This window comes from Pelobates fuscus, chromosome 5 (genome assembly GCF_036172605.1).
Source record: "Pelobates fuscus isolate aPelFus1 chromosome 5, aPelFus1.pri, whole genome shotgun sequence".
Taxonomy (NCBI): Eukaryota; Metazoa; Chordata; class Amphibia; order Anura; family Pelobatidae; genus Pelobates; species Pelobates fuscus.
The window spans coordinates 317,833,543-317,948,542 of NC_086321.1; the positions used below are offsets into that span (position 1 = coordinate 317,833,543).

Sequence of the window (115,000 nt, forward strand, 5' to 3'; positions counted from 1 at the left end):
TGCAAACACACAGGGAAGCAGAGCCACGTCCTCTGAAGGACCCTCTATTTGGGAGCAGCTGTCGGTGATAAGGGCAGGTAAAGCTCATGTTCCAGTTGTTGTTTGGTCGAGGCCAAACCTGTAAAGCCTATAAAGGCAGTTCTGCTGGTGGCATGGCCTTGAAAACGACCAGCTCTCCCAGAAAAACGATTATGTGAGCGGAATACCCTGCGTAGGGATGATTGCGCTCTATTCAGGGTGGTGAACACTGACATGTGCTTGTTCAGGTCTCTTATGAAACTATCCCCAAAGAGCAGACCATTTGCGTCTGGACCTAATTCTTTAATGCTAAGGTCGACCAAGTTGGCGTTTATTTTGAACAACGCAACTTTGTGTCTCTCTGTAGAGAGAGCCACATTAGCGTTACCTAGGAGGCATAGCGCCCTTTGAGCCCACTCGCGCAACATGTGCAGATCTAATTCATTGCTCTTAAGAGTTTAAGCCAATATAAAAATTTGGATCAATGGTCCGGCAATATCTATGAATTTATCTTTACCCGGTGTGGTGGGCCAGGGACATTCCGCTCGTAATTTGGTTCTAATCTCTTTTTCTAATGGCTTGTGGAGCCACATCTTGCAGAAATTGCTGATGTATTCTGGTGGGTGGCGCCCACTTGGCAGAGCGCTGGTGCCAAATAATACATGGGTCAAAAAAGGGGTTGCCAGATGCATCCAGAAGTGTGTCGGTAGACTGGTCTGGAGTCTTTATTTTGACAGAGTCATTTATTGACTGAGTAGGCTGTGTAACAATAAAAGACAGGTGGTGTTAAAGATAACTTGACAGATTTAACTGGTGTTTTACCTTTGCCCGCTGACGCGCTGTCCCCTTTCCAAGGGCGCTTGCGCGGGGCTTCCTCATGATCTGACATATGAGAATTGTCTGAATCAGAATCTGCATGAGCAGGAGGTTGTGAGACATTTAAAGGTTGCTCATGGTAGGCTGCTATAGCCTTAGGAATAGAATCCGCTATAGCGGAGTATCGCAAAGCACGAAGCTCAGCGGAGATTGTAGGGTCTGATTTTTCATTCTATAATAAGTGTATGAAAATAACTATGTATAAGCTATGAAACAAAGTAGTATTTATTTGAAAATAAGATCAGATATATAAAATGATTGGGTTCACCAGTAGCAAATGAGGTTCACCTAGTAATATGTATGTAGGAATATTGGGGTTCACCCATATATTGGTGGGGTTACCACATGATGAATAATAAGTGGGGGTCACCCAACATAAATAAAGTGGGGTTAACCACTTAGAAATATTAAGGAAAGTGGATTCAGCTCAACACTTATATAGCATAGGTGGGGATCACCCACAAATATTGGTGTGTAAAGTAGATTGAACAGTCACATTGATGCAGTGGGGGTCACCCACAAAATATATCCCTGGTTAGGGAGTTTAGATATATATATATATATATATATATATATATATATATATATATATATACAGGGGGTCATGCGATTGTAAGGCTCAATCAAATTAAAAATACAGGGGTCACCTGTGTGAATTGAATAATAAATCCATTTAATATGTGGTGGTCAGCTACAGAATTGTACAGTGTTTGTTTGGCAGAAATATGCAATAAAGAAAATATATAGCACGAAGAATACATGGTAATGGATTAGAGTAGAGAAAATACACTATTAAATCTGAAATAAAAACTTACCTGATCGCTAGACAAGGAGCAGGCAGAGCTTGCAACCGTCCTGTAGTATTCAGCACTTTACGAATGGCAAAAAGGTGTGAAAGTGTCGCATGAGCGTAAGTACTTGTGTACCTTTAAAGCAGTGATGAGAGGTCACCTAATTAAAATAAATCATGAAGAAAAAGGTAAAGAAAAATATCTAGGAGAGTTACATATTCTCCTATACAAATTAACAACAGAAAACAAGGTAGACCCTACGCCTGAGAAAGCGAGTAGAATTAGAGACACCCAAAATGCGATAGCTCAATGTTTGAATATTAAAGTAGCAAAACATATTCACAAATTAAAACTCAAATTTTACTGTAGAAGCAACAAAACAGACAAGATGCTAACAAATAAGCTGAGGAAACAACAAGCCAACTCTCGTATAACTAAAATTGTGTACAATCGAAAGACCTGTATAATCCCAAAAGAAATAGGAAATTGCTTTAACGAGTATTATGGAGAGCTATACAACCTGCCAGTAGAGATGGCTATATATAAAATAAGGCAGTACTTGGAAGGATTAAACCTACCAAAAATTGATCAAACCCAGGCAATAGGTCTTAATAGTCCGATTCAGGAGGCAGAAGTAGATTTAGCCATCTTCAAACTTCAGAAAGGCAAAACACCAGGACCCGATGGATTCACTAATTTATTCTTTCATATGTATAAAGCCTTACTGAGCAAGCATCTGGCCCTTACTTTTAACAATGCAGTCCAGAGAGGTAGTTTCCCGGAAGAAATACTAAGAGCAAATGTACTTCCAATTCTGAAGCAGGGAAAAGATCCTACATTAGTCTCAACTTACCGGCCTATTTCTTTAATAAATACTGATGTCAAAATATTTTCTATTTTAGCGTCACGGCTTAAATTAATAATCAAGAAACTAATCCATAGAGACCAAATCGGCTTTATACCGGGAAGATGGGTCGGATCTAACACAAGACGAATTATAGATATTCTAGTGTGAAAAGGAAACATACCACTACTGACGATCGCTGTAGATGCGGAAAAAGCCTTTGATAGGCTTAATTGGAAGTTTCTAGAATTAACTTTAGAATCATATAATATCAAAGGATGGATGCTTAATGGAATTATGGCTTTGTACAAAAATCCTTGCGCTGTAATAGTTGGACCAAACGTTTGCTCAGATTGGGTATCAATAAATAATGGGGTTAGACAAGGCTGCCCACTATTACCATTATTATACATATTGACAATAGAACCATTAGCAGAAAATATTAGGAATAATACAGAGATCAAGGGATACAAGATAACAGATAGTGAATTCAAAATTAGCATTTATGCAGACGATATTCTTCTAACAATAGCGGACCCTATGAACTCGTAAGACCCTTTGATTAGAGTATAAACGGAATATAGTCAGTTAGCAAACTATGCATTAAATACAGATAAGACAATAGTGATGGGTATCGAGCTAGGAAAAGAAACTAGAGAGGAGATTAAACGGAAATATGAATTTCCCTGGACTCGAGATAAATTTGCATAACTAGGAGTATGGATCACTAAAGACATTGATAAACTGTTAGAAGAAACCTTTTTGAAACTTCTGAAAACTACTAGCCTGCTACTTAAAGGACCACTCTAGGCACCCAGACCACTTCAGCTTAATGAAGTGGTCTGGGTGCCAGGTCCAGCTAGGGTTAACTAATTGTTTTATAAACATAGCAGTTTCAGAGAAACTGCTATGTTTATCAATTAGTTAAGCCTTCCCCTATTTCCTCTAGTGGCTGTCTCACTGACAGCCGCTAGAGGCGCTTGCGTGATTCTCACTGTGAAAATCACAGTGAGAGCACGCAAGCGTCCATAGGAAAGCATTATGAATGCTTTTCTATGTGACCGGCTGAATGCGCGCGCAGCTCTTGCCGCGCGTGCGCATTCAGCCGACGGGGAGGAACGGAGGCGGAGAGGAGGAGGAGAGCTCCCCGCCCAGCGCTGGAAAAAGGTAAGTTTTTACCCCTTTCCCCTTTCCAGAGCCGGGCGGGAGGGGGTCCCTGAGGGTGGGGGCACCCTCAAGGCACTCTAGTGCCAGGAAAACGAGTATGCTTTCCTGGCACTATAGTGGTCCTTTAAGGAGTTAATCCAACCAAAAACAGTGTATTAATAAACACTGTTTTAGATGGAGTAACCCTTGCTGGCCTGCCTTCCCAGCAATTAAAGGATCACTATAGTGTCAGGAAAACAAATCGGTTTTCCTGACACTATAGTGCCCTGAGGGTGCCCCCACCCTCAGGGTCCCCCTCCCGTGGCGGTGAAGGGGTAAAACCCCCCTACAGCCACTTACCTTAATCCAGCGCTGGGCTCCCTCGGCGCTGGAGACCTCTCCTCCCCCGTCTGACGCCAGCGGAGCCGAATGCACATGCGTGGCAGTGCCGCGCGCGCATTCAAACTATCCATAGGAAAGCATTTCTCAATGCTTTCCTATAGACGCTCTGCATGATGGAGGCGGAATGCGCCCCAGCGTCGCAGATGCGCCTCTAGTGGCTGTCCGGAAGACAGCCACTAGGGGCTGGATTATCCCCAAATGTTTCTCTGAAACTGCTATGTTTGCATCTGAAGGGTTAAAACCTGAGGGACCTGGCCCCCAGACCACTTCATTGAGCTGAAGGGGTCTGGGTGACTATAGTGTCCCTTGAAAATAAAGAAATAAAGCAAAATGAATAACACACTTCCACTGATTTTGCTGAGGCCATCACAAGCAGCAACCCCACATGTACAACCATAGAAGTAGCCACATGTGTTTGGCGTCTACTTGTGGGGTTGCGTGTGTGGGGATGTTGCTAGTGATGTTGTGTTCCTGTATGTCAAAGTGTTGTGTTAGATTTCTCTTTCTCTTGTTTTACCTATTGTACAGCGCTGCAGAATATGTTGGTTCTATATAAGTGATGTGTGTGTGGAGGCTGTGTGCAGTATTGCAATGGTGGGTATGCTGTTTGTGATGTGTATGTGTAGGGAGGCAGCATGCGTGTGTGAATGGGGCGATTTGCAGTGCATTATGTGAGTGGAGATGGCTGGCTGTGTTGCAGTGTCTGTGGGATAGAATCTGTAGTAGGCATCTGGTGGTTACTGGGACTGTAGTGTGTGCGTGTTTGGATAATAGAGGCTCTACTGGATAGTTAGATAGTGGCTGTAGTGTGTGCGTGGGGGGATAGATGCTGAAATAGGTGCAGGGAGGCACAGGGGCTGTGGTGGGCACTGTGAGGCACAGGGACTGAGGTGGGTGTGGGGAGGCTCGGGGACTTAGGTGGGGGTGGGACTGGACAGAGTATGAGGTGGGACATAGAGGTTGTGGTGAGCGCAGGAGGGGACATAGAAGCTGTGGTGGGTACTGAAAGGGATAGGGACTATGGTAGTTGGAGGTGGCAGAAGGGATGTTGTGGGAACATGGATGGGTAGATCCTGGGGTGAATGTTGGGAGGAATAGTGGGTGCAGGGGGACTGAGGTGGGTTCAGGGGGGAATGAGGTGGGTGCAGGAGCAGATGTGGTGGATGCAGACAGGGCTGAGGTGGGTGCAGGGGGAGCTGTGGTGGGTTCAGGGGGGCTCAGGTTGGTGCAGGGAGACAGGAGGCTAAAGTGGGTAAAGGGAGAGCTGAGGTGGGTGCAGCGGGAGATGTGATGTGTGCAGAAGGAGCTGTGGTGGGTGCGGGTAGACAAGGGGCTGTTGTGGGCACAGGATGGACATAGAGGCTGTAATGGGCACAGGGAGGGACATAGTGACTGTGGTGGGTACTGGAAGGCATAGGAGCTGTGGCGAAACCGACCTCGCCACGTGTCCTTGGAGGGGGCTGCTTGCCCGCCTCTTGCCTTTGGACTATGGCCCTGCAGGTTAAACTGTTTATTTTCCCTGCAGAAAGGCTTATTCGTGTGATCTGAGTGCCATTCATCTAATAATGTGCAGTCAGATCAAAGCTATCTGGGGATATGTAGAAATGTGTGTTTTATGTACTAAATGTATCAGTATGTAATTTTATGTCTTTTACTGTCTTTTTGTCTGCCATGTGGGTAATGGAGTTTGGCTCTGTCTTTGGAGATAATTAGATTCCTTCTCCAATTATCTCCAGGGCAGAAGGGAGGAAGCCAGGATGCATTGTGGGGATGTTTTACTTTTACTGTTTGAGCCAGGGGGAACAAAAGATACTTTTACTAACTTTTGAACCCCTGGTCTGATTCATGCCATTTTTTTATATGTTATTCCCCTGAATGGATTGATTGTGAATATGTATTTTTATGCGAATGTGATGTATATTTTGGGAGTTATGAATGTTGTGTAAAAACTGTATTTTCCCTACCTATGATAATTGTATTTTCCTGTGTGTACAGATAATTAGTTTACAGGTAGAGGGGAGGGCTATGTGTGGGATGTAACTATTGTGTGATTGGTTATTGTACGTTACTGTGTGTGTCCCTCCCCTTCATGGGAGCACCTAATAAAAAGGGCTGCAAGCTAGCAGCCAGAGAGTTCTATTTTTACCCTCAACTTGAGTCCTGTCTCTTATTGGGGGAATCTGCTACAAGGGATTGCTATGCTAGGCATATTCCCTTGCTATAATCACTGAGCTCTTGTAAGAGCTTGTTCCTGCTTCGTTCTGAAGGGAGATAGCTGCAGCCTGCGGTGCTTATGGTGTCTGGTGGATTGCTTGGAGTCCTCTGGAAGCGCTAGGAGCATCTTTCAACGGAGGTACCCAGTCGGGGTGCCAGTGGATCCGTTACAGGAGCTATGGTAGGTGGAGGTGGCATAGGGGCTGTGGTGGGTGCATAGGGAATTAGGTGGGTACAGGGACAGGTAGATCCTGGGCTGAGTGTAAGGAGGAATGGTGGCTGAGGTAAATGCATGGGAACTGATGTAGGTGCAGGGGTAGCTGTGGTTAGTACCGGGGGGCTGAGGTGGGTGCAGGGGGAGCTGTGTTTAGTACAGGGGGGCTGAGGTGGGTGCAGGGAGACAGGGAGCTGAGGTGGGTGCAAGGGGAGATGTGGTGTGTGGAGGAGCTGAGGTGGGTACGGGGGGCTGAGGTGGGTACTTGGAGCAGAGGTGGGTACTAGGAGCAGAGGTGGGTACTAGGAGCAGAGGTGGGTACTAGGAGCAGAGGTGGGTACTTGGAGCAGAGGTGGGTACTTGGAGCAGAGGTGGGTACTTGGAGCAGAGGTGGGTACTTGGAGCAGAGGTGGGTACAAGGGGCTGAGGTGGGTACAGTGGAGCAGAGGTGGGTACAGTGGGGCTGAGTTGGGAGCAGAGGTGGGTACAGGGGGCTGATGTGGCTACAGTGGGGCTGAGGTGGCAGCAGAGGTGGGTTCAGGGGGGCTGAGGTGGGTACTGGGGGGCTGAGGTGGGTACTGGGGGGCTGAGGCAGGTACTGGGGGGCTGAGGCAGGTACTGGGGGGCTGAGGCAGGTACTGGGGGTCTGAGGCGGGTACTGGGGGGCTGAGGTGGGTACTGGGGGGGCTGAGGTGGGAGCAGAGGTGGGTACTGGGGGGCTGAGGTAGGAGCTGGTGGGCTATGGTGGGTACAGGGGGGCTGAGGTGGGTTCAGGGGGGGTTAAGGTGGGTTCAGGGGGGCTAAGGTGGGTTCAGGGGGGCTAAGGTGGGTACAGGGGGGGCTGAAGTGGGAGCAGAGGTGGGTACTGGGGGCTGATGTGGCTACAGTGGGGCTGATGTGGGTTCAGGGGGGCTGAGGTGGGTACTGGGGGGCTGAGGTGGGTACTGGGGGGCTAAGGTGGGTAATGGGGGGCTGAGGTGGGAGCAGAGGTGGGTACTGAGTTGGGTACTGGGGGGCTGAGGTGGGTACTGGGGGGCTGAGGTGGGTACTGGGGGGCTGAGGTGGGTTCAGCGGGGCTGAGGTGGGTTCAGCGGGGCTAAGGTGGGTCCTGGGGCTGAGATGGGAGCAGAGGTGGGTACTATGGGGCTGAGGTGGGTTCAGGGGGGCTAAGGTGGGTACTGGGGGGCTAAGGTGGGTACTGGGGGCTAAGGTGGGAGCAGAGGTGGGTACTGGGGGGCTGAGGTGGGTACTGGGGGGCTGAGGTGGGTACTGGGGGGCTGAGGTGGGTTCAGCGGGGGTTAAGGTGGGTTCAGGGGGGCTAAGGTGGGTACAGGGGGGCTGAAGTGGGAGCAGAGGTGGGTGCTGGGGGCTGATGTGGCTACAGTGGGGCTGTGGTGGGTTCAGGGGGGCTGAGGTGGGTACTGGGGGCTGAGGTGGGTACTGGGGGCTGAGGTGGGTACTGGGGGGCTAAGGTGGGTACTGGGGGGCTAAGGTGGGTACTGAGGTGGGTACTGAGTTGGGTACTGGGGGGCTGAGGTGGGTACTGGGGGGCTGAGGTGGGTACTGGGGGGCTGAGGTGGGTTCAGCGGGGCTGAGGTGGGTTCAGCGGGGCTAAGGTGGGTCCTGGGGCTGAGATGGGAGCAGGGGGGCTAAGGTGGGTACTGGGGGGCTAAGGTGGGTACTGGGGGCTAAGGTGGGTACTGGGGGGCTAAGGTGGGAGCAGAGGTGGGTACTGGGGGCTGAGTTGGGTACTGGGGGGCTGAGGTGGGTTCAGCGGGGCTGAGGTGGGTTCAGCGGGGCTAAGGTGGGTAGAGGGGGGCTGAGATGGGAGTAGAGGGGGGCTGAGATGGGAGCAGAGGTGGGTACTGTGGGGCTGAGGTGGGTTCAGGGGGGCTAAGGTGGGTACTGGGGGCTAAGGTGGGTACAGGGGGGCTGAGGTGGGAGCAGAGGTGGGTACTGGGGGCTGAGGTGGGTTAAGGGGGGCTGAAGTGGGTACAGGGGGGCTGAGGTAGGTACAGGGGGGCTGAGGTAGGTATAGGGGGCTGAGGTAGGTATAGGGGGCTGGGGTAGGTATAGGGGGCTGAGGTGGGTACAGGGGGGCTGAGGTGGGTACAGGGGGGCTGAGGTGGGTACAGGGGGGCTGAGGTGGGTACTGGGGCTGAAGTGAGTACAGTGGGGCTGAGGTGGGAGCAGAGGTGGGTACAGGGGGGCTGAGGTGGTAGCAGAGGTGGGTACTGGGGGCTGAGGTGGCTACGGGGGGCTGAGGTAAGTTCAGGGTAGCTGAGGTGGGTACTGGGGGGCTAAGGTGGGTACTGGGGGGCTAAGGCGGGTACAGGGGGGCTGAGGTAGGAGCTGGGGGTCTGAGGTGGGTACTGGGGGGCTGAGGTGGGAGCAGAGGTGGGTACTGGGGGGCTGAGGTAGGAACTGGGGGTCTGAGGTAGGAGCTGGTTGGCTATGGTGGGTACAGGGGGGCTGAGGTGGGAGCAGAGGTGGGTACTGGGGGGCTGAGGTAGGAACTGGGGGTCTGAGGTAGGAGCTGGTTGGCTATGGTGGGTACAGGGGGGCTGAGGTGGGTTCAGGGGGGTTAAGGTAGGAGCAGGGGTTCTGAGGTGGGTGCTGGGGGGCTAAGGTGGGTACAGGGGGGCTGAGGTGGGAGCAGAGGTGGATACTGGGGGCTGTGGTGGGTGCATGGAGACTGCATGTGGTGCTGAGCTGAATGAGGATTTGCAGAAAATAATTATAAGAAGCTTACCTGAGCTGTCTGCCAGGCTGCTGCAGCTCCTCTTCAGGCAAGGCAGGAAGTGATGTCACTTCATAGCCCCACCTTTTCCTCCTCACACAGCACCACACGGCTGGAGACCTGGCAGCAAGAATTGAATACTCACTGCCAGGTCTCCCTGAGAAAGGAGAAACGGGTGAGTGAGGAAGGGGGTTAACTACAGAGTGATATGCTGCAGGGGTCCTGCAGCATATCACTGGAATAACGAAAAAATCATGTTCTGGCTGAGGAAATCTCTGATCTCCTCAGCCAGAGCATGACTGTGCTGCCGGGCCCCTGACTGCCTCGGGCCCTCGGTCCATGACCGATCTGCCCGACCTGTCAGTCCGCCCCTGCATCCTTCCTATTATGAAGGCCCTAGTATGGAATACATACTTTAACTCCTAGCTTTTGTATTGCACAACAATTCTTTCAGGTTTGAGAATCATTGGTACATGCAGGCATTTGGGACATCCATGGCCAAGGACTACATGTATGAATTTGAACACCAGTAAGTTCTGTCCAAATATCAACAAAAATGTAAGGTATACTTTCATTATAACAATGATATACTGATATTATGACAATGAACAGTACAAGAGGTGAAAGCAATAGTGAAGTACATCAGCAAATTAATGTCACGTGGATTGTACCCCAACTTACAGGAATGGCAAATCCCACAAACAAAGGTACTGGGCCGGACTAGAGTGGCCGGACTTAACATTAATACAGATAAAGACAGAGTGAGGAATAGCCAAGGTCAGGTATATAGAAGTATGGATAAACAGAATAACAAGCTGTGTCATGATACCAGAAATACACAAAGCCAAGGTCAATACCTTGTATCGGGACCAAAACCATGATAGGGCAATGAGGAAGGGCTAGAACAGGCCGTAAAGAGGCTCATATGAGTTCCCATTGGTCCATGTTCTCTCTGCGACCCCAAACAGCATTGGGTCACCTAGATGATGCAGTCTCTTTAAGGGAGCAACGTCATGACAATAAAATTTAATTATAGGGGCTGTAGTTCAGCCCATGAACAAGCAGAGGTTCATAGGACCAAAGGTAAGCATAATCCTGTTCAGGCCACCAGTCACAGGTAAGTTTGTGACGATTACAAACACCAGTTAAAATGATTATCAGTATGGACATAGTACAATACTTTGACTTGTAAATATCAGTACAACATAAAAAAGTGCGATATAGCCTCTATTGCAAACCAATGAACCGCAACACAATACTGCATGCCACAAGTGCACACCCCAAGGCACCCTTAAAGTCTTTACCAAAGACACAGCACCTACGAGTCACCCGAAATATATCCAATGAAGAAAAAAATGGAACAACTCCAAATGATGACTAAGAGATTTCTGGAGAGGGGATACAGTTAGTGGGATCTTGATAAATCATTACAAGTGGCAAAGAATCAACCAAGGCAAGACCAAAGCATCAACCAAGGCAACTATTGATTTCACCTCTTGTACTGTTCATTGTCAGAATACCAATATATCATTAATATAATAGTGTTCCCCTATCCCATACAATCCTGCACCCAGAAAGCTGACATATGCAGATGATAAACTGATTGGGTACAGCTCCCTCTGGTATACTAAAGAAAAAAGGGGGTAACCCTTGGTAGAAATAAAAAAAAATGAAGAGGATGGGTAGTATACCAGTATGGGGTATTGGGAACGTATAAGAGGTATTAGAATTCTAATACCAATAAAGGCTAAAGATATCAATCAGAAAAAATAAATACAAATAAAAAAGAATTTATTAAAAAATATATATATATGTATATATTAAAAATTGCCTATAAACTTGGCAATCACCCAGAGTGTCACACACTAGCTAAATAAAGTGAGAGAACCTAAAATAAATAAAATAAAATAATGAAAATAATGGCAAAATAAAAGAAAATGGCTTGATAACTGAAGATTCAGGAGTTCCAAAGTTGCACTCCAATTGATATCTGTAAAACACACGTCTGTGTTACAGAAAAGTAATGATAAACGAGAAGTATGCACAAAAGCGTGTATAAAACCCCAAGGGTGATATACACAGGTAGAGGGTGGTACAAGACAATACAACCTGTTTATGGCTGATCGTGAACGTGGAATCTATTGAATGGCAAAAAATACAAAATATAGTGAAGTAAATAAGGCAAAGATAAATTTTGCACGTGGTAGAGAACTTACAAAAGAGAGATGGTAATCACGCCTGTCACCCTGTCAGGGGTATTGTCCAAATGAAGGATCAGATGTATATGATAGAGACTGGATAGCAGTGGAAGCAGGTGTCTGTCTCGTAGTATATGGAGAGGAGAAGTTCCAGATTCAATCGCTTATACGGCAATATCACTTTTGCTCAGGAATAAAAGAAAATAGAAAATTTATTACAAAGATTGCACTTACAGAAAATCAGTGGTAAAACAGCATGTCTCCATAATGAAGTTTTGGGCTGGTCTCCAGATGGTGATAGAAAGAGATCCAAAATTGGAGATGCACAAAAATAATAAAATAGAATGGACTATAATAACAGTGCTGGTTATTAGCATAAAATGTCCAGAGTGTAGTATCCAACGCGTTTCGTCACTATAGTGACTTCCTCAGGGATGTAGATATGCTGTAATCTTCATGGTTTATATACCATATCAGTTTTCAAATTTCGCGGGCAAAATTCTCCGGTCACATGTTACTTCCGGTTTTCGGCCATTTGACTTCCTGTGTTCCACCTTGGAACGCATGACATCACTTCCGGTTTTGGGTTCATTCTGATCGAGGAGAGCCCTTATCTGATAGTACTAATAGTAGTGCAGCAGAGACTTCCTGCGTTCCACCTTGGAACGCATGACATCATTTCTGGTTTCAGGTACAAACTGGTCAGGGGGGAGTCCCTATCTGCTGGCACAAAAGGTGGTGCAGCAGAAAAGGTTTCCCCCCTAAACAACCCTTAGACAATAGGTTCCCATTACACATAAATAGGGCAAAACAGAGAACTGTATGTCCTTAGAATATTTAAAAAAAAAAAAAACGGCATGCAGAACATCATGAAGAACCAATGAAAAATAATTTTTTCAATGCATTATATACTCTGTAATATCAGAATACATGGCTTCAAAGGATTTTTTATATATGAAGCCCAAAATGTAAAACAAGGAATAAATAATACTAATAAAAATAAAAAATAAATAAAAAAGCTAAGCATACAGTTCAAAATCCAACCTATAATGTATAATGGAACAGCATAAACGGGTATTTAGCAATGGCTAGATATATTTCAAGGATTATATGCATATGAATTATAAAACATACATAGAAAACTTTGCAAATTATATAACATATATACAATAAAATACATAGATATGGTTATACAAATATGGAGTGAAAATGGTTCAACATCCATCTATAAAGTAGAAATAAAAATTAGTATCCATATAACACATATAATATACTATATCCAAACATCAAGATAATATAGGTGGATATAGATAAGTTTCAAACAACCATAAATAAGATAAGGGTATGTAGAAAAGGGGAAAGCAGTCAAAGAATATTAGGATGGAAGAAAGATGGTTTTTAAGGTTACTCTGTATATTATTAAATTAAACCAGTTAGATCAATATCTTGGTTTAAACCGTTTTTTAGTGTTCTTAAATTATATATCCATTCTGCTTCTTTTTTAATTAGCTCCTGCATTCTATTACCTCCCCTCCAATGTACATCTATCTTGTCGATTCCAAAGGCACGGAAAGTCGACCATTCAAACAAACTGCATGTATTGCAGTGTCTGGGAACACTGTGGTCGCTTTTTTTGTTTCTTATATTGAGAAAATGTTCTCTGAACCTAATATGCAGTTTACGGGTGGTCCTGCCTACATATTGTGCCCCACACCCACATTGGAGCAAATATATGGCATAGGTGGCAGTACAATGTAAAAAATTTTTAATTTGGTATGTTTTTTGAGTATATGTGCCCTTGAAATCGACAATCTTTCTTTCTAAATGTGTACATGTGGAACACTTTCCACATTTATGGAAACCGGGAGTTTTTGAGGACTCCAAAAAATGTTTCTTTGGTTTGTTGGTATTTAGAAGACTAGGGGCCAATTGAGATTTTAGATTGTCCGCTTTGCTATATATGACCTGGGGTTTGTTTGGTAGAATCTGGCCTAATACTTCGTCCTGTTTAAGGATTGCCCAGTGTTTTTTTAAAATATTTTCAATCTTTTTGGCATGCATATTATATTTTGTTATAAATGCAAATTCAAACTTTCCCCGGTTATGGTTCCCCTTTTGTTTATCTATTAAAAATTCAGATCGGTTCTTTGTTTTTATACTTTGTATATCTATGTCGATTTTTTTCCTATTGTATCCCTTCTCTACATATCTGTTTTTTATGATTCGAGATTGTTCTTCAAAAGAATGTATATCGGAGCAATTTCTTCTCATACGGATTATTTGTCCCTTAGGGATATTATCCAACCATAATGGATGGTGTAGACTGTTGTTTTTAATAGCAGTATTACAGTCGTTTTTTTTAAAGAATGTCTTAGTTCTTAATGTATTTTCCTCGATATATATAGTCAAATCCAAGAAATCCATTGATTCATGGTGTATTGAAGAAGTGAATTTTAAATTATAATCATTTTGATTGATGCCCTCAATAAAATCTGTAAGGCTGGTGTGATCGCCCTCCCAGATAATAAGCACATCGTCTATGTAGCGTCGCCATAGGACAAGGTTCCCCCCAAGGTTAGATCCCACCACTATATGATGCGACTCCCAATGGGCCACATATAAGTTAGCGAAACTTGGGGCGAACCTCGTCCCCATGGCGACACCACATAGCTGTAAAAAGAAAACCGAATCGAACCAGAAAAAGTTTTTGGTCAATACAAACTGGATGCACATAACTAAAAAATCTATTTGTTGAATACATAGACTATTCTGCTGGGTCAAAATATCTTTGATAACTTCCAATCCCTTGGAATGGGGTATGTTTGAATATAGGGAAGTGACATCAATTGTGGCCAATAGATAAGAGGACTTCTACTCAAAAGTCTGTAGATCTTGCAGAAGATGCTTTGTATCCCTTATATAGGAGGGACAAAGGGGTACAAATGGTTTTAAGAAGGAGTCCACATACTCCGAAAGATTGCAAGTGAGGGAATTAATCCCACTAATGATAGGTCGGCCAGGAGGGGAAGTGAGGCACTTGTGGATTTTAGGGAGAAAATAAAAAATTGCTGTTTTACAAAAAGGATTAAATATAAACTTGAATTCATCTACTGAGATTATATTATTGTCCAAGCCTTGTTGTAATAGTGTTCTAAGATCTTGTAAGTAAGTCTTACTGGGGTCTTGTTCTAGTGTTTTGTAAGTAGCTTTGTCTCCTAAAATATGGTACGACTCTTGCATATAATATTCTTTACTCATTATTACAGTACCGCCTCCTTTGTCTGCCTCCTTAATCACCAAATTGTGATTTTTCTTTAGGTTTTTTAAGGCTTCCCTTTCTTTAATGGTCAAATTATATTTTTGGTTTGTGTTTTTAATCTTATCCAGGTCAGTTTGTACGAGGTCATTAAAAACCTCCAGGAACTTTCCTCTTGCAAAAGAGGGGTAAAAATTAGATTTATTTTTTAGTTTAGAATGTATAATGCTTTCCGAATCATTATTTTCATTTTCATTTATCCTCTCTAGATTTTTTGCTGGATCAGGTTCTTGGATCATAGTAAGACTATCCTGAGTTCGTTTGACTGTAAGTTTCTTTAAAAATTTCTGGTTATCAAGAAACAGGTCAAATGGTTTTATTCCCATCGTTGGGGCGAATTTTAAACCTTTATGGAGTAAAGATAGTTCTTGTTTTGAAAGAGTTATTCCTGAAATATTAAAAATGCCCTCCAAGTGGGAATCTAGTGGGATTTGTATATCGCTTTTTGGGGTGGTATATTGTCCTCTTCCTCTACTTCTGTGTATAGTCTCTTTTTTCTGGGAGATAAAGATACAGACAAAAGAAATTAGCTTACTATATAATACACTAGAAAGACACACCCCCAAAAAGTGTACCTCACACACACTATATAAAATATGCACAATTTTGAAAATTTTGTAAATTTTATACAATCTGCACTATTTCTATTTTCTTTTATTCCTGAGCAAAAGTGATATTGCCGTATAAGCGATTGAATCTGGAACTTCTCCTCTCCATATACTACGAGACAGACACCTGCTTCCACTGCTATCCAGTCTCTATCATATACATCTGATCCTTCATTTGGACAATACCCCTGACAGGGTGACAGGCGTGATTACCATCTCTCTTTTGTAAGTTCTCTACCACGTGCAAAATTTATCTTTGCCTTATTTACTTCACTATATTTTGTATTTTTTGCCATTCAATAGATTCCACGTTCACGATCAGCCATAAACAGGTTGTATTGTTTTGTACCACCCTCTACCTGTGTATATCACCCTTGGGGTTTTATACACGCTTTTGTGCATATTTTATATAGTGTGTGTGAGGTACACTTTTTGGGGGGGTGTCTTTCTAGTGTATTATATAGTAAGCTAATTTCTTTTGTCTGTATCTTTATAACTTGTCCCTCACTTGCTTTACTATATTCCACTAATATGACTACACATAATTTATACCATGAATTCCGCCAAGAACGGCGTAAAAAAAAAAAAATTTATACACTATTCCACCAGCAATCTAATGATGTTGATGGTACTCTTACAAAAACCTTTCTTTTATTGGAAAATTTACTTGAGAAGGAAACCAGAAAATGGTGGGAAATCACATCATTAGAACAATATCTTGCCTCAGAGCTTATCCCCAGAGGGCTACGAATTATAAAAATGCCCGCTTATGGAGTGGAAGATAAGATTCTAATGGAAGAATGGTCACAAGCCAGTGATGACTGTTCCAAAAAATATATGCAGAGTTTGATAGATTTTCAAAAAAGGTCGCTAAAAAATATAGAGGATGAAATAAATGTATTAGAAGGTGAAATTACCAAACATAAAGACACCAAAACAATTGAAACTAAATACAAAAATCTTAAAGATAAAATCACTTTTATAGATGATAAAGTTTCTACCACAAAATCATCAAAATTTAAAAGAGATCAGGAAGATTACAAATTAGGAAAAATCAGAAATTGGTCTAGAAACACTACAGGGCACTCAGACTGGAATAAGAAACAGGGGGTTTCCTCTAGAAGACCTGTAGAATATTCTCACCACAGAGATTCCATACAGGAATCAAAAAAACATCCGGCCAGACAGCTCTATTCTAGAGATCAACATTCCTCCCATTCATCCCCTAGATCAGACAGAGAACCATTTTCTTCTTCTTCGGCTTTTTTAGACAAGGGGCTAGACCAAAGGAAAAGATATCCAAACCATTATCCCAACACCCGCAACAGGTTCCAAGTTCTAGAATCTCCCAGAAAAAAGAGACTATACACAGAAGTAGAGGAAGAGGACAATATACCACCCCAAAAAGCGATATACAAATCCCACTAGATTCCCACTTGGAGGGCATTTTTAATATTTCAGGAATAACTCTTTCAAAACAAGAACTATCTTTACTCCATAAAGGTTTAAAATTCGCCCCAACGATGGGAATAAAACCATTTGACCTGTTTCTTGATAACCAGAAATTTTTAAAGAAACTTACAGTCAAACGTTTCTTTGAGAAACGAACTCAGGATAGTCTTACTATGATCCAAGAACCTGATCCAGCAAAAAATCTAGAGAGGATAAATGAAAATGAAAATAATGATTCGGAAAGCATTATACATTCTAAACTAAAAAATAAATCTAATTTTTACCCCTCTTTTGCAAGAGGAAAGTTCCTGGAGGTTTTTAATGACCTCGTACAAACTGACCTGGATAAGATTAAAAACACAAACCAAAAATATAATTTGACCATTAAAGAAAGGGAAGCCTTAAAAAACCTAAAGAAAAATCACAATTTGGTGATTAAGGAGGCAGACAAAGGAGGCGGTACTGTAATAATGAGTAAAGAATATTATATGCAAGAGTCGTACCATATTTTAGGAGACAAAGCTACTTACAAAACACTAGAACAAGACCCCAGTAAGACTTACTTACAAGATCTTAGAACACTATTACAACAAGGCTTGGACAATAATATAATCTCAGTAGATGAATTCAAGTTTATATTTAATCCTTTTTGTAAAACAGCAATTTTTTATTTTCTCCCTAAAATCCACAAGTGCCTCACTTCCCCTCCTGGCCGACCTATCATTAGTGGGATTAATTCCCTCACTTGCAATCTTTCGGAGTATGTGGACTCCTTCTTAAAACCATTTGTACCCCTTTGTCCCTCCTATATAAGGGATACAAAGCATCTTCTGCAAGATCTACAGACTTTTGAGTGGAAGTCCTCTTATCTATTGGCCACAATTGATGTCACTTCCCTATATTCAAACATACCCCATTCCAAGGGATTGGAAGTTATCAAAGATATTTTGACCCAGCAGAATAGTCTATGTATTCAACAAATAGATTTTTTAGTTATGTGCATCCAGTTTGTATTGACCAAAAACTTTTTCTGGTTCGATTCGGTTTTCTTTTTACAGCTATGTGGTGTCGCCATGGGGACGAGGTTCGCCCCAAGTTTCGCTAACTTATATGTGGCCCATTGGGAGTCGCATCATATAGTGGTGGGATCTAACCTTGGGGGGAACCTTGTCCTATGGCGACGCTACATAGACGATGTGCTTATTATCTGGGAGGGCGATCACACCAGCCTTACAGATTTTATTGAGGGCATCAATCAAAATGATTATAATTTAAAATTCACTTCTTCAATACACCATGAATCAATGGATTTCTTGGATTTGACTATATATATCGAGGAAAATACATTAAGAACTAAGACATTCTTTAAAAAAAACGACTGTAATACTGCTATTAAAAACAACAGTCTACACCATCCATTATGGTTGGATAATATCCCTAAGGGACAAATAATCCGTATGAGAAGAAATTGCTCCGATATACATTCTTTTGAAGAACAATCTCGAATCATAAAAAACAGATATGTAGAGAAGGGATACAATAGGAAAAAAATCGACATAGATATACAAAGTATAAAAACAAAGAACCGATCTGAATTTTTAATAGATAAACAAAAGGGGAACCATAACCGGGGAAAGTTTGAATTTGCATTTATAACAAAATATAATATGCATGCCAAAAAGATTGAAAATATTTAAAAAAAAAACACTGGGCAATCCTTAAACAGGACAAAGTATTAGGCCAGATTCTACCAAACAAACCCCAGGTCATATATAGCAAAGCGGACAATCTAAAATCTCAATTGGCCCCTAGTCTTCTAAATACCAACAAACCAAAGAAACATTTTTTGGAGTCCTCAAAAACTCCCGGTTTCCATAAATGTGGAAAGTGTTCCACATGTACACATTTAGAAAGAAAGATTATCGATTTCAAGGGCACATATACTCAAAAAACATACCAAATTAAAAACATTTTACATTGTACTGCCACCTATGCCATATATTTGCTCCAATGTGGGTGTGGGGCACAATATGTAGGCAGGACCACCCGTAAACTGCATATTAGGTTCAGAGAACATTTTCTCAATATAAGAAACAAAAAAAGCGACCACAGTGTTCCCAGACACTGCAATACATGCAGTTTGTTTGAATGGTCGACTTTCCGTGCCTTTGGAATCGACAAGATAGATGTACATTGGAGGGGAGGTAATAGAATGCAGGAGCTAATTAAAAAAGAAGCAGAATGGATATATAATTTAAGAACACTAAAAAACGGTTTAAACCAAGATATTGATCTAACTGGTTTAATTTAATAATATACAGAGTAACCTTAAAAACCATCTTTCTTCCATCCTAATATTCTTTGACTGCTTTCCCCTTTTCTACATACCCTTATCTTATTTATGGTTGTTTGAAACTTATCTATATCCACCTATATTATCTTGATGTTTGGATATAGTATATTATATGTGTTATATGGATACTAATTTTTATTTCTACTTTATAGATGGATGTTGAACCATTTTCACTCCATATTTGTATAACCATATCTATGTATTTTATTGTATATATGTTATATAATTTGCAAAGTTTTCTATGTATGTTTTATAATTCATATGCATATAATCCTTGAAATATATCTAGCCATTGCTAAATACCCGTTTATGCTGTTCCATTATACATTATAGGTTGGATTTTGAACTGTATGCTTAGCTTTTTTATTTATTTTTTATTTTTATTAGTATTATTTATTCCTTGTTTTACATTTTGGGCTTCATATATAAAAAATCCTTTGAAGCCATGTATTCTGATATTACAGAGTATATAATGCATTGAAAAAATTATTTTTCATTGGTTCTTCATGATGTTCTGCATGCCGTTTTTTTTTTTTTTTAAATATTCTAAGGACATACAGTTCTCTGTTTTGCCCTATTTATGTGTAATGGGAACCTATTGTCTAAGGGTTGTTTAGGGGGGAAACCTTTTCTGCTGCACCACCTTTTGTGCCAGCAGATAGGGACTCCCCCCTGACCAGTTTGTACCTGAAACCAGAAATGATGTCATGCGTTCCAAGGTGGAACGCAGGAAGTCTCTGCTGCACTACTATTAGTACTATCAGATAAGGGCTCTCCTCGATCAGAATGAACCCGAAACCGGAAGTGATGTCATGCGTTCCAAGGTGGAACACAGGAAGTCAAATGGCCGAAAACCGGAAGTAACATGTGACCGGAGAATTTTGCCCGCGAAATTTGAAAACTGATATGGTATATAAACCATGAAGATTACAGCATATCTACATCCCTGAGGAAGTCACTATAGTGACGAAACGCGTTGGATACTACACTCTGGACATTTTATGCTAATAACCAGCACTGTTATTATAGTCCATTCTATTTTATTTTATATTATTTTTGTGCATCTCCAATTTTGGATCTCTTTCTATCACCATCTGGAGACCAGCCCAAAACTTCATTATGGAGACATGCTGTTTTACCACTGATTTTCTGTAAGTGCAATCTTTGTAATAAATTTTGTAAATTTTATACAATCTGCACTATTTCTATTTTCTTTTATTCCTGAGCAAAAGTGATATTGCCGTATAAGCGATTGAATCTGGAACTTCTCCTCACCATATACTACGAGACAGACACCTGCTTCCACTGCTATCCAGTCTCTATCATATACATCTGATCCTTCATTTGGACAATACCCCTGACAGGGTGACAGGCGTGATTACCATCTCTCTTTTGTAAGTTCTCTACCACGTGCAAAATTTATCTTTGCCTTATTTACTTCACTATATTTTGTATTTTTTGCCATTCAATAGATTCCACGTTCACGATCAGCCATAAACAGGTTGTATTGTTTTGTACCACCCTCTACCTGTGTATATCACCCTTGGGGTTTTATACACGCTTTTGTGCATATTTTATATAGTGTGTGTGAGGTACACTTTTTGGGGGTGTGTCTTTCTAGTGTATTATATAGTAAGCTAATTTCTTTTGTCTGGATAAACGAGAAGTGTTAGGAGGGGAAAGGATAAGATGTTTGAAAAAAGTGTGGAAGATTGACAGAACCTAAGTAGATATAGTTTAGGAGATTGCCTCAGTAGACAGAAGAGCCTTGATACAGAGTTTGCAAACAGCAGGCTCAATAAATTGGCATTTGTGTTAAGATGTAACAATTCATCAGAAGGTGTAGCCAATGTTGAGCACTGTCTGTTCGCTGTATGTATAAACTGGCAATACATCTCAGTGAAAATGCCAAGTACTGCAAGCAGCAGGCTCAGTAAATTGGTATGTGTATTTCTGATGTAACAGTTCATCAAACAATGTTGCCAATATTGCGCCCTGTCTGTTTGCGGTATGTGTAAGCTGGCAGTGAATCTCAGTGAACCACTAAGTACTATGAAGCTCTCTCAATTCCCAATAATTATACGCAGAGACAGTGCATCAATTTGTGCTGTCAGTTGTACTGTCCGTACGTTACATATACAGACCAGTAATGGATAACTAAACAGCAAGGCACGGAAGCATGTCATATTATCCTATATGATTAAAGATGATGCAGGGCAGTGTGACAAGGTATGGTAGTCTCTTTGTAAATGTGGAGAATTAGATCGATAACCAGAGTACTAGATATAACTAGATGTGGGACTGAGAAGGTTGCCGCCACAACACAGAATTCAAGAAAATCCACACATATGTAAAATATTCACAGAAAGGCAGGGGGAGGAATAAAAAGGAGATAAAGAGAAAAAAATATGATGAGAAGCCAAAGTAGCTAGACAAATTGTCTGTAGATAGTCCCTCCGTGCCTTCAAGGGCACCTAGATCCACCCCCCCCCCCCCCCCCAATAAGATATACGAAAAGAATAGAGTGCAAGCATTGGAACTAATGGTTAGCGGAGTTTGATATGTCACATGGTAGATCCCTTGACGCACGCGTTTCACCCGACCAGGCTCGTCAGAAGGAAATCTTCAGTTATCAAGCCATTTTCTTTTATTTTGCCATTATTTTATTTATTTTAGGTTCTCTCACTTTATTTAGCTAGTGTGTGACACTCTGGGTGATTGCCAAGTTTATGGGCAATTTTTAATTTACACATATATATATTTTTTCAATAAATTCTTTGATTTTTATTTTTTATTTTTTCTGATTGATATCTTTAGCCTTTATTGGTATTAGAATTCTAATACCTCTTATACGTTCCCAATACCCCATACTGGTATACTACCCATCCTCTTTGTTTTTCTATATGCAAATGATACATTAACACCTGAATTCAGAATACCACCTCTCATGTGCTATAAAAAAGCAAGAAGAGTGAGAGATCTTTTAGTATGAACTTTTAGTATGAGTTACATGAGTAATGAAATATATTAAAACAATGGCTGTATTTGGTGCCTGGGGTGTGTAACTTGTGGGCATATGACTCCTGGACGGTCCTATAGTCACCCACATTCTGGCAAGAAATACTTGTTACATAATAACATGCAAAATAAATTTTGTGATTTATAAATTGACTTGCCCATGAGGATTTGCATATGGTGGAAAAAACAAATACTCAATTATGCAAACGCATTAGAGGCCCTATGTCTAATAGCTCTGCACGATGGAGCTACAGATAAACCAGAGGGTAAGCAGTTTTTAGAACAAAAACACCCACTGGCATCCCTTAAAGTTATAGAAATTGAACATGTACCAGAAATTAGGAGAGGAGGCGATCATGGAACAAGCCTTCTTAATAGAGAAACATACTGGATTTACAAACTAAATAAAGTCGCCCCAGCAGGACTTAACAAGAAACTGACCTACAGCTCATTTATATAGTTATATTTGTATAGTGATTATACAGAATAACATGGAAGGGTATTGGCTTTGAAATAATAGATTAATGGCAATTTTCATTGTTTAATGTACTATGGTATGTATTCATCCTAATTATGTATAGTTAGTTATTTTTTTATTAGTTGTAGAATATATTTTAAGTGCCCAATATCTGAGAACTTAGGAATGTAGGTGAATTTGGTAACATAATACAGTTACACTTTTAACAGGGATCACACTTTTTTTATGAATGAATTGTTTTGTACTTCAAATCACCAAGGCTAGAGAACTTTTTTTTTTTTTTTTTTAAGTATCACAAAGCACTAAGTAGTTTGAAAAAGCCCTACAAATATAACATACTTTACAAGAATAATTCACTAATGTGTACTTTCAGTAGGCACTTTATTAATTAATGCACAATTTATCAAACAGATGCACTTAGCACTTTCAATATGTAAGAGTCATGAAAAGCACTTTTTCTATTACTTTACAAGGTTCAGTCGTTGGTTGGTGCGATGCGGATAGGCAGAGTCCTGTGTACCATGGGTTGCCATGGATGTGGTGGCCAATTACCAGACGCAGGTGCATCATCACACTGGAAGAGTGGCTTCCCAGCTTGAGTGAGATGCAGCAGAGAAGACCGATAGGCAGGTCATCATTGTGCCAATTAATTGAAGACTAGTGATGTCACGAACACGAAATTTTTGGTTCGCGAACGGCAACTTCCGCAAACGTTCGCGAACCGGCGAACCGCCATAGACTTCAATAGGCAGGCTAATTTTAAAACCCACAGGGACTCTTTCTGGCCACAATAGTGATGGAAAAGTTGTTTCAAGGGGACTAACACCTGGACTGTGGCATGCCGGAGGCGGATCCATGGCAAAACTCCCATGGAAAATTACACAGTTGATGCAGAGTCTGGTTTTAATCCATAAAGGGCAGAAATCACCTAACATTCCTAAATCACAATGGATATGAATTGACACCTGACATATGACATATTGACACCTTGACATATGGATTGACACCTGTCCTCAGAGACCCTGATACACACTGACACAGAGCAGAATAGGGACTATTCCCCCTACATCGGGTCACTTGGCAGATATGGATTGACACCTATCCTAAGGATCCCTGATACACACTGACACAGAGCAGAATAGAGACTGTTCCCCCTACATAGGGTCACTTGGCAGATATGGATTGACACCTGTCCTCAGGGACCCTGATACACACTGACACAGAGCAGAATAGGGACTGTTCCTCCTACATAGGGTCACTTGGCAGATATGGCGTGGTCGTGGGAGGAGGAGGATGGCTTTCACCTATCACCCCGTTAGATTCCCGTTGTGCTGTGACATCACCCTTATACGCTGTGTAAAGCATACTTTTTAATTTATTTTGCAAATGCTGCATCCTTTCCGACTTGTAATTCGGTAACATTTCCGCCACTGTCTGCTTATACCGGGGGTCTAGTAGCGTGGACACCCAGTACAGGTCGTTCTCCTTCAGCCTTTTTATAGGAGGGTCCCTCAACAGGCACGACAGCATGAAAGACCCCATTTGCACAAGGTTGGATGCCGAGCTACTCATTTCCCGTTCCTCCTCCTCACACAGAGCAGAATAGGGATTGTTGCCCCTACATAGGGTCACTCGGCAGGTATGGATTGACACCTGTCCTCAGAGACCATGATGCACACTGACACAGAGCAGAATAGGGACTGTTCCCCCTACAGGGGGTCACTTGGCAGATATGGATTGACACCTGTCCTCAGGGACCCTGATACACACTGGCACAGAGCAGAATAGGGACTGTTCCTCCTACATAGGGTCACTTAGCAGATATGGATTGACACCTATCCTAAGGATCCCTGATACACACTGACACTGAGCAGAATAGGGACTGTTCCCTCTATATAGTGTCACTATGTGCCTTTTTTTTTTGTTTGGTTTTTGAAGCCACAGTGCAGCACCAGAGGGCCGAAAAATTAGGCATGTACACATGCCTGAAAAATTAGGTATTGTTGCAGCCGCTGCTGTAGCAGCAGCCAGAAAAATTTATGTTTGTTTCCCAGGCAGAAAGTGCCCTAAAACATTGCGGCTTGAACCCTAGTTGGTGGCAGATAAGTCACGCAAGTCAACCGGCATTCAGAGCTAAAATACAGCAGCGTGTGGACCATTTTTAGCCCAAGGCAGCTCATCTCATAAGGCCTTTAGTCGAATGTATCGCCCAGTGTCAGTCCCTTCGGGATCCATCCCTCATTCATCTTAATAAAGGTGAGGTAATCTAGACTTTTTTGACCTAGGCGACTTCTCTTCTCAGTGACTCTGCTGAGCTCTGCAATGACGGCATTCTGGTGGTGGACACAGCATGCGTTGATTGGCGTGCTGTCGGGCTGACCCCGGGTGCCGATGCATGCTGTCTGACTGTGCCACTAGCTCCTTGCGACGACCTCCCCCTGCTTCCAACTCGTCTCCTCCTCCTCTCTGTCTCCCCATCTGAACTTTCGTCCTGTTCTTCTTGCCGAGCGGGCACCCACGTGACATCCATGGACGCATCGTCATCATCAACCGCTTCACTTGTATCTGACAACTCAGCAAAGGAAGCAGCAGCGGGATATATATATATATATATATATATATATATATATATATATATATAATATTATAAATATGAGATCTAGACCAATCCAGACCTTACCGTTTTTTTTTTTGTTTGTTTTTTACCATCCTACATTTTGATTGGCCTGCTAACCTGTAAGCTTTGCTGTTTATTTTTATTAGATTTTTATTTTATTATTATGCAAACCATTGTTGGTAGAGAAACGTGACACATTTAACTATGCATTTTTACTTTGTCCTTTAATCAGCACATCCACCAAATCTTTCTAAAAATAAAGAAAAATGAAAAATGACTGTGCAACAGCTAGATAAATAAATGTACAAATACTACTAGAGTTAGCAAGAGCCACTAAATCCATTATCTGGAGAATAGCTGGAAGAAGGCAAAATAATGGTACAGTGCACGAAAACAAATGATATAATTCACATGATAAGAAATGATAAATACACTATATAAGCTTTCTTATAAAAGCTCTCAAATACTACTAGAGTAAGCAAGAGCCACTAAATCCATTATCTGGAGAATAGCTGGAAGAAGGCAAAATAATGGTACAGTGCACGAAAACAAATGATATAATTCACATGATAAGAAATGATAAATACACTATATAAGCTTTCTTATAAAAGCTCTCAGTATCTAGAAATTGAAAGGTTTTACTTTGTTCCGTGAATATACATTTTTCACTGTAGCAAATATTTATATCAGCTGTATCCTCTTGCATCTACTGGATTTAATAACTTAACATATCTTCTAATCTAGATACTTTAAGATAGTGAATTGGATTTGATTTGCATTGAGACAGGATGTGTCAGCTACTGTATCTAAGACGCTTGCACTGAGAATTTGTGATCAAAATCAAACATTTTTTATTTCGAGCACGTTAAAAAAAAACACCCTAGAGTCATAAAGAAAGGAAGGGAGAATACTTTTCATAATATAAACAGTTATCCATAATTTAAACTATGCAATTATATGCACACTATGAAAATTAAATATTTTTATGACAGGCACATTTTAAAAATATAAATACACAAAAACGAGTCCTGCGCTCAATCTCCCACTACTTTTGGGCAACTGCAATGATCATACAGGGAGTGCAGAATTATTAGGCAAATGAGTATTTTGACCACATCATCCTCTTTATGCATGTTGTCTTACTCCAAGCTGTATAGGCTTGAAAGCCTACTACCAATTAAGCATATTAGGTGATGTGCATCTCTGTAATGAGAAGGGGTGTGGTCTAATGACATCAACACCCTATATCAGGTGTGCATAATTATTAGGCAACTTCCTTTCCTTTGGCAAAATGGGTCAAAAGAAGGACTTGACAGGCTCAGAAAAGTCAAAAATAGTGAGATATCTTGCAGAGGGATGCAGCACTCTTAAAATTGCAAAGCTTCTGAAGCGTGATCATCGAACAATCAAGCGTTTCATTCAAAATAGTCAACAGGGTCGCAAGAAGCGTGTGGAAAAACCAAGGCGCAAAATAACTGCCCATGAACTGAGAAAAGTCAAGCGTGCAGCTGCCAAGATGCCACTTGCCACCAGTTTGGCCATATTTCAGAGCTGCAACATCACTGGAGTGCCCAAAAGCACAAGGTGTGCAATACTCAGAGACATGGCCAGGGTAAAAAGGCAGAAAGACGACCACCACTGAACAAGACACACAAGCTGAAACGTCAAGACTGGGCCAAGAAATATCTCAAGACTGATTTTTCTAAGGTTTTATGGACTGATGAAATGAGAGTGAGTCTTGATGGGCCAGATGGATGGGCCAGTGGCTGGATTGGTAAAGGGCAGAGAGCTCCAGTCCGACTCAGACACCAGCAAGGTGGAGGTGGAGTACTGGTTTGGGCTGGTATCATCAAAGATGAGCTGGTGGGGCCTTTTCGGGTTCAGGATGGAGTCAAGCTCAACTCCCAGTCCTACTGCCAGTTTCTGGAAGACACCTTCTTCAAGCAGTGGTACAGGAAGAAGTCTGCATCCTTCAAGAAAAACATGATTTTCATGCAGGACAATGCTCCATCACACGCGTCCAAGTACTCCACAGCGTGGCTGGCAAGAAAGGGTATAAAAGAAGAAAATCTAATGACATGGCCTCCTTGTTCACCTGATCTGAACCCCATTGAGAACCTGTGGTCCATCAAATGTGAGATTTACAAGGAGGGAAAACAGTACACCTCTCTGAACAGTGTCTCGGAGGATGTGGTTGCTTCTGCACGCAATGTTGATGGTGAACAGAGCAAAACACTGACAGAATCCATGGATGGCAGGCTTTTGAGTGTCCTTGCAAAGAAAGGTGGCTATATTGGTCACGGATTTGTTTTTGTTTTGTTTTTGAATGTCAGAAATGTATATTTGTGAATGTTGAGATGTTATATTGGTTTCACTGGTAAAAATAAATAATTGAAATGGGTATATATTTGTTTTTTGTTAAGTGTCCTAATAATTATGCACAGTAATAGTCACCTGCACACACAGATATCCCCCTAAAATAGATCAAACTAAAAACAAACTAAAAACTATTTCCAAAAATATTCAGCTTTGATATTAATGAGTTTTTTGGGTTCATTGAGAACATGGTTGTTGTTCAATAATAAAATTAATCCTCAAAAATAAAATTTGCCTAATAATTCTGCACTCCCTGTAGTACACATCAGCTTCAATACATACAGCAAAAAACTAACAAAAAAAGTTACCTGCTCTCTTCCCAAATACCTATGCATATTTACCCAAATGGAGGTTATGTAGTTAGTACAATGGCCATTAGAAGGATGCCCACCTGCCATTTATATGGCATCGATTTTAGGAACCGGGAGATGGAAAAAGATGCTTGGTCGGTCCTCCTACTTCAAATTTGGGGCACTGCGCGTGCAATCTAATGTGCCACCAGATAGGAGTGGTGTGTTAAGTAGTACTATTCCTATCAGTTTAATCCCTGTTATGTGCCTTTCTTTTTGGTTTGGTTTTTGAAGCCACAGTGCAGCACCAGAGGCCCGAAAAATAAGGCATGTACACATGCCTGAAAAATTAGGTATTGTTGCAGCCGCTGCTGTAGCAGCGGCCATACAAATTGATGTTTGTTTCCCAGGCAGAAAGTGCCCTAAAACATTGCGGCTTGAACCCTAGTTGGTGGCGGATAAGTCACGCAAGTCAACCGGCATTCAGAGCTAAAATACAGCAGCGTGTGGACCATTTTTAGCCCAAGGAAGCTCATCTCATCAGGCCTTTTTTAGTCGAATGTATCGCCCACTGTCAGTCCCTTCGGGATCCATCATTCATCTTAATAAAGGTGAGGTAATCTAGACTTTTTTGACCTAGGCACTTCTCTTCTCAGTGACAATACCTCCTGCTGCACTGAAGGTCCTTTCTGACAGGACACTTGAAGCGGGGCAGGCCAGAAGTTCTATCGCAAATTGGGATAGCTCAGGCCACAGGTCAAGCCTGCACACCCAGTAGTGAAGGGGTTCATCGCTCCTCAGAGTGTCGATATCTGCAGTTAAGGCGAGGTAGTCTGCTACCTGTCGGTCGAGTTGTTCTCTGAGGGTGGATCCAGAAGGGCTGTGGCGATGCGTAGGACCTAAAAAAGGTCCGCATGTCCTCCATCAACAACATGTCTTTAAAGCGTCCTGTCCTTGCCGGCGTGGTCGTGGGTGGAGGAGGATGACTTTCACCTCTTCCCCTGTATGATTCCCGTTGTGCTGTGACATCACCCTTATACGCTGTGTAAAGCATACTTTTTAATTATTTAGCAAATCCTGCATCCTTTCCGACTTGTAATTTGGTAACATTTCAGCGACTTTCTGCTTATACCGGGGGTCTAGCAGCGTGGACACCCTGTACAGGTCGTTCTCCTTCAGCCTTTTTATACGAGGGTCCCTCAACAGGCACAACAGCATGAAAGACCCCATTTGCACAAGGTTGGATGCCGAGCTACTCATTTCCCATTCCTCCACCTCAGTGATCTCAATGAAGGTATGTTCTTCCCCCCAGCCACGTGCAACACCACGGGTACCAGATAGGTGACAACGAGCACCCTGGGATGCCTGTTGTGGTTGGTCTTCCTTCTCCTCCTCAAAGCCACATTCCTCCTCTGACTCCTCTTCCTCACAATCCTCTTCCAGCGTTGCCGCAGGTCCAGCAAGCGATGCTGATAAGGCTGTTTGTGGTGGTGATGGTGACCACAACTCTTCCTCTTCCTCTTCACGCTCATCTACGGCCTGATTCAGCACTCTTCGCAGGGCACGCTCCAGGAAGAAAACAAATGGTATGAGGTCGCTGATTGTGCCTTCGGTGCGACTGACTAGGATTGTCACCTCCTCAAAAGGACGCATGAGCCTACAGCTCCCCAGAGGCTGTCCTAGCACCCCGGTCATACAAATATTCATTAACGGCTTTTTCTTGTTGGAGCAGGCGGTCGAACATTAGGAGTGTTGAATTCCAACGTGTCGGGCTGTCGCAAATCAAGCACCTCACTAGCATGTTGTTTCGCCACTGGATATCTGCAAAGTGCGCCATGGCCGTGCCGTGTAGGAACACCTGAAATGGCCACACACCTTCCTGGCCTGCTTCAGGACGTCCTGTAAGCCTGTGTACTTATGCACAAAGCGTTGTACGATCAGATTACACACATGTGCCATGCACGGCACATGTGTCAACTTGCCCAACTTCAATGCCGCCAACAAATTTGTTCCGTTGTCACAAACCAATTTGCCAATCTCCAGTTGCTGCGGAGTCAGACACTTTTCCACCTGTGCGTTCAGGAGTGCTTGTCCGGTGTGACTCTCTGCTTTCAAGCAAGTCAAACCCAAGACGGCATGACACTGCCCTATCGAGGATGTGGAATAGTACCTGGGGAGCTGCCGTTGATGTGGAGCAAGACGCAGCAGCAGAAGAGGACTCAGCCGAGGAAGTTATGGAAGACGATGGAGTAGGAGGAGTAGAGGAGGTGGCAGCAGGCCTGCCTGCAAGTCGTGGCGGTGTCACAAACTCCTCTGCAGAGCCACGCATTCCATGCTTGGCAGCCATCAGCAGGTTTACCCAATGCGCAGTGTAGGTGATATACCTGCCCTGACCATGCTTTGCAGACCAGGTATCAGTGGTCAGATGGACCCTTGCCCCAACACTGTGTGCCAGACATGCCATTACTTCCTTTTGCACAATAGAGTACAGGTTCGGGATTGCCTTTTGTGCAAATAAATTTCGTCCGGGTACCTTCCACTGCGTTATCCCAATAGCTACAATTTTTTTTGAACGCCTCAGACTCCACCAGCTTGTATGGTAAAAGCTGGCGGGCTAATAGTTCAGACAAGCCAGCTGTCAGACGCTGGGCAAGGGGGTGACTTTCTGACCTTGGCTTCTTATGCTCAAACATGTCTTTGACAGACACCTGACTGTGGGCAGATGAGCGGGATCTGCTCAAGGCGAGAGACGGAGTGGCGGATGGTTGAGAGGGGGCAAGGAGGACAGCAGTGGTTGACGTGGCTGAAGATGCTGGACCAGGAGGAGGATGGCGGCTTTGAGTTTGTGTGCTGCTTGTACTCATGTGTTGATCCCATAGGCGTTTGTGATGCGCGATCATGTGCCTATGCAAAGCAGTTGTACCTAGGTGGGTGTTGGACTTCCCACGACTCTGTTTCTTTTGGCACAGGTTGCAAATGGCATCGCTGTTGTCAGAGGCAGACACACAAAAAAAAATGCCACACTGCTGAGCTCTGCAATGACGGCATTCTGGTGGTGGACACAGCATGCGTTGATTGGCGTGCTTTCAGGCTGACCCCGGGTGCCGATGCATGCTGTCTGACTGTGCCACTAGCTCCTTGCGACGACTTCCCCCTGCTTCCAACTCGTCTCCTCCTCCTCTCTGTCTCCCCATGTTCTTCTTCTTGCCGAGCGGGCACCCACGTGACATCCATGGACGCATCGTCATCATCAACCGCTTCACTTGTATCTGACAACTCAGCAAAGGAAGCAGCAGCAGGTACATCATCATCACACCGTACGTCCATGTGTGTAATGCTGCCTGCCTGAGACATATCCCTGTTATCTACATCCTCTGGCAATAATGGTTGCGCATCACTCATTTCTTCAAACGGATGTGTGAATAACTCCTCTGACATACCAAGTGAAGCGGCTGTGGTGCTAGTGTTGGTGGTGGCGGCAGGCGGGTGAGTGGTATCTTGAGAGGTGCCCGAAGCTAAGCTGGAGGAGGATGGTGCGTCAAGGTTCCGAGCGGAAGCTGTAGAAGATTGGGTGTCCTGTGTTAGCCAGTCAACTATGTCCTCAGAACTTTTCAAGTTCAGGGTACGTGGCCTCTGAAAACTGGGCATTATTCTAGGGCCAAAGGGAATCACAGCACCACGACCACGATGGCCCCTACGGGGTGGCCTGCCTCTGCCTGTCATTTTTTTTTTTATTAGTGGTACTATGTGTGCAAGTTACTGTGAGACCAGATATGAGTGGCACTGTGCAGTGGCAGAGGTTGGCAGAGTACACGCTTAAATCCTGACACACCAGCTTGAAGGACACTGACTGCTATTAGCTTACAGTGAAAAACTTTTTTCTTTTTAAAAAGGCACGCATTAGTCACACCAGATATGAGTGGCAAAGTGCACTTGCAGAGGTTGGCAGAGTACATGCTGAAGGCCTGACACCCGCTTGAAGACAACTAACTGCTATTCAATCTATAACAGTGAAAAAAGTTTTGGGGTTTTTAAATGCACGCTATTGTGACACCAGATATGAGTGGCACTGTGCACTGGCAGAGGTTGGCAGAGTACACGCTGTAGGCCTGACACACACTTATGAAGGACACTGACTGCTATTATATTACAGTCAAAAACTTTTTTTGTTTTTAAATGCACGCTATTGTGACACCAGATATGAGTGGCACTGTGCACTGGCACAGGTTGGCAGAGTACACGCTGTAGGCCTGACACACACTTATGAAGGACACTGACTGCTATTATATTACAACTTCCCAGCAGCACAGAAAAAGAACCAATCAGAAAAAAGTTAGGTACTATAAAACTCCCCATTCAATCCCCACTGCCATTCAATCTATAACAGTGAAAAAAGTTTTGGGGTTTTTAAATGCACGCTATTGTGACACCAGATATGAGTGGCAAAGTGGACTGGCAGAGGTTGGCAGAGTACACGCTGAAGGCCTGACACTTGCAGACAACTAACTGCTATTCAATCTATTACAGTGAAAAAATTCTCTTTTTAAATGTCAAGCTTAAGCTATTGTGACACCAGATATGAGTGGTGGCACTGGGCACATTATCCACTGTGAGCCTGACACAGAAGCTGGCAGGCAGGCAACTGCAATTACATTACACAGGAAAAAAAAGCAGACTGATGTTCTAGCCCTAAAAAGGGCTTTTTGTGGTGCTGTCCTTACAGCAGAGATCAGATGAGTCCTTCAGGACTGTAGTGGACACTGAATACACTAGCCTAGCTATCAATTTCCCTATCAAATGAGCAGCAGCTAGACTTTCCCTCCTCTATCTAAGAACGCAGCTTCAGAATGAATCTAAAATGGATGCTGTCCAGGAGGTGGGAGGGTCTGGTGCTAATTTGCTGGAATATGTCTGCTGACCGTGAGGCACAGGGTCAAAGTTTACTCAATGATGATGAATAGGGGGCGGATCGAACCGCGCATGTGTTCGCCCGCCGCTGCGAACGCAAACACGCTATGTTCGCCAGGAACTATTCGCCAGCGAACCGTTCGGTACATCACTAGTTAAGGGTAGTGGTGGGAGTTGGCACCTAGACCACTCCAATGGGCAGAAGTGGTCTGGGTGCCTTGAGTGTCCCTTTAACACCACCCACACCTAAACATAATATTATAACTATTACTATTTTAATGCTGCCACCACCAAGACCATTTATAAATGGGGTGCCTTGGTTCCCCAGGTAAATCAATAAAAAACCCACCAAATATTACTTAGCACAATATGTATGTAATTGGAAAATACGAATTAGTCTCTTCAGGGAATGTGATTCTCAACCAGAGAGGCAGAACTTAATAAAGGAATATTTATTATGAGCAAAAAATAGTCACAGTGCATACAAAAATATATGATAAACAAATTTACACCCACAACAGATAAAAACAAAAAGGATAAAATAACAGAAGTCCTAATTACTCACTTAGGTTTTCAAAGTAAAACTTTAAGGCGTACCTATAGAAATAATAAGTGACCACCTTTGTTCCAGACTGTTACGCTACAAGGGGTGATTTGGATTGGAACTCAACTGCAGCTTGTAATCTCCCTAATTACAATAGTGAAGAAATGGAGAATCCTTAAGTATTAATACTGTAGCTTTAAGAAAAGAGAGAATCACTGGTAACTTGATTCAACCGAAGTTTTAATAAGTGTTACACTTAAATGAATTGCATTTAGGCAATAATCCAATAAGAAAAAGTGCAAGTAATCAACAACACAAAGTTCATTATTAAGTATTTCTTCAGGGATGCATTAAGTAACATTAGTTCATGATAATAATCTTCAATAGGAACAATAATCAAGTAGCTAAGAATATTTGCAAAGCAAGAACAGTTCATAGTGAATAAGCATGATGGGAGTTGTCCTGCATGAGATTAGTAACTAGTAGCAATGAAGATTTGAGTAAGCAAGCGTTAGTTCATTAATAAATGATATTGCAGACAAATAGCTGAAAGATATACTTAAGGTTAATATGGGTAGTCCTCCAATAGTTCAGAGATATGGTCCACTTGTAAAGTAGCAAAGTATCCATTCCCCAGTAATCCTTTATGGCATGCAGCAATCCTTGCATTTGCTCAAAGGCTGGAACGGCTTGTCTGAGCTTGTGGAGAGGTAATTCTGGTGGAAGTAGCTCCCAGTAGCTGAGCCTGTGGAGCCCACAGTCTTGCGGAGGCAGCTCACACAATCAATCACCAAGCACCCTCTCTCTGGCCCAGTCTCCCTAAATACCGTCAGAGCTGTGTCAGAGGGGGGCGGGGTCCGACTCCTCACCGCTGAGTGCCGAACCCGGAAGTGTTAGTCCATGACACAGACCAACATCAATCCTAATGGAAACATTTGACGTTATCTTCTCTTATGTACCTGCCACAGAAATAATAATTGCATCTATGAATTTGTTATTTTCCCATTCCTTAGACACATTGCACGCCCCACCCGAGATCCAATAGGACGGACATCACAATTCCTGCCACACGTTTTAAGTTGTGCAACTCATGTTCAGGCTTAATTAAAAGATTGGGCTTGTCCCATTCCAAATATAATAAAAATGAGGCTTCAAGTGGCATTGTCATGCCGATCTTACCTTTCTTTAATCGATTCCTCTTCTCTCACTCTCTCAGGATCTGTTCTTCATTTCTTCCTATCTGCTCTAGTTTTCTTTAAAACATAAGACAAAGTAGGGACTATTTGTCTCTACCCCCTAATTTTCCTTTATGGCCCCCACCCACCGCTCAGGGGTGGGGGCCAGGGGGGAGGACAATAGGTCCGTTCCCCCCATTTTACTTTATGGCCCCCACCCGCCACTCAGGGCCTTTGATAGATCAAAAGGGCAATTCTTTTCACACCTTGCAAAAGCCCCTTTTGATCAAAAGAGCAATTTCTCTCTGCCATTTGTCCTCTAGCTAGGGGTCAAATTATTGATGCACTACACAAATTATATTAAATAGCAATATTCCATAGTGTAAATGATACCGGAGAAACTGACGGAAGCCAAGCACAGAGAGATGGACACAGGTTTCTTTAGGAAGGAAGAGATTCTTTATTCGGTTCACCGATCGGGACTCAGAGGGACTAATGTCACCAAAATACAACAAGTTCTGAGCCCCGGACAATAGTGCAGGCTCCTTATATAGGCACATAACTCCTCCCATATTAAGCTCCACCCGCACATTCTCTTAACCAATCAAAACAAATAACAAATAACTTCCTGCTTGACCGCATGGCTTGTCCAGCACAATGGAGGAGGGGAATACTACATCCGGTATTCTTGCACATGCTCCGTACACTACTGATCGTATCTTGCCTCGTGCAACCAACCGACCGATACGTCAGCATATGCACGTACGCATGCCACGTGGTAATCTCGGCCTACTAAATTTATTTTTACCGAGATTCCACCACATTCCCCCCTTTGATGCCTCTGATATTTCACAATTACTTGAGGCATCACTTAACCTTGGTTTGCATACACCGCAAGTTACCTTGAACCAGACCAGACTTATCTATGATGTGAATCTTCAACACTCATCTTCCTGCATTGGTTCTCCCTGATCTAGAGCCTTATATTTATAAATTGCCATTATCTGTGCAGCAGCCTTCCTTTCTGCTATATTTTCTATCAGGCTTTGCACAGACCTAACTACTAAGGGAATAAGACATGGCAGGAGTAGACACAACATTAAAATCAGTATTACTCCGCCTACCAATGCCTTAAGCCCTCCAAACTGCTCATACCAGTTACCAAACCAACTACTTGGATTATACCCTTTCCATACCTGGGTAGGCACATGCGCTAGTTTAACCATATGGCTAGTAAGCTCAGCTATTGCTTGCCCTTCGTCATCTATTTGAAGACAGCAATTGCTCAGGTTAAACTTCCCACATACACCTCCCTCTACTGCCAATAGGTAATCCAAGGCTAATCTATTTTGGTACACTGCTGTCCTCATCCTGGTATTATGCTTCGCTAGAAGATTGAGCGCTTGTGAGGTCTCATTAGTAATTATCTCAACCACCGCCTGTAACCTTATAATGCGGTTGAGCATATATATTGGGGTTCTATATCCGAAAGTACCATCCTCTGCCCAAGTGGCTGGCCCATAGTAGTCTATAATACGCTGGGGAGGCCATTCATCATCTTCCCAGGCGCCTATCTCTATGGGTCCCCTTTTCTTCCTATGATTCACATCATACACTTTAACACCCAAAGTCTCACCTGTTTCAATGAGTAACAAGAAGAAGGATGGTTTGAGCATACCCAACACACATGCCCCTTCCCAGTCCTGTGGCAACTCCGAATAGGCCTTCTTACCACAGATCCAGTACAAATTTGCTGGGGCTTTCCAACTAGATGTAATAGATAGGTCAAACCATACGTCCTTTAAATTGACATATCTTGCAAACGGGTTAGATGGTTCTGAAACATTTGAAGCCGACCACCAAGTTGTATTCTTTGTATCATCATCATAAGCTTTTTGCCCTAGACAAGTTAATTCTCCCACAGAAGTATTAAACATCATTCCTTTCCTTGCTATGCAAACATAACCTATGATGGAGGTTTTTAATCTCCACTCAGATTTTCCTCTAACACTCATCTGATAATCGGCTTGTGAAGATATTAATTGTTCAACTGCCTCAGAACCGGACATTACCTCCTTTGCTTCCCAAGGCCATTGGTCTCCCATGTTAGTACCTCCACACACATAGCAGTTGGTTACATTAAGACTACCGGCAATACTCTCAGCTAAATCTATGAACAGGTTTTTAGCGTTATGGGGGATCTTATTGTCTATACTCATCTCTTCATAAAAGGAATGGAATACCTGATGAGTTTGGGAGGTTACAGTATCGGTCTCTATCCCTATAAACAATATTGTCCCAGGGTCTAAACCCGTCCCATATATTTGAAACCCAAATAAGTTACCATATTTATCTAAAAATTGGTCAGGATTATTTATAAGAATATGGACTGGATTGCATTCCATAGACTTACAGTATGGATTAGTAGGCAACTTAGTAACAATCATATCCTTGTCTGCTGTCTGTCCCCAAGTTGCCCACCCCACACAAGACCAATATGGGCAAAAGTTATATTCTCTATTTGGGCATCTAGGACTCACATACTTATTTTTACTACTGGGACATATATATTTATCATTAGACCCATACGTTCTCTCCCATCTAAGATCCCCACATACATTCCACGGCTTTCTACCACTTGATATCGCTTTACATGCATCAAATATCAGAACACCCGAAGAATGTACGGATTCTAACACCGTTTTGTTTATTAGGGTCCCCTGAGGATCTCCGTTCCTGAGAGTCAACCAAATTGTATGGGGTTGATACTCTGGATTGAAGCACTTAGGTTCTCCTACTCCTAAATGGCATACACTATACTCTACATTTAAGTATCTACACCTAGATACATCACCTTTACACTCATATTGCGAATGCCAAATTAGGGTCTGGGAAATATGATTACCTGTTCTTGTAGTCTTAATGCAAACCTCACAGCTAGTAGTGTCGGTACCTCTACCTTCCTGAACATAAAAAGACATATAAATAAACATTATCATAAGCACATCTTTCGTCGGCTGCATCCTCAATCTTCGTCCGTGCGATGGCACCTCAGCTTCCAGGGTGTAAGGGCTGCAAGGAATGGAGTTCTGCTCGTCTTCACAGGGGTCCCTTCGAGACTTTCCTGGCTTTTATATTACACGTTGGTGAGCGGACAGGCTTTATTATGGCCGTCTAAACACTCACTTACCAATCTCTGAAACAATAAAATTTGTAATCCACAAGTTTCCTCGTCACTCCGACTGAGTTGTGCGCTTTAACCGGATCTTGCAGGGATTCTCTGCATCTGTTGTAGCTTGCCAAGAATCTACTGCTGCTGGTTTAACCCTGGAGTGATGAATCCACGGAGTCACTTCGGCCACTTTTATCGCTGTAGGGGTAGACAAAAGAACAACATAAGGACACCTCCACTTAGGCCCTAACGGTATATTATTCCACTCTTTAATCCACACTTGGTCTCCTGGGTGGTAACTATGAACAGGGGGATAAATATTCACAGGTAATCTATCTTGTACCCATTTCTGTACCTCCTCCATAGTCTTACCCAACTCTACAACCTGCTGCCGGGTAATTCCTTCTCCCAACTGACTCAAATCCCCCCCTTAAGTTACCAAGTACGGGAGATGGACGCCCATACATGATTTCAAAAGGAGAGAGACCCATCCTTCTGGTAGGTGTACTGCGAATTCGCAACAGAGCTATGGGCAAAAGAACGTTCCACCTAAGTTGGGTTTCCTGACACATCTTTGCCAGCTGGTTCTTAATAGTTCTATTCATTCTCTCTACTTTACCAGAACTCTGAGGTCTATATGCCGTATGAAGTCTCCACTTTATACCAAGCATATGAGTCAGTTGTTGTAGGCACTGATGAACAAAAGCTGGACCATTGTCCGATCCTATAGAACAGGGTAGTCCATATTGGGGTATTATTTCTCGTAGCAGGAATCTCACAACTTCTCCTGCTTTCTCTGTACGAGTAGGACATGCTTCTACCCAGCCTGAATAGGTGCACACAACTACTAGTAGGTAGCGATGTCCACCAGATTTAGGCATTACTGTATAGTCAATTTGTAGATCGGACATAGGGAGTCCCCCCATATACTGAACTCCTGGTGGTTTTACTGGTCCTTGCCTTGCATTATTTTTAGCACATGTTACACATCTTCGTACAATGGCTTGAGTTAAGTTGGACAATCTTGGTATGTAGAAATGTTTTCTGAGAGATTCTTCTGTACTATCTCTTCCAGAATGTGTCCCGTTGTGATAGTTTTGGACAATTTCTACCGCTAGTGATGCTGGAATAACTATTCTCCCATCTTCTAACTGATACCATTTGTTCTCCAGGTACTTTCCAGGTTCAGTCTTTAACCACTCCTCTTCTTGAGCCGTATAAACTGGAGTCCATTGAGACAGTGGAGTCGGTATAAGAGTAGCTATATGTTCCACATATTCCTGTCTTCCTGATTCAGCGGCACGCTTAGCTGCATTATCTGCCATCCGATTTCCTTTGGTTACATCACCATCGCCTCTCAGATGCGCTCGACAATGTATAATACCAACTTCTTTTGGTTCCCATACTGCTTCCAATAGTTGTAGTATTTCAGCTGCGTACTTGATTTCTTTGCCCTCTGAATTCAATAGTCCTCTTTCTTTATACAAAGCTCCGTGGGCATGATTGGTTAAAAACGCATACTTGGAGTCCGTGTAGATGTTCACTCTTAAACCTTCAGCCAATTGTAACGCTCGTGTCAGTGCTATCAATTCTGCCTTTTGTGCTGATGTTCCTTTTGACAGTGGCCGAGCTTCTATCACCTTGTCTATCGTTGTTACTGCATATCCTCCATAGCGAATCCCTTCTTTCACATAACTACTGACGTCTGTATAATATTGGACATCTGGGTTCTGGATGGGAAAGTCTTGAAGATCTGGTCTACTTGAAAATACTTCATCCATCACTTCCAAACAATCATGTTGACTTTCAGTAGGTTGCGGCTGGATTTAAGGTATTTACAGTCTCTAAATGCACTCTTGGGTTTTCACACAACATTGCTTGATACTTGGTCATACGGCTATTACTGAACCAGTGATTTCCTTTGTAATCCAACAACGTCTGTACTGCGTGTGGGACTCGTACATAAAGTTCTTGACCCAGAATGAGTTTATCGGCTTCAGCTACCAGCAGGGCAGCTGCAGCTACGGCACTGCATCCAGTTGCTTAGACATATAGGCAACAGGTCTTTGCCATGATCCCAAGTACTGTGTCAATACTCCCACAGCCATTCTTCTTTGCTCGTGTACATACAGGTAGAATGGTCGTGTGTGATCAGGTAGACCTAATGCTGGGGCACTCATCAAAGCCTTCTTTACATCTTCAAATGCCGTTTACTGTTCTTGAGTCCATAAGAAGGGGTCATGTTCCGTACCCTTGATAGCTGCATACAGAGGTTTTGCCAATATCGCGTAACTGGGAATCCATATCCTACAGAAGCCTGCTGCCCCCAAGAACTCTCGCACTTGTCTTCTATTCTTGGGTGTTGGTATTTGGCACACAGCTTATTTTCTCTCTGGCCCCATTATTCTTTGACCTTCAGAGATATGGAATCCCAGATATTTGACAGTTGGCAGACACAACTGAGCCTTCTTCCTAGACACCATGTATCCTGCCTTCCAGAGAATGTGTAGCAGATCGTGTGTTGCTTGCTGACATATTTCTCTTGTGACTGCGGCTATCAACAAGTCATCTACATATTGTAATAATACACACTCTCCTGGGATGGACTTGAAATCCAGTAAATCTTGACTTAGAGCTGAACCAAATAGGGTAGGTGAATTTTTAAACCCTTGGGGCAGTCTTGTCCAAGTCATCTGGCGTTTCGAGCCCGTTACAGCATTTTCCCATTGGAAAGCGAAGATACATTGGATTTCTGCGGCAATTCGGAGGCAAAAGAAGGCATCTTTGAGGTCTAAGACTGTAAAATAGGTAGCCCCGCCCGGAATTAAAGCAAGCAGGTTATACGGATTGGGCACAACTGGATGTATACTTACAACCGCATCATTGACTGCTCTCAAGTCCTGCACAGGGCGATACTCATCTGTACCGGGCTTTTGAACAGGCAGCAATGGGGTGTTCCAGGGGGAAGTACAGAATTTTAGGATGAACTTATCCAGATAAGATTGAATATTCTTCTTAGCCTTCTGCGGGATATGATATTGCCGTAGGCTCACTGGATAAACCCCAAGTTTTAGTTCAATTCGAATGGGTGGAATATTGCGGGCCAGTCCTGGTGGGTTGTTCTCTGCCCAAACTCCTGGTATGTTGAATAAGGATTCATCACTCTTAGGGTTTTGGCTAGTCAACGCTGTATATAGTCGCCACTCTTCTTCCTTTGGTACAGATAATGTCATAGTACCTGAAGGTCCATTAAACTTTAAGGATATTGTTCCATTTGGTAGGAACGTTATCTGCGCTTGTAATTTTTATAGCAAATCACGTCCCAGCAATTGGACTGGACATTCAGGCATATAAAGGAATTGATGTTTTACTATGTGGCCTCCCAATGCACATTGTCGACTTTTAAGAACCGGTTTTGCAGCACTTCTTCCAGTTGCTCCTATTACAGTAATAGTTCTTCCAGATGGAGGAGCAACTAGGTCATCACCACCGAATGTTCAGCACCAGTGTCAATCATGAATGCACTCCTTTTTCCCCCTATTGATACATCGACCATAGGCTCCGCTCGACCAAGGGGGATGGAGCCCGGTCGGTATCAATAGTCCTCCATGACCGTGTCAGCCAATCCTACAAAGTCCCTATCTTCTCTATCGCGGGACCTTTGCGCTGCGGGATAGTATCTGTCTTCTCTTACACTTCCTCTGTTATTACTATTACTCCTCTGGGACCTCCTCTACCTCTCGCTCTACCTCTAAAGTTTCCATAACCTGCCCTGGGTGGGTCTCTCTCGTACTGCTCTCTTTTTGGACACTCGCTTCTCCAATGCCCTTCTTCTCTACAATACGCGCACTGATTCCTACTCAGGGGTTCCCTATTCCACCTACTATCGCCTCTATCTGGGCCCCGTCTATCTACACCTGCGATCGCTACCGTTAGCATATCCGCCTTTTTACGCATCTTGCGCTCTTCCTCTTTCTTACTTTCTGATTCCCTATTCATATACACCTTATTAGCTACCTCCATTAGTTGGGTGATGGACATTCCTGCGAACCCTTCTAACTTTTGTAGCTTGCGCTTAATATCTCCGTAGGCTTGGCTGACAAAGGCAGAGTTTACCATTCGGGAATTCTCAGTGTCTTCCGGATTAAAGGGGGTATACAAGCGGTATGCCTCCAATAATCGGTCATAAAAGACACTAGGCGCTTCATCACTTTTCTGAATCACCTCAACCGTCTTCGACATATTTATGGCTTTCTTCCCTCCGGCTTTCATGCCAGCAATTATAGCGTCTCTATAGGCTTTTAGATGAACCATATCTGCGCCATTAACATCCCAGTCGGGATCAGCATTAGGATAATGAGTTGCGGCCCATGCTGCTGGATTTGCTTGGTTTAAAGTACGGGCTTCTTCCTCCAGCGCTTTAATGGCCGCTTGGTTTATCCTAGTCCTCTCCTCGTTGTTAAACAATGTCATTAATAATTGCTGGCAATCAGCCCAAGTTGGATTATGCGTCTGGACTATCGAGGTGAACAGGTCGGTCATGGCTTGTGGTTTTTCAGTATACGAGGAATTGTGGGTCTTCCAATTTAGGAGATCGGTAGTCGTGAATGGGACATATACGAAGACTGGGTCAGCATACACCATTTCACCTACATCATTTAGGTATGCTGACCCGGGATTCAAACAAAGTGGCATCTGATAATTTTTAGGTTTTTGGGTACCGGTCAGTTGTCGGGTTAGTACAGGGCTTCGTTGAGGGGCGTCGGTTAGGGGTTCCGGTCGAGGGGTAGTAAGGCATGAGGATGTAGAAGCTTTATCGTGGGGAAGGTCGGTGAATAGAATATTCCGAGCCGGGCTAGAGGAAGCCTGACCGGAAGCTTGAATTGGCGCCAAATCAGGATATATGGGTTTAACGGGGGTTGGTACCGGAAGGGGAGGTTTAGTAACGAGTGGGATGGATTCTGAGCTGGAGGAGGAAGTAGATGGGGACAACGGGGGAGGGGGTGTGGAACTTCCTGTACTTGTATCACTTCCCCTTGCAGAGAAGTAAGGGGGCGGCATAGGGATCTCGGACTCAGGGGGCGTGTCCAAAATGGGCGTAACCATGGCCCTAGTGGACAACCGAGTCCTGGCCACCATGAGGCGACATTGCTCCTCGTGGCATATTCGGACCCATCTTGGCGAGTCGTTTACGGCCTGCCTCCAACAATCAATGTATGGAAACTGTCCGTAAAGTTCAGGCCTACCTGATACAGCCACGTGTACACGCTGTACCAGATTTGGATCTAAACTGCCACGTGGCGGCCATGCCGCAACCAAAGTAGGCCATTCCCTAGTGCACAAAGTGATCAAACGTGCAGGAGACATTTTAACCCCAAAATCACATACTGTGAATCCCTTTTTAAAATTCTTTATCATACAACCTAAGGGATGCAAAATCGTCGACTCTGACGCGCCCATACTTATCAATGGAGCGACGTTGACAACGAATGCTATACACACACTCTATTCAACAGTCACACCTGTTCCTTCGGCAACAGCACCACGTGGTACAGTTACCAAGTGAAACGTACACAATAACACAATAAAAACACTCAGGGAATTCCCGTACACACACAGCTGTTACACCAGTCATTAAGTAATCGATATTATGCCCTTTGGCAAAACTATACAGTCACCCACGCTATAATTCCCTATATATGAATTACCCGTCTATAACATACCCCAGTAACATCGTCTTTACAAACAGCAGTTACAGTACGGTTAGCATAGGTCAAAGTACAATTTAAGGTCACAATACAATTATTAGTGGTTATGGTGTTAGACATGCAATAGACGACAATTATTAGTACTTATTTACAGTACAGTAAATATACAGGGTTATGGTACCGTGCACTATAATACAGCTACACACTATTAACACTCTCGCTAGACGGCAGAGCTCACGCTATCTAACAAGATATACACGCTACTAAACAATCTTTAACACATATACAATCCCAACTAATCTATTGGCCAGTACCTTGATGGACTACCTAAAACTATCTACATCCGTTTTGGTTAGCCACACTGCCCAAGCACCACATATAGCGAACTAGAGGGCGGAATTTACAACAGAACCCTTTTAGTCTATCTACTCTATCAAAAGTCTAGTGGGTTCCAAATTTACACGCCTTCCCACTTAACCAAGATAGGTTGAGAGCTAGCGGACCAAATTTACACAGACGCCGCTTAGTCTCCCGGTCCCTCCGACCCAGCGAACAAATTGTACACCCTAGAACGCTAGTCTAGACAAGACACCGGTGTCCGGCTAGGGCTATTTACACAGAACCCCGCCTGACTCCAAACCAAATTAAACGGTCTTACTAAAGAGCGTTCAATTGAGCGGTGCGCCTTCGCTCCTTCCCTCTGACAGAGGGGGCAGATTCCATACACAGATTAACCCCTTATGGGCCTACCACACAATCGGTATACCCCTAGTGGGTCCGCCGTCTAAAACAGCGGTCGTCTTACCTCCTCGTTCCTGAACCTGAGTTCACACTCAGCGACGGGGACACCCCAGCACTTACTACGTAGAGGCCGATGATCTCCTGGACAACAGACCAGTGGCGCCGAGACGAAGGGAGGTCCACGCAGAAGTTCAGGGGTGCAGCCGTAGAGAACGTGGGCAAAGATAGACCGTCTCACGCCTCTGCTTCTCAGCTACCGTTGAACGATGAGCTTCCCGGCCAATGCACCAAATGATACCGGAGAAACTGACGGAAGCCAAGCACAGAGAGATGGACACAGGTTTCTTCAGGAAGGAAGAGATTCTTTATTCGGTTCACCGATCGGGACTCAGAGGGACTAATGTCACCAAAATACAACAAGTTCTGAGCCCCGGACAATAGTGCAGGCTCCTTATATAGGCACATAACTCCTCCCATATTAAGCTCCACCCGCACATTCTCTTAACCAATCAAAACAAATAAGAATTAACTTCCTGCTTGACCAGCACAATGGAGGAGGGGAATACTACATCCGGTATTCTTGCACATGCTCCGTACACTACTGATCGTATCTTGCCTCGTGCAACCAACCGACCGATACGTCAGCATATGCACGTACGCATGCCACGTGGTAATCTCGGCCTACTAAATTTATTTTTACCGAGATTCCACCACATAATATTAAATTATGCACTCTTGTCGTTACAGGGAGAAGTCTAAGACTCAGTGTGTTGGAGCCTGAACACTCAGACACAGTGATTTAAACGACTGTGTGCAGCTCTCAATTTGTGCCCTACACACAGCTCATATGTCAGTCACTAATTGTGGCCCCGGCTGACAGAGGGACCCTCAGTTATTGATACACGGTGTTCCCTGGCTCTAGCAAAGATTTAACATTAGGCATGACTGTTGATGCCATTACTTGGCATTGAAGCCCTGCGCTGCATCATGGCAGCCATAGACTATCATGTGCTCCTTAATGCAATACATTCTTGACAATCCACAGTTTATTGAATAATCCCTGTTGGTGTTTTGTGTATACCCGTGACAGCTCTGCTATTTCAGCCTCGATTTTGCAAATTATGGGGCTATTTACTAAAATGAGACTTGTCAGGAATTCAAAGTGACTTTCAAATTTAAGGCCAAAGCAGCTGAACTGGCAGCATAGCTAACTAGGAGATTTACCAGTGCAGCTATACTGGCCTTACATTTGAAATCCCGATAAACCCCCACCCCCGCAGTCCGCAGTTTAATGAATAACCATGATAGTTGGAAACATACTACAACTAAACCTACACTAAAACCTCCCAAACCAGCGTTATAACAAAATAAAATGGAAGTGTATCGTGTCTAACTAAACAGCTGCAAGCCTGCACGGTCACAGCAGCCCTACACTTTAATCCACAGTGTACTTTGCACATTTCAACACTCCACACAGTTCTCTGTACTAGTATGACGTCACCAGACTTTTCATTTATTTATTTATTTTTTTGGCCAGGGCGCGTCGCTCAGACGTAACTTCCGGAAGGCCAGCTGTCGCTAGATCTAGGGTGCTTAACATCGGGCGGAATGGTGACCAGCCGCAGCACCGAGACCGAGTCGGGGGAGTCCCAGTCCTACCGGTGAGAGAGAGAGAGAGAGAGTGCAGGGTTAATGAGCGGGAAGTTACGATATACTGTGAGAGTATTGTGTGGATAGGAGCGAGGGCTGAAGGTGACAGCTGTAGGGGGAGTGGCTGTCATGGCTGGCTGTGTGTTGGCTGATAGAGATACACTGCAGATAGTCTGTGACATGTCCTGTCTCGTTATATCTCTATGTAGCAGTGATCTCTTATTACACATTACATTATACGTGGCATTTATCTACCTGTTTGGTGATGGTACCCCATAATATCATTACACATTTCTATGCACTCACCTTCTTCTTCTACTTCCCTTTTTTCTAAATGTATTTATTAAACATAGCCTGCTTGGTAGCTAGGTTGTTCCCATTAAATTATTTTCTGATGTGTATTATGTATTTATTTCTCATGTCATATGTAATTAGTATGTTTTGAAATGAAAATGGATCACTAATCAGGAGGGAGTGGTGATTAAGACACTGTGTGCACCATGAGCACTACAGCGCCGCTATGTAGTGGTTAAGATGCCAGGCATGCCCTGTCATCCTCTTAGTGTAAGTAGTCAATTTATAGCCGCTTTCAGAGTACAATTTATGGTAGTTAACTTGATGTGGATTTGTATGTATCCTCATAATGTAAGACCGTTGGTAACAGAACACTAGGCAGCAAAACCAGAACATCTTGATATGGTGTTTTTGGTGCATAGATGCTGTCCCCTTTTTTTCAGGCAGTGTTGTTAATTGCGGTTTCCAGAGAAACAGCAGTGTTTACATTGGAACACAATTTCTACTTTAGGTACTGTCTGACTGATAACCATTAGAGGCACTTGCTTATTGAAGATTTTTGATTTTCAAAGGCCTTAGCGTTTGTTGTCATGATACACTGCAACATGATGCTAAATGTGTCCAATCTGTTTGGCTTACTGCTTCTATATGAGAAGCATCAGGTTGGCGCACTCTGGGATGTGTCATATATTCCTAGTTCTTCTCATATTTGATGGCAATGGAGGCAGATTAATAAAGACCTCAGTTGAGGTCAAAATGTTGCTGTTTCTCCAATGATTCTACTTCCTATTCAGCCTTGAGTACCTGGACCATCTTGTGTTTTGTGTCTATTGGCAGCAGAATGACTATAGCACGGGGACTGTACTGTGGCTTGACCAAATGTATGTTTTGCAGCCTTTTTTTAATTTTATTTTATTATAACAAAGTGGATCATGAGTGTAAATTTATTAAAGGCTATATTTTATAAAATATGCACCACCTGGTTTACAGTTTTTGTAGCAATCTTCGTGGCTCAGGCCCTCTCTTGGGAGGAGAGCCTTCATGCTTATACATCTAGTGTTACCAAATCTGTATACCTAGCACTATGCTTCCCTTTGTGCTCTTTCCCCCCAACGTCTTACTTACCTGATTTCAGTACCAATCTCCCTCAGCACTGATTTCAGTACCAATCTCCCTCAGCACTGGTTCAGCACCCTGCCTCCTCCAATGTCAACAGACGTGCAAGCGCGGTGAGCGCATAAGGCCTTTAGCATAGTAAAGCTGAAGTGCTTAACTATGGGAAATTGACTGATTCTGAAAGTCCTCATGTAGAAGGTGAGGACGTCCAGCGCCAGTTAGGCGACTAAAAGTCCCCTAACAAGCAGGAAGTGCCTCTAGTGACTGTCTTAGTCCTCCTGTAAGGTAATCATTACAGTTTTGCTAAAACTTCAATTATTTCCATTGCAGGACTTAGAAATACTATGGTGCCAGGAATACAAAGCTGTATTTCTGGCACTAAAGTTCCCTCTATCTACCTCCTCCCTCGCGTTAAAAACTCTTTACTTACCTGATCCCAGCGCCGATGTCTTTCGGCACTGGGTCGCTGTTCCATCTCCTCCAGCATCCCTCGAACAGAAGTGTAGGGAGATATTAAGAGTTAAATTGTGCTGGATTTAACACTCTGGGGTTAAACTCAGATGGTAAGTTGATGCCAAGGACCACTTGGCACCGTAACAACTTAATTCTGATTAAGTTGTTATGGTGCCCGCCCCAGAGTGTTCCTTTAACCCCTTAAGGACACACGACATGTGTGACATGTCATGATTCCCTTTTATTCCAGAAGTTTGGTCCTTAAGGGGTTAATCTCTTGAAGAAAAGGATAAAAATATGAGTAAAAGCAGGGAATATTTTATGCCTATTAAGAATTAGCATTACATCTGCATGCTCCTAAATTATTCCACAGGAAGATCTTGAACTCTTGAGATCTGAGAAGAGAGTACAGCTTTGCTTGTTAAAGGCAATATAGATAAGCTGATAATATCTCAGGAATAATGCAAACAAGGTACTTTATTGAACATGTTTTATGTATCATGCAGTAGATCACCACTGGAATGTAATTTTAAGTAAGCTATTAAACATGTTGTTAGCATGTGTATATCAAAGGCCAGGTACAGCATTTAGGAACTTGTTGGTTAGCCATGTTCTAGAAAGATAATGTTATCAGCAAAACCACTACAAGCACAGTGTAAAATGATAGCTTTTTCAAATTGAGGCCTGAACAGCTGCCTAGAAATGAGATCTTTGCAAAGAAACAATTTCTAAATTCAAAGACAAGATTGAATTGCTAAACTGTATAGGTAAATACACCAAGATGTCTATTTAGAAAAATAACAATAATAATAATAAATATATATATATATATATATATAAGGCATATGCCTGAAATTGTGGGAGGGATTTAGGCCTATTTAAACCCAGCATTCCCCTCACTCACCTGTCTGCGACGATTTCGGAAATTCACCTCATTTCCGTTTTCACAGACCTCCGACGTCAGTCTCCCGCGACGCTCGTACACTGCCCGCCGGTTTCGTGAGTATTTTTCACACGCTCGGAAGCCTTTCGTTGATCGCGTACAAACAGTAAGTCTATTCGAATAATCCCCCTGTTACGCATACGTCCCGTTCGCATTATCATTCATACAACATCAAATGCTCTGTTTAGCTTCCCGCTCACGTTTTCCTTCTCTCCGGCTAGCTGTTACAACCGCTATCCATACTGTCCTCGGGCAGGGCTTTGTAAGGGGGTATATGGTTTTACTTACCAGCTCTGCTGACCCATGGTACTTCCTGCCAGTTTAACCCCGTCGGCAGCCCTGATTCTCCGAGACTGAGCTGGAACTAAACCGCTCCTTACCCTGGATGAACTCCGTCTATGTCACTAGTTTTCTCCTCTCGCTCTCTCTCCATCTCTTTTTGTGGCATTTTTCTGCTCTCGGTTGCATTGTTGAATGAGCGCGGATTGTGGTGCACCATCTCATCTCTACAGGGGAGACTCCTCGTTTCTCACAGCCACAGCTGTTTGTTGCGTCTCTTTGATGAGAACCGATGACCGTCTCGCTAGCAGGGGGTCCTTCCTGTACCTGGCCATGCCTGTTCGTGGATAAGAGGCTTTTCAGAGTACAATGTCTCGCCCCTCAACCATGCGCTGCCGGCCTCGGCAACCCCAGTCATTGGGTTTCGATCCGACATTTGGTCGTTACGGAGTTAATTAAGGAGAGGTAGGCTTGCTGGGGGGAAATCTAAACGACCATTCGCATTCGCATGAGCACTCGGTCGATTGGGCTCTCCACGTGTACTTTGGTCCACGCTAACCGGCTGTGTAGTTTGTTTTATTTATATTCACTTTATGCTATCTCGAACACTACTAATTTCTACTCACACCAAATGCAATCTACAACTCCCTTTACTCTCAACCATTACGGATAGGGTTTATGGGGGCTATAGTTTATCACTGTTTGGAGGGATAATGTTACGGAAAGCAGTCGTACGGGGTTTATCAACTAAGTAGTGAGTTCTAGTGATGTGACAAGCTGTTTGCTCAATTCGAAGTACAGTAGCGCAGACAGGTAGGCTAAGGGGGTGAATATTTGAAGTAGGCATTTCCCCCTTTATCTTGCACGTGGATTATCAGCGGGTGGTGAACTGACCCTTCGTAATATGTGACTCCATTAACCTCTGTCTCCTAAACACTTCATTATTAGCTCGCTGTCATAATGGTTGTGTTTTAAACTTTCCCTATCTCCTGTGCATGTCTGTTTTGCATCTTATTCAAATGTATCTATACCACCGGCATTGTTTTACGTGTCTATGGACCGCAGCCGTTAATTTTCAGGGAGTAGGGGAGCCGTCACTTAGCACTCCCGCTGTACCTCCAGCACGCTGGCGGTATACAGAGCACAGCTGTGGGTGGTTTTACGCTCGGGTTGGTTTAGAATGCATGCCCCATGATTGTATGTTACAGCTTCTATAGCTTTAAAAAAAAAAAAATAAAATAAATAAATAAAAAAATAAAAAATAAAAAAAAAAAAAAAAAATTAGTTTTTTGCATGTCTATTCATCCTACGTTTCAAATCAGGGCCACGATTTGGGCACCCCGAGCCCCGAGGGCTCTACTTTACCATCATGAACGCATTCCAGTTTATACGTCCCGACCGTCTGGACCCCAGTTTCAGTCAAGCTGTACGATCCTCACTCGTTACCACCCACGTTTCGTTCAAGGTTATGTCCTCTCTCACTAACTACCCTTCCGTCTTAGTTAGCAACTGCTGGCTGTTAGGTTCCTAGGTGTCCACTAGTTGTTCTTCCCCCTGGCTTCTTCGCCATAGGTTAGTGGTCCCGCGAGGCCAACACCCATCCTCATACTCGGAGGTACTATGCCCCTCGGGCCAAATCATAGTTAGTCGCCTCGCATTGTGGCATAGAGAGGGCCTCATCCGTCACTCCCATTCTATCTTATGTTTAACTGTCACCGAGAGGCCGACACCCCGCCACCTCATTCAGTGGCCACGCTGCCCCCTCACGCCAACGCATAGATAGAGCCTCTCAAGCCGCTTGGCAACTAGCAGGGCCTCACCTGTCACCAACCTAGTGTAATCGTTTCGCCGCATCGCGGCACTAGCTAGTCAGCCAGCACGCACGCACTCACGCTCGCGCTCCTAGTAAGCTGGGGGGGGGGCGGCACACCCCAGACCCGTCCAGCATAGTCACTATGTTTTCGATCCCTTAACCGCTTCAGGTATCCTGGCGCTTTATTTCCCGCCTTAGATTCGATCGTGCATTACATACTCCTACTTTGAGGCAAAACGGTGTTTAAGAACTATCGTACTCGGCTACTCCGGTGCTTTCTATACGTTAGCTCTTGCGGGCAATGGGTCTGCTAGCCGCTTAGCGCTAGCTGTTCGAGGATACCTGTGTATATATGGTTGTATATATTTATAGATACATTTATATGTTCCCCCAACCTGTCGCTCGCTGGCGATCCTTAGGTACCACGTACACTACGTACCCAGTCCAAGCTTGGAGACTCCAAGACCAGCGGTTCCTCCAACAACATGTTTCGGGCATTTCTTGCTTATATTCAGTCGAATTGGTGCGTTGGGTCTCACGTTGCCCTCCGCATTGCACGTCGTACAGATTTGGCCTCGTATCGGACCATCGTCGGGTCCGCCAGGCGCTGACGTGACGTACAGTAACTGCTTCCGGACTCATGTATCACGGATATACCGTTTGTTTCTTCACAACGTTTTGGCGGCACTTTTGCACACCGTATTCTCAATTACCGTTTCTCGACTCATACTATCACTCAGTTTTCACGTCGGCGTCGCTTATACGGGCTATGCAGGACAAGCTTTAGCGATCTGATCGAACGGGTGAACGGAATTCCCACCTGTTTCATATCGAACACCGAAGCATCACTCCGCCTCCATTTTTGGCCAAACCAATATTATTCGAATCCTTATCTGCTAATTAGGGACTTGTCTGCACGCCCGACATTCACGGGGTCCTCCATGCGCAGTCAATTCATTCGTCACGCATTTGTCGTCGTTTACGCTTCCCTTGATGTAAGCTTAAGTAGCTCATCGGGAGTTACTTTCGGTCATACTGGATGTTCAGATTCAAGGCGTAACACCTCATGCATCCTGTAGTTCAATCCTTTACGTTCTCGTGCCTACCAAGTAACCGCTATAGGGTACTTGCTATACGAGCACATATCGTCTTCATTTAGTCAAAGCTTCTTTTCTGGTTCCTCTCTCGTACAAACGTTTCCCTACGGTGGGTCACGGCTTGGCATTCTGTTCCTTGTTTTACATCACGGCAGTCTCGCCAGGCGCGGTTACAGTCCTTCTTCGCTATGGTTTAATGCAGGTATTCGCACGTGTACGATCAGGTTACGCTTTTCCACCCTGCCGCGCATAGATGGTACAAGTCCACATGGCCCAAATCGTAGGTAGGGCTTCTCTCAAACACAGGGCTACTAGCACGGCCTCAACTCTTACGGGATAATCCTTATCCTCACCTACCGGTACCCATTAGCTAGCAGCTCTTCTACACGAGTAAGCTCAATGGGCTTCCGAGTTTTGCATAATTTAAACTTATTACGTTTCCTCCCCCTCACAGCATACTACAAGAACTAGCTCCAGGTATAGCATTATCTTTAATAAACGCTAACCCTGACGTCTCAAGTCCCCTGCGGTATCCTCCGCTTTCGCCACTTCCGAAGCCCTGAAGTCGGACCTTGCTTAAGCATAATGGTTGAGATAAAAGTACACGCGGTCCAGATTTCCTCCGCAGGTCAAAAAAGGTATCAATCATGCCTGAAGTTAGAGGCTATGCAGGTAAGGCTTGTCTACTAATACTAAGCCAACACACTCTGCGGCTTACGATATGCGTAAGTATTGTACGTGGTGCAAGTTACTAAATGCGTTCCGATTATTATGGTTGCTCGTACAATTTTTTGCCACATCTCTCAAACAGTTCATGCTATACATTCGCTCCTTGTTTGTTAGTCTTGGCCTCAATCCGAATTCCTTCTCGGGACATACTTTCCGCATCAGGGCCGCCACAGCAGCCTCAAGTCGTCCAGTTCCAACTCATCTTGTCGAGAAGATGGGTCGCTGGAAGTCCTCGGCATACTACCGATACATTCCAAATCCAGAAGAATCAGGCTCGCTTTCTATAATACGTCTAAGTAATTTATTATGTTTAATAATGTCTCACACTTTTTGGCCCTCTTTTGCAGGCCTAACCTCACGTCGGTTTCGGCACACCTCAACCGACTCTCATATATTAAATTACACACAGTTTAGTGTGCGCCCCTTCCATAATCCCGTACACAAATAGAAGGCATATGCCTGAAATTGTGGGAGGGATTTAGGCCTATTTAAACCCAGCATTCCCCTCACTCACCTGTCTGCGACGATTTCGGAAATTCCCTCCCACCACACCCTCTTCATTTATCATTATACCTGGGTGGGCCCTCTTTTGCAGGCCTAACCTCACGTCGGTTTCGGCACACCTCAACCGACTCTCATATATTAAATTACACACAGTTTAGTGTGCGCCCCTTCCATAATCCCGTACACAAATATATATATATATATATACACACACACATATTTGACGGAGAATTTGAGAATAATTTGACCGCTGTTAAACTTGGATACCCAACATATCAAATGTACTTTTCTTCCAATTGTAATAGGCAAAACTATTAAAATAAACATTGCTCTTGTCCTCCAAGTATAAACAGGCCTTGCTATTGCAATGTTTTGGCTGTTGCTGCACGTAGGATATACAACTTGGGAATACACGACAGGGACAGGAAACTGAAAGTTGTGTACTTCATGGTTAGATGGACGAGTAGTTTCTGTACCTGCAATACGAATGAGTCAATATCTGCGCAATGGGATAGAAGACAGGGAGCAGAAACCCATGCGTGGGAAGTGCAGATTAAAATGCGGCTTTTTATCCTTTGGAACATTTGCTATTAGATTTTTATTTTTATTTTTTCTTACAGGTGATTATTTCTTGTCTATGCAGCTACTTTCTGTGTTTATACTAAATCATAATCTAAATTTGGAGCCTATAGTGCAGTAATAAATAATACTTTTGCTTGGCTCTGAAGAGCACAATTTAATTATTTGCCATTCATAAAGCGGAAACTTAGGCCGATTTATTTTGCTAAATATTTCACTTAGCAGTTCTTGTCAGATCTGAATTTACAAAGACCAATGTTTTGTATTTTGAAAACTCTTGCAGAGAAAAAGTAATAATATTTTACCTGCTGAGATGCTGATAGCAGATTATATTTTCTAAAACCTTGAATAACCCAATGAAACCTAAATACTTTCCTCAGACAGCACAGCTGCAATAAACTCGTTCTTCATCTATTTTTTTTTTTTTATATATATATTCACATAAGCCTACATTTAATGTTTTTTGTTACCAGCTAGATTAGGCCCTTCATTTGCTTCTTTTGTGTACCAGCTGAGGGAAAAAAATATTTAAATACGCACTGTAGGCAACCAGACCACTTCATCTTGTTGAAGTGGTCAGAGAAACTGCAATGGACGTCCTTGCGCCTTGCATGAGGATGTCTAACATCTTCAAACTCCCCATAGAAAAGCATTGATTCACTGCATTCCTATGTGCAAACTCGAATGCATGCAACGCTACAAAGAGGTAAGTGATAAAAGGACATTTAATCCTTTTATATAGTGGGGGCAGACCTAAATTAATAGGGACAGGGACACTTTAGCATTAGCAATACAGTTTTGTATTCCTAACTCTTTAGTGTTCCTTTTCATTCATTCATTTCTACATTATTCAGAAAGCTAGTATTAATCATAGGCTGTTTGCAAACCATGATGCTAAGGTAGACTGAGAAACATGACATCACTGCAAAAGGGGCAGTTTACACAACATAATCATTAAGTTGTGTAATGTGCTGTGGTTCAGTCTCTCAGTATAATTTTTAGGAACCCTAGCACTCTCAGCCAGTGCCATACTGGTTGGATGGAAGTTATGTTTGTAATAGGTCTTATCAATGTGGCTTCGGTGCCAGTAAGAGAATGTTGAGGTTGTTATGGTTCCATGAGTGCCATTGTGTTTCCCCCCATTGTAAGGAGTAAAACTGTTTTTTTTTTTTTAAATGTTTTGATTTATTTTTTTCTTGGCGTCTGCCAGTCGCTGCTTCCCAGCACCGCTTACAACTCTGTGAGAGTCAAGAGCTCTCTTCTCTAAGCGAAGTCGAGCTGTTTGATCAGCTTACACTCTCAGCCAATACACTAGCCTTTATCTCAGGAGAGCCAACAAAAGCAGGAGCTTCTGGTTCTCACTGAGCTGTTGAAGAGGCAGGGAGCGGCACAGTCAGACTGTAGGTTAAAAGTCTAACTGTAAAACAGTTTGACTCCTTACAATGGTATGGTAGCAATTCACCTAATGCAACATAACTAGGATGTTACATTACCGTCTCCAGTGGCGACAGGGCCTCTTCCTCAGCAGTCCCCTCCCCCCCCAAGGATATCAACACTGTAGATTATTGTACAGCGCTACAGAATCTGATGGCGCTATATAAATAAATAAATAAATAATAATAATAATGATGATGATCTCCGGACCATTGAATGGTACTCATAGAAAACATTGGAAGGCAGCAAGCATATTCAGCGATTGCTAATCTGTCATATTTCCACCTGGTTTGAGCAAGCACACTCTTGGTTTTCTGATAAAAGTGCAGATTTATGGCACTTTTGTAAAATAAGAAATGGATAACGCACAGTTAAAAGAACATTCCATGCGCAGTAACTGCAGCAGCAAACTGTACTGGTTAAGGTGCCAAGAGTGCTTTGACACCTCCTTCCCCATAGTAAGTAGTCAGTCAGATTTAGAATAGTTTAACTTCTTACCTGAGGTTCGATGGGTGCCACTCTCTGCTTACAAGCTTCCGTTAGTTCTCCTTAGCTAAGCTCAGCAATGCAGGGCTAGCTGATTGGTTGAGAGTGTCAACTGCACTGCCTGAATTATTTCAGACATGGATGGATTAAAAAATAGATTGACTACTTTTATTTGGGGGCAGGCCCGAAGTGGCCATCGGACCAGCAGGGCAGGTCACAGGATCTTTCCTGCCGGTCCATGCAGGGCCCGTGCTATCAGAGCGCCGGCCCGGCAGTATGCTTGCAAATGTCCGGTGGGCCACGATGGCCATGGGCCATGGCCAACAGGGGAGTTTACAGGATATCCCCTGCCGGTCCATGCAGGGCCCCCGCTATCCAAGTGCTGGCCTGTAAAAGCTCAGTGGGCCGCGATGGCCATGGGCCAAGGCCGGTAAGGGAAGTCACAGGATCTCCCCTGCCGGTCCATGCAGGGCCCGCGCTATCAGAGCGTCGGCCATGCAAAGATCTCCCTCAGAGGCCCACTTGCACAGACATGGGCAGGGAGAGGAGGACCCAATCTCGCAAGACTGAAATCTAGCCCCACAGGCTAGAGTTAACTCACCACTAGCACCACCAGGGATGGCAGCACGCCCCCCTCCCAGGCTAAAGGTAAGAAGGGAGAGGGGGATATAATGCCTCACGCACACATTTCACCCCTCACACACACACACACACACACACACACAGAACCCCCCCCCCCCCAACATACTGCGCCACACACAATACTGCATCCCCATTACACACACTCTCTACAGCCCCTAGCCACACATGCATTACATTACACCACAAACACAACACATCTAAAACCAACCTTATTACACAATACCACATCACAATCAGTCATTCTACACACATGCAATCCCACAAGCAGGCTCCAAACACATGCACAATACCCCTGGCCGTTTTGTCTCCTGGTATCCCATTTATAGAGACACCAGAGACAAGTTGCAAGGAAACACAGCACAACCATGTTATTAAATTTGCTTGCATTGTGCAGAACAAATGCAGGGCCTTTTTCTCATGATAGAGCTCTTCAGCAGAGCTCTGCGCATGGTCTGCCCTGGAAGAGCATTGAACCAACACGCTCACTTTGAGAGAGGGCATGCTTGTCATTAGTGATGACAAAACACACCCTCTCTGCCCCGCCCCTTTCTTAGTGGGCCGCTGTGATAAAAATAATAATAATAATATGCCCGGGCCAAATCTTTTTCCCAGTTTGACCCTGTTTGGGGGGGGGGGGGGGGGCACTCTGCAGGCTGATGTTAGTTCTTTGGTGTGTAAATTGAAGTCTGTGATGCTTGAGAATGGTGGTTAGAACTGAAGCCATGTTTATTGTAGGTGCATTCACAAGTTGAGAATGGTTAAAAAGCAATGCTATATTTCCGATTATTATTTTGTTGTGAAAATAATGACTGTCTGCATTTTGTTTTGAGTGTGTCACCAAATCTAGGTTGTCAAGTGAAACCATTCTTCTATCAGCTTAGAACATTGGCAACAAAGCATGCAGCTCATCTGTGTCTCTTTTAGTACATAGGTGTGGTTTGTGCCATTAACCCTGTCCTGAGATTACAGGTTAGTGAATAAATGAAAAAGGAGCAGCCACTTGAAATTATAATAAACTACAAACTCATAGTTTAGCAGAAATGTCCAATACAAATAAAATAAAAAGGGAGATAATTCATTAAAATCACTAATACTCACTTTACTAGCAAGGTATCAGTTTTTCTGCCTCAGGAGAGCTTTTGGTAAGGAAATAAACCAAAAATAGTGATCCCTCATTTAACTTTCAGTATACATTGCAAACGTGTGTTATCTGTGAAGTGCTCTATGACAACTAATCAAAGAAGGTGCACACACACATTTTTAACATATTTATTTTTAACCAGCAAACTAAATTAAAGCAAGAAAAGTTTAAAAAGTATGTAACAAACATTTATTAACTTCCTATGAACGTGCTGATTAGCTGTCTCTGACACGCCTCTAAGTTAGGGAGGTTTCTTCATCCTCCCTTGATTATTTGGGCAGTTGCTAGGCTAGCGAGAATACCAACCAGGTAGAATGCCAGTGTGTCAATCACCTTAGATAGAACAAGTGAAAGGGGCTTGCAGTGCATGCCGAAGAGCAACTGGCACAGTGCCATAACCAATGTGAAGTGTCACATTCAGAAGAAAGCAGAGATGCTAAAAGGCAGAATTAATTACTTTATAAGGTGGACACAAAAAGCCTATAAATGTTACAAGTCTGCATCACTGAAGTAGCTTTACAATGTAGCACAATGAATACAACAAAGTATACATTTCCTCTGCAAAAGGACATGTAGATGTTCTAGCACAGCGGTTCCCTCAGAGGAATGCAAAAAAAAAAATGGTAATGGCAGTTTTACTTCCGGTGCAGTTGCACCGCACAGATTGGGAACTGCAGGATGAAGTGGCCCATCGGGTGGCTCATGTACTTAGTTGCTAATGTATGTGTGGCAGTGTTTGTATCTGTGCATCTGCATATGTCAGATAAATCACATGATCTTCCCTTCAGACTAGTCTGTTGTCTCCTAGGTAATTTTAATTCCTGTTTTTGCTTTCTCTAGTCACTGGTCGATTAAATGACCAGGTAGACCTTAGTTAATTATCCTCTCACCAGAAATATATTAGTAGGAAAAAAGGGACAATCGAGCCTGGCACCTTAACAATATGGTTGTTGTATACATGAGCAGCTGGCAACTTTTGCAACGAGTCCTCCCCACCAGTGTTTATTTTGTCAACGAACAATATTAGTCAGATTTTAGTCAACTAACATTTTTGAGATTTAGTAGATAAAAACTAGACTAAAATTAGAACAATTCAGATGACTAAAAGGCGACTAAAATGGCATTTTATTCAAGAGACTATGACTAAAACAAAATTGATATTTGGTGCCAAAATTAACACTGTACAGAGGGGCTGTGGAAGAGGCAAAAAGTGACAGACCAGGGCTTGGGAGAGAGACACCTGGAGGGGCTGCGGGGGACACAAAGACACAGAGGGGCTGTGGAAGGGGCATAAGAGACAGAGGCTTTAACTCAACCCATTATATTTTAGTCGTGTCGACTAAAATCTACTGGAGATTAGTAGACTAAAACTTAAATGGCTTTTTAGTCAAAAAACTGACTAAAACTAAATAGAAATTTACTGCCAAAATTAACACTACTCACAACAGGAAGTAGCTAAAACATTTCATGCCAAGCATGAGTTTATGGAATATGTATTTCAAAACAGGAATGATTGTATGTATGAATCAGTGGGTATATCTTCTTGGGGAGTCCGTTTGTAATCGATTGCAGAATTGTTAATCATTCCTTTACATTCCTGATGTTTCTGTGCCACACCTATCCAATAAGTAGACCTCACTACCTCCTAATTTACTTTCCCAGCAGTGGAGGTTTAATCTGAGTATTGTAGTATGAAGTGGCAGTGTGGAGATGCTTCTGGCACACGCTGGTTGAGATGTCACAGTTCGGAACACGAGCCCCAATGGAAACATGCTGATTGGAGCATCCTTCAGTTTGAAGAACTTTGTTGGAAAATTATCTCGAATTTTAGGAAAATACAAAACAACATAGTGTAAACTGTACAATGACATGAAGTGGTAAATAAATATTTAACAGCTATCTGGACAAGCACTGGCAACAGCATGTATGCTTGTCCAGATAGCTGAGGCAGTGTGTGGAGCATCAGTGGGATCGTTAGCCAGTATTGGCACCTGTGAACCCGATATACAGAGCCTGTTACGGCTCTGGAGAATGTGAGTGGGAGTTCAATTGTCATTGTACAGTTTACACTATGTTGTTTTGTATTTTCCTAAAATTCTAGATAATTTTCCAACAAAGTTCATCAAATGGTAATACTATCTGATTTATTAAAGTTACATTGGGGAGGTGTATACACTGGTATTCATGTGATTTGTTGTTGATGTTCGGTGTAAAAGGGAAGCACTAGTATACCAATCACAATACCCGCACAATAGTTGTCACGCACTGAATTATAATTCATAATATTTGTGAAGCGCCTACACTCTATCCTTCTTTTACTGTATCCTTCAGTTTGGCTTTGATTGTTAAGCCTGCAGGCATCCCTCTGGTTGTTAAAATTAAACTAACCCTTACACTCACATGCCAATCTGCATGTAAATCTAAATTATTTTTAGTTCATACTTGTGGGGTTTGTAATCTTAATACCAAAGTGAAGCAAATTGAATTTCAAACAACAAAAGTTGGGCTAGTATAGGTAAGTTGGAAACATTCTCCAATTTATATGTTGGTCACTGCAACTTTTGAAATTGGTGAATACAAATAATTTTAAATGTTTAAAAAAAAAATGCATTTGTGTATAATTCTTGTTCTATACAAAAGCAAACTGAAGAGATATAAATGTATTCCTTCTGGTAAATTACTGTTACAAATATACTGATCAGCAGAAACATTTAGTTGGTTTCCACGGTGATCGGATCACAAATTGGACTTTGATCGTTATGGTCCATTTATCTAATTTCTTAAAGGTTAGGTTGTCAAGATATGACACAAGTAGGAACAGTGAGTGGCTGGGTTTTTAAATGTTTGGTGTTTTGTCTGTGGTGCATTTCTAATAAACATTTACATTTGGGCTCTTTTTTTTTTTATAGAAAATTTTCTTCAACAGTAATAATCTTCTTAGTTTTGCTATTCACATTTGTACATTTTACAATGAGTCTTAAATTAAAGGAGCACTATATAGTGTTAGGAATACAGTTTTGTATTCCTAACACTAGTGTCCCTCTGCCCTTACCCCCCAGTAGCAATTAAAGGGGTAAAAAATACTTACCCGATTCCAGTGCTGAAAAAGTCCATCGGCAATGGCTCTGTCTCCGACGATGTCAGCACCAAGGGGGAACCTAATGCGCATTAGGCCTTCCCTTGGGAAAGCATTGAATTAGTGCTTTCCTACAGGTGATTTGAAGACGCTAGACATCATCATGCAGGGCGTGATGACGTCCAGCATTATTTCACAGAGTTCAACTCTGTGAAACCGCAGAAATGCCAAGAGGCATTCTTAAAATTGCAATATAAGCATTGCAGTCTTTCAGCGTTAAGGGGACAGGGATGGTGCACCCAGACAACTTCAGTGAATTGAAGTGGTCTGGGTTCCTATAGGTTCCCTTTAAGCAACCAAAATTAATGACAAAACCAAATGCATAGATGTCTCAACATTCAGAAAGTTGTGAATAACAGTAGGCATTTTTTCCTCTCTCTGTTTAAATACTGTTCACTTTAATTTTTCTGACCGATACAATAAAGTAGTAATTTATAATACAGCTTCCCCGCAGTGGAGGGATTTTAGACATTACTGTTATTTGGCCCACCTGTATTAGATGGGGGAAAGGAGGTATTTGTGTGTGGACAGATGATGCATAGTTGGTAACCTTTGCACTAGCTGCAGATTTCGTTAAATAAATTTGAAGACTTTTTTATTATTTTTATTATTTTTTTTAAATAACCCTTTTTAAATTGTAAATCATGATCACAAAACCATTGTGCACACAGTGTGGATATAAATGCAGATACTTAGTATAGGGTAAAGTATGGTTTGAGAAACTGTGCTCTGACTCAATTAGTCAGCACTGGACAGCGAGAGAGACATTATTGATGCAGACCAGAGTTCTAGTTACCTCACAGTCTGCCACTCTTTGCCCTGGCCTTTTTCCCATCAGTCCTGCCATTTGACAGCGGAAGAAATAATGCTTGCCCAGCAGCCTAGAACTGCTTGTTCCAAGGGTATTCGCCATGGTTTGTGTGTCTGACGTATATTCAAATTTTAATAGCTATTAGCTAATAGCTATTATTCTGGCCCAACCCCTGATATCCCTGCCCAACCTAGTCAAATAAGTGACTGATTACAGAGACAGCTCATATTACAGGCTTAGCGTGACAAAGACACAGGCCATGTGCATCCACATTAAAAAAACATGCTTGATAAACTCAAAGAAAACTTTACTATGAACTGGAGTGGGCACCCCCTGTGGACCAGCCATATAAACCGTTGGTGATTTGTGTGAAGGCATAGGCTAGTGTAATGAATAGTAAGTATGTGTGTAAAGCCGGGATGGGGAACCTTTAACCCTCCAGATGATGTGGACTACATCTCCCTTGATGCTTTGCCAGCATTATAGCTGTAAAAGCATTATGGGAGATGTAGTCTAAAACATCTGGAGGGCCTAAGGTTCCCCACCCCTGGTGTAAAGTAATAGTCCCACGAGCTGTAGAACAGAGGTCAAAACAAACAATAGCGAGGTACATTCTTATGTAATACTTATCCAGTTATTGGAATACTTGTGTAAATGAAAAAGAAAAACGATAATATGTAAATTTTTCGATTTTACATTGAATCTGACATGTATCTTTATGATATTTGTTGTATTCAATGTATATGGGAGCGATTGCTGGTAAGTTAATTTTTTCATAACCGGTTCAGGCTGGGAGAATAAGGTAATCATGCTGCACAAAAATTAATGTACAATAAAGGTATTCATTTAAATATCACCTAGATGCATAGTGCAAAACCCACAATGCATATATAGCGGCACATGATCAGGAATGAAGTTGAGGCACAAATGTAAAAACTTTTTCACATTTTACAGTAGTGGCAGCTAGCACTTGCCAATACTTGCCAATAGCAGTAATATGATAGAACGGGTAGTCTGTAGTGACAATACGACATAGCTACACAGTAAAATGCAGTACAAATGACTTTAAATTACAGATGTATGTCTGTTGTTTGCGTCCATTAATGTTTAAGTTTCTGTGCAGAGTGTATTGTGCACAGAAATTGCAGCGTAGTAGCTTCTGTGACAGAGTTACCGTCTGGTGAATATACAGAAATGGCGGTGAGATCCTTTATTACATAAATGGTAAAGTGGCTTTATGACAAGGATGCCCTCTAGTAAATATACAGATAAGGTAAACGTCATCCATGCACTTTATTTCTGGTAATATATGAGAATCCTACATGAAGCAGAACAAATACATTCACTTTGCTGACTGCCCAAAGTTAATGGGAGTTAGACTCATGAGATGAAGTAGGCAGATCACGGTGTGTGTATCCATACTGGGCTTAGAATTTCCAATAGCCATTCAAAATTTATATTTAGCTCTGTTAAGTGTCTTGGACCAATTCAAATTGCCTAATAAGGTCTTCATTGCTGTTTGCAACTTATTTTCAGCTCATGGTACTAGTGTATAAGGGATGCATAACTATGGAGATTACAAAATATGGTTGGACACTGCCAGTTGAATCCTTTGCAGAGACTAGAAATCTGCTGGCACTGGTTGTCACCTGATGACACCACAGCTTTCAGGGAATATTTGAGTGATTGTAATAAACAGGATGTATGCCTTCCAGACAGGCTGATACATTTTTATTTGGGAAAGAGACCATATGTTACTTTCCTCCTAGATGTCCTGGAAGGCTTAAAAAAATTATATAGGGTTATTTACTAAAGTGAAAATTTAACGTGAATTTCATATTTAAGGTCAAAATAGTCAAACTTGAAAATTTATCTAAGTTGGCTGTGCTTTCAGTTCAGCTACAGTGGTTTTAAAGGGACACAATAGTGAAAGGAATACAAACATGTATTCCTGTCATAATGGCTGTGAAAAAACTGTTTAGGTCCTCGCCCCCCTGTAAGCAGTGTAAAAGGTAATTTTTCTCTCCTTTTATTCCAGCGCCGCACAGGTCTATTGCAGCTAGCTCTGCCCCAGTTACACCTCCTTGGCTGAGAACATCAAATATTACAATCTCAGCCAATCCAATGCTTTCCCATAGGAAAGCATTGGCAGCCTATTGCGCATGCACAGAAAAACTCTGCACAGCGCCGATCTGCATCTCCTTATAGAGATACATTAAATCAGTGCAACTCTATGAAGAACGTTCAGCACCTCCATGCAATGCGTGGAGAGGCTGAACATCAGTACTGCACATTGTACTGTATTGACCCAGGAAATACTTCTAGTGGCCGTCTGAGTGACTGCCATTGGAGGTGTAACTAGGCAGCAATGTAAACACTGCCTTTTCTCTGAAAATATACATCTGCCTGGTATACTTAATGAAACTGGAATAGTGCTAACATTCATTTCATATGAGGTGGAAAAAAAATTCAAATCCTCAGACAAACCTAATCAAATACAAAATGCCAGGTTGAAAACCAACATATCTAGGAATGTACATATCACTACTGACCTATGACTCTTATGAGTGTCATACGAGTGTCATAATCGGTCTACGATTACAATGTTACAGAAAATACGTGTATCACCAAGTAGTTGATCACTTGACAACATAACAATCTTTCAGATATGTCAGACATACTTTATAGATATAGCCAGCCATGGGGAGTACTTGAATTGGAAGCATTGTTGGCACCATGTAATTCTTTACCCTAAATCATGGCTCATTGATAATTTTTTTGGTCTTAAGGATTTCAAAGTCTGAGGGAAGGTTACAGTATAGCCTATAAACAAAAGCTAAAGACAGGAATACCTAACATCCATCCCCTTAACCCCTTAAGGACACATGACATGTGTGACATGTCATGATTCCCTTTTATTCCAAAAGTTTGGTCCTTAAGGGGTTAAACGTATTGAGTCAATTACTTTATCTCAATTCCTCAGGGTATTAAGCAATAACTCTGTTGCATAGGTGAGGCAACAACAACATGATACCTTTCAAACTAGCTCAAAAAGGACTTGGGGGGGGGGGGGGGGGGGGGGAATGGGGAAAAAAACCCTTTGCATTGATTCTTGGACAAAATATGTTTGGTTTATACCCCTATCAAGGTTTTTAATCTGCTTCTTATACTGATATGCATTTTCTGTGATGTTATAACTTGTATTTGTAGGCATATACATTCCTGGATATGTTGTGGGTTTTTTTTGGTTTTTTTGTTTGTTTTTTTTAAATTGATCAGGCATTTGGTATTGATTAGGTTTTTCTGAGGATTTGTAACAATTCCTATTTTTCACCTTCTCTGTATGTCCGTTCTATTCCTGTTTCGGTAAGTATACTGGGCACGTGTACATTTGTGTCACTTTTTCAGAAGATGGAGATTTATCATTAATGAGATCCTTTACTTGCTTTTCAGTTGTGTACTTGTTTGAGGATTTGTAAGTATCCCAGTGGTGTATCTATACTGGGTAAAAGAACTGTGTATGTATGAAATAAGATCGGTATGTTGTCACTAAAGTTGTTAACTACTTTGTGCTTTATCACCTTTTATACTGACATTTTATATTGTGTAACCTTGTAATCTTAGACTGGTGTAATCATGACACTCCTAAAGGTCATATATACGTGGTATGTGTGTATATAATTACAACCTCAGCAAAAGTTTGCAAAGGTGTTTCTTTAAACCCATAAGTTGCTCTTTGCAATATTTGTCCAATAACTTCAAAAATTAATTAAAATACTAGACATCTGAGGCATTCAAACTATCAAGACGAGCAAGTGAATCTGTTTTGAGTTATTTTTCAGTTGCACTATACATGTAGGAATCAATTATAAGAGAAATTATGATAAAACCATGAATGTCAATCACAAAAAGAGAACTAGGTTTAATTATCCCAGTGATGTCCTCTTTTCTATGCAGGTTGCACAGACTCGCATTTTCAGAAGAGTAGTTACTACAATATCGTATTATGTTTAGCTAAAGATTGGGTGTTCTGGGGCAGTAGATAGTTGTCGCCAAAATGGGTACATAGGTTGGCACCCGTAGTCTTTTATTGCCATAGCAACTTCAGTGAACTAGTGCTCCTTTAACTTTTCCAACATTATTCTGATTTATATTTTGAGTACTTTGCATTCTTTGGAGGTTATGATAAACTCTCTAACCCTACAATTGTTAGAATAATATAAATAAATATGTAGCAGGAATTTGTAGCTTTGTCATACATTTGGCAACAGACAAATTAAGCAGGTTTGTTTGCTGTCATATTCTGCAATATTTACACATTACAGAATTATGACTGTATTTTGTGCGAAGCATTTTTGAAATCTATAATCTTTGTAAATAACCAGGCATATAAATGCATTCCAAGTATCGTAAGTACTGTTGTTCTTTGCTATTCCCCACACGTCTCAAGGTAATTGCCTGGGACATGTTCTGTGTGCTGGGCAGGCAGTTGTTGTGTTCTATGGTCATTGCTGCTACCCATAAATACTATGTGATATGCGATATGTTATAAAAATATATACCGTATAAGCCGAGTTTTTCAGCACATTTTTTGTGCTGAAAAACCCCAACTCGGCTTATACTCGAGTCAATAGTCTGTATTATGGCAATTTGCATTGCCATAATACAGACAGGGGGCTGTGGGGGCTGTCAGAGCTGTAACTTACCTGTCCTGCAGCTCCTGTCAGCTCTCTCCTCCTCCGCGCCGTCAGTTCAGCACCTCGGTCAGCTCCCAGTGTAAATCTCGCGAGAGCCGCGGCTCTCGCGAGACTTACAGTGGGAGCTGACAGAAGAGCTGACCGGACGGCGCGGAGGAGGAGGGAGCTGACAGGAGCTGCAGGACAGGTAAGTTACAGCTCTGACAGCTCCCCTCTCCCCCCCACTGAACTGCCAATGCCACTGGACCACCAGGGAAGGAGAGCCCCCCTCCCTGCCATATATCAAGCAGGGAGGGGGGACGAAAAAAAATATAATAATAATACAATAATAATAATTAAATTAAAAATAATAATAAGAAATAATAATATAAAAAAATTCAAATAGGGGGGCGGAGCTTAGCGGGCAAAGCGGATGGTCGCATGGTAGCGGGGCTCCCGATAATTGAGCCGACAAACCCCCTATACAAACGAGCAAAAGGATCAAATCACCTCTCCAGACAGCCATCGAGACCCACACATCCTCAATGGGTCGAAAAACGAAAAAGGCGAAAGCCGAAAAACCCCGACAGAGCATGGATATCGGGGCTCTGTGGCGGCAGGCACAGGCCGCAACCGGAGCGCACATGGCGGCTATGCATGGCGGATGCTCCGATTTTTCAGATGGGACCTCTGAAGGAGAGGATGGGGACCCCTCACAGCCCGAGACCATACAGGTACAAACGCTGGTACAGGCACAGCCACCCATGAAAGCACCCACCCCAGTTACTATGGAGGCTTTGGGGGAACTCATGGCAGACCACCATAGAAAGATAGCTGCAGATGTGGCCCTACTCAGGGAAGATTTTAAACTTGTCACAGTCAGGCTGGGAGCTGTAGAAGGCACCGCCAATAATCACACAACGCAGATTGCAGAATTACAAGCGGCAGTACATGGCCTAAAGCAGCAGACCCTGCTCCACGAGCAGCTACTTGCCTCCCAAGAGGATAAACTTCGCCGGAACAACATAAAACTTAGGGGAGTCCTGGACTCCGTCCCAGAGGCGGAACTACCACATCTGGCCAGAAGGCTTCTCACCACGCTAGTGACCCCGAGAACAGCCAAGGCTATCACCCTCGATGGCATATTCCGCCTACCAAAGTCCGCGAGAGCCCCACAAACCGCCACAGGGGACCTCATAGTCCGGTTTCAATCCATCAGTGACAAGCAAGCAATCATGGCAGCAGTTAGAGGCCAACCGACACTTACCTTCGAGGGGATGGTACTTTCCTTTTTCTCTGATCTCTCAGGGGGGACATTGGCGTGGAGGAGATCCTTGGGCCCATTCACATCCCTCCTACGACAACACCAAATCCGGTACCGCTGGGGACCAGGGCGCACCCTTCTGGTTGACCGAGGAGGCAGCTCTCACATGGTCCATAACATGCAGGAGGCCACGGAGGCACTGGGACTATTGAACCTCCCCACGACTGCGCTCACTACAGCGACAGACACAGCTGGACCCACGCGCACACTAGGGAGGAACGCAGCCGCCGCACCGGAATTTGTCCCTCGACGACCACCTGCAAACCCATATGCGGCAGCCACTACATGAACTGGAGCCCGGTACTGTGGGACTCACTTTAGGGCATGCCCCCCACCGTCGACCATTTGCATAAGACTCTACACATGTTACAGTTGAGAACATTTTAAGTGTTAATTTTGCAACCACGGAAATAGTTTATTTTTATTTTTCTTCTTCTTCACTAACCTCACTAGAATGTGCCTAATAACTTCCTGCTCACGCATATGTTGACATACGTTGTGCACACAATCTCTTACAGCTTAAAGGCTTCTTATGCAATACCACATATACACTAGACCCGCTACTCACTGTACTCCTAAACAAGTTAAAACGTATTGAATCTTGGACATATTTCAGGAGCACCCACACTATTACAGGCATCCAAAGGCACTTTCACGCCATTTATCTATGGCCCCACCTGAGCTTCCCCTCGGGGTTACAGGCGCTACCTGACCGGCACAAGGGGACGCTAAACTACTCGCTATAGACGGGAACAGGGTAGACAGAACGCAAGGGCCACCAGCTCATCTCAGGGTTATACAGCAGGGCCCACACTACGCAGTACAGCTCCCTTCAGCATAGAACAAATAACATGCACGCCCATGCATGGCCCATCATTATGTTCCAGGACCGAGCTTTAGGTCACCTACGATATGCGGACAACTACTGCCCCCCACAGCCACATCAGCTTCACCCCTTATATGCCGCAGCTAAGCGCCCTGCGAATATTATTCTCACATTGTTTCAATGTCATATGTCCAACGATGGACAACTTAATTAATGCCAAAGTTATGTTTAGCTTATTCATCGTTTTAATGTTTTCAGTTTTGCGAGAGATAACCTAGAGAAAACACTCTCACTTGATGGTTAGCTGGTTTCTGCTTATTTTCAGTAGACATACTCGATGACCATGTATTCACTTATACCCACAAAAATGTGCAAGGAATCTGTATACCACGGCACTGTTACCTCATGTAAGTTTAAATTGGGCTTGTACCGCTGTCGTGGCGCAACAAGTCTGCTATGTTCATGATTTGCACAATAAAATAAAGATTGACAAAAAAAATTCAAATAATTAAAAAAAAAAAAAAAATTGCCCACCCCCACCAAGGCTCTGCAACACACACACACACACACACACACACACTGCACTCATACACACACACACACACACACACACTGCACTCATACACACACACACACACACTGCACACACACACACACTGCACTCATACACACACTGCACACACACACACTGCACTCATACACACACTGCACTCATACACACACTGCACTCATACACACACACACTGCACTCATACACACACACACTGCACTCATACACACACACACTGCACTCATACACACACACACTGCACTCATATACACACACACACTGCACTCATATACACACACACACTGCACTCATATACACACACACACACACACTGCACTCATATACACACACACACACGCTGCACTCATATACACACACACACGCTGCACTCATATACACACACACACACACGCTGCACTCATATACGCACACACACACGCTGCACTCATATACGCACACACACACGCTGCACTCATATACGCACACACACACGCTGCACTCATACGCACACGCTGCATTCATTATATACACACACTGTAAATAAATATTCAATTTAATATAATTTTTTTTAGGATCTAATTTTATTTAGAAATTTACCAGTAGCTGCTGCATTTCCCACCCTAGTCTTATACTCGAGTCAATACGTGTTCCCAGTTTTTTGGGGTAAAAAACGGTAAGTTTTGTATATAACAAACAGGTCCAGATTGTAAACTCATTACACATTGAATTTGTATTTTATTTTTTATATATTGTGACATTAAACAACCAGTATAAACTCAAATCCTAGACGTATGATATACTCTGTAATTGTGGCAAATTCATTTAATTTAAATTACTTAAGCTGCACTATTTATGTACAAGTTATTGCCAAATCTGTGGTAAAAAGTGTTTGTTGTAGTGTTTTGTTTTTTTAAATAATAATTGAGAATTGTATGTTTGATGTGTGCACAAATCCATTTCATTTTTGTCAAACAAATCAAATTCCTGTTAATCTACGCCTGAACAAATCGATCCATCCAGGATTTACGTGACCGATGGTTTCACATGGAATAGCAGGAATTTGTTTTGCGTAGATTGTTAGTGTAGATCAACGGGAATTTGATTTGTCGCCGGTGGAAATGTTTTGTATATATCACAGCAGATTAAAGGAGCACTATATAGTCAGGAACACAAACCTGTATTTTCTGACCCTATAGGGTTAAAACCACCATCTAGCCACCCTGGTCCCCTCATGCCTCCCTAAATATAGTAACTCTTACTTGTATTCGAGCCTGAAGCTGCTGGCTTTGTCACTGTTTCCTTTTGACCTGCCTGCTGACATCAGCAAAAGTGGTAGCCTGATCCAATCACAATGCTTCCCCATAGGATTGGCTGAGACTGGCAGATCAATGACAGAGCCAGCACAATTCAAACACAGCCCTGGCCAATCAGCATCTCCTCATAGAGATAAATTGAATCAATGAATCTCTATGAGGAAAGTTCAGTGTCTGCATGCAGAGGGAGGAGATACTGAATGTTTGGATGCATTTTAAGCAGCTATGACCCAGGAAGGATCTCTAACAGCCATGTCAGGAGTGGCCAGTGAAGTCATCACTAGGCTGTAATGTAAACACTGCATTTTCTCTGAAAAGACAGTGCTTACAGCAAAAAGTCTGAAGGTAATGATTCTACTCAGCAGAACAAATTCAATAAGCTGTAGTTGTTCTGGTGACTCTAGTGTCCCTTTTAAAATACAGTATATAAATGTGTTGATAGCACAAATGGGAATTAATTAGTTTTGAACACCTAGAAAAAAGTTCCTTTTGTTCTAAAACAAGAATACTCAAGCAGTGTCCGTAAAGGAAATTATAGCATTAAGAATCCAAGCATATATTCCTAAAGCTTATAGTGTTCTACTTCTGATTTAGATTGAGGTTCCTCCTCAAAAAAGGGTTTGAATCCCCTTTTTCCAGTGGCAAGACTCACTCCATGCTTCTGACTTCTCTGTGTCTGACGTTGTCCCACAGGCTTATCTTTGTGTCCTGTCCATTGATTTTCAGAGAGAAGTCCTGGGATAAGAAGTGCAGCAAGTGCTTGTCCTATCATATGCTTCTCATAGGGAAGCATTGGAACCAATCATTTCTTTTTTTTTTTTTGTCAATCAAGTTTTTATTGAAAAGTAAAGAAGTGTTACATGTAGTTTGAACAATACATTTGAAAAGGAGTGTCTTAACAGTCAGACAAAGTAGCTTTATCATGTTACGTGTTAAGCGACCGCTTGATTGTCCCAGATCTAATTGTGTTGCTGGTACTGGGTGCTATATTAGATGGTGTGTGCTCTTCGTACCTGAGAGCATCGTCCGAATTAGACCTAACGTCGGTCGTGTGTAACTGGTTAGTGAGTTGGCCTCTGGTGTCCTGAGGCTGGGCCCCTGGGACGGTTGAGGTCGAAGTACCGTCCTGTATCGGGTTGTCTGCGCTCCCGTCCCAGAATAAGCGCGCGTGGCTGTGTGATTCTCAACCCTCCTCTCCCCCCCCCCCCCCCATCCTCCCCGGTTTCTGTCGTTATTGTCCTGGTCGTACAGGCGAGGGTGCACTGGGAAGCCCCGTTGAGTGATGAATTGTACGTCTTTGTCTCGAGATGTCTGGTGGTTATTGTGTTGGGCTTGTGGTTTGTTTTGTTAACCTCGCTGGGTGCGTCTAACGTGTGTCGTGCGTATGTGCGGGTTCTCTGGTTCCTGGGCTGGGTCTCTATTGTGACCCAGCTACCTCTGCCTGTTTAGTGTCCGCCTGCGCACCCTCACCTTCCTTAGCCGTGTGTATTCCTTTGTCGGTCCGTGTGCCCCTATCCCTGTCTCCTGCCGTCCCCCACCCCAGATCCCATTGTGGAGATGCATCATGCGTGGTGAGTATTGACTGCTAGTCATTCACGGGTTTCCCCATGTGGGCGCTGGGTGTAGGGGTTCCGCTCGACTTTTGTGTCATTTGTCGTGTGTGGCTGGGTTGGCCCCTCTGATGTGCTCAACGTATTATTCCTAGGCGGGCGGGGTCTGTGTCCCCTGTGTCTATGAGGCTCTGATTCAGTCCTGTGTCAGTCCGTAGTCGTGTTAGGGATTCGATCGTCTCAATTTCTGATGTGCCAGGTCTATGCTCGTCTGTGGGTTTGGGTGGGGGCCTAAGTCATGGTAGCACTTGTGAGTCGTCCTCTCGTACGTGTGAGTCTGGTCCATATTAGTCTCCAGCCCCCGGCTCCCCCGGGGCGAGCGTGCCCCGCCCGGCCCCGTCGCAAAGCTCCCTTGGCCACGTAGTCCATCCATGGGTACCAGGTCAGCGCACACTTGTCAGCTCGTCCCTGCAGCGAGGCCGTCATCATTTCCATGTTGTAGATGTCTTCCACCCTAGCGATCCACTGCCCCAGGGTGGGCACTGTCACGCTTTTCCAGTGTGTGGGGATGAGCGTTTTGGCCGCCGTGAGCAGGTGTATGGTGAGCCCCTTTTTGTATGCCTTCAGAGGCGTTTGCGTATGGTTAAGGAGCATCGTCAGGGGTTGCAGAGGTAGCTCGGTGTCCGTGATTCCTTTTATTGTGCGATTTATCATTTGCCAGTACGGGGCTATGGCTGGGCAAGTCCACCAGACGTGATAGGCCGTGCCTCTCTCGGTGCCGCATCTCCAACATTCGTCGGGAGTCGTGTCGTGAATGTGCTTTAAGATGTCCGGGGTCCTGTTCCAGTGCATCAGGATTTTATAGTTGCACTCCTGGTATTTAGAGCTTATGGTTCCTTTGTGCGTCAATTGAAAGATCTTGTCCCATTCTGTGTCTGTGAGTTCATTCCCCGTATCCCTTTCCCATCGTTTAGTGAAGCCTACGGCGCCCTTATCTCCGCTACTCACGAGTGCTGCATAAATCGTTGATACACTGTGCGAGAGATGTTGCCTGTTTGCGCATAGTTGTTCCAGGTATAGGAGTGGGCGGTGCACATGGTCCTTGCCCTTGATTGCGTTATAGTAGGTTTTGATTTGGTGGTAATGGAATTCATCCAGCCTGGTCCCTTCCCGGTCCTGTGTCAGGTCTCTCAGGGGTTTAAGGTTCCGTCCGCTGCACCATTGGTGTAGGTGTACCCAGTCCGTTGCCTGGAGATTTGAGTGCTGCAGGGTTTAGGCCACCCGTTAGTTTCGGGTTGTTAGTTATAGGTGTGAACGGATTGGGTGATGTGGTGAGCTGTTTGGCGTACCATATCCCGCACCAGACCCTAAGGGTTGCATCTACCATCGGGTTGCCCGTGCTCATATATTTGAGTGTAGCCTCACCTAGCCACAAGAGTGCCGGGATCTTCCCCTGTGCCTGTTGGAGCTCCATGTCCGCCCATTGCTTGGTGTTTGGGCTGGCGTGCCAGTCGACCAGTCTATGTAGATGGGTCGCCTGGTAGTACATGAGCGCAGAGGGAAGTCCCATTCCCCCTTTGCTTTTCGGGCGTTCCAGTATCGATCTCCGGACCCGAGTGGGCCGTTGGTTCCACACGAACGGTCTGATGTTTGTGGTCAGCGTCTGGAAGAAGACTTGGGGGATCGTGGTGGTCAGCGTCTGGAAGAAGACTTGGGGGATCGTGGTGGGCAGCGTTTAGAACAGATATAGAATACGTGGCATTATGTTCATTTTTATGGCGCTTATACGGCCAAACCACGATATATATTTGGACGTCCATCGTTTTAAGTCCTGTTGCAGCGTCACCAGTAGAGGAGAGAAATTCAGTTGGTATATCTGCGTTAAATCTTTCGGCAGCCAGACCCCCAGGTACCGGAGCTTTGTCGTGCAGATAGTGAATGGGAAGTGTGCTTCGATATGTTGTGTTAGGGTTCTGTCCTGCGTCAACGGCTTTGCCTCCGATTTCTCTAAGTTAAGCTTCAAATTAGAGACTATGTTGTATTGTTTAAATGCCTCTAGTAGGTTCGGAGCCGTGATTCTCGGTTGTTCTATAAAGAAGAGCATATCATCAGCATATGCCGCGACTCGGTGTTCCGTTTCGCCCAGTCGAGTCCCCACTATGCCCCCGTCCCGTCTGACCGCCTCCAGAAACGGTTTGAGAGTGAGGGCAAACAGGAGAGGTGACAGGGGGCAGCCCTGGCGGGTGCCGTTATGGTTGCTGAACGGCTTTGTCAGGGCTCCATTGACCCGGATGCTGGCCGTTGGGTTGGTGTACAGAGCGGCCACCCAAGTTCGTAAGTTGGGGCCGAATCCCGTGTGGCGTAGCGTTTCCGCGAGGAAGGTCCAATCCACCCGGTCAAACGCTTTTTCAGCGTCAGTTGAGACTTGGCCGCGTGGATTATGTTGAGGGCTCTGATGGTATTGTCCCTGGCCTCCCTCTCTGGTATGAAGCCCACCTGGTCTGGATGTATCAGACCAGGTAGGACTTGGGTGATCCAGAACCAATCATTTCTTGTGACAAACATTTAATAGCGTTTCATGTTGAACGTCACGCAGCAGAGTCAATCTTTGTTGTACCAACGCAAGCACCCTCTAATGGCTGTCAGAAAGACAGCAACTAGAGGCATGCTTAGCCCTTCAACAAAAACATTGCTGTGTCTACAAGACAGCATTGTTTTATATTGCAGGACTAAAAAGGGCTGCTGCAAAATTAAGTGGTCTTGATGCCTATAGTGGCTCTTTAAGAGGTAAAGCTGCTTTTTAAATTTGGTTTTGGGTACAGTTTGATCTTAAGTAATCCTATATAATGGTATAAATGTGTACTGTTTAATATAAATTGATGCCCTCTTGTCAAACTATGTGCGCTAACATTTTTGTTTACCAGAATAATATGTATAGTTACCATCTCATATTTTAATGACAGATTTGAACAATTACTGTGGGGATTTTAGATTTGAGACCTATAATTAACAATTAATATTTTCTGCAGATTGATCGAGGAATGCCTCCCTCCATTGCACAACTCTCCTTCAAAGAAAACCTCACCTGCCAAGCGCAAGCAGTACTACATCAACCGTGCCATCCGCAATTCGGACCTCACCCAAAAATCCAAGGGGAAAAAGAGCCTACGTCGCCTAGAGAACAGTGAGATAAAAAGTGGCAAAAGGGTGCTTCTTGAATAACTTGCCTATTCTATGCACCCTTTGCCAACATTAGGCAGTTTGAACTATAAGTAATACTACTACTTCAGAAAAGATTAGTCTGTCATAATCCTGCAGGGAAAATGCAAAGACAACTAGATATTTTGGAGTTAAATTTGCATGATGTTCATATGATGTATATTATATCCATAATATATCAATGTGGCTGCTGAGACTTGGATAAGGATGCAATAGGTAAAACCACCCTTCCCCGAAAAGACTTGTGCAGCAATACACAATATAATATAATTATAGTCATGTAATTCATGATTTCACATGCAATCACCATGAAGGGACCAAATATGTTATTAATTTACTGTAATAATTGAGTTTTTGATTTAAGTGTGTACCTTTCCCCTATATGCCTGTTTGGGAGGCATACATTTTGAAGTACGAATTTCCTTCCCGTTGTCTGTGGTTGGTCATGGCAGTTGTCTGACCATCAGACTAATGCACTTTGCGCATAATTTTAAACCTCCATTTACATAGAAATATAGTTTGAAAACATGATTCCTGCCCATCAGGTGCTCCACTCTTTTGCTTAGTCCTAGCTGGTTGAGTAATCACACAGCCCCTATGCACTCTCACAAATAAACAAAAAAAAGGATTTGCCACCATACACTATCACAGTGACACAGTGTATACATTGCATTTACATACACAGAAATTCAGTGGCCACTTTTTAAAGTACATTTTTATAATATTGTTCCACCACAGCATAGAAGTGCTCTTTTGGTATGGTATCTGGAGACCATGGAGGTCATGGAATCGTCTAGAGATGACATGTACTTTGTGATGGCAGATTATCTTGCTGGATTTAGCCATTGGCAGATGTGTGTGTCATAAGGGGATACCAATGGTCCATGGTTCTGGGTAGACTGTGACATTTAAATAATGCTCAGTTGATAATACGTGACAAGAAAATATTCCCTACACCGTACTGAAACGTAAGAATAAGAATTAAATGTAATAGCATTTGGAGAGTCTCTTATCTGAAAACCACATGTCTCTAAACAACTCTTACTCTCCCTTCTTAGCTCACTATCTGATGACTCTGCTTGAGCGAGATGAGTGTGTTACTGATGAGAGTGACACTCGCATATCCACTCCTCCTAGCATATTTGCTGAAGCCTGTAACAATGAGACATATATAGAGGTAAGAGATATTTAGAAATTTTCTCCCTCTCCCCCTAAGCTACTAGTTCTGTATGTGGGTCCATCCCCTGCTCTATGATCCATCTGGGGATGTGTTCATGGACTCTAAAGTTTTGCTTGTGTGTACCCTACAATGCAAGATGTTTGACAGATGCTGTAATTTTCAGTTTTTATTTGCTGACCTGTTTGTATTAAGTAAGGGTAATACAAATTAGGCAACAGCGCCACAATTCCATGTTTTTTTTGTTTGTTTGTGTTAAAAACATAGAATGTGATGGCAGATAAGAACCATTCGGCCCATCTAGTCTACCCAATTTTCTAAATACTTTCATTAGTCTCTGGCCTTATCTTCTAGTTAGGATAGCCTTAGGCCTATCCCACTCATGCTTAAACTCCTTTACTGTGTTAAACTCTACCACTTCAGCTGGAAAGGCTATTCCATGCATCCACTACCCTCTCAGTAAAGTAATACTTCCTGGTATTATTTTTAAACCTTTGTCCCTCTAATTTAAGACTAATGTCCTCTTGTTGTGGTAGTTTTTCTTCTTTTAAATATAGTCTCCTCCTTTACTGTGTTGATTCCCTTTATGTATTTAAATGTTTCTATCATATCCCCTCTGTCTCGTCTTTCCTCCAAGCTATACATGTTAAGATCCTTTAACCTTTCCTGGTAAGTTTTATCCTGTAATCCATGAACCAGTTTAGTAGCCCTTCTCTGAACTCTCTCTAAGGTATCAATATCCTTCTGAAGATACGGTCTCCAGTACTGCGTACAATATTCCAAGTGAGGTCTCACCAGTGTTCTGTACAATGGCATGAGCACTTCCCTCTTTCTACTGCTAATACCTCTCCCTATACAACCAAGCATTCTGCTAGCATTTCCTGCTGCTCTTTTACATTGTCTGCCTACCTTTAAGTCATCAGAAATAATCACCTCTAAATCCCTTTCCTCAGATGTTGAGGTTAGGACTGTATCAAATATTCTGTACTCTGCACTTGGGTTTTTACGTCCAAGATGCATTATCTTGCACTTATCCACATTAAATGTCAGTTGCCACAACTCTGACCATTTTTCTAGTTTACCTAAATCATTAGCCATTTGGCTTATCCCTCCTGGAACATCAACCCTGTTACATATGTTATCATCAGTATCATCAGCAAAAAGACATACCTTACCATCAAGACCTTCTGCAATATCACTAATAAAAATATTAAAAAGAATGGGTCCAAGTACAGATCCCTGAGGTACCCCACTGGTGACAAGCCCAAGCTTCGAATATACTCCATTGACTACAACCCTCTGTTGCCTGTCACTCAGCCACTGCCTCACCCATTCAACAATATTGGAATCCAAACTTAAAGATTGCAGTTTATTGATAAGCCTTCTTTGTGCAACAGTGTCAAAAGCCTTACTGAAATCTAGGTAAGCAATGTCTACTGCACCACCCTAATCTATAATTTTAGTTACCCAATCAAAAAAAATCAATAAGATTAGTTTGGCATGATCTCCCTGTAGTAAAGGGAGATGTCAGGGGTCCACGGGCGGCTAAGAGGGGAGGCTGCACGCAACTTGCAGCACTCACCCTCAGTCCATCGCCGCCCGCGGTCTCTCCTCCTCCTACCTGTCGGCGAGCGGCGTCTCCTCGCCGCTCGCATCCTCCACACCTCCCAGCGGCAGCATGTATAACGCGCACACTGGAAGGTCGTTAATTTATGCAAACGCCGAGGTCACGTGAGTGACCCGGCGTTAAAGCAACAGTACCACAATCACAGTGGGAGGCGTAGATATCTCCCACGTGTGATTGTTAATTCTGATTGGAAGTTATCCAATCAGAATTAAACCTAGGGTAATTATACTTAACTTTCCTGTCTCTCAGTGCCCTGTTGTGGTCTTGTGATACCTGTAGTGCAGTTTTCTCGTGTTGCTCTCTTGTTACCGATTGTTTTGCTCGTTATTCCGATTATCCTGTCTTCTCCTCTCCTTTGACCTCGGCTTGTTTCTCGTTCTCCCGTTTTCTGGCTCCCTTTACTTGGCTTGTCTCTTGACCATTCTTAGTGTGCTTAGCCCGGCCACTCTAAGGACCGGTATAGCACCCTTCCTCTCTGTGACCTGTTACCGTGTTTGGTTCCAGAATCGTGACACCCATGTTGTCTCTGATCTTGAAATCCATGTGTTTTTCTAAAGTCTAAAACTTTTGTTTTTGTGTGGTGTGACTCAGTCACTGTTCTTATATTAAACCACACTGACTGATGATCACTGGATCCTAAACTTTCACCTACAGTAATATCGGATACCAAATCTCCATTTGTTAACACTAAATCTAGTATGGCCTCTTTACGAGTTGGCTCCTCAACTACTTGTTTTAGAGACAATCCCAGTAGGGAGTTTAGAACATGTGTGCTCCTGGCACAAGCAGCTATTTTTGTTTTCCAATTCACATCAGGAAGATTAAAGTCACCCATGATGATAACTTCCCCCTTCATTGTCATTTTAGCTATTTCCTCAACTTGTAGATTATCTAACTCTTCAATTTGTCCTGGGGGTCTATAAATTACACCTACACGAATTACTGTGTGATTACAAATTCTAATGTAACCCAAACGGACTCTATGTTCACCTCACTAACTTTTATTAGGCTAGATTTTATGCTATCCTTCACATACAGGGCCACCCCTCCCCCTTTCCTGCCTTCCCTGTCTTTTCTATATAAAGAGTACCCTGGTATTGCTATGTCCCAGTCATTTTTCTCATTATACCATGTCTCAGTAACAGTGACTAAATCTACACTATCAGTTGCCATTATTGTCACAAGTTCATGGATCTTATTCCCTAAACTGCGAGCATTTGTAGACATGACTCTAAGCTTATCATTTTTTAACACACTTGCTACAGGCACCTTCTGTCCTTGTTTTGGGGGACAATTGGATTGATGTTTTATCACCCTTTTGCAAACCATCTTTTTTGTACAGTTTATTTCCATTCCAAACAGAGCTACCATGAGAAATAAAGCCAAATCCTTGCTCCCGACACCATTCACCAATCCACAAGTAAAAGTCCCTAATACGCATCCGCCTGTCGTTCTGAGTGTTATGCACAGGCAGAACTTCAGAGAATGACAGTGTGGAAGCAACCTGCCGTATATCATTGGCAAAAACACTAAAAACTTATTTAAACTCTGAAACCTCTTACCTTTCTATATGCAAGAGGAAGAGTATCAGTATTTATCTGAACACTTTGCCTTTAGGTGGGAAAAAAAGGGATTTGTTTACCTCAGGATTAATATAGTGAAAAATCCTGCAAACACAATGACGGCTAATGTAATCCCCCTGATTGAAGAATGCATCCAATCGTTAAAACACTGGAACTCCATGCAGTTATCCTGGTGGGGGAGGGTTAACTTTATTAAGGCATATATTTTTCCTAGGTTTATTTATCTTCTGAGGATGATCCCGATTCAGATGCAGCCTCAACGACTCAAGCTTATAAATAAGATTTTTAGAGATTGTGTATGGCTACAGAAGAAACCCAGACTGGGTCAGGATCTCCTGTATATGAAATATAAACAAGGAGGTATAGGAAGATATTTGGAAAGCCAATATCACCAAGCGGCTCAGCTAATGCATACCCTGCCACTAATCAAACAGGATAAAACTTCACAAAACTGGTTTGAAATAGAGGGGGAAGATATCACTACTCCTTATAATAGTGCAGATCTAATGTGGCCTATAAGAAAAAAAAGTCGAATTAAAAATACAGGATGTACTACGGATAACATGATAACAAAACCCCTTGTAAAATTTTGGACTCAAAAATCAATTAGATCTAAAAAACAAAATATTACCCGCTGTGCCCTTTAAAAGTTTAGAGGTCTGGATAGAAAATCTGGACACAACAGAATGGATTGGAAAGGGGATTAAAAAAGTAGCGGACATATTAGAGGACGGTAGGATTATACCTTTCTCCGAGCTACGGAGAATCTATGGTCTCTCAAATGTACAGACTTTTAACTTCATTAGGATCAGGAGCTTTTTGTTAAGCTCCCTCAGTAGTAAATTGAAGTCTCCCTCAGTAGTCAAATTAAATGAATTAATAGACACAGAGAAGGACATAAAATTACTAACCAGATGTGCTGAGATCATGAAAAGTATAAAAGGATACGTTCAGCCTCTAGCAAAATGTAAATGGGAAAGAGATCTATCGATAGAAATTAATATAAGGGATTGGAACAGGGCTCTCCAAACAGTGTACTCTACGATACACTGTTTAAATATTAGGGAAGCTCATTATAAGCTTCTAAACCGATGGTACTTGACCCCAAAAAAGATCCAGAAGCCTCTCTCCACAACACCACTAGCCTCCGTGCCTCTCTCCACAACACCACTAGCCTCCGTGCCTCTCTCCACAACACCACTAGCCTCCGTGCCTCTCTCCACAACACCACTAGCCTCCGTGCCTCTCTCCACAACACCACTAGCCTCCGTGCCTCTCTCCACAACACCACTAGCCTCCGTGCCTCTCTCCACAACACCATTACGCTCTGAAAGTGAAGAAAATTAATTATGTAGAGCAACATACTGTGCAATATGCCTTTTATCCACAACTCCAAGTCTACCAGATCCTACAGTGATCCATCTGCCATTCCTATTATGTCTCTGCGGCAGTTCCAGCCTAAGTTTGTTTACCAGATAATTAGCAAATCTCAGACTTTAAAAATACAATCTCCTGCCGCAAGATAGAGAACTGTCTACAGATTAGACAACAACCAAACCTCCAAAAAGTGGAACGGGAAACAAATGCATAGCAACTATTACACTGAACTAAGTCTGCCATTCCAATGAGGTGAATCATTTAAATCAAACAAATCTTAACTTTTTTTTATTTATCCTCTTGAATACCTCAGATTACCTCTAGTTTATCTCCAGAATATCTCCAACCACACACACTTAGACGCAACACTTAGATGAAGCAACCAAGCTATATTAGCCAAAGCTAATGACAACAACCCTTATATACTCCTAAAATCACCACCCACTAGGAATGTTTAACACTTGGGTAGGCCTCTGCTTATTTGCAAAAAATAGCTAATTTAAACAGCAATCAATAGCAAGTAGCTAACTAATCAAATGCCTTATAATTACCAACAGGAAATCAAACCTTGTGCAATCAGTAACCTTTTCCTACAGATGAATCTTACCTGTAACAGTAAAAAAGAAAACTCTTAGCACAAATCTTAGACAGTTGAAGCTTCTGTAAAACTCTCCAGAATATCTCCAACCACACACACTTAGATGAAGCAACCAAGCTATGTGTTGATTTGGAATCCTGACCAGATTTCTATTGGGCCAAGTAACCCCCTTAGGGAGGGACCAGAAAAGACCCTGTACAGATGGTACTTCTGCTCTTTATTCATAATGCATGCACTGTAGTTGCTATGGTAGTTCCCTAGCTAGAACTGACTAGACTGTATAACAGCCATGTCAAACTCACGGGCCGCATGTGGCCCACAACTAACACTTATGTGGGCTGCGGCAAGGGAGCGCTGAGTGTAAGCTCTCCCTACTCAGCTCCTCGCAGTGATGCTGTTAGCCAAAATGTGAACTCACTCCGGCTCCCGGCATCACTGCAGCGCGCGTGAGGGAGCTGAGCAGGGAGAGCTTACATTCAGCGTTCCCTCACTGCCTTCCCTGCAGCCCTACTAGACCCCAGGTAAGAAACCAACCCTGTGTGTATGTATGTATGTATGTATGTATGTATGTATGTATGTATGTGTGTGTGTGTGTGTGTGTATATATATATATATATATATATATATATATATATATATATATATATATATATATATATATATATATTTTGTGTGTGTATATGTATATGTATATATATATATATATATATATATATATAATATGTGTGTGTGTATATATGGCTGTGTATGTGTGTGAGGGTTTCAAGGAGTAACTGGAGGATCTGCTTTTTTAAGGTGCAGACGGGGGCCATTGGGGGTATGCCAGAGGCCAGATTCCTGAGACTGCTTGTTGGCTGTTTATTTATTTATTTATTTTTAAGCAGGGGCTTAGTACACTGGGGGACTGCGATTTAGTGGACGAAGTGGGGGACTGGGATTTAGTAGAGGGGGTGAAAATTTACGTTTGTTTTTTTGCGGCTCACATAAAGTTAAACCTTGTTTATTTAGCCCTTGCTAGCCTTTGAGTTTGACATGCTTGCTGTATAGGAATAGAGTGACCTTTGTTCAGGCATGCTGAACTGGCGGAAGTATGTTGATTGCAGTGTACAGAGTCCTTCATAAAGCTGTATGAGACTATGTTCCAATATACTGTTTTGCTACAAAAGATTAGAATTTAAACAATAAAGAATGTTTAACTGATTAGGAACAGTATGAACGTCTGATTTGGGACATTGTATCTTGATTTTCACAAATCAAACGCAGCCAGATGAGTATTATAGAACGTAACATGGGGAACGCTGGGTCAGAGATATGGTCAAAAAGTATCTGTAAACTTTACAATTGCATACATCTTATATTGCTGTTATGTATGATATATTTAATGCCTTTAGGGACTGGTTCACTTTAACTGTAAGGAGTAGTGACAGCATGGCCTGTATTACTTGCTTGCACCAGTATTGAAGTTTTTTTTAATTCAGAACATATGAGAACAATAAAAGGGGAAAAAAAACTAGACACTCCCTTTAATGGCTGGGTGTGTGTGATTGCCTACCAGTATAAGTGGGAAGTATGAGCCCACCCCATCTGATATTCATGGGTTAGGGAACAAACAGAATCTTTGTAAATGGTCAAAGTATCACATATTCATCCACACACAAAAATGTGATTAGTGGAATTTACTGTCCTGACAGGAAAAGCTGTGCTGAGCAGCAATCAATCCACAGGAGGGTTTGTGCTGAGCAGCAATCATGCAAATAGGAACCTGGTAACTGCCTTTGGGGTCAAAGGCCGGTTACAACCAATCGAATCCACAGGCGGGGTATTTAGGCTCAGTGCCCTGTCGTGGTTTCCCTTGTGGTTGTCCGAGAGCGCGTTATTGATTCTGTTTATTTGACTTTGGCATTGATTTTGACTTCCCTGTTTTCTGGCATCCCTGACCCCTGGCTTTTCCTTATCGTTGTGTCTCTTTCTGTGTCTCTTGACCTCGGCTGTTCCTGACTATTCTTTGGTACGTTAGTCCGGCCATTCTAAGGTCCGGTATACGTTACCTATCAGTCCTCTGTGTTACACAATTCTACGTGCTGGATCATACTGTAATCCTGACACAAAGGCTGTGGGAGTCTATATATGCATGGCATAAGGATGAACTTAGAACTTATATCTGACACACTGCTTTGCCTCTTATAAGATGCATCTGTAAGGACATGTATTTTGAATGTGGAACATTGGAAGTACTTGCATTACCTCATGTAATTTCTGTAGTAAGATTGTGTTTAGCCACTTTTTCAGATACATAGTGCAGTTTAAAGTAGATGAGCACTTAAAGGCATTTGTTTGCCTGTGTGCTCTTCAGCTGAATGGATCGCAGGTGCTCTGATTGTTTGAAGTGCTTCTTACTCTTAGAAGACGAAGAACAAACCGTGCTTGCTACTGTTAGACGGAATGTTCACTTGTAATGAGTCCTACAGACAGAATCAATTGTATAGGTAATTTTAGAAATACACACAAATATTGAGAGGATATATGGTACATAATCGGTATCCCAAGATTATAAAATATGAATGTCATTTGTGTAACCAATTTTACTCTCTCATATTTAGGACAAAAAGTGCTTCCTTTACATACCATTATTTCTATCATGACATATAATTTACTTTAAAAAAAAATAATATGGTGAAAAATTAAAAAAAAAATGTTTTGACTTTTACTTGAAAAATCTTTTACTGATCTACAGAAGCTAATGAAAAAAACTGCTAAATAGATTAAAAATGTTGTCCTGAGTTTAAAAACACCCAGTGTTTACATGCTTTTTGCAAGTTATAGGGCCATAAGTACAAGTAGGAGATTGCTGTTTCAAAATATATATATTTTTAAAATGTATTAATAGTGACATTGTAACACTGTTATCTGTCATAAATCTCTGAATCACACCTCATGTGTAAATAGGTTTATTTTATTTTATTTTTTTAAAGTAGACAACCCAGGGTATTCAATATGGGATATGGCCATTTAAAAAATAAAAATAAAAAATTTTAGTAGCCACTTAGTCACAAAAACTGACCAAAGTTAGCATTTGTATTTGTTTGTGTGTTAAAAATTCAAAAAAAACATTATGAACGCTAAGTTTGGCCAGTGTTTTTGACTTAGTGGCTTCAAAAAAAAAGACTGAACAGTCCCCATTTGCAATACCTTGGGTTGTCTTTATTTGCAAATGGTATGCCATCATGGGGGTAATTCTCATTCCTGGGATACCAAACACTCTCAAAGGCAACATAACCAACCTGGCAATTTTCAATGTAGAAAAATGTGACCTTTATATTTGACCCTGTAATTTTCAAAACTACTATAAAACCTTTAAATTGGGGGTACTGTTATACTCGGGAGACTTTTCTGAACACAAATATTAGTGTTTCAAAACAGTAACACATATCACAACAATTATATCATCAGTAAAAGTGCTGTTTGTGTGTGAAAAATGCAAAAAACGTCACTTTCACTGACAATATCCTTGTGATATGTTTTACTGTTTTAAAAAACTATTTGTGTTTTGTGACGTCTCCCGAGTAAAACAGTACTTCCCATGTACAGGTTTTAGGGTGTCGTAGAAAGTCACAGGGTTAAATACAGTGCTAGCAAATTAAATTATCTGGACTTTCGGCCTGGTTTGTCAGGCAGGTCCCTCAAATTGCAATCAATAAAATTACTTCATTATGTAAAAATATTACATAAATACGCACATAGAATTTAAATATATATATATATATATATATTTGAAGGGTATATTTATGAAATTATTTATATAATTTTGTATGTGGATATAGATTTTGTATTTTTATTTATTTATTTATTTATATATACATAGATGTATATATAATTTCATTCTAAGTGTATGTATTTTGATCGATTGATAGATAATTTTTTTTTATTTTTATGTTTTTTCAATTTATTTTAATTTACTTATTCTTTATATTATATATGCAATATATAGTTAATGTAATATATATGTGTGTAATTTAATAAGTGTATTTTAATATAAAAAATACACTTAGTATGTGTGTGTGTATGTATATGTGTGTGTGTGTGTGTGTGTGTGTATATATGTATATATATGTATATATATATATATATATATATATATATATATATACACACACAAGAACACAAAACATTGCAAGTTTGTATCTCCTGTTCTGTAAATTGAACTATAATTAAAGGGACACTAGAGTCACCAGAACGACCGCTTAATGTAGTTGTTCTGGTGAGTATAGTCAGTCCCTGCAGGCTTTCAGACAAAAGGCAGTGTTTACATTAAAGCCTAGGAACACCTTTAGTGGACACTCCTCTGATAGCCATTAGAGGTTCTCTCTGGGGCAGTGCTGACTTTCAGTGTCTTTACACTCTGCATGGAAACGCTGAATGCTCCCAATAGAGATGCTTTGAATCAATGCTCAAATATTTGTAGTGTTGGCAATCAAAATAAATTGCAGAATGCTACACTATAGGCCTGCCTTTTTAGCTACACCATCCTCTTCCAAGAATACAACTTCCCTATTTGTGTATATTTACAGCTCGGCCATGGACAGCACAGAGTGAGTTTAATGCCGAGCATTAGGAGAAGACACCCAGGCAGACACTTGCAGGGTTATTCACTAAAGTGAGAATTCAAAGTGAAATTTAAGGGGACCCAGGAGCTGTGGAGAGGGGGTGGACAGGAGCTGTGGGGGGGTTAGGGGCTCTAGAGGGGGGTTAGGAAATGTAGTGGCAGGCATAGGGACTGAAGTAGGTTGATGGCTACAATTTGGGAAAGTGGCTGTGATGTTGGTGATATGGATTGTATTTGGTGGAGAGGTGCTGTAGTGGGGATGAGATGGGACTTAAGTTATTAAATAGGGTCTGTAGTGAGGGTACGGGGTGTAAAAGTAGGTTAGGGCCGCACTTTGGGAATAGAGGCTCTAGTTGGAGGGATGTGTGGTATGGGAGTCAGGGACTGTGGTGAGGGGTGCAGGCCCCGAGGGTGGGGCACAGAGGCTGGAGAGGGTGGTGGACAGGAGCTGGAGGAGGGGCTCAGGAACTGAGAGGGGGTGCACAGGATCTGTAGAGGAGGACACGGGCTGTGGTGGGGGCACGGGGGGTGGTTGGACAGGGGCTGCCAAGAAAAAGTGGATTAAAAAAAAAAAAAAAGTACATCCCCCTCCCTGAGGCTTACCTTGGGCCAGAGAGGGGTGAGAAAGGAGCTGGAGCCTCTACAGCCATCACACAGCAGCAATTGAAGTTGACCAGCCTCTCCTGATGACGTCAGGATGAGTGGGCATGACTTCCACTGCTCTTCTCCGATCCGTTTGGGAGTCTGAGAGAAGACCAGAGGAAGTCACGCCCCCTCCTCATGACTGCACTACTCACTATGGTAAATAACATTGTTAGCGTAGATATCACTACTTGGCTGAGTCAGTTTCTCTGACTGCATGTAGTTTGGCTTATCTCTGTTTACTTGCAATATAAAATGAATTTAAACCATCTTTACCTTTTGTATTGGTCTATTTATATTGCACTGTCTTTTTTTTTCCCCAATTGTACAGCGTGTAGAAAATGCTGGCGCTTTCTAAATGCAGATGATAATAAACAACTACATGGGAAAAACATTACACCGATAAGGAAGCATTTTCCTCGAATGAAAGGGGGTGGCTAATGAGGCAGGTTTTTGGTGCAGCAGTCTGGAAAAAATATACATTTATTGCGAAAACTATGGATAGTTAATACAATGTTAAACAAAAATCTGCACACCACTCAAGCCATGGGACTTGCTTTTCCCACAGAAATCCCATTGCAAAAACTAGAAAGATTTGAGGATGCAAATAATGCAACATTTAAAGTTCTTGATGTCTGGAGTGTCACTTTAACTTTTTATATTTTTCATAGTGCATTACATTTTGACTTCTCTCCAGTCCCACCCATTTTGTCAGAATTTTTATGTTTTGTCCCTTTCCTAATTTCAGATTATTAATCCATTCAAGCTACCAAAGTTCTCTGACAGATTTTGTCACTATATCCCTTTAGATCTGGAATGATTTCATGAACCGAACAGGAGAAGAACAGGAAAAGGTCCTATTGTACTTAGAGCAAGAAGTGAGACAAAAACCCAAAGAGAGGACTAACAAGACCAGAGACCAACGTTCAGGTATGAAAATTAAGTTTTAAGAAAAGAAGAGACTTAAAGTTTACTTTTATTTCAGTACTAAGACAGTGTCCTGTGAAACCTCTCCACCTCTGATTAAGCCTTGATGACTATTGTGCATCCAATGCTCCTCCTAGCATAAGATTTTTGGTGTCCTCATCAATTTTCAAAGGTCTTCATTGAGTAAGCGCCTGTAGGGGCGGTCAGTTGCATCTTCTCTGAAAAATGTTAACCATATCTTTTTACAGCAACTACAATGTTAATCATATAAAAAGGGACAACATCTAACAACCAGAACCATTTCACTAATATCTATAAAACTGAGGTTCTTTTTTTTTGTTTTGTTTTTTTATCTTCATGCTCAACATCTTTGTACATCATTCAAATTTTCATGTGTGTATGTATATAAAGCATATGAAACATTTGCTTAATCATGTATAGGTTTTATTGGTGTTGCTGGGACCAACTGATAGATAGAATCATACAAAATCCAGAGCAATCAATCAACTGTAAACTAGCTTCAAAGTGCACAAAATGGTGGGGTAAGGGTTTTCCCGGTCCCCACTGCAGAGGCTCTTGTCGGCAGACTGCTCATAAAGGCACTAAATTACAATTAGCAAAATGTCTTTGTGGACATGTGACACAGAATCCAGTTTGGGGTGAGGCGGGGTGTATCTTTATCAGATCAGCATTGTGAGAGATTCTGGGAACTGCTGTACAAGCAATCATCTCAGATACCACCCACTACTTATTATGAGGCTGCAACAAGGTCAGTCAGCGGGCTCCCACAATGGGCAAATATGCCATCTCTTACAGGAACCGTTAGTTGTTCCTCTTTAAGATGACAATTATATATTTACTAAGCCTGTTTACCTTCTATTTTTATGGCACAGTTCTATGCCTAGTGATATTCATATGAAATCTTGCTCTGCATTTAATCCTCTATTTTCTTATTATTTTACAAAATGAGGTAAATGTCTTTATATAGCAGACTTATTTTTCTCATGTATTGTGTAGGAGTTTCACCAAACATACTGATGTATCCTGATAACTATTATACATTTATAATATGCTGTGATCTCGATGTTCTCCAGCGCTGGGTCGCGCTTCTCCTCCTCCACCAGCCGATGGGGAGGGACTTAATGCACATGCACAGCAAACACTGCACGTGCATAGGCTTTCCCATTAGGAAAGCATTGCCTCAGTACTTTCCTGTGGGGATTTTCTAGACACTGGACGTCCTCATGCGCATTGTGAAGACATCCAGTGTTTCACGGAGACAAAAATTAAAATAAGACAAGACAAAAATAAATAAAATAGTAAGTTTTCTGTATGAATTTATCAGTCTCTCACATCGTTGTGGAGGAATTTTGGCCCATTCTTCTTTACAACGTTGCTTCAATTCATTGAGGTTTGCTGGCATTTGTTTATGCACCGCTCTCTAAGGAACAGATGACTTGTTTTATGTCCTGATCTGTCTAATCATATAATTTAAAGATGGTGTACTTTCTTTTGCCCATGACTGTACATATAGGGTATTAAATGAAAGTATTTTCGGTTAATTAAAAACCAATAGAAGAAGATGGAGCATCTCATGGAAAAAAATGTTAAAGTAAGTAATAGGTGATTTTCGATGTTTTCAATGGAGTAAATTCTTGAGAAGTGAGTTACCATTTTAAAAAACTCAGCTGCTTTTGTCTGCTTTATCAAAAGATTACATTTAGTTTGCTGCAATTTCTTTTCTTTTCTTTTTTTTATGCTTTGGGGTATTATCTAGGCATTAATGCTTAACCTTTATTGACATATTATGTTTTTCATTTTCTTAGAATATCCCGGGTATACACCTGAGGAGTGCTACCAACGGATCAACCGCAGCCTCCGTGGCACTCTAAAAAGGCGTCAGATTCCCATGGTAAGTGAGATGTTTAAATTTCTGTTTGTTTCAAAGTTTTATTGAATCTTATTTTTTCATAAGCTTGGAACAAGTTTGATACCACATTATGGGACTGGTCAGCTCACACTGGACTTAACTTCTCTTCAATTTGCCTAAATTTCATATTGACTATAAGCCTCCCTTTCCCCCATGTCAGGGGCAAGTTAGTGTTTGTTTGTTTTTTTTGAACGTGAGTAAAGGACTCTACAGGTTGACGCTCAGCCGACTATCAATATAAAGCGTCTTACCAATCCCCCACTTGCATTCCTTTGCATTAAACTTCTACCTTTTTTTTTTTTTTTTAAGTTTCAATATCAAATTTGTGATACATGGTGACTACAATAAATGAAATGAAATAATTTTGCTCATATTGGTCAATTTCTTTTCTATCAATTTCAGATGTTGGTACTGAATTTCTTTTACAAAGCATTTTTTTTCTCTGAATGGCTCACAAAGTCAAGTTAACTGAGCACTTTCTTAGAACTGTCCATATTTTGGGTGTTTCGTTCCTTTTCTCTGCATGAATCTTATACATTGAAGATTGTGTGTATTTAATTCTGTAAAATTGTGTATGTTGTTAAATTGTGCGCTAAAAGGACTGCAGAATAAGAACAAAGTCACTTCTGTCACTGTACATGCAAAACCAGGTATACAAATCTAGCAATGTACACAGCTTGTGTACTGCTGTGTTGTAGATATATGAAAGATACTCTTCTAATTTTCCTGCCTGGAATATCTCTTTACACAAAGATAGAAAGCAACAAACTTGTATATGATCGAGCATAATGTGATTAGTCATTCGGATTTATTTGTTTTGCATGATGACCCATACATAAAAAGGAAAAAAAATGTCTGATGGCGCCACAACTATTGTGCTGACACTCTTAAGTGGTATATCCTTGCAAATTAATAGGAGTAAATTATGCATTCACTGTGCAGTCTACACTTGAATGGAAGCTATTTATGCTAGTTTTGCATATGAACATACTGTTATTGATACCATTTCGGATAAGCATTGCACATGCTCACAAGATAAGTTGGCAACTTCCTGTTAGAACTTGATGTTGACAAAAGGCAGCATGTCACTGGGGATTTTGTGCAGGAGAGAAACAAATCTATAAAAACAAATCTACCATGGAGTGTCCAACTAGCAGGGGCGGTCTGGGCCGGGGGGCAGGGAGGCAATTGCCCCCCAACCCGCCCTAAATCCAGGGCTGCCCACATCCAAAAAGAAAAGAAAAATGTCCCCCCCCCAGTGGCTGAACTACCGGGCTCGGCTGCTCTGTAGACCTATGCTGGCAGGACTGGCTCACCTTGCAAAACTGCTATTTAGTATATTGCTAATTCGGCAATATACTAAATAGCAATTATCCTAACTCACCGATTGGCGATTGGCCAGTAACCTCAGTAAAGGGCAGAGTGGGGTGCAGATGCATGGTCCCGCTGCATTCATTGTTTGTGTGTGCCGCAGAGGCACACCAGAACTCAATGCCTACCCTCACCTCTTTCTGGGCGGAGTTCTGGCAGAGCTGCCTCCATATCCTGCCTCCAGGCCCCTCCCTCTCTTCCCAGGATGCCAGCACTGGGACTGCACAGGGGAGCTCCGAGCAAGCCCAGCAGCCCTTAGGCCCCCAAGAGATCCCTGTCCCAGCTTTCAGTAGTGGCACACAGGATCAAGGTGAGTGAAATACTCTACCTCACCTCTCCCTGCATACATCCGAGGCTGTCTCTTCCTGGCTCTACTTCTTTCTGTGTGTCTCACTTTCTGTCTCTCACTAGTTTTTTAACTGTCCCAGTCTCTCCTTTCCTTGTGTCACTCTGTCTCTCTATAGCTTTCTAGCTGTCTCTGGCTCTCCTTTCCTTGTGTCACTCTCTGCCTCTCCATATCTTTACATGTGTAGCTCTGTCTCCTTTTGGTTCTCTCTCTATCCCTCCATCTCTGTCTTCTCTGGCACTCTCTATCTCCCTCTCCCTCTCTGTTTCTTTGTCTATCTCTTAAACAGCCACAAATACAATCACACTCAGCCAACTATCACACTCATCCAACTACACAGATGCATGCAACACTCACTCAGCAACAGTACAATCACACAAAGAAACCACACACATTTCAACCATGTGTATTGCTTAGTGGGGAGTGACGAGGAGCGAGAATATGCACAAGGTAGAGTGACAAGGGGGCCCTACTTTAATTCTTGCACAGGGGCCCAGCGGTCCCTAGTTATGCCCCAGGTCCCCCCCCCCATGGGCCCGTGGTGCTGGTACTGTGGTTGCACTGGGGCCCACACACTAAGGGGGACCACCGGGTGGCCCATACACAGCAAGCAGAGCCAGACCCCAACTCCCAAGCACCCTAGCCAGCACACTGGACCTTAGGAAAGGTACCAGCAAAGGTAGGAAGCTGGCTTTAAAAGTGTAAAGTATGTATGTGTGTTTCTGTGTTAGTATGTCTGTGTGTCAATATGTCTCTCTGTGTGTGTGTGTGTGTGTGTGTGTGTGTCAGTATGCCGGTATCTTTGTGTGTGTCATTTTGTATGTGTGTGTGAGTCAGTATGCCTGTAACAGTGTGTCTGTCAGTGAGTGTGTGTTTGTTAGTGTGTGTCAAATCAGCGAGTGTGTGCGCCTGTCAGTGAGTGTGTGTTTGTTAGTGTGTGTCAAATCAGCGAGTGTGTGCGCCTGTCAGTGAGTGTGTGTTTGTTAGTGTGTGTCAAATCAGCGAGTGTGTGCGCCTGTCAGTGAGTGTGTGTTTGTTAGTGTGTGTCAAATCAGCGAGTGTGTGCGCCTGTCAGTGAGTGTGTGTTTGTTAGTGTGTGTCTGTTTAGGTGACTGCCCCCCCTTTCAATCACATGGGAAACGTGTTTTTACTCTCTTCTTGGTGCGATGGGTCACTTGCTGCCAGCCCTCCCCTGCCAACAACCAATAAATACTTACATGTGTAAAAATAGATCATGAAAGGGGATATAGTTGCTAAAAAGTGCAGATAAATGTGCACACAACAATTTCACATTGCCACATTTGTACAGAAAATTGACTTACTCCGAATGTGCTATTGATTACTGCTTCCATTTTTTCTTTCTTTTTTTCTATTACAATTTAGAAGATATGCCTCCAAAGAAAACATACAGGTGTTATTTATATAAAAATTGTGCTTGCTTTCTTTTGGAACTATTTAAAAAAAAAAAAAAAGTTTACAAAGGTTGCAGACCTGCTATCTGCACCCATTGCAAGCTCTCCCCTTTTACCTCCGCACAGACTAACAGTCTGAACCAGGGAATATTCCAATCAGAGACTTCTCATTGAGAATCCTTTGTGCTGGAACTGCGAGTGTGTGCATGTTATCATGGCTTTCCTATGCTTCTCATTGAGCGTTGGAGCTAATGAAAGAGGAAGAAAACTTCACTGGATGTCTGACAGCCAGGGTGGTGTTTCTGCCCCTATTATAAATGTGATTATACTACCTTCAGTACATCAGTCTTGAAGAAATCTCTACTGTTTTGACATTTAGCAATTCTCCACCAACCTTTTTTTTTTTTTTTTTTTTTTTTTTTTTTAATATCTCAAACCTCGTTTGACCTTTCTCTGCAACCTCCCTCTAGAATTCCACCCTCTCCTATGAACTATATATTATGGCACCTTCTACATTTAAATCAGCGATCCTGATTACAAACTTGGCACACCAAGCTGAACCCTATACCTCCAAAAATGATCCAGAACTGCTGAAAGATGCTGACATCCTCCACTATAAATGTATGCTACATTTGTACAGTTTGGCTCTTTGCAAAAGAAAACTACTTGAATACCCTCACAACCACACACTCCTGAGAACCCAAATGTCTTTCACACCTTAAACGCTCTTATTTTCTCTGTTGCTACTGCTCCTCCTTCTAACTTGACCTCTACAAACTTTGCAACTCACTTCACTGAGAAGATTTCCGCAATTAGGAAAGAGACCTCCAATCGCTCTCCTCTCAACACTTATCCACTCCCTCCTCTGTTTACTCAAACTCTCTACACTATAAGTGGTTTCTGCTCGGCGTCCCTGACCAAAGAATCCAATTATTTAATGTCTGCTAAATACAATGGTCACTAGTCTGTCCTAATTTTCCTTAACCTTTCTGTTGCTTTTGACATGTTTATCATGAACAACTTTTTCTCCTATACTGTAATTCCGGTTTATGAAACTCTGGTTCTCTTCCTACTTTTCCTAGCACTATGTCAGTGTTTCCTTCTCTGGCTCTTTCTCTTCTATGCAATCCCTCTCTGTTGTTCCATCTTTGGTCCCTTCCTGTTCTCAATCTATTCTACAAATACAGGGTGCGCTAAGTAGGACAAGTAGGACAATGAGAGGTAATAAACAAAAATCAGCAATAATATAAAGAGTCTCTTACAGCGAAGACCTGGAGTGTATATTCTTCAGTCCTTGCTTTGAATCCTCAGTGGTAAATATGAAATACAAAAGCAGAAATAGAGACCAATAGTGCAAAACAGTTTTAGGAAAGCTGGATCACGAACAACCTAGAAGTAGAGAAGTGCCAACTCACAATTTAAAGAGCTATGCCCAGCTCTAGGTAAAACCGCATAGAGTGGTATTTAATACTCCCCACATGTAGGATATAACTGGACACTTGGAGGTGTATCCTCAAGACTTCTTACAGCATTCCAGATGAGTGTCAGCATATAAAATACATAAAAGGGGGAAAAACCCAATGGTGCAATAACGTAGGTTAACTGCAACAACAGACAACACTGAGGTCCTAAGAGTGCCAACTTACAATTGGGAGAGCTATAACCAGCTCTGAGTAAAACAGCATACAGTGGTATTTAAACTCCCCACATGTAGGATATCCTTCTAGCGATGCTTGCAGTCTTATGAAATTAGAATCACAAGAGAGGGCCCATAGTGTTTACCGTATAAAAAACCGCAGTAAAAGGTAAAATGAAACGTACTTACAGTGTTCAGAGCAGCCACACTGCTCTATGAAGCAGGCGTAGGTGGAATAATCCCCACCAGGGATTTCTTTTGTAGTACTGGATCTTTAAACTGATTAAAAAAAAATCAGCCAGGATAAAACAGCAACAAATTAAAGTAAGTGTGCAAAATACTTTTATTGGATTCTTATAAAAACACAACGCGTTTTGCCCAAAAACAGGCTTTATCAAGTGTAGACAACTGATCCTGGCTATTCACCTTTTATAGGCAAGTAAAATGAAGTGAAATGTGAAGATTGGCACCAAAATGACGTCATTGCCGCATGACTGCGGTCACATGATTTGTATTTTTTTTTTTTAATACACATTAAAACAATAGCACAAGTAAAACAGTGCTTGTTTTCCGATATATTATATATAGGGACATTTGAATCCCATGCAGAACCTTTATTCAACTGAGGAAAAGTGACTGACTTATGGTGAAAGTAAAGGTAAGCATTTAAAGGACCACTCTAGGCACCCAGACCACTTCAGCTTAATGAGGTGGTCTGGGTGCCAGGTCCCTCTAGGATTAACCCTTTTTTTTTTTTATAAACATAGCAGTTTCAGAGAAACTGCTATGTTTATACTGAGGGTTAATCCAGCCTCCAAAACCTCTAGTGGCTGTCTCATTGACAGCCGCTAGAGGCGCTTGCGTGCTTCTCACTGTGAAAATCACAGTGAGAGCACGCAAGCGTCCATAGGAAAGCATTGTAAATGCTTTCCTATGCGACCAGCTGAATGCGAGCGCGGCTTCTGCCGCGCATGCGCATTCAGCCGATGACGTCGTGAGGAAGAAGGAGAGGAGGAGGAAAGCTCCCCGCCCGGCGCTGGAGAAAGAGGTAAGTTTAACCCCTTCCTCCCCCCAGAGCCCGGCGAGAGTGGGTCCCGGCGGGAGTGGGTGGGGGCACCCTCAGGGCACTCTAGTGCCAGGAAAACAAGTGTTTTCCTGGCACTAGAGTGGTCCTTCAAGCTTTAAACTTGAGGGTGAAAGGTCGCGAGGTCGCCATTTTTAACCGTGGGAGTGGGTGTTTTAGATGGCCGCGACCTCGCGACCTTTCAATCTCAAGTTTAAAGCTTAAATGCTTACCTTTACTTTCACCATAAGTCACTTTTCCTCAGTTGAATAAAGGTTCATGGGATTCAAATGTCCCTATATATAATATATTGGAAAACGAGCATTATCTACTGCTTTACTTGTTCTATTGTTTTAATGTGTATAAATAAAAATAAAAAATACATTTTTAAAAAAATCATGTGACCGCAGTCATGCGGCAATGACGTCATTTTGGTGCCAATCTTCAAATTTTATGCCCTTTTACTTGCCTATAAAAGGTGAATAGCCAGGATCAGTTGTCTACACTTGATAAAGCCTGTTTTTTGGCGAAACGCGTTGTTTTTATAAGAATCCAATAAAAGTATTTTGCACACTTACTTTAATTTGTTGCTGTTTTATCCTGGCTGATTTTTTTTTTTTATCAGTTTAAAGATCCAGTACTACAAAAGAAATCCCTGGTGGGGATTATTCCACCTACGCCTGCTTCATAGAGCAGTGTGGCTGCTCTGAACACTGTAAGTACGTTTCATTTTACCTTTTACTGCTGTTTTTTATACGGTAAACACTATGGGCCCTCTCTTGTGATTCAAATTTCATAAGACTGCAAGCATCGCTAGAAGGATATCCTACATGTGGGGAGTTTAAATATCACTGTATGCTGTTTTACTCAGAGCTGGTTATAGCTCTCCCAATTGTAAGTTGGCACTCTTAGGACCTCAGTGTTTTCTGTTGTTGCAGTTAACCTACGTTATTGCACCATTGGGTTTTTCCCCCTTTTATGTATTTTATATGCTGACACTTATCTGGAATACTGTAAGAAGTCTTGAGGATACACCTCCAAATGTCCAGTTATATCCTACATGTGGGGAGTATTAAATACCACTGTATGCTGTTTTACCTAGAGCTGGGCATAGCTCTTTAAATTGTCAGTTGACACTTCTCTACTTCTAGGTTGTTCGTGATCCAGCTTTCCTAAAACGGTTTTGCACTATTGGTCTCTATTTCTGCTTTTGTATTTCATATTTACCACTGAGGATTCAAAGCAAGGACTGAAGAATATACACTCCAGGTCTTCGCTGTACTTTAAGAGACTCTTTATATTATTGCTGATTTTTTTTTTTTTTTTTTTTTTTTTTATCTCTCATTGTCCTTCTTAGCGCACCCTGTATTTGTTGTATCTTGTTCTCTCCATTCTTTGAAGGGTTTGAGGGTTACCCTTCCCCTCAGGTGTGCAGCTCTATTCTCCCCTGTGATCAGTACTGTAGCGCTGTTCCTCTATTATTATTTTTTTTCTCTATACTGCCTCCCTTGGTAACTTCATTAGCGCCTTTGGCTTCCAATATCACTGCTATGCAGATAACATACAAATTTATCTGTCCTCTACTGATTTCTCGCTATCCCTCTTGATTTGTGTGTCTAACTGCTTCTCTGCTATTTCTAATTAGATGGCTACTCATTTTCTTAAACTTAACCTGTCCAAAATAGAACTTCTTCGCTTTCCTCCCTCAAGCATTGCTACTCCCATGTCTGTCTCCCTCCAAGTCAATGGCACTACCATCAGCTCTACCTCACAGGCTCGCTGCCTAAGTTTCCTCTTTGACTCCAACACCTCATGTCAAGTCAATGGCAAAATCCTGCCATTTCCATCTCAAAAACGTAGCGCACATCTGCTCTATCTAAAGCCGGATGCTGCTATGGACCTGGTCTGTGGCACTATCCTCTCTCGCCTTGAAATTGCAATTCACACTGTGACGAAGCTCCAGTACTCTGACCGAGTACCTCCGCCAAGTCTGCTTCCTCGTAGCTATCAGGGACCTTGGAGCATTTCAGACCCAGTCGCAGAAGCTTGACTGGGATCACTGTGAGGGCCTTTTCCACCCTGGACCAAACACCAGATGACAATTGGTGAAGGTTAAAACGGCAACTAACTTTAAGACATAGCACACACATTTAGCCCCCAACAGCCTAATTTAAATACAATAGGGTGCATGGAGCACTATAGTACAAAGAAGGGTGGTTGTCCGACAAGAGCAAGGGCTGATGGGAGATTGAGGAGGGACAGGGCAGCTAATTTAAACTGGTCTGGCAGTGTCCCTGGGAATAACACCCTGCTGGGAAAACAATAGGACAGGAAAAAGGGGAAGGGGAAAGGCACATACAATCAATACATTCCACATGCCCTGCACCAATAGTGGGCAGAGGGTGGCCAAAACACAAAAAGAATCTGGGGATCCACACAGTCTGTCTTCCATCGTTAGTGATGGTGACTACCGTCACATATCTTAAAGGTAGACTAACCAGGTACCAGACCTCCAATCGGTCTGTGCCTGAGTTAGTTGGGTAACCAGTCCCAAAAGTCCATCCATCCTGGCAGCCTCCTCGACAAAGTTCCACATAGTTTATAAGTTTGTCCCGGTTGGGAGCATGGAGCCCTCATAGCCGATCAGTACGTTGAAGTCTGGTATGGGCAGGCCAGACTGGGCTTCCCGGTTACCCTGTGCCTCTAATCACCACAGGGTGACTTAGACATAAGAGGGGACTTGGAAGTGGAGAAAGGGAGTTCCCAGTGAATCTGTCATGGCCCCCCTCCCAAACTCAAACCTATCCCCACTCTCAGGGGGCCACCGTGACACCCATACACCCCAACAGCAAATCTGGAACCACGTGCCTCTAGCCCATCACATTTCTCTCTCCTTTGGAAGGAGTACAATACAGGAAGAGACCAGAGATAGATTGACCTACAAGTTAGTCAACGCATACAAGACACCATCATCCACCTGTACTGGATAGAGATCCACCAGTGCTTGTGGAGAAGGGCTGAGGTTGTTTTTCCTGTCCTATTGTTTGCCCAGCAGGGTGTGGTCTCAGGAACAATGCCAGACCAGTTTAAACTAGCAGCCCTGTCCCTCCTCAATATCCCATCAGTCCTTGCACTATAGTGCAATAGGACAGGAAAAACAACCTCAGCCCTTCTCCACAAGCACTGGTGGATCTCTATCCAGTACATGGGATCCGCTCTTCCGCGGAGCAAGCTGTATCTGATGCCTCAGGCTTGTGGGTTACCAGCGGGTTTGGGTTTGGGTTACAAGTGGCGCTCTGCCCCGATGCCAGCGCCCAGCTGGGAGAGTTGCGCACTCCTTGAACTCTACCTTCTCTAGAAAGTTGATCTCCTTGCTCTCTAGCATCGCTGCAAGTTGGGATCAGAGGCCAGTGGTCCTCTGTCCAGATTCCAGCTCTTCTGCAGGGGTTTCACTTTGCTGCTGGGGAGGAAGACCAACTGTCTCCACTCCCTCTAACGCAAACTGCAGCACACTAGCTAGGAAGCCATCCCACCGCTTGCGACCGAGTACCTCCGCCAAATCTTCTTCCTTGTAGCCATCTGCGACTGGGTCTGAAGTGCTCTAGGGTCACTGAGGCTTGACTTGGATCACTGAGGGCCTTTTCCACCCTGGACCAAACACCAGACGACACTTGGTGAATGTTTAAACAGCAACTAACTTTAATAGACAGCACACACATTTAAGCCCCAACAGCCTCATTTAAATACAGCAGGGTGCATGGAGCACTATAGTGCAAGGACTGATGGGATATTGAGGAGGGACAGGGCTGCTAGTTTAAACTGGTCTGGCATTGTTCCTGAGACCACACCCTGCTGGGCAAACAATAGGACAGGAAAAACAAAACTAGGGATCCACACATAGTGTCTGTCTTCCATCCCCAGTGACAGTGACTACCGTCACACGCACCTTGGTGGTCTTGCGCGTTCCCAGCTTGCCCATTTTCAGTCTGTAACAAATACGGCGGTGAGGCTCATCTTCCTGTCTACCTGCTTCTCCCATGCATCATTCCTCTGTCAGTCCCTACACTGGCTCCATTTAAAATTCTGGTACTTACTTACAAATCTCTACATAACACTGCTCCTACCTACCATTTCTCACTAATACACAAGTATGTCCTGTATAGGCCCCTACGCTCTGGTGAAGACCTGCGTCTTTCATCTGTTTGTACTCGCACCACTGATGTCCACCTTTCAAGACTTCTCTAGGGCTGCACCATTCTTATGGAACTGACCTCCCCACTTCATTAGACTCTCATCAGTCTCCGTTCCTTCAAAAAGTGGTACTTTATGGTCACACCAAGACTTCTAGATAATTTTTTACAATGAAAAAGTGCATAATGTGTACAATGGAGGTTTTAAAAGCATACGTGTAGTGTAGCACCCAGCGTGTGCTGTCTGGAGTGCTTTATATACTGCACAATAACCTGCACTAATGGTTTTTACTGTAGTATAAATATTTACAGTTTACTGAAGGATCACTTATAGCAACCTTTGAAATGTTATGGAAATAGGTTTCCAATGTCTTACAGTAGTTGCAAACATTTTTCAGAGTGAACTGTTGCCTTTAACCCCTTAAGGACCAAACTTCTGGAATAAAAGGGAATCATGACATGTCACACATGTCATGTGTCCTTAAGGGGTTAATTAAAGGTGGTAGGAATATTGGTAGCAGAATAGTTACTTTTGTTCCTGCAATGTTTTGTGTTTCTTCTAACTTTTTTGTTCTCTATGTTGTTAAATGTACATTGTAATGTGTGCTAGTGGCAGTTTTGTTTGTGCGGTAGTTTATTTTGAAATTACTTGATTTGTATATGTTGTTTTTAGGAGTATCTACTTTTTGATTAATGGTAGATACATATTCAAGAAATAGTAGATCACTCATGTTTATTTGCAATTTATTCTCACAGGGAACCCTGGAATGTTTGGAAGAGGAAATGCTTTCATTCTTCTCCGTAACCCCTGAATCTGTTTACACTGCCATGATGGAAAACAGGTAGAGCCACTGTCCTTTTGTGTTTGTAGCAATCTTTGAATAGAATCTGCTATAACTTAGCTGTAATTATTGTAAGAAAACTGTTTTAATTTGGTTAACTTCATCTGCTGACATTCTTTCAGCCAGTGGGTATGTTTACTAGAGATAGCACATTATGATATGCAGAAAGATGCTTATATACTCCCTCCTCCCCACCCCCGCCCTCCAGTATTGTTCCTCTAGTTGCACCATTGTGCAGTTTTACGCATCTATTTAATCAACACAGATTGTGAATAAAAAAGACTCTAAAATACGTGTGCCACATGTAAAAAGCCACTATTGGGACTGGTTAAAACAAATGTAACATACTTAAAAGATACAGTAACAAGTGTGTTGGCACTTCATGCACACAAAAAAGTGCACAAAATGCAGTATAGAAAAGCGTGCTATAACACACATACAACATACATCATAGAATGTACAATAACATTTGATGATACTTATGAGCAGAAACTTCATGAAGAGATAAACAATGAGAATTATTCCCTCTTTGATTATCTATAAAGATAAAAACATACACTACATAGTGTAATCTGTATACTGTAAGATATAAACAGAGGAGAAATAACACAATGCGCAGATTTCAGAGCCATCACATGCTCTATTTATGCATATCAAAGGGTGCCTATAACAGGCTAATAGATGTCCAGAAGGAGCCGGTACAGCAGGAACAGATGAATAAAAATACTCTTTATTTCAGCACAAAATATAAATAGAAATGACTTTAGCAGTATTCAGTGTCACTTCAAACAGCATAGATCGCACAGGCACAAAAATAAAAAAAGACCATTAAAGCATACGCGTTTTAATTTGTTTAAAATACTTGCCTGGTTTAGTGCAATGTGAAACTTATTTTGGAATGAACTTATGATTCTAAATGATTGCCATTTTTCAGCAATTGCTGCTAAGAATGTGTTCTATATATATTATATTTTTGTGTAAATGTTTCATAATGCTCAACGAGCCTGAGAAAGCTGTGCTTTTTGTGAAATGCTATTAAACATCTGAGACACTAAGGTTGGCCATCACTGGCATAATAGAACATACATGCTGAACGACTCACTTATTCTTTAATCTGGTTCTCTCACAGTTACCAGCGCCTCCTGTTACATGCTGTGTGCCAGTACATGGATCTTGTCTCTGCCAGTAAGAACATGGGGAATTATAATGGGCCAGGGATGGGTGCTCTGTAATTTTATATGGAGTATTGCACAAAGCCACGTGTATGCAAATGTAATTGCATCCCTTAAAAAATAAATAAACTTGCAACTGCAAGCTCTCCCGTTCTTCCCCAGTACAGACATTCTCATCTGTTCTGTAGGATGCCCAGTCACAGACTCCTCAAAGAGCTGTATCTCCGCTCATTGAGAAATCTTTTGAAGGCTGGCAATGGTTGAAATCTGCACTTTTTCTTCTTTTTATATTTTTTCTTCTTCTTTTTTTTTTTTTTTTTTTTTTTACTTTAAAAATGTTTTAAAAGTGTAAAGCACACTCTTTACACGTAAAGTAAAATACTTTGTGTGTGGATTGTTCCTTTCAGTTACATTAACAATGTTTTTAATGTGCATGTACTTGTGGGGTTTGTTTGTTTTTCTTTAACATGAGATTGTGTTATATAGATTTATGTGATTGCTGTGCAGTCAAACTCTAAATGTTTGTTACAGATAATTGGATTGTTTCCTGTAGTTAACTAAAGGCCATTTAAATTAACATTTAACTTTTTTTTGTTCCGTTTTCCCCTCCCCTTTGTAGGTTCCGAATTCAAAGGCAAGCGTCAAATGCGTGTTGTGAACAGGCACAAAAAGTTCTGCCCCCCAGAACTCCTCCTGTCCTCTTATCTCCAGATGAAGTGCTGACCCCCTCCTGCTTAACCAGTCAATGGGCTCTGTGACATTTAAGCACTTTCTCTGCCAGTGCTCCAGTTAGTCCTTTACTCTGCATAATGTTAGTACTCTGAATCGCCTTACTCTGCACCTTCAGTCTTAATTAGAGATTAGGGAATATTGTAGTCACACAGGAAAACCATTTATACACCAAATGCAGGATTGTGGCAAAGAAATGTAACCAGATACCTGTCAATCCAATAACTTGTCACAGGGTACTACTATATGTTGGGCAGAGTGGTGTGCGAAAAGTGAGCCAAATAAATGTTGTGTGATACAGAGGGTGATTTTGGTTTTTTTGTTTGTGCTAATATGTATAATTGTACATATGTTAATGTATAGCTGGCCATATGATAAAATGTAAGTCACTTATACAATAAAATAAATAGGATCACGACCATTTTGTTAGCAGTGACATACATTCAGGCTGCTGCTTCCTTTTTTTTTTTTTTTTTTTTTTTTATTAAATAAAGCAAAATAAAAGCAATTTTACTAGAGGAGAAGGTGGCTCACCCCCTCTGCCTTTTTGGCAACCATGGTACACATTACTATTAATTTGTTATATACCTGGGCTGTTCTTTTTAGCAATCCAGACACCTCTAGTTCAGTTTTACCATTAATTTTTTTTTTTTTGCTTTATTAAATAATAGTTTAAAATCCTTTTGGATTTTAACAGCTTTGTGAAAGTATCTATCTGTATCCGAATGCACTATAACCTAAACAATAAAAGCATTATTTTATTAGTAGGTCCTTTCATTACTTGATGGACTACACCATTAGGAGCCTTCCTTTTCTAATTTAACTTTTTCAGGTTTTCCGTCAGCACTTTAAAAATGTATTTTAACCAAAAACGTTATTTTCCAGACCATCAGGATCTAAAAATGGGAGTGGATCATTTTCACACTGCCAATGCATTAAACAATGATTGTCTTGATACTACAAGTCAGTGTGGTATACTTTACTCCCTTTACCAAATATTGGTATCTATGAGCAGTTTATTGTTCTAGTCAGCAAGAACAAGGACTTGCTAGATTTTCATGGTTTCTAATCTACATCTTCCACTTTACATGTTTTTTTTTTTTTTTGTTTGTTTTTTAAATTGTATCCTTGTAAACAGCCAGCAGGTGCTAATTACTTCTATATGTTAAAAGTACATGGATTGTGAGTGTTGTGCTACATTGTGACATCGTTATGCACAATAAATAACTTTAGTCTGGAGGTTTGTGTGTCTGTTTTGTTCTTTATTTTAATGTTATGTTTTTTAATTGGATAGAAATGAGTTTAAAGAGAAAATGAGCGCACTTTGTCAAGTAAGTACGTGTTTTATTTACTCAATGGTGAGTTATAAATTAAAGTACAAATTTTATAACAGAACTGGCTATTTTGACTGGAAGCTTGCAACTCTGTTTTGATTTAAGAACTTTGTTCATAAGTCACTGCTTGGAAAAGATTGCGTGAGCTGAAAAAGTTTTCTGAAGTAGTATGCATTTGAATTATTTTTCCGTGCTTTCTTGGTTTGTCTTGGTGTTTTAGGAGGATTTATATAGTATTGTTAATTTATCACCAACACCTTACTTGTGCACATCACCTATATGGACCCAAGCGCTTTTAACCTGAATAAAAAAATAAATAAAAAGCTTCCTTACCTTTTATTCATCATGCAAACTCTGTAATGGGGATTTGTATTGATTCCCTCTCTACGTATTTTAGCATATACATGGTTGTGTGTGTGTGTGTGTGTGTCACACACACACACACACACACACACACACACACCAATATATGTAAGACAGGTTCCTAAATACTAAAAAGAAGGTTGTTGTTACTACTAGTTTGACAGATGCAGTAGTTTAACTCCCCCCCCCCCCCCCCCCACACCCCGTCACGTCATGACATCATATAAACAGTGTCGCACTCACTACTACAGAAGTTTCAACAACAATCACATTGAGCAGACTCTGTGGAACTACAATGCAGCAGGAGTAGAGTAGCACTACAAGGCCCCCACTTCACGTTGAGCAGAAGCAGATATAGAGCACAGGGAAAAAAGTGTGGGATCATTTTGATAGTGTGGGAGATAGACGTGCAAACTGCTAGACGTTTGCATGAAGGTTAGCAGGAAAAAAAGTTTTGGAACAAACCTCTCCATACACAATATTAGGCTCTTCTGTTACAGGAGTAGTGTTCGCAAAGTTAGCAAACGCTTATAAGAATTTGGCAATGTACATGTAAGAGCCAAATTTAAATAACAGTCAAAGATTGAAACGGCTGTTGGATGAGTATTTTTTTGTTTTGTTTTGTTTATTGCAATAATAGAAGGGGAGCCAGTTCCCACCAGGCTTCCCAAACCACATTTAGCAGAAATCACATTAAGCAGTAAAGAAGTACCTACTCAGACAGCTTTTCCCTTAAAAGTAATACACAGAAAAAGGTACAAAGGTTGGCGTACAAAGTGTGTTAATCACCATAGACTTCTGGACTGCCTCTAGTACACAAACATTCTCTCTGGTCCTTAACGTGCTGTTAGTAGCAGGAAAACCTCTCTTGCAGAATCAAGCATTTTAGGTGACACAAGCTAAAAGTGTATGGTACAAATCTTTCCTGCTACATGCTTAGATTATTGATCAGCTGCACACCTCAGCTAATATCCTAAAATAGAAACGCGGTCTGGAGAGGAAACAGGCTTAACAGTGCACATGGGATTTATAGTGCGTGATCGGGGAACCAACAATGATTAAGCTATCAGAGATGGATTATACCCATATATGCAATGTTTCGGTCTAACCATTTTGGTCAAAATGTTGCATATATGCTTTGTGTAGCCTGTTCCTTTTTTTCCTATGTTGTGGCTGGGAACCATGGGATCTCTGGGATGGAGCTCCAAAGAAGGGAATGAGTGTCTAGTAGAGGGGGAACTCTTGTGAAGTGTATTTACTTTTTTCAGACTTTATATTACCACAAGATACTTTTATGGGCTCACTCCTAAAGAACCAAGGTCTGCTGCTGCTATTCAATTTAGACTCGCTCTGTATCCACCACCATTTCCTTGGCACACAACTAAAGAGCTTAAATCTTCTGCCCCCCCCCCCCCCTCTCCAAGACTCTCTGTACAAGATAAAGGATGTTATGTTTATGTCTTTCCTTCAGCTCATGACTACATTTTTACAGTGAGGGAGTTATACCTTGGAAAATCTTTGGGCTGAGAGGGGGCTCTGTAAGTATAGTGCTAACTAAGCCTACACAGGCCTGGTGGGTGGGTGGAGAGACCGTGGCTACCAGTATAGTTTTGCTAATGAGTAAAAACTACTCCTAGTCAGGAAGGTGCCGAGAAGACAGACAAATCCAAAACAATGGTGGAAACCTAGTATGATACAATCTGAAATAATTAAACCTAACCTGGCCACTGGCTCCCTGGTGCTTGAGGGCTCTTGCGCAAGAGAAATCTAAATGTGACAGACACACCTAATTGAGTTACATTATACTTGTCTAAATATTTTGGCAAACTGAAGGGTCAATGCCATCATCTGCATAAGCTTTTAAATAACGTCAATCTTTTAGAAAAATAAATTATATATATTTGTAATAGGATTGACTGGAAATGCCAAGCACATTTTCTACCTGGACCTTACTGTGCTGCTGGGGAGAGTTTGAAAGTGTGCTTTCTTGCTGGGCCTAAATCTGCAGAGGAGAGATGCATACCCCATGGGCTCCCAGATGCACGTACTATAAAACATGTAGTAAAGGGAGGAGCAATTAACTTTTTTTATTTGTTAATCTAGGAAAATATAAGTGGAGGACAAAAGCATAACAATCAATAACCGTAACAGGACTTGGGAAAGCAAACAATAACTTGGTGCTTCTAACATCAGGGGTAGTGATGTAAATAAATAACACACAGTTTCAGCCTGTACTGATTTAATTACTGTTATTTCCTACAACATTCCTACAGTATTAACCTCTTATAAACTGATCACAACATTAAAAACCACTGATCAGTGAAGTGAACAACTGACTATTTTCTTACAATGGCACCTGTCAATGGTTGGGCTATATTAGGCAGCAAGTGAACAGTTCTTGTGTTGTAAACAGGAAAAATAGGCAAGCGAAAAGATGAGGGCCAAATAGTGATGGCTAAACAACTGGGTCATAGCATTACCAAAATGATGTGTTGTGGGGTGTACCTACCAAAAGAACAACCGATTAACCAGTGTCCGGGTCATGGGCTCCCAAGGCTGATTGATTAACAAAGGTGAGCCCGTCTGGTCCGATCACTGTAGCTCAAATTGCTGAAAAAAACATAATGCTGGCCATGATAGAAAGGTGTCGGAACACGCAGTGAGTTTGCTGCGAATGTATCTGCATAGCTACAGACCGGTCAGAGTGCTCATAATGACACCTGTCCACCAGCGAAAGCGCCTTCAATGAGAATATAAGCATCTGAACTGGACCATGGAGCAATTGAAGACTGGCTGGCCTGATGAATCATCATTTCTTTGAGATCAGTTGGATGGCATGATGCATTCATACCTTCAATATGGGAAGAAGGCAGACCTGCAGAAGCAGTTTTATGCTCCGGACAATGTTATGCTTGGAAACCTTGGGTCCTGGCATTCATGTGGATGTTACTTTGACACATACTTAGATTGTTCATGGCAATGGTGTTCCCTGATGACAGTGACCTCTTTCAGCAGGATAATGCAAACTTCTACAATGCAGAAATTGTTCAGGAATGTTTTAAGGTGATAACGGCTTTGAGCCCTGGAGCGCCCGGGATACTTACCTTTCCGGCGTTCTGCTTCGGGAGGACTGCCTCACAGCCCAGGCAGCCCCCCCCCCCCCCCCCCCCCCCCACGGCAAAATAAGCCCTCTCAAAGAGCGATCACATGGCCCCCTATAGCTGGCTGTGGATCTGCCAGCAGGGGGACTGTCTGAAATATCAGACAGTCCCCCTGCTGGTGGGAAGTAATAAAAAAAATCATTAAAACATGTGTAAAATAAAATAAATATATTTATAAATATATAATATATGTATATATATTATATATATATATATAATATATATACATATTATATATATTTAACGTCATACATAGTGTATTTTAATACTAATATAAGTACATATATTAGTATTAAAATACACTTAGAATGACGTTACATATATATAATATACATATATTATATATATATATAATAGATATATACACATATATTATATATATAAATACGTATAATTACAATAATAAATAAATAAAATAATAAAATTAATAAATAAAATATTGAAACAAAATTTAATATAAATTAAATATTCATATGTAATTTCATTCTAACTGTATTTTGTTATTAATATATATATATATTGGTAACAAAATACACTTAGAATGACATTCTATATATATCTATCTATATATAAAATGCAAATAACCGCAAATATATATATATATATATATATATATATATATATATAGATAAATACATATAATTACATTAGTATACACTTAGAATTTAAATACCTATAAATGCATATATATTAAAATTCTACATGTATATTTAAGTAATCTTTTAACATAATTAGGTGATTTGATTAATTAAAATTTGATTGACATGCCTGACAACACAGGGAGAAAGTGCAGAGAATTTAATTCGCAAGCACTATATTTGACCCTGTAACTCTCCAAGACACCATAAAACCTGTACATGGGGGGTACTGTTTTACTCGGGAGACTTTGCTGAACTCAAATATTAGTGTTTCAAACTGGTAAATTGTATTACAACGATGATATTTTAAGTAAAAGTGAAGTTTTTTGCATTTTTTACAAACGAACGGCACTTTTATGGACTATATTATTGTTGTAATATGTTTTACTGTTTTAAAACAATAATATTTGTGTTTAGTGAAGTCTCCCGAGAATAACAGTACCCCCCATGTACAGGTTTCATGGTGTTTTGGAAAGTTAGAGAGTCACATATAAGGCTTGCATTTCATTTTTTTGACATTGAAATTTGCCAGATTGGTTATGTTGCCTTTGAGAGCGTAAGGTATTGCAAGTGGGGTATGTCCAGTCTTTCTTAGTAGCCACTTAGTCACAAACACTGGCCAAATATTAGTGTTTTTTTTTCTTTTTTCACACAAAAACAAATATGAACGCTAACTTTGGCCAGTGTTTGTGACTAAGTGGCTACTAAAAAATACTAAACATACCCCACTTTCAATACCTTGGGCTGTCTACTTTTTCAAATGGTATGCCATTATGGGGGTAATTCTCATTCCTGGGCTACCACACCGTCTCAAAGGTAACATTACTAATCTGGAAAATTTCAATTTGAAAATGGAACGTTCTATATTTGACCCTGTAAATTTCCAAGACACCATAAAACCTGTTAATGGGGGGTACTGTTGTACTCCTGAGACATCGCTGATTACAAATATGTGCATTTTTTTGCAGTAAAACCTAACAGTATTATGACATTCACAGCTAAAATGTCAGACGGAAATACAAATTTAAAAAAAAATCTTATTTTCTCACTTTTTACAAAAATTTTATTCATAATAAATTATGTTCCATATATGAATAGTTAATGATAAATTAAAGCCCTGTTTCTCCTGAACAAAATGATATATAATAAGTGTGGGTGCATATAATATGAAAGAGGGGAACTACGGGTAAACAGACATATAGCGCAAATTCCAGTTTTTGTTTACATTTTGTTTTGATCAGAACGTGCACTATTGACTCCGTCCTGAAGGGGTTAAAGGAGATTTTTGTAAATAATACAAACATTGTTTGTTTAAAAAGTTTTTCTTAGACACTGTTATGATCTACTCCTAAATGTAATGCTGCTTGGACAACTTATACATTTGTCCTGCTAGAAGGAACTGGGGTTCTGTTGTAAAGACCCATGGCCTGTGCCATATGGGAAAATCAAACACTTCAAGGGAACAAAAACTAGAAGCCTTAATTTCAAAAATGCCCCCCCCCCCCCCCCCAAAAAAAAAAAATCAATGCAATGAATGGTGCCAATTATTATTCCATTTCATTTTCATAAAATGGATGATAACGGAGTATAATTTCATACCAAGCATCCAAAATGTATTGCTTAAAACAATCAGTTTAAGGCCTGTAACAGACAAGTCCTTATAGATGAAGTATGTAGTATTGTATTGTAGCGGAGCGCTAGTCCTGACAAGGACTTTTTCTCTGATGGATCCGTTAAGACAGGAACTCTAGAACAAGGCGCTGAAATTTGAATAGCTCTATCCCTTCCCAGTAACTGGATGACACACAGTTCTGGGAGTACAACTGATTTATTCAGCTCAAACACGGCCTTTTATGCACAGACCCCCAGCATGGGGTCTCCATACAAAATATACACAAGCTCCTCCCAGGCGACCCATTGTCTGAAAGATAATTGAGTCAAAACTGAATAACTCAATTATCTCTCAGTTACAGGAAAATACAGAAAACATACAAAAACACCCGAAAATATAGTCATATTTTACAAGAACCCCATAAGTTTTATATCCCTGAATAGTTTGGATCTGAGCACATGACATATTGAAATAGTGCTCAGATCCATTCGGTAGAATGGAATCGCTATTCAGGTAAAGTTCTGACTTGTTGACCATGAGGCGATGGCCCAAAACAGTTCCTGTGCGATAACCGACTGACACTTCCCCTGGCTTTCAGGGAGCGAATGCTCCCCCCAGTCGTTAGTTCCTATCTCCATGAACATGTACCGCTGCCTGTGTTCAGGAGACAAAATGTCCACTATGCTCTGGACTACGTGCGTTCGGTTATACGAATGACGGCCACCCAGGGAAAGCACTTGAGTTAATCACCTAATTTGTGGTTAACAGCCGGGGGAGGTCGGTGTTTGGAGATGTTTAAAAGGGAGTACCACACATCATCCATTCGGGAGATGAACAAGGGGATAGGGACAGCCGAACAAAAGGGAATGAGTCTGCTACATGTATAAGATTGATTGATTAGAAGATCACAGATCTTACTTTATATCGCTTCCATACACATTGAATAAAGGTACATGGTTTATTCAATGTAAAATATTAAGATTTACTCAGTTTTCCAGCACCGCTTCATGGGTGTTACTCTTCATGTAACACCCACCTCATGGCTGTCCTGTGTTCCGCATCTGTTCTTCTTTGAGTTGCCATTTTTGGACGCGTCCACAAGCAGGGCAGATCTAGTCAGTGAATTTGGCACAGTGTCTTCATTGACTGCGTGCCATCATCATAATGGAGTAACGTCACTCTGTTCATATACTCCTTAGCTGGCAGTAGAATCAGCTTGTTAAATGAACTGGTGTGAAAATAATGTGAATCACCAAAGTGATAATATGTAAATAAATATAATACCAACTGAAGATATGTAGAAATATAAAAGCTCAAAATGGTATCTGCAAAAAATATGAACAATACATAGGGTAATATTGCTAAAGACCACTGAGCAGTATGGGTGGTAGAAAACTCACAAAAGTAAGATGAATTCAGGCATATCTCCCTTTGTATTAGGAAACTGGATAGTATGAGAGAGACCTCCAGCGATGAATCTCAGTGGAAGATGGTAATAAATCTTCTAATGCACTCCAAAATAGAGAAAAGAAAATGGATGGTGCAGATTGTATAAAAAAATAATTGTATTGCATATATTGCACTTACAGTGTATCAAAGTAAAAACAGCATGTCTCCACACTGGGTGGTATTCATAGGCAGCAACTGGACCAATCAGGATACAGGATCAGGAACAGCAGTAGCAGCACCAAACAAATTACAAATAAAAGTTTGATTTAAAAACGAAAATAAAACAATTCCAACGTGTTTCGTCCTTCTCTGGACTTCCTCAGGGATGTGTAGTTTTCTACCACCCATACTGCTCACTTTGGTGATTCACATTATTTTGTATCTTTCACATTATTTTGTACCTTTGGTTTTCTCTTTTTTCTTGTCACAGTTGTTTTTTGAGTGTTTATAAGGGTACACTTATAAACCTAGGGTACTGTGTGCTATATAGTACTGACGGTTAACTTCTTGTTGTTCTCTGTTAAATGAACTGGCACTTTATCTGGCTGCACAGCTATATTGGACAAGTTTCTGCTGCTATCCAACTGACTGATGGTCAATCTAACTTGGCCTGCTGCTGCAGGTTCACACAGGGTGGTGACCAGATCAGGATTAAGGTTCCCCAGGGCCATAGGCATGGTGCTAGATTGGGGCCCTCTTACCTAATACTCGTACAGACTCCAACGCTCCCTCTGTGAAGTGAGGGAGTACAGGACTTTACAGGGAGATCTTTTGATCTTCCTGCAAGCTTGAGAGGAGCCACTCGAAGCTCCAGGTCCAGAGTAGGGTCAGACGGTGGCCCCTTTGGTTGCCTAAAATGTAATCTAGCATGTATGATGACTAGAGCCTGACCAAGCCCTAGGCAGGATGTCAAATCAGGGCCTCCTCCTAGTGTCATGGGCTCTTTTATGTGAGTGTTGTATGTGTGTGCTCTTAAAGTGTTATGTACCCAATAGAGGTATAGACTACAAAACTCCCTTTACGAAGTTAGAGAGCAAAGAGATAAGCATGGATTTATTGTTTGTAAAAAAATAAATAAATTATTAACATGGTGTAGATTGAGACTTTCACTAGGCTATCTCAAAACTGTAAATTTCTTGTCAGTCAACTATTGTGTGGAATTTAATTTTTTTATTTATTTTGTTTTTGAATTGGATCATTGCTCTTTAGCTCAGGCACTGACATTACAGTAAGTTATAATTCATAATTTCTTCAATGACTGAAAGTAGTCCAAGTGCTGATTTAACCATAACACAGCCACCACCATAAGTTAGTATGTGGATCATTAAAGGACCACTATAGTGCCAGGAAAACAAACTTGTTTTCCTGGCACTATAGTGCCCTGAGGGTGCCCCCACACTCAGGGTCCCAATCCTGCCGGGCTGAAGTTGGAGGAAAGGGTTAAACACTCACCATTCTCCAGCGCCGGGCTCCCTCGGCGGTGGGGACTCTCCTCCTCCTTTGGACGTCATCCGCTGAATGCGCATGCGCAGCAAGAGCCGTGCGCGCATTCAGTCAGTCCATAGGAAAGCATTTCTCAATGCTTTCCTATGGACGCTGGCGTCTTCTCACTGTGAAAATCACAGTGAGAAGTGCAGAAGCGCCTCTAGCGGCTGTTAATGAGGCAGCCACTAGAGGCTGGATTAACCCTAGTGTAAACATAGCAGTTTCTCTGAAACTGCTATGTTTACAGCAGGCAGGGTTAACCCTAGTTAATTGAGCTGAAGTGGTCTGGGTGACTATAGTGGTCCTTTAAGGAAGTTAAAATCAAAGTAAAGGGTTTTTACAGTTAGAACAATAAGGATGTGGAATTCTCTGCATAAAGAAGTGGTTTTATGAGAGTCTGTACATATGTTTAAACAGCAACTGGATGAATACTTGCAAAGACAATATTCAGGGATATCATCACCAGATATATATTTTTGGCAGATTCAACTTCTCAATATTTCACAGATCAGTAAAATAAACACCAATGTTCTAGGCCAGATTAATGTAGCCTTCCTTTTTGACCAGTCTGATTATATTATTTTTATTGTTTGTAATAATTATTACTGATTACGATCTACACTTGCTAATGTGTAATCCTAGATCATGTTTTATCTGTTCATGATTCATTTATTATTATTATTAATATTATTTATGAACTGCCAACAAATTCTGCAACACTGTACAATGGGTGCACTAACAGACAAGTATTTGTTACTGGATGAGTTAGATGTACAGGAACGGATGGGTTTAAGGGCTCTGCTCAAACAAACTTACATTATTCTTGCTTAAATTCAGATTTTATTTGATTAGACATCCTATGCTTTGCTTTACAGGGTCTACTCTAAAGAATTCTTATATTTAAAGGAATTCTGTAGCTAAAATTCAAGCAAATTATTGTTGTACTACATTACCTGATATAAACACATTTTCCATTCTTGGTCAAGGCTATTACTCTGTAATACGCACATTCATCTCATGACCTGCCTGTACTATGTAAGAAAAGGCTGCACTTAAGTAACCAGTAGTAAAAGGACAGAAATAGGATTTTATGAAGAGATGCTATTAGGTTAGTAGCATGAAACATGTCCATTGCAGATATTTGTGAGCTTTCCACAAGCTTAATCAAAACTGGTAATTACATTTCCCAGGATTCATACCAAAGATGATTTGCACTGATGTACATCAATGATTTTTTTCGTAGGGTCTGCTCCATAGGAGCAAAACTTGAAAGACCAAAGTGTGACCTTTTGATGATCATGCTGCATGTCTGACGTCAAGCATAGTTCCAATCATCATAGTAACAGGTCAGTCTTTGTACTTGCTTTCAAGGAAAAGTGCCTACTAGTCCATCCACGTCAGGATGCTAAGTGTGCTGAGCACCAGAACGTGCAATTTGACAAGGCTTGTAAGTGGGTCACCAAGCTCCATTTTAAAGCCCTGTTTTGATCAAATGAATTAAATTGCAAAACTGAATGTCCAGAATCCCAGCACCATAACCACTTCAGTAACAATGTTCCTTTAAATCTAAATCACATTATCCCAGCACCATTACCACTTTAGTAAGAGTATCCCTATAAACATAAATCACATCCTAATTGTTTGTTCTAATTCATCATAAAGGCAACCCTTGCAATTAAACGGTTACAATTCTGCAGACCAGTCAATATATGTGGAAGGGCATTGTCACGTTACATGGATAAATAGTAATTATACATCAATCTTAACCTTTCACACATCTCTGCCTATGCCGTCGATAAAAAAAAAGCCATTAACACAATTTGAAGAGAACTCAAATTCTACTCAATGGGAATGCTGCAACTGGAAAAGACCAGACTATTTCCACTCTATTGGAAGCACAGTGCATTACAATGCATTCAAATATTGTAATGAGAACACCTAGTTTAATCTACTAAACCAAGGGTTATCAACCTGGTTAAAAAAAAAAAAAAGCACCTTGTTTGCTCTTGCTTTAACGGAGCTACCTGTACCCCGGTTGGGTACCTCCACCGACTGACCTAGTGTTCACCGAGTACTCCAAGCACTCCACCAGACACCATCAGCACTGCAATCCCCACATCCAGTGTTACAGCTTGGCTGGGAACTCGCCATCCTCTACCCACCCTGGACCTATTACAAGGCTCCAGGTTCCAGTGGGTGAACCTCTCCTCCAAGAGAGAGTAGCAGGAACAAGCTCTTAAAAGAGCTTATTGATTATAATCTCCAGGGTATATGTAGCCCCTCCCCCCCTCACCTCCCCCCCTCGAGCTTGACCCCGAACCTGAATTTTTGGGCACAAAAATGGCTCTAAAATACTCCTGGAAAGGGCTAGAGGGCTGCAAAAGGAAGTAAAATGGGGGTAATAGTAGGACAAGTGCCCTGCAAACAAATGTGGATAGGGAAATCACTTAAAAATAACATAAAATAAGCAGCCGCTTAGTAGATAACTCCCTAATTCCCACAGTATTAGGGAGCTATCTACCAAAAGGCTGAAAGACCTAAAGATTATTTAGTATTAGTAAATTCAGTCAGCTAAGTACCTGTAAAAAAAATGAAACTTCCCATTCTTTCTTCTAAAATTCCCCCAAAAAGGCCAAATGAAAATCCAGAATAACTGACGTTTGGGGACCCCTAGTCACCGGGGGGGAGGTTTATTTATGGCCCCCCCCATTTTTATTTATGGCCCCCACCCACTGCTCAGGGGTGGGGGTCTTGGGGGAGGACAGTAGGTCCCCCCTTATTGTTATTTAGGGCCCCCACCCGCCGTGCAGGGGTGGGAGCCGGGGGGGGGAGGACATTAGGTCCCCCCCAATTTTTATTTATGGCCACCACCCGCCACGCAGGGGTGGAAGCCGGGGGGAGGACATTAGGTCCCCCCCCCCCCAATTTTTATTTATGGCCCCCACCCACCGCTCAGGGGTGGGGGCCAG

At 42.1% G+C, this 115,000-nt stretch overlaps 1 protein-coding gene across 1 annotated transcript; it reads left to right on the forward strand.

Annotated features, from left to right (window-relative positions):
* The first annotated feature begins 45,748 nt into the window (after positions 1-45,748).
* R3HDM4 (R3H domain containing 4) lies at positions 45,749-103,228 on the forward strand. The gene is made up of 8 exons (XM_063455568.1): positions 45,749-45,860; positions 74,575-74,729; positions 75,823-75,941; positions 87,181-87,301; positions 89,125-89,210; positions 100,003-100,088; positions 101,218-101,273; positions 101,880-103,228. Exons 1-8 carry the CDS (start codon positions 45,808-45,810, stop codon positions 101,981-101,983), a joined length of 780 nt encoding a protein of 259 aa, XP_063311638.1. The 5' UTR covers positions 45,749-45,807; the 3' UTR covers positions 101,984-103,228.
* The last annotated feature ends 11,772 nt before the right edge of the window (positions 103,229-115,000 follow it).

Coding starts and splice junctions, on each gene's coding strand:
- R3HDM4 (XM_063455568.1), top strand. CDS start 45,808: ATGGTGACCAGCCGCAGCACCGAGACCGAGTCGGGGGAGTCCCAGTCC. Junction 45,861..74,574: donor GGGGAGTCCCAGTCCTACCG/GTGAGAGAGAGA, acceptor TATTTTCTGCAG/ATTGATCGAGGAATGCCTCC. Junction 89,211..100,002: donor AAAGGCGTCAGATTCCCATG/GTAAGTGAGATG, acceptor TTATTCTCACAG/GGAACCCTGGAATGTTTGGA.